The sequence below is a fragment of the Sarcophilus harrisii genome, chromosome 4, assembly GCF_902635505.1.
Source record: "Sarcophilus harrisii chromosome 4, mSarHar1.11, whole genome shotgun sequence".
Lineage (NCBI taxonomy): Eukaryota > Metazoa > Chordata > Mammalia > Dasyuromorphia > Dasyuridae > Sarcophilus > Sarcophilus harrisii.
Window position 1 is genome coordinate 313,461,056 of NC_045429.1, and position 144,179 is coordinate 313,605,234.

Genomic DNA, 144,179 nt, shown 5'->3' on the forward strand with positions numbered 1-144,179 from the left:
CAGGATAAGTCATTAGCATTCTTACATATCACTAACAAAATGCAACAGTTAGAGTTACAAAGAGAAATTCCATTTAAAGTAACTACTGACAGTATAAAATATTGAGGAATCTATCTGCCAAGGGAAAATCAGAAACTTTATGAACAAAACTACAAAACACTCTCCAAACCAATTAAGTCAGATCTAACCAATTGGAAAAATATTAAATGCTCTTGGAAAGGGCAAGCAAATATAATAAAAATGACAATACTACCTAAACTAATCTATTTATTTAGCGCTATACACATCAGACTCCCTCAAAACCTATTTTAATGACCTAGAAAAAATAATAACAAAGTTTATATGGAAAAACAAAAGGTCAAGAATTTCAAGGGAATTAATAAAAAAAAAAAATAAATGAAGGTGGCCTAGTTGTACCAGATCTAAAATTATATTATAAAGCAGTGGTTATAGAAGGACAGGGAAAGATAATGCAGAATGTTGGAGGGGATGTGGGGAAACAGGGACACTAATACATTGTTGGTGGAACTGTGTACATCCAACCATTCTGGAGAGCAATTTGAAACTATGCTCAAAAAGTTATCAAACTGTGCATACCCTTTGATCCAGCAGTGTTACTACTGGGCTTATATCCCAAAGAGATCATAAAGAAGGGAAAGGGGCCAGTATGTGCAAAAATGTTTGTGGCAGCCCTCTTTGTAGTGGCCAGAAACTGGAAACTGAGTGGATGTCCATCAATTGGAGAATGGCTGAATAAATTGTGATATATGAATATTATGGAATATTATTGTCCTGTAAGAAATGACCAACAGGATAATTTCAGAAATGCCTAGAGAGACTTACATGAACTGATGGTGAGTGAAATGAGCAGGACCAGGATATCATTATATACTTCAACAACAATACTATATGACCAATTCTGATGGATGTGGCCATCTTCAACAATAAGATGAACCAAATCAGTTCCAATGGAGCAGTAATGAACTGAACCAGCTACTCCCAGAGAAAGAACTCTCGGAGATGACTATGAGCCATTACATTGAATTCTCAATCCCTCTATTTTTGTCTGCCAGCATTTTTTATTTCCTTCTCAGGTTAATTGTGTAATATTTCAAAGTCCGATTCTTTTTGTACAGCAAAATAATTATTTGGTCATGTATACATATATTGTAATTAATTTATACTTTAACATATTTAACATGTATTGGTCAACCTGCCATCTGGGAGAAGGGGTGGGGGAAAGGAGGGGAAAAGTTGGAACAAAAGGTTTTGCAGTTGTCAATGCTCACAAATTACCATGCATATATTTTGTAAATAAAAAAAATTATATAAAAGAGAACTCTAAAAAATAAGTAAGAGAAGAATCAGATCTAGACTAATTCATATAAAATAGAAAGTAAAATCTTAGAAAAAGTTAATTTACCTTACATGAAACATTGGTTCTATCATAGTGATTTTTCTAACTATTTTTACCTGAGGAAATGCATTAAATAAATGTTTTCTAATTTATAGTCTTCTCCAGAAATAATTTAGTGAAAGCATTTATTAAGGACTTCTTATGTGTTAAGTATGAGTCGGTAGTAAAAAAATACAAAAATATGAAAAATTTTAATTCTCAAGGATCTTAAATTCTATTGTAGGGAGATAGTCTGCATCTGTATAAATTTAGAGAGAACAAATACAGAAAATGTTATTTGTATATAAAATAAATAAATACCAGGTAGATTTAAATTTTAACTTATTTTGGGAAGGATGATCCTATCAGTTGGAGAATTCAGGAAAAGCTTTTCAAAAACATATTGCTTGAATTGCATCTTGAAGAAAGGAACTGATTCTATGAGTAATAGGAGGGAACTCATTTTATTCTTGTAAATAAATACAAACCATGGAAAAGCATGGAGATGAAGTGCCTCATATTAGAAATAAAATGAAGGCCAATTTTACTGGACCTTGGTTTGTGAAAAGGGAAATAATATATAATGAAACTGGAAAGACAGGATAGGACCTGGGTACCAAGTACATAAAAAACTAGTTAGTTGTGACATTTGTGAAAAAATTAAAGATGTGAAACATTACATAATAATGCATCTGTATGGTTCTCATTTTCAATAATACCCATCTTGAGAATTAGAGAAATATAAAATTTGCTTTTCCATAATTTTATTGATCTCTTAGAAAAATTCTATAGTTATTTCAAAATTTAGAAATTTCCAAATATGAATGGAGTACAAACCCATTGACAATGGACAAATGTACATTTGGTCTTATTCCATGTTTGGTTAATGGAATTGTCTTTTGACAATTTATTGAAAGAGGCATCTAGATGTGAGACTGTTGTATTTTAGCTGTTGATAATTAATTTTCAAATTTATGAAAAAGAAAGGCAAATTTTCCTACCATTTGTTAGCGTCTTTTGGGTGAAGTGAGTTGCTATAGCTGTTGTAGACAATATAATTATCCTAATCCATAGTTTATAAAAAAATTCATGTTCATTTTATGTAATTAATGATATGTTTCAGAAATTTTCTGCCAAAAAACCCTGCTTAATTTAGTGTTACTATATTTTAAAGTTATTATTTTAAAATTACAATTAAAAGAAAGCAAAATGACAAGGGTATAGATAAAAATATTGACAAAAATGTTATTTTTCTCATTTGTTTGATGTCTGTGTTGTAAATATATAATGCAATTATATTATTTGGAATGAATAAGTTAAAACAATTGTTTTTGTAGGTTTTTTAATGGAAAATTTGAAAAAATAATATATATATTTTTTGTTATGAGGGGAGAGTTTTTCATAAAACAAGAAAAAATAAAAATTTAGAACCAAGCCTTTTAGGATCAGAAAAAAGAAAATCTTTAGATACCACAAAGACGAGACCCCTACCTTTAGTTTTGTAAACATCCCTCCAAAAGAAGGAATCTACATATTCTGTTTTTAATGACTCCCAGAGGAGATGTTTTTGCAGCTTCTTTGGTTCCTTGTTTCAGTATTTAATCAACTTCATTTTCAGGTGATTTTTCTTTCCATTTAATGCCTATCTGGAATAAATGGGATAAAGGATCACTTGTTTCTGAAGTACCTTTAAAATAAGTATCAGAAGTCCTCCAAACAAGATTAATACAAGTCCATGTTCAGGATCTGAAAAATATGAGCTGGCCCCAAAAAGGAATATTTTAAAAGATATATCTTAAAGATTCTACTATTCAATTTTCTTAAAATACCAAAAGAAACAAACAAACAAAACAAAAGCAAAAACAAAAAAATAAGATAGACCTTGGATCATTCCTGTACTTTAATAATGACTACATATGCTTTCCTTCTCCCTGAGTACTGTGAGATCAGATTCTTTAGAATGTAGGTTAGAATCATGATTTTTAAATAATTAAGACATTTGATTCTGGTTGCTTTTTAGCATTATGTTTAGTAACTCAACTGTAATCTGTTAACTGTTTTTCAAAGATGACCACTCTACATTGAATTCCAGCCAAACCTGGCTTTCTTCTCTACTGTCAAAACTTTGTCTCTTCATAATCTTCAGAGTAATTTTTTTTTTTTCTGAATTGAAGGAAAAATCAAATCTCCCTATTCGCAAATGTAAAAATGTCCATGGTGCAATTATTTTTACTGTTAATAATATGACAGAAAAAAAAATAACAATGATTTTTTCTGGTGTTTAAAGCTTATAATTAAGAGGTTATGAAATATCTGTTATGTGAAAAAAAGCAAATGAATCTTTGTTAATCATAATTTGTCATTGGAATGTATGGGGTTAAACATTGAAATTCCTGGGAGCATCACAAAACAGGAGGATCCATGTCTATTCCCCTAAACAATCTCATATACTACTAATAATTATTACATATATATTATATATTTATTATATATATATGTGTATATATATATATATATATATATATATATATACAAATTAATTACTTTGAAGACACCTTTCATGTTTTCCTGGTCTAGGGAAAAGCTATCAGATACTTCTTATTTTGGCAAATTATTTTATCTGGTTTATACCTTCTAAAGATGAAGGGCTAGCAATACATTGCTTAGAGCTAAGCAATAAAGCTAACAATAATGTTAGTACATTAAGAATTTTAGCCCCCTGAGTAAAAGCTGATTTCCCCACTTTAGTTTTCACTCAACCAATATCCCAATATTGTAGTACATTACACCCTCAAAACACATATCAAAGATCTGAAAATAGTTCCATTGTTTGTATAGTCTGAGTTGAGGATTTTGTAATAGATCTGAATACCTTGAACTCCAGTGTAATGTCTACCACAAGGAAGTCAGGAAAAAGCCAATGTTTTCTTTGGTGGCTGTAACTGTTGATTTTGATCTGGCAAATGGGATGGGTAAGTTCCATGGTCCAAAGCTTATGTTTCAGATGCCTGCAAAATGGTGCCTGTGCAATCAATGTCCATGTAAACAGTTAACCTCCCAGGATTCTAGATCCTTGTTGTGTTTGATGAAGGCAGACATTCATTAAGACTTTTACCTCCAGAAGTTGGAACCTGTCCACTTCATGCAAGTAGACAGCCACAAGTATTCCTTTCCTTATATGAGTCCCAGAATTTGGAGACATGGAATGCATTCAGTATGCTTTGAACCTTATAATTGTCCCTTGTAATAATAAATTTTTACATTTGAACCTGTGAGTTATCAAGGGAAAAAACACACATAGCCACTTTGGTTAAACAGGAGAATTAAAATAGCAGGAATTATGGTGATGGAAAAATACCACTTTCCATTCATTATTGGCCAATGGATCTATGTGTGGGAAAAATGATTCAGAGGTGATGCCCTTTTGTGGAAATGTACATACTGTAGAATAGTCCAGTACCTGATAGTGGATCTTTTAGATCTTTTAGGAGCTTTAAATCAAAATCAGAAAGGGAGGTGTGCTGGTAGGGAGGAGTCCAGTGAATTGGAAGAGGTCTTTGAGGTCATTTAGTATAATCCTCTCATTTTACAGATAAGGAAGCTGAGACTGATAAGAGTTTAAGTTTCTCTCCCAGGGTGAGGAAACTAGTGAATTTCCAGGAGGATTGTTCAAAGTCAGACAGTCATTAAGCATATGTTAATGTTCACTATGTGATAGAAACTAGGAACTCCTAGAGTAGTCAAACATACACTACCATAAAATCAAATTATATGGGTTGTGTTCATATAAGAATATAGTTCCTCTGTAACCCTTTCAGTTAGATGGCTTTTGCATTACCATATCTTGCATGTTTCATTGATTATAAATCAATCCCACCATGTATCTTGTCACCAATTACCATTTTTCAGAGATCATGACATTCCATTCTCATTTTTAAATTTATATTTTATTTGAATTTTTATTAAATAAAAAAAAATCTATCATCTGTATATATGGATTATGCTGGGAAATGGGTAAAAAGAAAAGACCTCATCAACATTTATTTAGTGAAACAATTTTGGCATCATTTTATGAATATAGGATACAGTTTTTGTTGACCTCAAATAATTACTAGTACTTTTGCACTTTTTTCTTCTGACCTCACAGTCTGTTTCATAAGCAATGTAATTCCATGTGAATTCCCAAAATATGTAACATCTCATTTGTATCCTTTGTATTCTTGTATTTAATATGCTCCAAATCTAAAACATTTAATTCAAGTCATTGTAACATGGGGCCTTTGAAGCAAGTAGAAATTATTTTTTGTTTGTTTTTTAAAGATTTCTCAGGAATTAATTTTTATATTTTATATGTGACCCATTTTGGTTGGAATTTTCTTGTAAATTACAAGACTAGTCATTCTGAAACACCTAAACATACCATTACTAATATTCATGACCTCTTGGATGATTTTTTAAAATCACTTTTTAGCAAACACCCTGCTACAATTCTGAATTCACAAACCATTTCTTCAAACTATATGGAAACATGATTTATATAGCTTCTTCAGAAGAATATTGTTGGGAAGGTGGGTTTTTTGTTTTAATTAACAACTTGTAGTGATTGAAAGTACTACAAGATTTCTTAAATATTATTCATCATAATTGCTCTCTCTCATTCAAATACAGGACTAGATAATTATTTATATATAGTATCTTTTCAATCTTTTTATGCCAATAGAGTACACCAAAAATTCCCCAGATCATTCCCCGGGGTGGGGGTGGGGGTGGGTGGGAGGGATAGCTGCTCACTGGCTTGCACTAACTATTCTAAGTTGTTTATTCAACCTTGTCTATGGACCAGCTGCATTTCTATCTTCCTAGAATTGGAGGAAGATTTCAAAATATAGATGTAATTTTTGCATTATCTTAATTGCCCTTACTGTGTGTTCAATGAAATGCACTCTATATAAAAAGGAATCATTCTGGGAGAAATAAAAATTGGCAATAACATCCAAATTTCATTCAATAGAAACGCCCTTGATCCATTCTTAATATATCATTTATTAGTTCTCATTTTAGTTTGTTTTATGTATTACAACATCTGTCCTATCATCAGTACGTTCAACTATACTAAAAATAATGAAACAAAAGAAACTTTTTTTTAATATTCTTAGTCCTAATGCATCATTGCTCTATTCTATTTTGGTTGTTAAGTCTAGAAAAGATGAAAACTTTTGCATACACTATCACAAAACAAGGAGAAAACCAAATAAAGGATGGAAAAATAATCTGAATAAAATTTCTGTATGAAGTGGATTTTTCTCTCAAAAACATCTTAAACACTTGTAACTGATGGATCTAACCTGGACTCTTGACTGTGGCCTTAAACTCAATTTTTTGGTTTTCAAATAATTTTCTACTTCTGCTGCAAAGTACCCTAAGTCAAAGTAGATTAAGAACAAACCACATTCTTGGGCTTCAAAGGATAAGGAAGAAATGAAAAATTGCTTGATTAACTGTGATAATTTAAGACATAGACTTTTCTTTTGGTGTTGCTTAAATTTCTATGAGTACAGGATCAAAAAAAAAAAAAAAAATGAGAACTTTGAAGACTGCAAAGAAGTTTGTATTGAGTTTGTAGAGTAAAACCTTTCCCCTATTTAAAGGGGACTCATCTTTCTGAGTTCAAATCTGGCCTCAGACACTTACTAGCTATGTAACTCTAGGCAAGTCATTTAATTCTATTTGCCTCAGTTTCTTCTTCTGTAAAAATGGGATACAGAAGGAAATGACAAACCACCCAAGTATCTCTGTTTAAAAAAAAAACCCAAAATGGTCTCACAAAGAGTTAGACATAACTGAAAATCACTGAACAACAACAAAAAAATTAATGATTTCATATAAGCCATGGATGGCCCCCAGTCTGTTTGCTTTTTGATGTCACATGGTTGCTCATCAGTCCTGAATCTTCTCTCCTTTTATCAAGTTGGTAATAATGAAAAAAGTTTTTATCAATCTCATATACTTTAATATTAAGACTAGCTGAGCTGCTTTACATAGAGATGACACTTGGAACCCAGAGGCCACAGAATATGTGTTTTGAATTTATGTTGTTTCTTTTTTCTTTTTTTGTCTCAGGGATGAGCCATGCCCAGACTATCACTTGGTCCTGTTAATTGTGTCTTGTGACTAACCAAAATATGCATTTCTAGACAGCTAAGAAAGGTGGATCAAACAAACACATATTTGAATAAAACTGTTGTTTGCACATTGTTATTATCTAATTTAGCTATGATGTCAAATGTTCTTAATAGGTGGTTTTTATTTTTGTTATTTTAACCAGTAACTAACATATATTTCCCATCAGACAGATATCATGGGAAAAATAATAGTCATTCTAAACATGACCAGGAAATTTTTTTGTTATGAAAAAAATTATGAGATAAAATGTTCCCCTCCTCCATCCTTATTTGGTAATTAAACAATTTTATGGCCCTTTGATAGTAAGCCTGACATTGCAATGAAACTATGGATGGGCAATTTCTGAAAGGATTTGGTTTGGTATTCTGGCTCAGAGTGAGACCATTGAAAACACTTTCCAGTGATGGTCCGAAATTCTGTCATCAGTATCTCATCTCATTCAAGGCAACTCGTAAGTTCTGGATGGTGGTTAACTTGGGGAAAAAAACTTCACTAATATGTGTTGATTCTATTTGCCGTTGTTTTGGAGGAAAGATAAAATATCATTCCTTTATTCTTATACAAATCTAAGGAAAGTATAACAACATTGGGAGATACAGGAGAAAGAACTTTTTCCTTAAATATTTCATTTACTTTTATTGGGTTTCTATATCATGTTGATTTAAAAAAATGAAACTTTCACACAAATAAAGTCAGATTTAAACAACAGGAAAAAAATATCAATTGTTCATGGGTAGGAAGAGCTAATATCATAAAAATAACAATTCTATCTAAATTGGTCTAGTTGCCCAGCGCCCTATCAAGCTAGCTGCTAAAAAAAGAAATTTTATAGAGCTAGAAAAAATAAGATTCATCTGGAAAAACAAGAATATCAAGGGAATTAGTGAAAAAAGTACAAAGGATAGAAATACCAAATGTAAAGCTCTATTGTAAAGCAACAATCTTCAAAACCATTTGGTACTGGCTAAGAAATAGAGTGATGGATCAGTGAAATATGTTAGATACACATGGCATAATAATCAATGACTGCACATAGTAATCTAGTATTTGATAAAGTCCCAAACTCTAGTTTCTGGGATAAATATTTCACAAAATAGGAAAAAATTTCCTATTTCACAAAAAAATAGGAGAAAATTGCAGGAAAAATTAGAAAATAATGTCAGAAATTTGGCATACACCTACATCCCATATCCCATATCAAAACAAGGTCAAAATGGATACATGATTTGGGCATAAAGGTGCTACCATAAGAAATTAGGAGAGCAAAGGATAATTTATCTATCAGATATTTGGAAAAGAGAGGAATTTGTGGCCAAAGAACTAGAGAATATTGTAAAATGCAAAATAGAAAACTTTGCTTACATTAAATTAAAAAGTGAAAACTATAACAATATTAAAAGGGAAGTACAAAGATGGGAACAATTTTTTTACAGACAGTATTTCTGATAATGGCCTCAATTCTAAAATATATAAAGAACTAAGTCAAATTTGTAAGAATACAATATGATCAAAGGATTTGAATAAACAATTTTCAGAGGATGAAATTAAAACCATCTATAGTCACTTGAATGTTTTGATTCACTATTGATTAGAGAAATGCAAATTCAAACAACTCTGAGGTGCTACCTCATATCTCTCAGATTGGCTAAATTGACAGGATAAGAAAATGATAAATGTTGGAAGTGATGTGAAAAAACTGGGTCACTAGTGCATTATTGGTGGAGTTGTGAAACAATCCAACCATTCTGGAGAGTAATTTGGAACTATTCCCAAAGGGCTATCAAACTGTACATACCCTTTGACTCAGGAGTACCACTACTCTGTCTGTATCTTAAGGAAATCATAAAGAAGGGAAAAGCATTACATGTGCAAAAATGTTTGTAGCAGCTCTTTTTGTGGTGGCAAAAAATTGGAAAATGAGAAGATGAGTTAGCTGCAGCAACTATACTCCATGGAAGTCTAGTTTTTAGATTCATGTAAGAGAGAAGTCTAATAATGACTTTCAGTATCTTTGATTATTATAGTCTAAAGGCATCTTTGATGTAGACTAAAGGACCTAATGGTCTGTCTCCATGAAAAGGAACATATGGTAGTTTTTGGCTTCCTTCTTTCACTTCTGCCCCCTACCCATTCCAAAATTCCCTTCAATGCTAAAGTTTTTTTTTTGTTTGTTTGTTTGTTTTGTTTTTTAATTTAGAATATAGATGCATGGCCCCATGAAGGCTGGTTGGAATAACAAATATTGCTTTTCTACTTTGCTTTTTATTAGACATATGTGATAATGTTGAGAGGAAACAATTAAAAATAATGTCAATTTTATTGTACTAAGTCTACAGCCTTTTAACACAGTAACTCTAGCAAGACTTTGAGGGATATCCAACAGACTCATAAAAAATTCCTTAAATATCAGCTTGAAAGTGAATTTATTTTGGGCCTTCTTTTCTTTTCTGCCAAAAGGGGAAATTTTCCTGAAATGTTTGTTGATTTTTTCTCAGACTAGTGGAATAATGTCCTGGTGCTGAAGTCCTCTGGAAATTATAGAAACTTCACTTGCCCCTTGTCTTCTCACTTATCCAGGAAATGAAATATACATACATACCTTTTATGATGTGGCAATGGGAACACTGGAATGTATTGAATGAGTTGTTGGGGAAGTGAGGTGGAATTACTAGTACCTGATATTTTCCCTTATTTAATCATAGACCTCAGAAATCTCAAAAGTTTATTGATATGCATGCTCAATTTATACTTCTAAATTCAAGCAAATAGCATTCCCAAGACTTACAATGTTAGCTATAAAGTATATTTTTCTTGGATCATTTATGGTATCCTTTGTGGTTTTGCAGTAACTATTCAGACAGACATGAGGCCAGACATAAAATCATAAATCTAGATTTGTATGGAGCTATAAAGGTCATTTGGCCCACCCTATACCTTACTTGATCTTGATGGAAATGAGATCTGCACAAGTTAAGTAACTTTCCCAAGATCACACTGGTAGGAAATAGCAGAACCAAGATTCACACTCAGGTCTCAGTTGTTGTAAGGATCACATGTATGATAATATAAGTAAAGTGTTTGCAAACTTCAAAATACCATCATCATTATCAATATTTCTTTGTTTAAAACCCATCTTACTGATGCAAAATGGACTCTCACTTTGCCCTGTGTTTGTGTGAATGTGTGTATGTGGATACTGTGTGTTGAATTTTCTTTGTGATTATTCATTCCTGATTCTTGTTATTTTTGTAATCTACCTCTAATGTGGGAGTATGGCAGATCTTAGCCTGGGTAAGGATTTGATGTCAGCCATTCCATGAATGATAAAGATTAATGTTTCATTACATAAACTCAATGATTAAATTTCACAGTTGTCAATAAAGACCATCCAACAAGTGTTTAAAATTCTATATATGACTTTTTCAGCTTATTTTTTAGAGATGTTGCATTCTCTCAGTCATCCTCCCCTCCTTTTTTCTATAGGTATGTTCATTTTTATATCCAAATCTTTCCAGAGAAATCAATAAGAAACAAATTTCTAAATCATAATCCTATGATCATTTCTTTAAAACAAACAAACAAAAAACCACAAGAGAAACTAAGAAAGGTGTTCAAGGTAACTAGGCAAAGTCATGAGATAAATTAACTTTTCCTTGTTAGGATGAGCTAAATAAACTGTCTTCTTGGAAAAGTCTGATTGGTAAGCTATACCTTGCAAAATATATCCAAGGTGAACATGTGGCACAATGGATTGAAAGAAGAGATTGAACTTAATAAATTCTAGGTTGAAAACCTGACTCTAAAACTGTTTCCTCATTTAAAATTATAATAATAAGACATATAGTATGTACTTCAAAGAGTGGCTATAATTCTCAAATGAAATATATAAAAGTACTTTGCCAACTTTAAAGAACAATATAATTCTTAATTGTTATCATTATTAGTCGTATCATTTTTCTTGCATTTTTGATGGATATCATTGCTTTTTAAAAAAAATGAGATGTCTTTTAAGAGGTAATTCTGTCACCTTTCTTGATATTCAGTAGAGAACAAAATTGTTTCAATTTTCAGTATTTGTTGAATGATCTCTATCAATCAATAAATCTAGGTTCTTTGAAGATATATTGTCTATAATTTCTAGTGGCAGTTACTCGATTTTGCTGTAATTACAGCATTGCAGTTCTATAAATAAACCTCTATGGATGTATTCTGATGGAAGTGGATTTCTTCGACAAAAAGAAGACCTAATTCAGTTTCAATTGATCGATGCTGGACAGAAGCAGCTACACCCAAAGAAAGAACACTGGGAAATGAATGTAAATTGTTTGCATTTTTGTTTTTCTTCCCAGGTTATTTTTACCTTCTGAATCCAACTCTTTCTGTGCAACAAGAGAACTGTTCAGTTCTGTATACATATATTGTATCTAATATATACTGTGACATATTTAACATGTATAGGACTGCTTGCTATCTAGGGGAGGGGATGGAGGGAGGGTGGGGAAAAGTTAGAACAGAAGTGAGTGAAAGGAATAATGTTGTAAAAAAAAAAATTACCCAGGCATGGGTTCTGTCAATAAAAAGTTATAATTATTAAAATAAATAAATAAATAAACCTCTATGTCCCAGTTTTTTCTTTAATTCTTCTTTCTTAACATATTGTTGATTGTGGCTATTTGGACCACAGTATTTATTTTTTAAAATAATTTTATTTTTTTTTTATTTCTAGCTTTTTTTTAAATAATAGCCCTTTATTTTTAACATACATGTAAAATAGTTTTCAACATTTACCCTTGCAAAATCTTATATTCAAAATTTTACTTCTTCCCTTTCTCCATCTTGCCCCCAGATAGCAAGTAATTCAATATATGTTAAACATGCACAATTCTTCTATACATATTTTCACATTTATCAAGCTGAACAAGAAAAATCAGATCAAAAAGGGAAAAAAATAAGAAAAAAACCCTCAAAAACAGGCAAATAACAACAAAAAAGTGAAAATACCATGTTGTGATCCACATTCAGTCCCAACAATCCTCCCTCTAGGTGCAGATGGCTCTCTCCATCACAAATCTATTGGAATTAGCCTGAACCACCTCATTGTTGAAAAGAGCCATGCACATCAGAATTGATCATCACAAATCTTGTTGTGACTGTATACAATGTTCCCTTGGTTCTATTCATCTCACTTAGCACCAGTTCATGTAAGTCTTTCACTTAGCATTAGTTCATGTAAGTCTCTCTAGGCCTCTCTGAAATCATCCTGCTGATCATTTCTTATAGAAAAATAATATTCCATAATATTCATATACCATAATTTGTTCAGCCATTCTCCAACTGATGGGCATCCACTCAGTTTCCAATTTTTTTTTGCCACTATAAAAAAGAGCTGCCATGAGCATTTTTGCACATGTAGATCATTTTCCTTCCTTTATATTCTCATTGGGATATAAGCCCCACAGAAACTGCTGGATCAAAGGGGATGCAGTTTGAAAGCCCTTTGGTCATACTTCCAAACTGCTCTCCAGAATGGTTGGATCAGTTTGCAACTCCACCAGCAATATATTATTGTCCCAATTTTCCCACATTCCTGCCAACATTTATCATTATCTTTTCCTATGATTTTAGCCAATTTGAGAAGTATGTAGTAGTACTCAGTTGTCTTAATTTGTATTTCTTTGATCAGTAGTGATTTAGAACATTTTTATATTGCTGAAAATATTTTTAATTTCTTCATCTGAAAATTGTCTGTTTATATATTTTGACTATTAATTAGAGAATGATTTGTATTCTTATAAGCTTGAATCAATTCTTTATATATTTTAGAAATGAGGCCTTTTTTTATTTGTAAAATTTTCCCCCAATTTTCTGCTTCCCTTCTAATCTTGGCTGTACAGCGTTTGTTTGTACAAAATATTTTAATTTAATATGATCAAAAATTATGCATTTTGCATTTCATAATATATTCAAGTTCTTCTTTGACCACAAATTCCTTCCTTCTCCATAGATCTGAGAGGTAGACTATTCTTTATTCTTCTGACTTATTTATAATATCACTTTTTATGTCTAAATCATAAGCCTGTTTCAACATTATCTTAATGTAGGTGTTAGGTGTTCATCAATGCCTAGTTTCAGCCTAATTTCCAATTTTCTCAGCAATTTTTGTCAAATAATGAGTTCTCATCCCAGAAGTTGGGGTGTTTGTGTTTATCAAACACTAGATTACTATAGTCATTGAAGATTATGTCTTATAAACCTAACTTATTCGACTGATTGACTACGCTATTTCTTAGTCAGTACCAAAAGGTTTTGATAACTGTTGCTTTATATTATAAAGCCTAGTCTGGTATAGCTAGGCCACTTTCATCTGCATATTTTTCATTAATTTCCTTAAAATTCTTAACTTTTTTTTCTTCCAAATGAACTTTTTTAAAATTATTTTTTGAGCTCTGTAAAATAATTTTTGACAGGTTGATTAGTATGGCACTAAATAAGTAAATTAATTTATATAAATTGTCATTTTTATTATGTTAGTTTGCCCACCAAGGAACACTTGATATTTTTCCAATTGATTAGATCTGAATTTCTTTGTGTGGAAAGTGTTTTGTAATCATGTTCATATATTCCCAACTTTGTCTTGGCAATAGATTCCCATATATTTTATATTACCCACAGTTATTTTAGATGGCATTTTTCTTTGTATCTCTTACTGTTAGACTTTGTTGGTAAGCTATATAATGCTGATGATTTATATGGATTTATTTTGTATCCTGCAACTTAGCTGAAGTTGTGAATTGTTTCTAGTAGTTTTTTTAGTTGACTTTCTAGGATTCTGTAAGTATACAACTTTACCATCCGCAAAGAATGATAATTTGGTTTCCTCAATACCTAATCTAATTCCTTTAATTTATTTTTTCTTCTCTTATTGTTAAAGCTAATATTTCTAATACAATATTGAGTAAAAGTGGTTATAGTGGGCAACCTTGTTTCACCCCTGATCTTAATGGGAATGTTTCTAATTTATCCTCATTACATATGATGGTGGCTGATGGTTTTTAGATAAATGCTACTGATCATTTTAAGGAAAACTCCATTTATTCCTATGTTTCTAGTATTTTTTATAGGAGTGCTTTTTCTGTATCTTTGAGATAATCATATGATTTCTGTTAGTGTGGTTATTGATATATTCAATTATGCTAATAGTTTTCCTAATATTGAACAGCTCTTCATTCCTGGCATAAACCTATTTGGTCCTGAGTATTATCCTGGTGATAACTTCCTGTAATCACTTTTCTAATATTTTATTTAAGATTTTTGCATTAATATTCATTGGGTAAATTGGTCTATAATTTTCTTTCTCTGTTTTGACCATATGGTTTAGATATCAACACCATATTTGTGTCATAAAAGGAATTTGATAGTATTCCTTCTTTTCCTATTTTTCCAATTAGTTGCATAGTATTTGCATAGTATTTTAAATGTTTGGAAGGATTCACTTGTAAATCCAACTGACCCTGGACATTTTTTCTTAGGAAGATGATTAATAGCTTGTTCAATTTCTTTTTTTTTTCTAAAATGGCACCATTTAAGTAATTTATTTCCTCCTCTGTTAACCAGGGGAATTTATATTTTCTAAGTATTTATCGATTTCACGTAGATTATCAGATTTATTGGCAGACAGTTGAGCAAAATAAGTCCTTTTAATTGCTCTAATTTCCTTTTCATTGCTGGGAAGTTCATCTTTTTGTTTTTGATACTAGCAATTTGATTTTCTTCTTTCTTTTTTCTAACAAGTTAAAGTATCTTTTTTTATAAAACCAACTCTAACTTTTTGTTTATTTACTTTCAATTTTATTATTCTCCCTTTTATTTTCAGGATTTCAAATACAGTATTTAATTGGGAGTTATTAATTTGTTCTTTCTCTAGGTTTTTTAGTTGCATTCTTAATTCATTGATCTTTTCTTTCTATATTTTATGCAAGGTAGCTTCTAGAGATATAATATTTCCCCTAAGAATGCTTTGGCTTAATCCATTAATTTTGGTATGTTATGTCATTGTTGTAATTCTCTTGGATGAAATTATTTAGTGTTTCTAGAAATTTTTTTCACTCACTCATTCTGTAGGATCAGATAATCTAGCTTTCAACTGATTTTTGTCTGTTTTTCCCTGACTTTTCATTACATGTAGTTTTTATTGCATCATGATCTGAAATAGGCACATTTAATATATCTGCCTTTCTGCATTTTATTTTGAGGTTTTTATGTCCTAATACAGGGTCAATTTTTGTGTATGTTCCATGTTCTCCTGAGAAAATAACATATTCTTTTTTGTCCCCATTCAGTTTTTTCAAAGGTTTACCATACCTAACTTTTATAAAATACTATTTAACTCCTTAACTTCTTTCTTGTTTATCTTGTAGTTCAATTTATTTAGTTCTGATAGAGCAAAATTTAGATCCCCCAATAGTTTTGCGGTCTTTTTCTTCTTGCAACTCTTATTGCCTTCTTCTCTAGGAAGGATGCTATACTACTTTAGTACTGTTATTATTACATTATCTACAGTAGCCTTTAGCAAGATGAAGTTTCTTTCCTTAACTCTTTTAATCAGATCTATTTTTGATTTTGCTTAATTTGATATCTGTAAAGCTAACCTTGCTTTTATTTTTGTTTTTGATTTTATTTCAGCTGAAGCATAATAGATTCTGCTCCAGCCTTTTACCTTTACTCTGTATGTATAACTGCCTTAAATGTGTTTCTTGTAGACAACATATAGTAACATTATGGCTTTTAATTTTTTTCTGCTATCTCCTTCTATTTTATGGGAGAGTTCATCATATTCACATTCACCGTTAAAATGACTAACTGTATTTCCTGCCATCTTATTTTTCCCAAGTTTTACTTTTCTCTTTCTTTTCTACTTTTCCCTCCTCACCAGTGTTTTGCTTCTGAACACCACCTCCCTCAATCTGCCCTTCCCTTATGCAGCCCTTGCCCCTTTCTTATCCCTTTCTTCATTGACTCTGAGTTCCCCTCTATTATCTCCTCTTTTTCTTTCAACTTTCTCCTCCTTATTCCCTACAAAATGAGACAAGTTTTGATATTAAAGTAATTTGATATTTCCTTTGAGCTAAAAACAGTGATATTAAGGTTCATGAAATGCTCACCCCCTCCCTTCTTTCACTTAATACTCATAGGTTTTTTTTTTTTTGCCTGTTCAAGTGATATAATTTGTCCCCCTTTTATCTCCCCTTCTGTCTTCTTCTAGTACAATCCTTTGTCCACCCCTAGTTTATTTTATGTCATCACAGTAAAATCAATTATACCTTTACCCTCTAAGTATACCCCTAAAAAGATACAGTTTTCAAGAATTAAAATCATCTTCCCATATGGGGATATAAATATTTTAATCTTTAAAAAACATAGTGTTTTCTTCCCTTTTCCTCTTTTTTATGCTTCTCTTGAGTTCTGTATTTGAACATAAAATTTTCTGTTTGTCCCTGTTTTTTTTTTCATCAAAAATAACTGAAAATCTGCTTTTGCATTGAATGGGCATCTTTTCCTCTGAAAGATAATGCTTAATTTTACTGGAATAGTTGATTCTTGAGTGCAGTTCAAGTTCCTTTGCCCTCTGGAAAATCATATTCCATGTCCTTTACAGTGGAAGTTGCCGGCTCTGGGTAACCCTGATTGTAGCTTTTTAATATTGATTTTTTTTCTGGATGCTTTCAATATTTTCTCCATAATTTGATAATTCTGAAATTTACCTATAATATTCTTTGAAGTTTCCATTTTGGGCTCTCTTTCAGAAATGATCAGTGAATTCTTTCAATGGCTATTTTATCCTCTGGTTCTAGGATATCAGGGCAGCTTTCCTTGGTAATTTCTTGAAAGATGTTGTCCAGATGTTTTTTGTTTGTTTCTTTGTTTTTCCCATCTTGGTTTTCAGGTAGTCCAATAATTCTTTTTTTCCCCAGTGTACCATAATTAATTGATGTTTTATTACTATAGTTTTTTTTATTTATAGAATATATCAATAGCTAATTTTTCAGCATTGACAGTTGTAAATCCTTTTGTTCCAACTTTTTCCCTCCTCACCACCCCTACTTCCAGAAGGCAGGTTGACCAATACATGTTAAATATGTTTAGGTATAAGTTAAATACAATATATGTATATATGTCCAAAAAGTTATTTTGCTGTATAAAAAGAGTCAGACTTTGAAATAATGTACAGTTAACCTGTGAAGGAAATCAAAAATGCAGGTGGACAAAAATAGAGGGATCGGGAATTCTATGTAGTGGTTCATGGTCATCTCCCAGAGTTCTTTCACTGGGTGTAGCTGGTTCTGTTCATTACTGCTCTATTGGAACTGATTTGGTTCATCTCATTATTGAAGAGGGCCACATCCATCAGAATTGATCATCTTATAGTATTGTTGTTGAAGTCTATAATGATCTTCTGCTCCTGCTTATTTCACTCAGCATCAGTTCATGTAAGTCTCTCCGGGCCTTTCTGAAATCATCCTGCTGGTCATTTCTTATAGAGCAATAATATTCCATAATATTCATACACCACCATTTATTCAGCCATTCTCCAATTGATGGGCATCCACTCAGTTTCCAGTTTCTGGCCACTACAAAGAGGGCTGCTACAAATATTCTTGCACATACAGATCCCTTTCCCTTCTTTAGTATCTCTTTGGGGTATAAGCCCAGTAGCAACACGGCCCAGTTTGATAGCTTTTTGAGCATAGTTCCAAATTGCTCTCCAGAATGGCTGGATGTATTCACAATTCCACCAACAATGTATCAATTTACCTGTTTTCCCACATCCCCTCCAACTTTCAGCATTATCTTTCCCTGTAATTCTAGCCAATCTGACAGGTGTGTAGTGGTATCTCAGAGTTGTCTTAATTTGCATTTCTCTGATCAAAAGTGATTTGGAGCATCATTTCCATATGGCTAGAAATAGTTTCATTTTATTCATCTGAAAATTGTCTGTTCATATTCCATTTATCAAATGGAGAATGGCTCGATTTCTTATAAATTAGAGTCAATTCTCTATATATTTTGGAAATGGGGCCTTTATTAAAACCTTTGATCGTAAAAATGTTTTCCCAATTTATTGCTTCCCTTCTAATCTTGTCTACGTTAGTTTTGTTTGGACAAAAATCTTTTCAATTTGATATAATCGAAATTTTCTATTTTGTGATCAATAATGACCTCTAGTTCTTCTTTGGTCATAAATTCCTTCCTCTTCCGTGGGTCTGAAAGGTAAACTAATTTATTTAAAATCTCATTCTTTATACCTAGGTCATGAACCCATTTTTACCTTATCTTGGTGTATGGTGTTAAGTGTGGGTCAATGACTAGTTTCTGCCATACTAATTTCCAATTTTCCCAGCAATTTTTGTCAAACAGTGAGTTCTAATCCCAAAAGCTAAGGTCTTTGGATTTGTCAAACATTAGACTATTAAAGTTATTGACAGTTTTGTCCTTTGAACCTAACTTATTCTACTGATTAACTAGTCTATTTCTTAGTCAATACAAAATGGTTTGGGTAACTGCTGCTGTATAATATAATTTTAGATCTAGTACAGCTAGGCCACCTTCATTTGATTTTTTTTTTCATTACTTCCCTTGAAATTCTTGACCTTTTGTTTTTCCATATGAATTTTGTTGCTATTTTTTCTAGGTCATTAAAATAGTTTTTTGGAAGTCTGATTGGTATAGCACAAAATAAATAGATTAGTTTAGGTAGTATTGTCATTTTTATTATATTTGCTTGCTCAATCCAAGAGCATTTAATATTTTTCCAATTGGTTAGATCTTACTTTATTTGTGTGGAAAGAGTTTTATAGTTTTGCTCATATTTCTGATTTTTCCCTTTGCTGATTGATTCCTAAATATTTTATACTGTCAGTAGTTCCTTTAAATGGAATTTCTCTTTGTAACTCTAACTGTTGGATTTTGTTAGAGATATATAAGGATGCTGATGACTCACATGGGTTTATTTTGCAACCTGCAACTGTGCTAAAGGTGTGGATTATTTCTCATAGCTTCTTAGTAGAATCTCTGGGGGAGTATCCCATCATGTCATCAGCAAAGAGTGATAATTTGGTTTCCTCATTACCTATCTAATTCCTTTAATTTCTTTCTCAGCTCTTGTTGCCAAAGCTAGCATTTCTAATACAATATTGAATAGTAATGGTGATGGTGGGCAACCTTGTTTCAATCTTGATTTTATTGGGAACGGTTGGAGTTTATCCCCTTTACATATGATGCTTACTGATGGTTTTAAATAGATGCTACTGATTATTTTAAGGAAAAGACCATTTATTCCTATACTCTCAATGTTTTTAATAGGAATGGATGTTGGATTCTATCAAATACTTTTTCTGCATCTATTGAGATTACCATATGTTTTTTGTTAAATTGATTTTTAATATGGTCAATTATACCAATAGTTTTCCTAATATTGAACCAGCCCTGCATTCCTGATATAAATCCTACTTGGTCATGGTGTATTATCCAGGAGATGATTTTCTGTAGTCTTTTTGCTAATATCTTGTTTAAGATTTTAGCATCAATATTCATTAGGGAGATTGGTCTATAATTTTCTTTCTCTGTTTTCAACCTACCTGGTTTAGGTATCAGTATCATGTCTGTGTCATAAAAGGAATTTGGTAGGACTCCTTCATTCCCTATTTTTTCAAATAGTTTATATTTCATTGGGGATAATTGTTCTTTAAATGTTTGATAGAATTCATGTAAATCCATCTGGTCCTGGGGATTTTTTCTTAGGGAGTTGATTGATAGCTTGTTTTATTTCTTTTTCTGAAATGGGACTATTTAAGCAATTTACTTCCTCCTCTGTTAATCTGGGAAGCCTATATTTTTGGAGGTGTCACCCATTTCACTTACGTTATAAAATTTATTGCACAAAGTTCAGCAAAGTAACTCCTTATTATTTCTCTAATTTCCTCTTCATTGGTGGAAAGTTCCCCCTTTTCATTTTTAAGAGTAACAATTTGATTTTCCTCTTTCCTTTTTCTAGTCACACTTACCAAAGTTTTATCTATTTTATTGGTTTTTTCATAAAACCAATTCTTAGTTTTATTTCTTAATCCAATAGTTTTCTTTTACTTTCAATATTATTAATTTCTCCTTTTATTTTTAGAATTTCAAGTTTAGTATTTGGTTGGAGATTTTTAATTTGGTCTTTTTCTAGCTTTTTAAGTTGCAAGCCCAATTCATTGATCTTCTCTTTCTCTATTTTATTCAAGTAAGCCTTTAAGATATAGAATTTCCCCTTATTACTGCTTTGCCTGCATCCCACAAATTTCGGCATGATGTCTCATTGTTGTCATTATCTTTAGTTAAATTATTAATTGTGTCTTTAATTTGCTGTTTCACCCAATCATTCTTTAAGATGAGATTATTTATTTTCCAATTACTTTTTGGTCAATTTACCCCTAACGTTTTGTTGATTGTAGTTTTTATTGCATCATGATTTGAAAAGAAAGCATTTACTATTTCTGCCTTCCTGCATTTGATTTTGAGGTCTTTATGTCCTAATATATGGTCAATTTTTGTATAGATTCCATGAACTGCTGAGAAGAAAATATACTCCTTTCTGTCACCATTCAGTTTTTCCCAAAGATGTATCATATCTAATTTTTCTAATATTCTATTTACCTCTTTAATTTCTTTTTTATTTGTTTTGTGGTTTGATTTATCTAATTCTGAGAGTGCAAGACTGAGATCTCCCACTAGTATAGTTTTGCTCTCTATTTCTTCTTGCAATTCTCTTAATTTCTCCTTTAGGAAATTAGATGCTATACCACTTGGTGCATATATATTTTGTATTGATATTCATTCCTTCATTGTCTATGCTACCCTTTAGCAAGCAATAGTTTCCTTCCTTTTCTTTTTAATTAGATAATTTTTGCTTTTGCTTGATCTGAGATCAGGATGGCTACCCTTGCTTTTTTGACTTCACCTGAAGCATAATAAATTCTGCTGCAGCCTTTTACCTTTACTCTGTATGTATCTCTCTGCTTTAAATGTGTTTCCTGTAAACAACATATTATAGGGTTTTGACTTTTGATTCAGTCTCCTATTCCCCTCCTCTTTGTGGGAGAGTTCATCCCATTCACATTTACCATTAAAATTACTAATTCTGTATTTCCTGCCATCATAATATCCCCAAATTATGCTCTTCTTTTCCTTGCCCCCCTCCTTACCCCTTTCCCTAGTATTAAACTTATGGACCCTACTTGTGTCACACAGCTCTCCCTCTTTAGGATTCCTTCCTCCTCCATTTGAATTCCTCCCCTTTCTTGTACCCTTCGCTTATTACTCTTTTTCCTTTTTTCTTTTCCTCTCCCACTTTTTATGAGGTGAGAGAAGATTCTCTCTAAAACAAATATGTCAGTTATTTTCTCTTTGAGCCAAATCTGATGAGGGTAAGATCCACACAATGTTCCTCCCCCTCTCTAAATTCCCTCAAATATGATAAGTTTCATTGCCTCTTTATGGGATGTAGTTTCCCTCTTTTTATCCCCCCTTTCCCCCTTTTCTGACATTAACCCCTTTTCATTTCTACTTCCCTTTTTATGTTATATCAATAAAATCAAATTGTTATGATTCCAACTTGGATTTTTAAAAAATCTATTGTATTTTAATGAGGATGTTTTAAAAATTATACCACTATTTATTGATATCAATGAATACACCATATTGGTTTATGGTTCTCTTTCTTAGTCACTCTTGAGTTGATTATTGTAACTTTATTTGTCATATAAAAGAAGTTTTATAGTTTGAGTTTTGGTTTTCCTTTTAAAAATTATTTTATTGAATTTTTAAAGCATCATTCACAGTTTCTCCTGTCTAATTTTGAGAATTCTTTTTAATGGAACAGATTAGATTTTCTCTTTAAATATTTGATTGAATACTACTACCAACTAGCTGCTAAATCCACACTTACCTTAGTTTATTTATTCCTTCAAACTTTTAGAATCCTCTCTAACTACCTTGTATTTTTTACTTTATATTTATTTGCATATATTTGCATATGTATTTTTTGTCTTCCTCTTTGGAATGTAAACTCTGTAGTATTAGGGATTGTTCTTTTCTTTGTATTTTATTCCCAGCACCTAGCACAATACTTGACACATTGTAAGCACTTAATAAACATATGTTGTTTCATTGATTAATATTTCAAATTAATATTTCCTCATCTTATTTTAACTGTATAAATATTTATTGATGTCTCTATTTAGGTCTATTTCTTTTGTTTCTATTAATATATTCCTCATTCATCTTATATGATGGTCTATAAAAAGTGTTTATTATATTTTCTTCTTTATGATTCATTTATTTTCAATTATGATTAATTTTATCTATTTATGTACAGATTGTTCCTAATTAATGTGAATAATGAATCTTGTAAGGTAGTTGCATGTTTTCAGATTTGTACTTTCTGAAGTTATAATTCTATAAAATAGAGTCATTATTTCTTAAGCAATGAAAACAGAAATTATTGTGTACTATCTAATCAAAGAACATAGATCAATTTTTTTTCTGGTGCTGTCTTTTAATAATTCAGATGCCTCTCCTGCTGTTAATCATTGCCATTCCAATGGACACTGTTGCTATTCAATTCTGATTTTCAAAGGGATTTCTGATGAGGCCTCAAGATCTTCTAAACTCACAAGTTCCCCAGCAAATATTTCTTTCAAGATGACCATTAACCTATTAAGAGAAAAGAAATGCAAAATATCCCTGGCACTATCCTGCCCAGAAGTATGCCCTCTACATGCTCCCAGCAGGAATCAGTGGCAGCAACACCATAGAATCAAATTTTGATGCCTAGAGAGTGTTAGCCAAGAAAGCTCAGTCACATTTTATTTTAAATAGTTATTTGAGTTATAACTTCTTCTGAGTCTGTAGGAAACTGGAGAACTCTTTAAAATTTCCCATCAAAAGCCCTTAATCTTATATGGCTAGGCTCACTCAAACTTTCCATGTTGTCATTAGGAATAACAAAGATGTGTGTTTATTGGTCAGGGAAGGGAAGACAAATCCCAACCTAAGTACACACAACTGATGCATTATTGACTCAGATTTAGTCACATGAGATTCAAGTTGAAAAAGAAAAAGAAAAAGGAATGAACATAGTGATTACATCAAATTCAATACTACTTTAATTTAAGAAACATATTAAACACCTACTATGTTATGGTTAGGCTAATTAGGTGGCACAGATATGAAGTCAGGAATATTTGAGTTCAAATCAGCTTAATTCACTTACTAGCTGTGTGATCCTGCTTCTCTGTTTTACCTCAGTTTCTTCATTTGTAAAATGAGCTAGAGAAAGAAATGGCAAATCACTCAAATATTTTTTTGCCAAAAGCACCCCAAAGGGTAAGAACTTACTGTTTGATAAAAATTGCTGGGAAAATTGGAAACTAATATGGCAGAAACTAGGCATTGATCCACACTTAATACCATACACCAAGATAAGGTCAAAATGAGTTCATGACCTAGGCATAAAGAATGAAATTATTAATAAATTAGAGGAACACAGGATAGTTTACCTCTCAGACCTGTGGAAGGGGAAAGACTTTATGACCAAAGAAGAACTAGAGATCATTACTGATCACAAAATATAAAATTTCAATTATACCAAACTGAAAAGTTTTTGTATAAACAAAACTAATGCAGACAAGATTAGAAGGGAAGCAATAAACTGGGAAAATATTTTTACAGTCAAAGGTTCTGATAAAGACCTCATTTCCAAAATATATAGAGAATTAACTCTAATTTATAAAAAATCAAGCCATTCTCCAATTGAAAAATGGTCAAAGGATATGAACAGACAATTCTCAGATGAAGAAATTGAAACTATTTCTAGTCATATGAAAAGATGCTCCAAGTCATTAATAATCAGAGAAATGCAAATTAAGACAACTCTAAGATACCACTACACACCTGTCAGATTGACTAAGATGACGGGAAAAAATAATGATGACTGTTGGAGGGGATGCGGGAAAACTGGGACATTGATTCATTGCTGGTTGAGTTGTGAACAAATCCAACCATTCTGGAGAGTAGTTTGGAACTATGCTCAAACAGTTATCAAACTGTGCATATCCTTTGATCCAGCAGTGTTCCTACTGGGCTTATAACCCAAAGAGATTATAAAGAAGGGAAAGGGACCTGTATGTGCACGAATGTTTGTGGCAGCCCTCTTTGTAGTGGCTAGAAATTGGAAACTGAATGGATGCCCATCAGTTGGAGAATGGCTGAATAAATTGTGGTATATGAATATTATGGAATATTATTGTTCTGTAAGAAATGACCAACAGGATGATTTCAGAAAGGCCTGGAGAGACTTACACGAACTGATGCTGAGTGAAATGAGCAGGACCAGGAGATCATTATATACTTCAACAACAATACTATATGATGACCAATTCTGATGGACCTTGCCATCATCAGCAATGAGATCAACCAAATCATTCCCAATGGACCAGTAATGAACTGAACCAGCTACGCTCAGAGAAAGAACTCTGGGTGATGACTAAAAACCATTACATTGAATTCCCAATCCCTATATTTATGCCCACCTACATTTTTTATTTCCTTCACAAGCTAATTGTACAATATTTCAGAGTCTGATTCTTTTTGTACAGCAAAATAACGGTTTGGTCATGTATACTTATTGTGTATCTAATTTATATTTTAATATATTTAACATCTACTGTCCATCCTGCCATCTGGGGGAGGGAGTGGGGAGAAAGAGGTGAAAAAGTGGAACAAGAGGTTTGGCAATTGTTAATGCTGTAAAGTTACCCATGCATATAACCTGTAAATAAAAGGCTATTAAATAAAAAAACAAAACAAAACAAAACAAAAGCACCCCAAACGGGATCAGGAAGAGTAACACATAACTAAGCAGCATGTTATAGGTATAACTCTAAGTACTATGTATATAAAAACAAAGTGAAAACAATACTTCACATAAAAGAGATTTGCTATAATATGAAAACAACTGTCCTCATTATAGAAATAACCTTATTATCAAGAGATTTTTGGTGGAGCAAATCACAATTAATGTAGCCATAACATATTGCTGAAACAGTTGTTAACTGCAAAAGAAAATCCTATAAATTTTCAGACTTAGAATTTTAAATTATTTTCTCAACAAAAACTCTTCCTTTCAGCAAGAATAAAGCCTGAAAAATCAATGACTTCTCTATGAAAAAAAACAAACCATTGAATTCTATAATTCCCAATTAAAAATTCTTTAGAAATCAACAAAATTGTGCTTCTTTGTAAAAAAAAAAAAAGTCACTTCTTAAGCATGAGGATTTGTCAGAAGTGCCAATCTAGAGGCAGAGGGAGTCTCATTCTACCAGATAGCTTTTAATTGGCAGGAAGAAATGGAAAGTTTCATAATGAATTTAATAACAGGGAAAGATGGAAAAGTGGCTACATTTTATTCTCTAATTTCCTGAAAATCAAGGGCCAGTAAAAAAAAAAAAGCATATAGAAGCACAGCAAAGATATTCTAAAGTCTACCCAGTACTGCTATCATTTAAATATTGAATCAAATGAAATAGTAAACAAAAAAAAATCAAAAATATTTTATCTTTGGCCAAATGTAGAACTGAACTAAAATTGAATATTATCTAGAGGTTTATTAACAAATAATGATATATTTTCAGTTTAGTTCCTCTTGTGTCTAGATTGCTTGATCAGATCCTAGGAAAGGGAAAAAGAGAGGGGAACAACTTTTATGACCTTTGTACATTTGGAGTAAAATGACACATGTGATTTGACCCATTCTAACCATCCATGTCACAGGTAACTCTTGATGGATGGCAAGGTCTGACCCCTTTGACTTCTATTCTAGGAATGTTCCATTTCTAAAAGGATTTGTGAGGTCCACAGACTAAAATATATGGATCAAATTAGCAACATTATTCATGGATAAAAGAATATTACAATTGCCATCCATTTGTGAAGAAGCGAAAATATAGCTTCTCAGATTTTCAAAATATTTTCTTTCAATAGAAAGTGGTTTTTAAAACTTCTAAACTAATATTGACATCTGCTCTTACTAGTAATATAGCTTAGATATTAGGATTTAACCATAAATTTCTGACCTGACCCATTTTATATACAGTTAAGTGAATTAGAAAATAAAAGTATAAAAAAATGTTAGTTGTATATTTTCACTTATGAATAGTTTTATATATATATATATATGTACATATTATAAAATGTGTTTTTATGAATATGTAAAAGTGAGCTTTATGATAGAGTTTTCTTTACATAGGAAAATGTTTGCATTTGCCTATTGCTAGTAGGACATGACTTTTTAATGATTCTTCTAGTGATGAAGTTGATTTGTTGTGAGTCAAAGTGTTTGGCCCTTGTACCTAACAGAAACTTAATTTTTAAGATGTTTGAACATGAGTCAGAATAAAACCAAATAGATTTTTTAAGAAATGAACTGACAATCTTGGACATATTAGTATGGTTTCACTTAATTCTTCACTGACTAGCCAAGTAAACACCAAAATTGAGTCACAAAGAGTTGTACATGAATGAACAAGAATGAGATGGGCATTTAAGAGTGGGCAACAGGTTAGATATTAGATATGAAAGTTGAGAGTGTAAGATTTGAGGATAATACCTAGGTTGCTAGCCTAAATAACTGAAAGAATGGTATTACCATCAACAAGCATGGGAAAATTAGGAAGAGGAGGATTTGGGGGGGGCAATAATTAATTCAGTTTTGGAAATAATAAATTTGAAATGGTTTTAAGATGTTCAATAGACAGCTCAAGATGTGGGACAAGAGGTCAAGGGGGAAGTTAGGTTAGATAAATGACTGAGAATCATCTGCAGAGAGATGATAGATGGCAGGCAGACTTGAAAGGCAAGCAGACTATGAGATAATTGATAACTTTTATCTTTATCTAGTTAAAAAGGAACATAGAGCCTGGAAAATTTTCCCAATATTCTAGCATCATGAAGGATTATTCAGAAATAGTTTCACATTAGTTACCATCACTCTGAGTCAGATAAGCACACTATTTAATTGTTTTCTTTTCATTCATGATTTAAATTAAGTGTGTATCAGAAGTGACAGGCACATAAATAATCATTTACAAAAATGGTAACCTTTTTGGGTGCAGGGAGCAGAAAATCAGGAAATGCTCCATAAGTCATAGAAAGTATCACTGTGCTGATTGATTTTTATTTATTTCATTTAACTCTCAAAACAACCATGTGAAAGTAGGTACTATCATTTATTATCCCTATTTTATAATAGAGAAAACGAAGAAAACAGAATTCATTTACCAGAGTTCACATAGCTACTAAAGGCCAGAGTCCAGATTTGGAATCAGATTTTCCTGATATGTTCCTGAGATTGAAATTTAAAGGAGAAAAATTATCTGTCAATTGACACACTAAATCTGAGATTCTTATGGAATAAAAAGCTTGAAAAATCAATACTTGGTACATGGGTGAGTTGGATTTAAGAACTAATATTAGGCTAGATATGGATTTGAAAATGATTTGCATAGAGATAAACACATAGAAGTTAATAAAATAATGAAAGAAAAAAGATTTGAGAACAAAGAGGGCTTAAGAGAGAGCATTACAGACTGCTCGCCTTTAGATGAAATCATATTGATGATAAACAAGAAAGATGGGTAGGTAAAAAAGCAAGGGAATGTCTTAATAATTCAGACAGGTTAATTCCTATCCTGAATAATACCATCTTCACAATTATTTTCTAGGGAAGAGCAAATAAGCAGAAAAGTGTTTCTATAACTTTAAGAGAAATGAAATGATTTACAAGAAAACAGGAATGTAAATAGGGCATATTTTAGTTTTGGTATCAGGAAAAAAGTGAAATCCAATAGATTGTGGAGCAGCCTTTCAAGGGAAGATTGGATGTTCCATTGCTATCAAAGGAGATTGGCTATGATACAAATTGCTACATCTAAGAAAGCCATTTTGCAGTGGCACAATAAAGATGCAATGATCTCATATGTCTCTATATCACTGGTTTAGAAGATTATATATTTCATTCTGGTGACTTTTTTTTTTTTTCATGGTATGGCTCATAATCAATGGGATATCACTGAAGATTTGAATGTTTTATTGCTTAGTTCTGATTTAGTTCAGCATTTACAATTTATTTAGCACTCTTTGTTGATCACTAAAATAATGTAATTTTTTAAAATGATTTTTCTGTTGGAAGGATTGCTATTCCTATTTTAATCATTTGCTACATAGCACAATTTACTATGTTGTTGATGTTCATACATTTTTTCAGTTATGCTTGATTCTTTGTAACCCCTAATGGGATTTTCTCAGTAGAAATACTAGAGTGGTTTGCCTTTTCTTTCTCCAGTTCATTTTACAAATGAGGAAACAGACAAATAGGCAACAGGCTTAAGTGACTTAACCAGAGTCATATAGTTTGGAAATATGTGAAACCAGAATTGATGTCAAGAGGATGTGAATTCCTGATTTCAAGCATAGTACTTTATCCATTCTACCATCCAATTGCCCCCAAATTTTCTAGTCTTTATTTTGTTTATGTATCTTTACAATTTTATGTGTGTGTGTGTGTGCGTGTGTGTGTGTGTTACAGCTCACAAATCAATAGGTTTTGTTTTTCATTCACAGTCACTTTTTCATTTTATAATTTTTTTTAGATCTATGCACATTTAAAATTATTCGTTAGGTTTGTGTTTTCTTCTTTTTGGTTCTTTTGCATTACATTTCCCTTCATTCTCTTTTAAGAGTCTGTACTTTGTCCTGTGATTCAGGGCTTTGCTACTTTGATATTAATCTTTTCTCACAAATCTTTCCCTTCACATTTGTCTACCCTTTCCATAATTCTTGAATATTGCTGAAGTTGTTCATTCATTTTATTTCATTTCATTATTTCATTTACCTATTTCATTGCTTCTTTTATCTTATTTTCCACTCAGTTAAGCAATACTTTCAAAAGTATTTATCTTCCCCCTCCAACTTTTTATTTTTCTAAATTTCTCTGTATTTTAGGTTTTCCCATGTTTTCCTTTCCTTTATCTTCATCATTTCTCTCACTTTTCAGTCTGTTCTGATTTTTTTTTATTCTGGTTTTGGGGCTCTAGTCTCTAAAAATCTTAAGTTTCCTTCAAGTTTAGAGCTCACTTCCTGATATCTACAACTGCAAAGATACTTCATTCCAGAATTACCTTGGATCCATTTTGCATATATTATATACTTATATATGTGTATGTTCCTTCTTTCATTAGGATATGAATTCTTTCAGGAAAACAAATGTTTCACAATTGTCTTTATATTTTCAGTACTTAGCATAGTGTATGATAGTAGGTATTTAATTAATAAATTATTTATTCTCTTTGAATTTCTTTTTAAAAGTTAAAATTATTGAAGTAATAGGTTTAGTTCCCTCTCCTAATCAGTTCTGATTTTAATGTTTATTTTTCTTTCATCATTTAAAAATTATTTATTTTATTACACATTGCTTTGTGAATCATGATGGGAGAGAAAAATCAGAACAAAAGGGGGGAAAAAAGCACAAGAAAAAGAAAGAACATAAAAAAGCAGGGAACATAGCATGTGTTGATTTACATTCAGCTTCCTTAGTTCTTTTCTGACAGAACAAGGAAAAAGGCTGAGGCCAGTGCAACTAATTTTCCAAAGATAATCTAATAAATTTTCTGAAGCCTGAATGATTTCACATCAGGTCATTCTAAATGTGCAAGTCAGAGCCTGAGGTATTTTGAGAAATGAATAGACAGAGGAATGGACAAGGCCAACATCACCAGGAAGAGAAACTCTAAAAGATAGATACCTTAGAATCGAACAGTGGTCAGAGCTTAGCACCAATGCTATATCCAGATTCCTGTCCTAATCTTTGACTGTGATCCTAGTCCATGCTAAAGAAAATATCAGTGCTGAGTTGCATGTAACCTCCCACCCAAGAATTTTGAGACAGTAGGACCCTAATACACCAACCCATTTTGGAATTATGATAGGAGTAAGAACATGGGTATAAACATACCATCTAAAAACAAAGTAGAGAGTGTATCCTGATCATTGTACAATGTCTTAATCTAAGCATTAAAGTTGTAATATACAAAGAGAGTAAAACTCCTATTACAAGGAAGAAACATTAGGGGTTAGAAAAACTCCACCTCCACTCCCATCCCTCCACTCCTCCTCCCACCACCACCCACCTTGGGTAATTACTTTAGTATTCAGTATATCAGTTTCTTCTTTTGTAAGACAAGGAGGTAAGATTAAATCCATGAGGTCAATCTCAATTAGAAACAGGTTCACTAAACTCTATATAAAGATGCCTATAGAGCTGTATATTGACTCAGAAAAAAAATTATTTTCTATTATCTATTTTCTTATATATTTCTTTGGATCAAAATGGGCTGTTTGACAAGTCATGCTTTAAAAACTTCTATGGTTCTGTTTAGATCTATGAACCTCATTATTCTCTTTTTTTTTTTTCATTTTCTTCTCTTCTTCTTCCTTCTCTTCTTTCCCTTTTTCCTGTTTTTTTCTCCTCCTCTTCCTTCCTTTCTTCCTTGCTCCTTCCCTCCCACTCTTTCTTTTTTCCTTTCTTTATTTCCTTTGTCCTTCCTTCCTTCTTCCTTTCCTCCCTCCCTCCCTTTCCCCTCTCTTTCTTTTTTCTTCCTTCTTTTCTTCCTATCTACCTTCCTTCCTTCTTTCCTTCCTTCCTTCCCTTCCTCCCTCCCTGCCCCTGCTTCCCTCTTTCCCTCTCTCTTTCTCTCTCTCTTTCTTTCTCTTTCTGAACCACAGGATTATCATGTTAACTTCCAAAAGCTCAAGCATTAAGACTTCTCTGACTAACATTTGGCAGAATCTGGGGGTAGAGAACCAATTAGACACATTAAGGAACAACCTTGATAGGAGTCCAGCAGAAAAGCTATACCATTCTCAAGGGTAGGTACTTCATGCTACTGATTGATGAATGGAAGAAAAGGACTTTTAGCAAGCAACTAGGAATTATGACTTATCTCACTTTTATGTGTGCTCATTAAAGTCTTGAGGAATTTTCCAGGTCAAAATGTAGCATGTATTTTTCCTTCCTGATGCTTCCTCCGATCTTTTCCTTTCTTTTATGTAGCTAAACTAAATCAAAGAGTAACATTTCTTCTGGGATTGAGATTTGGATGGTGGTGGTGCTAGTAGAAGGATGTTTATATATAGTCAATATAGTAGCAACTCATTCATTTTCAAGAATCAACTCCCTTGCTAAAGGTTATGAGTTTGCTAATGTTTCTCCCATGAAAATATAAATGAAAGTTTATGAGGGGAGAAGTGAGCTCTTTAAGGTGTGATTTCTTTCCTATTTGTTCATAAAAGATTTTACCTGATGAAGGAAATGTTGGAGATATTGGAGAATATCACTTATCTGCTATTTGCTAGTCTTGTGACCTCTATTTTTAACTTCCATGGAGAAGTCTTAAACATTTTCATTTCTTTAATCACAAAAATGTGAATTATACTTTTAAGCTGGAAAAAAAATCAGCCGCCAGATTTCTGGATGTTGTCTAATTTCTTGGAGTCAGATTGATTTTGACATTATAGAAATAAGATATCCTGGCAGAGATGAAGAATTTAAAGTTTGGGACCCAATTGAAAATAAATAGTCATTTTGTTTATTTGTTATTATATTTGACTCACAAAGTTGATCTTTATCTGTTTGTTTTACCAATGTCAAAGGATAACACTTTGTTCTGAAGGTAAATGTGACTCTATGAGGCAAAGACTTTAGTATTCCTATGCATGGCATGCATGGATTCACACATGTAAAACAAGAAGTCACCACATTTCAGTCCTTTAAGCTTACACTGACCAAGTTCAATGGATTAGTGAGTTGAATATTACCACTCTGTAATTAAGTCCCAGAAAGACTGAAAATGAAGGCTATATATGTTTGCATGGGCATATTCCTAGGAGAATAGGAAAGTTAATTAGGGAAGAGAGCATAACTAGGATTCTCATTAATTAGAAATTTTCAGAGGTTTTCCTGCAATCAAAGAATTCTCTTTTTTGACTTAGCTGGGAAAATAGAGTGAATTATAATGATGCTGATGGAAACAAAAAAAAACCAGAGTGGTAGTGTAGTGAGTGGTGGGCCTTTAGGAGTATGTTGTAGAGCATGTACTGATTTTCTCAAGTTTCTTTCAAGTGGCTCAGACACAAAGAATGTTGGGTGAAGCAATATACTATTGATCTCTCCCATGATGGTAGCAAGTGGTGTATAGCCCAAGAGAACTGTTTGTTTAGTCAAAAGAAATGGTTCATTTAATGGATCTTACAAGGAAATGGATTTATGTTCTCTCTATTGTCATATAGGTTGGAATGCTTTGAAATTTTCCCTGAAAGGAAAGTGGGGCACTACTCCCATATCTCAGTAACATGGGAGCTACAAGTCAATGGAAGCTAAAGTGCATATATTGCCTAGTCCTGAGACTGGATATAGCCCCAGTTGCCTTTTCTGCATTCTTTCCCCTTAAGTGTAGCTTGACTGAGCAAGATCCTAAGGTAATCATCTCTAGTCCCCTAGGTTATCTTGTAAATTCAAGCATTTGCAAACTCCTAAATCTTAAGTTAGTCAGTGTTCCACCTGTCAGATTGGCTAGAATGACAGGGAAAGATAATGCAGAATATTGGAGGGGATGTGGAAAAACAGAGACACTAATACACTATTGGTGGAACTGTGAATACATACAGCCATTCTGGAGAGCAATTTGGAACTATGCTCAAAAAGTTATCAAACTGTGCATACCCTTTGATCCAGGAGTGCCACTACTGGGCTTACACCCCAAAGAGATACTAAAGAAGGGAAAGGGACCTGTATATGCCAAAATGTTTGTGGCAGCCGTGTTTGTAGTGGCTAGAAACTGGAAAATGAATGGATGCCATCAATTGGAGAATGGTTGAGTAAATTGCGGTATATGAATGTTATGGAATATTATTGTTCTGTAAGAAATCACCAGCAGGATGAATACAGACAGGTTTGGAGAGACTTACATGAACTGATGCTAAGTGAAATGAGCAGAACCAGGAGATCATTATATATTTCAATAACAATACTGTATGAGGATATATTCTGATGGAAGTGGATTTCTTTGACAAAGAGAAGATCTAACTCAATTTCAATTGATCAATGATGGACAGAAGCAGCTACACTTAAAGAAAGAACACTGGAATATGAATGTACTGTTTGCATTTTTGTTTTTCTTCCCGGGCTATTTTTACCTTCTGAATCCAATTCTTCCTGTGCAACAAGAGAACTGTTCGGTTCTGCACACATATATTGTATTTAGGATATACTGTGCCATATTTAACATGTATAGGACTGTTTGCCATCTGGGGTGTGGGTGGAGGGAGGGCGGGGAAAAGTTGGAACAGAAGTGAGTGCAAGGGATAATGTTGTAAAAAATCACCTAAGCATGGGTTCTGTCAATAAAAGTTATAATTATGAAAAAAAGTTAGTGTTCATTACACTTAGAAAGAGTCATTGCCCACAGTTCTAGAAACTTTTAGAGGAGAGGACTATCAGAGGATGTCTAACTCTTGGTCTGACTTGCCAGAATAAATGAAATGGGAAGGATTTGTTTACACAATGCAGAACCCAGGGGAAAGCAAAATGATGATTCATCAATACCACAAAATGATTCATGCTTTAATTTTTTTTAAAGCATCAATATATTGGGAGAGGATTACAGTAATAGCAAATTGTTCTTATTAGTTATTTCTCTGTGTTTACATGTGCTTGTGAGTCTTTCATATTAAACATTTCTGTTGTATGGGTGAAATAAGTAGCTGCCCTATATCTTTTTGAGAAGCTAAATATGAACAAAACTAACATATATGGTTTTCTCTGGGTCTTTAGTGTTAAGAGTAACAAGAGTACATATAAAAATAATCTGCTTTATTCTTTAGAGGATTGAGTCCATATTATGTATAGATCCAGAGCAGAGAAAGGCCCCTAAGCATAGAAGGAAAGGGGTCACCCACCAATAACAGAACTAAATGATATTTCTCATTTTCAGAACAATAATAGTACTTCGAATGCTGAATTCAGAGTTAGAGGATAAGGATTTCAGTCCTGATTGTGACATAACTACCTTGTGGATTTTGGAAAGTCACTTTTCCCCTGTGTCTCTTTCTACATTGGTTAAATGAAAGGTAAGATTCAAGGTTCTTTCCAGTTCTAGAATTCTATAATTGAGATAGCACTATAACTTTTTTTTCAAACTGCTATTACTTCCTAGTGTCAAATACAGGAATGGTAGATAAAAAGCCAACTTTAAAATAAGGAAGAATTGAGTTCAAGTATTGTCTTTGACACAGATATGTGGCCATGGACAACTCATTCATTTAAACTGTCAGTGATCCAAGGAATGCTATGAAATGATGTCATAAATAAATATCTTTATAAGTTAATGAAATTTTCACAGCTAGTTCTCCTTAAGGATGAAATTGGTCTGGACACCTATACACATTATTTTAGTAGAATCTTTGAAATCATTCTCTCATAAATAAAGCAAATCAGTATTAGTTGATTATAGTTCCTAAAGATTTTTGAGGGAAGAATTTTGTTCACAGGAATATATTCTTTGATCAGTTGATCAGAGTTGAAATCTGCTTTAATACAAGCTCTGATTAATCTTATACAGATCAATATGGAATTACGGTGTGTCATTTTGGCAAAGTGATATATCCATTACTCAACAAAAGACTAATGACCCTTATGACCCAAGGATAGAGGAAAGTCCTTGATAATCCTCTCACATGGAGTTCTGACATAGTCCCAGGCTAAACAGATTCATTCTTTTTATGGGTGAAAATTATCTCCAACAAAGATCAAGTATGCCTTATATCTAAGAAGTGCCAATAAGGTATTAATAGTATTCCTTATAGACCTTAAAAAATATTCAGTGTAAAAATGCATATAAGTCATAGAACAGTCATTTATCTTCATCACAATTTAAAAGAACTCATAAAAAGATTAAAGGCTTATAAATGAATTTTTAAGATATAACATATAAAACAATAATCAATCAAAACTCTCACAAAAGTATTTTGAAGGACACTGGAATAGATCATTTTCACTTTTGCCTCAATTCTCCATTTGTCCAAGTAATTCATAAAGCCCAAATCTTCTGGATTCTGAGACATGTTCTTTAATTCCTTCATTTTAGGATGTCTCTGCAAATAAATTTCTCATCAAAGGAATGATGTAGTTTCAATAAGAATATCTTGACTAACTGTTAGAACTAACTCAGGAAGTCCCAACATAAGTCTAAGGACTTATAAGAATATCATAAGATTTGGAAGCATCCATTCTCAGGATCACTGTTGACTTAGTTTCCAAGAAAAGAAATATAAAGTGGAAGAGGAAGATGTAGTCTAAAAGTACACTCTCAGGCTCATATAGGTAAAAATATTTTGTCACTGGCATATTCTCAAGTTATAACCTCTTTTGCTGATAAGAAGAAGAACAAATCTTACCCCCAACCTTTGCTGGAAGGCTAAGTGATATTTGGGAATACACTTCTCTGGATAAAGGGTGGTATAAATGATAGAGATGGTGAGGTGTTTCTATAAGTTATGAATAAAGAAAATCAATATTAGTTCATTAATTATAGCTCTTAAAGACTACTGAGAGAAGAATTTTGTTCAAAAGAATTGTTTCCCCATGATGATCAGTTGCAGTCCTCTTTTACACAAACCCCAGTAACAGAGTCAAATATGATCAATTTGGAATTACTGTGTGTCATTTGAGCAAAGTAACACATCCATCTCTCAACAAAAGACTAATTAGCAGGTCAGAATACTGTTCTATATGGTAACTCACACTGAACTCTATACTCCTTCCCTCAGTTTAACTTTTCCCCATTAAAATAGCTAAGATACAATTTTCACACTTGTCAATCTCTTTAGTTCTGGACTATAAAAATAATAAGAGATTTAAACATTGTTTTTTTTTTAAAACGCCTCCCCTGGTTTCTCCTACTAAAGAGTATCAACAAAGTCTATGTATTCCAGTCCTTAATAGCTTCTTGAATGTCAAGTAAACATCCCTAAATAATCTATTTATCATAATTCTTATAAAGTTTGAAAATTAAATCTTTTGGGAGATCCCAAGACCTACCATATCTGGCAAGTCTAGAAATTATAATAAATATAGGGCAGACACAAATTCAATAAATAAAGAATATTTGTAAATAATATAAGTAATTAAGTACTTTAAGGTACCAGGCAGGGAGCAAACTATGAGAAATTTTATACATATTCTTGCAGCAATTAGGGAAAAAGAGAATTAACAGAAAACATGTTTTACAGGGAAAATGTATTTCTCCTCTCAAATGAGAAATTTACCTCAAATGAATTTCCAGGGCATAGCTGGAATTGATAGAAGTTACCCCTTCACCATCATCCACTCTTAGGTGAAAAAAACAAACTATTAGGTGAAAATTCTTCTCATGGGTTCCCTCAGTACCTAAAGCAGTTCAAAGCTGAGACAATATATAGGATTATTCAGATGGAAATCCAGAAAAAAAAATTCTTCTGGGTTCTTTGCAATATATTGGAAACTTCATTACTCCCATGGATCCTTTATAAATCATATGGAATTCCAAATGAAAGTTCTAACAAAAAAGTCTTGTTCCTGATTAAAAGCTAACACTTTTTTAGTTATATTGTACTTTATTTTCCATCTATTTATCTATATCTATATGTTTCTAATCTCCCCTACTAGAATAGAATCTCTTTAAGGATGAGGGATTTGTTTTTTAATCTCCTAAAGCATTGATCTTAATACCTTGAAATACTTAATGCATATATGTTGAATGTATAATTGTAACATGAGTGATGCCTAGAGTTGGACATGTGTATTAGGCTCTTTGTAACTCCTCATTTGTACCTATGATTGGGATCTATGTCAAAGAGTATTACTGGTAGAGTAGATTGTGAAAAAGAATTACATCTTCCATCCTCAAAAGGCTGTAAGAAAATCAAGGAGACACTTTATATATCTCTTAAGCATCAGGCTCTTTGAGAATCTTTCAATGTTCCTTCATGCTTGAACTTCCATCAGAGGAAGTGTCTGAGGCTAAATTTGAACCCAGGTCTGCCTTACTGACTCCAGAATGAGTGTTCTATTTACCGTGCCACATAACTACAAAATAGGTTTGAAGTAAAAAGAAAACACTTATTAAGCAATATCATACAATTGCTTTATCTTTCTGGATAGTATAATAAGGATGAACTATTGTTGTCTGTATCTTAATTTATACATATGAGTTTTCTGTGTTTTATGTATTAATTTCATGATGGAAGAAGAAACAAATAACTGTCTTATATCTGATAGATATTCATATATCTTGCTTTTCTTTCCCCTGATAAGTGACCTTGTTCATCTGAGAGGTTCTAACATGAGTCATATCTAATATTAATCCAAAAAAAAATTTCCCTAGTACTCTAGGTTGAAACAGTGGTCTAGAATTTGTTGGTGGGAAAGCCTGACTAACATTTTTGGTGTCACAATACCTCAGGATGAAATTGTTTTATATGAATTCAGATATTGAACTGCTTATGAGGAAGGAAAATTAGACCATAGGCCGCATATTTGGGTCTTCCCCAGGATTTGAAGAGTTGATCCTAAGTAAGTGGTTAATCTCTTTTACGGAAGATTTGTGAGTTATCTTTTGAATATCTTGTATTTAAGAAGTCTACAGAATACTCATAGGAGTTTATTAAGTTGGAGAGTAACTTAGAAAGAATCATGCTGAGTAACCAGAAAAATGGTAGTGGAATTAACAGAAATAAAGAGTTCAAAAGGAAGTTTTGCCAAAAGAAGTATATTAAATACAAGTCACTAGTCAAAAATTTCAGTGGAAGTAAATTTTCAAATGAATTTGAAACACCAGACATTTTAATATTCGTAGGAAAGGAATTGTGCTTGGGATAATGATAGTGCTTGGGATAGTGATAGATAAAGCTGGAGAAGGATTCAAAATCATTGAACATGTAAGAGAAAGAAAGAGCTAAGAACCTTTGGCAACACCTACATTCCCCTGGTATGATGGGAAATTGAAGTAACTGAAGAAGATAGAAAAAAATAAATTATTCAAAAAGATTTGGGGAAGAACTTTGCCTCATGTTGATGACCTGCCAATATACAGTACTATACATTTTAAAATAACCACAGAATCACCTATAAACAAAGTAATTAAAAAAATTAATGGGAAATTTAAAAATATTAATGTATCATAATTAGAGCTAGATGAAATCTTGGAGGTCATCATTCACTCCTCTTTATAAACTAATTTATTTATTTATTTTTTGTTTAATCTCACAGAAGTAAAATTTAACTTGATTTTCATTTAGGTTTAAGAGCTTCATCACTATAGTACTGCATTAAAGTAAGTATTTGGCAAATACTAAATCTTATCAAAACATTTTCTATTCGGGTAATAAATAAAATGACACTCATTTAATGTGCTCCCTATAAATTCATTAAATCTCAGTGGATAATGGCAGTGAATTAAGACATTCTTTAAAGGACATAAATATTTATCCACGATTATGGGAATCATGATAGTATTCTTCTAAGCAAAGATTTTCTTAACAAAACATATATGAGTCATTAATTTTCAAGTCCAGCGTTGAACTAGATTACTTCAAACCAAATAGAGATCAAAAGCAGAAATTAGCCATCTCTCTCTCTCTCCCCCTTTCTTCTTCCCTCCTCCTCCTCTCTCACTCCCCCTCTCTGTCCTTCCTATCTTTCCCTCTCTCTCCCCCCCTTTTCCTTCTCCACTTTCTCCTTTGTCTTTCTCCCCCCTCCTTCTATTAAATCAGAAAAACCCTTTTCAAATTTACTTTCAGATTTTAGTGAGGATACAGTAGTTATTTTCTTTATCAGAACTAGTTTTCTATTTCAACGAGTTTGTCCCTTGGCATATGTAACTTCACTCCAGTATACTTGGCAAGTTAGCTATTTCCATATGGGGGTGAGCTAGGTTTTGATAAATATCAAACCCCATCATTATCTCATTTTGGTGTGTTCTGAATTTTTTCCTAAATAAACCTCATGGAAAACTCATTGAGAAAGAACATGACTTTTGTTACAAATGGAACCCACTGATTTTATCTTTTTTCTTTTTCCTAAATAGTTCAGAGCTAAGAGAAAATGACTTAATTGAGAAAGGTCTAATAAGAAAAAGAAATAAAAGTGAAAAATACTTAGAAAATGTAATTTATCTTCCATTGATAAGTTACACATAGCTATGTTAGATTTAATAAAATAGGATTGTCTTCTCAATATTCATGTTATGATTCTTCCTTGCAGTTCATTCTAACTTCATAATCAATTACCCTTAAAAATGAAAAATCATCCCCTTAAATTTACCTTTGAAAGACCTGGGTTTAAATGTTGGTTCTATGACTTACTGTACGTGTGACCTTGACTTTTCTTGATGTTACTTGACATTTCTAGGCCTCAGTTTTTTTAATCAATCAATAATTATTTAAGCTTCTACTCTGAGCTAGACCCTGGGGATAAAAGTAAAAGAATGAAACATGCCCTACTCATATTGAACTTACATCAAATGGAGGAGAAAGTATATTATAAAAACATATACAGCATAAAGTTAATAAATATTAATATAATGAACTGAAATGCAAGATAGCTTGGGTGAGTAGTTGCTAGCAGTTGGGAAAATCAAGAAAAGATTCATAAAAAGATACTGCCTAAGTTTCATCTTAAAGGAAGAGAATGACTCTGGGAGACAAGTAAGGAATGAATACATATAAAGAATGGAATTGGGTAAAAAAAAAAAACAAAAAAACAGAGCCCAGTTTCTTTAGTTCACTGAGTATGTAGGGAGAATATCTATTGGGGAACTAGAAAAATAGTGTGAAGGCAATTAATATAGAAGATTAAAAGAATTTACATTTTATTCTAGAGGCAACAGTAAGGGGCAGACATCTTAGGGTTCTTTATCTTTAAATCGAAATACCTGTAATTCTATAAAAAGCAGTTGGTGAGCTGTGAGTTATTTTTTCAGCTATTAACAGATGCATTTGCAATGAGAACTATTGATTTACTTTTTCAGTTCCCCATGAAAGTGTGACCATGATAAATGTACACTATACAACCTTAACTGGGCCCTCACTGCTTCTAAGAAATTTTATTTTACCTCCCTTAGGAGATAACTATTTCACTATCTACAAATGTTGTTTCAAACTTCTCATGGTTCTAACTCCTGTCACCCTCTTAACTGAGAACATTGTCTTATAATTTACAGAAAAATTTGAAGCCATTTATCATGAGCTCCCTCTTCTCACCTCTTCTTCTCCTATCAACCAAATGCCTTTTCCCCTGTCTTTCATGATGAAATGACCCTACTCCTTACAAGGCTCTTACCTTTACTGCTTCAAGAAATCCTATTCCATTCTATTTCCTTCAAAAGATTGTCCTTTCCATCATTTTTTCTATGATTTATTTTAAATCTTTTTCCTGTCTACTGGCTCTTTCCCTACTGCCTACAAACATGCCCATATCTCCCTTATCCTGAGCAAACAAAGCAAAACAATAAGAACAACAATAAAACAACCCAACAACAAATAAGAAAACTCTTACTTGATCTTCCCATCCCTGCTAAATATTGTGTTATATCTCTTCTGTCTTTGATAGCTAAATTCCTTGAAAAGATCATCCTTAAAAAGCATCTCCAAATTTCTCCCCTTTTATTCTTTTCTTAACCCCTTACAATCTGATCTCTTAGTTGACAAATCCAGTGCATTTTTCTTGATCCTTTCTTCTCAACTTCTCTGTAGGCTTTGACACTGTTGATCCCTCTCTCCTTGATAATGTTCTTTTCTCTCTTGATTTTCCAGACATCACTCTCTGCTAGTTCTCTTCCCATCTCTCTGACCACTCCTTAATCACCTTTGGTGAGCCCTCATTTGCATTTTCTCCTCAAATAATAGGGGTCCCTCAGGGTTCTTTCTTAGCCCTTTTTGTCTCTATACTACTTTAGTTTGTGATCTCAGCCTTCATAGATTTCATTGCCATTTCTATGTTGCTTTTCAAATTTGTCTCTCCTGATACAATCTCTCTGCTGAGCTCTAATCTCCATAAGTCTTTCAGTCATCTTGAATTAAACGTCTGGTAGATATATTGTTCAAAATAATATCTCTTCCCCTACACTTCTCTCCCACTTTCCCTTTAGTGGAGTACAATGGCATTCTTCTAGTTTTTCATGCTCACAACCTAGGACTCATATTTGAAGACTCTCATTTGTCATATAAAATCTGTTAGCAATGCCTAGAGATTTAATCCTTTAACATCTGGCAAATACACCCCTTCTCTTCTCTGACATTGCCACCATTCTCATGAGGACTCTTATTATTTCACACGTGGATTATTGCAATAGCTTGCTGGTTGTCTACCTGCATCAAATTCCTCTCCATTCCAATTCATATTCTATTCAGCCATCAAATCAGTGTTTATAAAGCATAGATGTGACCATGTCCTTCCCTTGCCCCCACTCCATAAACCCAATGGTTTACTAGAACCTCTAGAATCTGAAATGGACAAAAGACTGGCCCCCCTCATCCCTGGATCAAGGGGCCTCAGGCTTATAGGCAAACGTTGCTCAAAATAAATTAAGGGAAGTGTTACATTCAGACTGGGCCCCATCCCCAGGTTCATGAGACCCTAGACTTTCTGAGAAACAGTTGAAGTCCCAGATTTTCTGAGAAATGTGTGCCTAACAGAGTCACGACAACCTTGCAAACCATGTTTATAGGTTCTGTTGTGTGCTCACTCACATCCAGACATATCCCCACTGTAAATGAGAAACTGTGTCAGTGATTTCTGAAACCTATAACTGCAAGGCTGTACCAGGATGTGGCAAACACACTTAAAAGTGTACCTCGCTAAAGGTTCAGGGCTGATCTTGTCTAGCCTGTCTAGTGGAGGTCCGTCCTGGCCAGCCAGCTATTAAAGGATGCTTTAAATTAAATAATCTGGTCTGAGCTATCTATCTCATGTCTGTCCATTTCAAATTAAATGCAAAATACTAATTTTGCAACAAAAACTCTTCAGAACCCAACAATTTTTACCTTTCCAATCTTCTTATACTTTACTCCCTGCTACATACAATTTAATCTATGATCTTGGCTTCCTGGTTGTTCAGTAAACAAATGAACAAATGTTTAATAAACAATAAAACAAGAATTCCTTAAAAGCAAGGATTCTCTCTTGTCTTTTGTTGTATGCCCATAGCTTAACACAATGCCTGGAATAGAGTAAGCACTTACTAAATGTGTATTGACAAACTCAACAATTATGCTAAAAATAATAGCTCATCTTTATTCCTTTACAATTTATAAAATGCAGCTAATATATTTGACAATCACAAAAATTCCATAAAATATTGATTTCAAGTACAATGACCTACTTTTGAAAGTCCTTAATATTGAATGAGGATCCTTGGCAATATATTATTATTTCTGTACCAGCATTGATTGATTGATTTCCTAATTTTTAAATAGCAATTACTTCCAGGAATAACTATACTTTTAAATTTCCTAATCCAGTATGGTTTTCAATTATATAGAGACATTAATGGCTGCACCCCTAGGCTGAATTCCAGTGCTTTCTCCCTTCTCTAGCAACCATCTTGAATCACTTTAATTCAAATAAGGTAAATAATTAACTTCATGATTTCTTGCTTGCCTATTTGAAACCAACTAAGTGGTTTCCTTGCACTATTATCATGCTTAAAAACTCTGAAAAATAATCTAGCAAACTGAATTTTCTTACACCCTTTTTATAGATATTTTCAAACAAATCTTATCTAGAATATCTGCTTTGGAGATGGGGTTCTGGGATTTAAACAAAGACTAATAGTCCTGGCATGATTTAATTAACTTTGTAGCAGTTTAGTCAGGACACATAATTTATGTTCTCTTCAATTTTGTTTTTAATGACATTTTAATATAGAAAGAAACAAAACATAAATAAAACCAAGTTATTCACTACAACAACTCATCATATACCAACTCAAACAGATTTTCCATAAAAATTGTACTTTCTGTGGTTCAAGGCTCATTTAAAATTCTTGGTAGTGAGTTTAAATTAAAAGTATTTACTTAGAAGTTTTGAAATTTTGAGAACTAATGGCCTGTGAAGTAGAATAGCAAGAGGAAAAGAAAGAGAAGGGAAGTGAAAATAAAGAAAATAAGGAGAAGTAAATGGAAGAGAATGGGAAAGGTGCTGATCTTTTAATCTTTCTGATTTCCTAAAGAACTCTGCAATTATCTTAATAATATTTAGTCTTAAATTTTATTATTTTCCTTTATGGATTACCTCTTCTAGTAGATTGAAGACATCTTGAGGGCATATATTGTTCATCTCTCTCTCTCTCTCATGATGGATAGAATGTGTTTTAAACATTTGGGGCATGAACAAAATTACTTAAAATTCATTGAAGAGCTTTCTATCTCACTCAGCTAGACAAATCATCTTTACTTTTTGCCCTCAGTGAGAGCAGGCAGGTGAGAGTTTCAGATAACTTTCTAATGAGTTAACAATTACCTAGGCTGATTTGTTTCAGGGAAAAAAAAAAAAAAAAGCACTGTCTTGGTTGTATTCCACAAAATAACCACCAATATCCTGATGGCTGTTGGTTTGTAATTTTATGTGTTTTCAAAGGATCAAACAAGGTATTATTATGTTTGGCTACTAGCTCAGGTCAACAGTTCAATAGGAAAGAGAGAGTGGAGTGGATAGGAGGGGAGAGAGTGAGAGAGAGCAAGCATGTGTAAACTGGTACATTTTAAAATAAAGAATTCAGTTTACTGACAGTTAAGTGGCCTTAAATCTTTCAAGTTTATTTCATTTCTTTTTTAAAAGTACACAATTAAAATGCAGTTAAATTAGTGTTTAAAGTTCTAGTGGGTTCTCAGCCATGATAACTGTGTATTCTAGTATTCTAGGGATAGTTAAATAAATCATATCACTCAGTGATGTGCTATTCTCTCTCTCTTTCACTCTTTCTTTCTCTTCCTCTCCCTCTCTCTCTTCCTTTCCCTCTTCTTTTCCTTCTCTCTCTTTCTCCCTCTCCCTCCCTTCTCCTTCTCTCTCTCTCTCTCTCTCTCTCTCTCTCTCTCTCTCTCTCTCTTCCTTTCCCTCTTCCTTTCCTTCTCTCCCTTTCTCCCTCTCCCTCCCTTCTCCTTCTCTCTCTCTCTCTCTCTCTCTCGCTCTCTCTCTCTATCTCTCTTTCTCTCTCTCCCTCTCCCTCTCTCTGTCTCTCTCTGTCACTGTCTCTCTTTCTCTCTCTCTGTCTCTGTCTCTGTCACTCTCTCTCTCTATTTCTCTCTCTCTCTCTCTCTCTCTCTCTCTCTCTCTCTCTCTCTCTCCTCTCCCCCCCCATGTAGATGTGTGGATGTTTTGCAAAGATCCTGAGTAATTCTTATTCAAATCTCTGTTCTGTCTAGATGATGATGATTTGATTTAATAAATACATCAAACTTTAAAATGACATCACTTAGAAGACACAAATGAGACAATCAACTATAGTTCCATGTTTTATTAATTTACTCAGGCTATGAATTCCATAAGGGCAGAAACTTTTGTCTTATCTAGATTTTATCTATGTAGTACAGCATCTAGTAGAACTGCAAAATTCTGCATAAATTGAAAAGCTAGTAAAATGTTTGTTGAGTTGAACTTACAACTTTGATAATATTGTCTTAAAGGTACAATATATTCATTTACTGCTTGAGATAGTAGAAATGTCAAGAATACCTACTTTTCCATACAGATCATTATTACAATGACATTTTTATTAAATAATTTCATTATCTAAAAACAGCATATATAAATAGAGAACAAAAACAAGACAATTGGCCTCATTTATATGAAAGAAAATTCCCTGGATTTAAAGTTCAATCAGAGGATCTGGATTTCAGTCCTTGCTTTATTATATATTATATGCATAACATTCAGAAACTTATTTAATTTTTCTAGGCTTTAGCTTCCTTAGTTGTAAAATTAAAGGGTTAAAATAGAGTATCTCTGTCACTTCCAAATTAGTTTTATGATCTTGTGAACATCATTTCAAAATATTATTGTAATATCCCTCAGTCCTCATTTGAACTGACACTAGCAGGTTGAGACCTCAGATAATTGGCTGCTACTACTTTCAGTGGACTAGGGGTCACCCTGGCTTTGGTGGAGAAACATCAGAACTCAAGTTCATGAGTCCTCACTAAAGTTTCTCATTTACAGTCAGTTATTAGAATCAGTTTTATAGCAGTCATTTGTTCACATGTAAAAGCAAGAACAGTGGTTACAAAAAATATCTTCCCTAACAATAGGGAAACACTCTCTCACAAAATACTCCTAGAATCAATGGGAAAGGTGTTGACACTAGCAAATATCATTTTCTAGAGTTCAAATCTAGCTTAAGACACCTAAGAGCTACATGACTCTGGGCAAGTCATTTAACAATGTTTGTATCATTTTCTCATCTGTACAATGAGCTGAAAAAAGGAAATGGCAAACCATTTGGCACTTTTGTGCCAAGAAAATTCCAAAGAAGGTCATGAAAAGTCAGATATTACTGGAAAATGACTTAAGAACAATATAGTTAAGGAAGCCCACAACTTCAACTAGTTGCTTTGATTGATTTCAACTCTACCATCATTATCCACCTCTTTTTTTCCTCCTGGTCAGGAAAAGTTTATCATTAGGAAATTTCTCATCATGGAAACTTCTCTGGCTATGTTACTTATACCTCATCAGTACCTTCAGTTGTCTCTATTCTTTTGACTACAGGTCTGCCAAGTAATAAACTCCCCAAACCTCCATTTAAAGAGGGTTTAGAAGCTAACTTTTCATTTCCCATCAACGGAACTGTTTGGTGTCACCTGCACCATCACCAGGTATCCTCTTTCCCCTCCTTATTTTTCAGTTTGCTTTTTTGTGTTATATGCCCTCATCAGACTGTAAGCTTCTTAAGGCAAGAGACTATTTTCTTTTTCTTATTCCCCCATCATTTAGCAAAATGCCTGGCATAAAATAAACATTTAATAATGTGATGTTACTTAGTAATGTTTTTAATAGCTTTTTATTTACAAGATATATGCATAGTTAATTTTCAGCATTGACAGTTGCAAATCCTTTTGTTCCAACTTTTTCCCTCCTTTCCCCACCCTTCCCCCAGATGGCAGGTTGACCAATACATGTTAAATATGTTAACGTATAAGTTAAATACAATATATGTATATATGTCCAAACAGTTATTTTGCTGCACAAAAAGAGTGGGACTTTGAAATAGTGTATAATTAACCTGTGAAGGAAATAAAAAATGCAGGCAGACAAAAATAGAGGGATTGGGAATTCTATTAGTGGTTCACAGTTACTTAGTAATGTTTAATTAGTGTTATGTTGTACCACATTATATTGCATTTTGTCACATTATATTATTCTGTATTATTCTATCTTATTAATTATATTTATTGTATTATATTACATAATCTCTGGAACTATAGAGTCTTGATGACCTTTTTCTCTTTATAGAATCTACATGATGTTCACTGTGGGGTATGCAATCAGTAATAGCTGAGTCAATATACTTATCAACTAAATTGACTCTTTACATGTAAGTTATCCCTGTAGCACCTCTCTCAGGTGAATGAGTCAGTGCAAGGATAGGCTAAATGGAACATATGATTCATTGGCTGTTCTGAATCCTCACCAGACTTAGCTATTGCTGGATATGGCTGAGCCGGCTACTTCAGGACTAGAACATTGTTTTCCTGAAAACAAGGACAGTATTAGTGACCTCCTCTTATTCAACCTTTTCTTAGGTGCAGGATATGTATTTACACTTTAATATTGCTATATTTTAGTGCTACCCAAACAGGACTTTCTTTTTTTTTCTGATCTCACAGGGGTACTCCCTATTATGTATTATGTAATAATACAACCCAAAGTCATGAAACCCTGATTTATCCTGTTTACATTATTTTTCTTATGTTTTTATAATCTTCTTCAACAAAACAAAATCTTAAGTTTACATCTGGCATGTAGATGCATGCACTCACTAAAACAATCAACTTCAAGTTCCATCACATTCACACACACACACACACACACACACACACACACACGTATGCATGCCTATAAATGCCTTACTCTTTCAATTGCAGTCTACTATTTGTATAATTCTTATGGATCTACCATTCATACTAATAATTACTACACATGGAAAAAATGAATCCTGAGAAATTATAACTTGATTACTAATACATTGCTCTATTTGTCTCTATCGCTAAAATCATTAACACTTATCACATGCTCCACAGTTTCTAACAGAGAAGAAAAACATGTATTCTATTGTCAGATGTTGCTTCCTTCCAAATTTACTGCTAACTTTACTCTAAGCGGAGATAGACATTGTTCTTTGTTTGTTCTTGCATTTTGTTCAGAAGAAAACATTCCTGAGAACTTTTTGGAGACAAGGAAGCCCAATCTAATGTATCAGAAGATATTTGAAACACATGAGTATCTCTTTTTTTGAGATAGAAAAGGGTCTGGATATACAATTTCATCACTTCCAGCATAGAAACTGTCTTCAATGAAGCAGAATAGCAACTTAGTCTTAGATAACTGACCAGGGCACCTTGAGACTAGTATTAGAAGTTTGAATTGTCCATAATCACACAGTCAAAGCAGAACTTCCGTTCAGGCTTTCTTAATTCCAGGAAAGCTGCATATCAACTCTGAAATACTGTGTTTCTCAAGGATGGGTCAGTAACATACAAAGGATCATACATTCAGCATATTGGGTATAAGACTTTAGATTTTCATTATTATATTGAACAGCAAACAAATATTATAGCAAATTGTCAAAATGTAACTTTCATATAAAATTCTGATGGTCCTTACCCCAATTCACACTCCCATTCATGAGTGAAGTCACCAAGTCAGGATATATCAAGGGTATCTTTCTCCAATAAATGTCCACCACTTGAGTTCTTATCCTATTGTTTTCATCCCATATCAATAACTAATAATCTGCACTTCAATATGGAAGAGTCATTATCTAAGTGACTATTGGGTTTATTTAAGCAGATCACTCTGCATGGATTAAAACACTATCTTATTGACTAAGCTTCTTGAAAACTCCAGTATAGACTTTAACTACCAAACTCCTGGTAGCCACAACTTTGACCTTAAGTAGCTTACCAGGTTCAATATTTTGTTGTTCAGTTGTTTCAATCATGTCTGACTTTTGGTGACTGCATTTTAGGTTATATTGGCAGAGATACTAGAAAACTCTACCATTTCTTTCTTCAGCTCATTATATAAATGAAGCAAATACAGTAAAATGACTTCTCCAAGGTCACAGAACTAGTAAATGTAAGGATCACATTTGATCTCAGATTTTTCTGACTTCAGGCCTGGTGCTCTATCCATGGTACCACCTAGTTGCCCCCCACGTTCAATCATAGGTATCTTCAATATCTTTCATTTAAAAGCAGGAAAGGACAAAGACAATAAGACAGACACAGTTCTTGGCTTCTCACTCAAACATATCCAGGTTGAAAAGGAACCTAGTTACCACTTTGTCTGCATCTCAGCTCTGGATCAGCAATCAATAACAAAAAGCCTTTCTATACTATAATAGTCTAGAAACAATAACTATTCATTTTAAAGGCTTCTTTCTAACTCTGAATCAGTACTATATAGACTCATAATGTTTGTGTTTTTAATGGCCAATCCTAGTCCTGTATTGCCAACAACAACAACAAACCCAGAATTATTTGCATAAGGCCTCCCTACATAACCCAAAGGGAGGAAAAAAAAAAAAAACTAAGGAAGTCCAGGGAAAGTAGTGGAAAGCAGTAATTTGTTTTTCCTTAATGGGATGAGAGAAATAGGAATACTTTTTCTGAAAATTCATTATCATCAACAGAGTGTTAACTATTTTTTTCTTTTTATTCTAAACAGACATAAATATAAACATAATTCTAAGCAAACCTGATAACCTATGAATAGAAATTCCAATAGTAGGTGATTGTCAGTGAGGCAATCTGAAGAAGCAGACATTCCTTATGGTTGAGCTGGACATCCTTCTCCATCTCACTGATCTTGAAAGTCTTTCGTCCAGTTGACTAACCCATCTAGTGAACTCAGCAGCCATCCCTTGAGCTTCTATCCCAGTGACCTGTGGAGACCAGGACACTGCTGCTCAGCTCTGTTTACTCAAACTCTATTAAAAGCAGCTCGACAGGGCCAACACAACTGGCTGTAATTAAAAGAAGTTAAATAAAAGAATCTTCCAAAAATTATAAAGAGAGCACACCAAAAGTTTGGTGAAATGAGGTATGTTTAAAAATACTTCTATTTTTATGTGTTTTTCCTCCATATTAAAATGCTCCTCCCTCAATAAGGAACATTTTTAAGAGTATTTTGGAATGTTTCCTTTGGTAAGAGAACACCAGACCAGGAAATTAAGGAAGATACTATAAGTGTGTCTAGGCACAAAATTTTCCCCTTGAAAGTCATCAGTTCCTAATACTGATGTACTTTTTCAGACAAATCAGATTTTTTATTTATGTATATTCTTATATTTTGGAATCTCAAGTTTTTTATCTATACAAATTAAGTAAACCTCAAGGCATTTGGCTTGTTATTACTATGCTTTCTTTGGTAGGAAGGCCAAAGTACTTCACCTAGTGTCAGTCAGCCACTCACAAATTAATAACCACACAAGGTTGAAAGTCCAAATGGCCATTTCTTCAGTAGAGCCACTCTAGTATTGTTTCTATTCAAGATGAGAGTTTCTAATCCTGTGTTGTATATCTTGACCCTTTGTTTTTTTTATATCTTTGTGCCTTCCCCTTCTTCCCCACCTTAACTTTCCAATGAATTGATTGCAAACTTTTGAATGGATTGTTTGAAATCAAGTTAACCTACTCCAATAAACTCTCATCTAAACTATTTCTGGGGAATCTACTTAATTTCCCATGAGCCTCTTTCCTTCCCTCCAACCCCTAAATATTTAGTAGCCTAATAAGATCTAAACCCAAAATAAAGTTAACTTGTCAGTAATCAGGTGATTTATTAATCAGACATTTGGTTAATACAAAGTTATTGCATATGCATGGCTTAATAATTTCCAAAGGATTGAAATTAAGTAAATTTAAACACTAATACTATACTGCAGACAATCTTTATTTCATGATTCAAAGAGCACTTCAAGATCTTCAGGCCGATCCTTAAGCTCAACAACATCAATCCTTTTTTGTATGATGTTTAGAAATTCTGGTTGATTAACTTCAATAAAATAAGACAAACTCTCCATATGTGTTTCATTTTGAAAAACATTTATTAAGTTAGCTACAAGATAATAAGAATTCAAGGACAAAAATGAAAAATATTTATTGCACTCAAGGAGCTTATATACTATTGAGAAATAAAAGGGATATATAAATAATTAAATGGGAAATAATCTGTTGAAAAAGAAAACATCCATGGCAGAAGCAATACCTGCTTTGACCTTTGCTCTTGTTTGTTATTTTTCAGTTCTGTTCTATTCTTTTTGACCCTATTTGGTGTTTTCTTGGTAGACTTGCTGAAATGGTTTGTAATTTCCTTAAAAATGAGAAAACTGAGGCAGAGAGAGTCACACAGTTGGTAAGTGTTTGAGGCCAGACATTTGAACTCTGGAAAATGATACTTCCTGATTTCAGTCTTGCACTCCATCCAATGAGCCACCTAGCTGTCCTGCAATTTAGTCTTAAGGAAGTTAAAAGAAGGGTGAAAAGGGAGTAAACAGCAGGAATATAGGGCATACTCTGTAAAGGGAGGAAATCTTGACAGAGGCTAAGTTTGTTCAAAACTAAGCAGATCAGATTGGCTGGAACATAGAATATGAAGGGAGGAAATATAAAATAAATCTAAAAAGGTAATTAAAAACCAATGTGGAGGGTTTCAAGTAAGAAGCTAAGCTTATATTTTATCATAAATTTAATAAAGAGTCATAGAAAGAGTTTGAGTAGAATAGTGAATGATAACACCAATTTATTTGAAATATCAATTTGTTAGCTCCATGGTAACTTCATAATTACAAAGGGCTTTAGATGTTTTCTCAAACAATAATATATTTGATGGCTATATATAGGTGTATAATCTCTTATAAAGGAGAAGGGAAACCAAAGAACTGGAACCATTTTAAGAATTAAATAATGCCATTATATGAACTGAACCCACTACACCCAGTGAAAGAACTCTAGGAGATGACTAAGAACCATTACATTGAATTCCCAATCCCTATATTTTTGCCTGCCCGCATTTTGGATTTCCTTCACAGGCTAATTGTACAATATTTCAGAGTCTGATTCTTTTTGTACAGCAAAATAATGGTTTGGTCATGTATACTTATTTTGTATTTAATTTATACTTTAATATATTTAACATCTACTGGTCATCCTGCCATCTAGGGAAGGGGGTGAGAGGAAGGTGGGGAAAAATTGGAACAAAAGGTTTGGCAATTGTCAATGATGTTACCCATGTATATAACTTGTAAATAAAAAGCTATTATTAATAAATAAATAAATAATGTCATTATAGAACTACAACCCAGAAACTCTGATGGGGGTGTAGCCATGATCATAGGTTTATGATAACTATGGATATCTACTTATTAATTGTCAAAAATATTTATGCAATTTTGTAAAGGGGATTTCTTGGATATTCTGAGTGGTAGTAATACTTTCTATGCTTGTCTACACACAGTAGAATATTACAGAAAAAATACAAAGCAAGCAAAAAAAAATCACTAGTTGACAGTCAGGTGTTTTAATCCCAATTTATTATATGGCCTTGATATCTCACTTCAGTAAGTGATTTAAGAGGATAAAGCACCAGTCCTGGAGTCAAGAGGATCTGAATTTACATCCTTTCTCAGACATTTACTAGGTAGATGAACCTGGGTAAGTCGCTTAACCCTGATTCTTTCTCATCCCAGAAAAAAAAAATTAATTAATTTAAGATTCTGATATAGAAAGTAACTCATGGATTCATTTCTGAGTCTTAAGCACACATATACACACACATATATGAATATATGTATAAATATGTATGTCTGCATATATAATATCCATGTGACATTGAAAACTACTGTTAAGAGTATTAACAAGTTAGTGAACAAAATTTTTATTGTGTACTATGTACCAGTCCTGTGTTAAGTGCTGAGGAAAACAAAAAAAGTGAAGACAGTCACTCCCCACAAAGAGTTCCCTATGCAATGGGGGAGACAACATTCAAAGAGCTAGGAACAAATATGTATATACAGTATTAATTGGGGAAAAAAATCAAAAGTAGAAAGGCACTGGAAATAAGGGCAAGGGCCTAGTAAGTCTTCCTGTAGATGGTGGGGTTTTAGCAGGGATTTGAAAGAAATTAGGGAAATTTCATAAATGCCATTTTTTTCTACATCCATAGGGAGTTAATGGGTTACTTTATTGTAGTTCAATTTTGCATTTCATTTTAACTATTTCTTATACATGTCATGGCACTCTAATTCCAGACTGAATATTTTCACTGCCCCCTAAGCTTATAATGATTTACTTCCTCATTTCTGTCTCCTAGTTTCCCTAATTTCCCTAACTATTGGGAGCCAGAAGAGTGGAGGAATAGGTATGAAAAGAGGCCAGCTATTTTACATATGAGGAAACTGAAGCTAAAAGATTAAGTGATTTGCCCAGGATCAAACAAATGGAGGAACAGTTTGAATGCTGATATCCCTAATGCTAAGTCTAGTGTTTTATCCATTACACCATGTTGCCTCTCTGGGAATAAAAAATGAATGAAAACATGATTGAGGTTTGCTTAAAAAAAATATAAGATTCCAAAATTCCCTGTTACTGTTGAAGCTACCACCATTCTTTAGGCATCTGGTATCACAACCTCAGTGTATTCCTTAAATCTTCTCCTACTCACTCCACAAATCAAATCTGTTGGCATTTTTTCTTCTACTTTCACAACTTTCCTAACAAATATCTCTCTTCTTTCACACAACTATCTTCCTTGCACAAGGTAAGTCAATTCAATTTTAAAAGTATTTATTAAATTTAATATGGATAGGACTGCTTGCCATCTGGGGGAGGGGGTGAAGGGAGAGAGGGGAAAAGTCAGAACAGAAGTGAGTGCAATGGATAATATTGTAAGAAAAATACCCAGGCATGGGTTCTGTCAATAAAAAAGTTATAATAATAATAATAATAATAAAATAAAAAATAAAAAAGTATTTATTAAAAACTTGCTATAAACAGGGCACAGTTCTAAGTAGGGGAGAAAGGGGGAATAACAGAAGACCAAAAATGAGCTCCTGTCTTCAAATATATATATATATATATACATACATACATATATATATATACATATGAGATAAATTGGAGATAATCTCAGAAGGTAAGAGAATTGAGAAAGATCAGGGAAGGGCTGTTAGAGAATATAGAATCTGAGCAGAAACTTGATGGATGTCAGGGAAGACAGGAGGGAAAAAGGTAGAGAAAGCTAACTCTAAGCCTGTGGAACACCCAGAAAGAAGTCTGGGAGATAGAACATCATGTACCAGTCAGAGAAAGGAGATATAGGAAGATGAGTAGAGTGCAGAGAGCTGAAATCCTTGAGTCGATGCACTGAGATCAGGACAGCTGAACAAGCACTTGAGGCTAACTATCAATTGGACAATACTCTATAGGCATATGCTTGTTAAATAGCCCTCCTCACTTCCTGTGCTGGCTCAATGACTGGTGTATACAGAGGATTGTAGGAGGGACTAGGGGGTGGAGTAAGATTAGCCAGAGTCACTTTGGCGGTGGATGAGTAAGAAAAAGGTTGCGAAGACCCTGCTTCTTTCCCCTTCACTTCTACCCCTAAAGACCAAGAATAAAGACTAAGGACTTTTGCTTATCCTGACTCCAGCTGATTCTAAGGTATCCTGGGTGCTAATGCGGTCATCACAGTAGAGTATAAAACAATTAGAAATATTGGAAAAAACCTGGTTGAGAAGGTTTTTAAAAGACTAAAGAAGAGTTTATATTTAATTCTGGACATAATAGAAAGCTTCTGATTTTTAGTGGGACATAGGGGATGAACTGTACTTTGGGAAGATCACTTTAGCAGCTGGGTGGATAATAAATCATACTGGTGAGAAACTTGAGGCAGGGGGATCAACCAGAAGACTACTGAAACGATCTAGATATAAAGTAATAAAAACCTAGCATGCTGATACTATTAGAGGATATATGTTGTGAATGTAGATTTGGCAGGTCTGGTAAACAAATTGGCTATAGAGAAAGTGATGGTCAAAAAAAATGAGAAGTTGAAGAGGACATTGAGATTTGTGACCTGGGGTGTCTGGAAGGATGATGATTTTTTTTTTTAATAGGGCCATGAAATTCTGGAAGAAGGGAGAGTATGCATCTCATCACCAAATACCTGGATTATTGCAAGTCTTCAGATACCTTGCCTCAAGTTTCTCCCTACTTCAAACTATTCTTCACATACATGACAAAATGAACTTACAAAAACACAGATCTGACCATGCCCAATATCTTTCTCCCTTTGCAAAAATCAGTGACTTGCTATTGCTTCCAAAATCAAATATAAAATCCTGTTATTTGAACCCCTTCATAGCTTGACCCTTACCTTCCTTTACAGTCTTACACATTTTTTTCCTCCTCTTCCTTTCTAACCCAATAACCCTTGTTGTTCTTAGTTTCTGATATTCAATATTTTATCCCCCAAACCTGGTTTTTTACTGGTTGTCTCCATCCTTGACTCTCTTTCTAATTTCCCTGGCTTTTTGTAAAACTCAACAAAAACTTCATCTTTCATAGGAGACTTTCTTAATGTCTTCTTCTTGTTCCTTTTGCCAGTGTCCCAACCCAGATTATCTTCTATTTGCTTTGCATATGACTTGCATGTAAAGAGTTATTTGTTACTTTCTTCAGAGTGTGAATTTTGTAAGAATTTGGACCTCATTTTTACTTTTTGTCATATTCCTAGTGCATATTACAATGCCTGATACATATTGGGTATGTAATAAATGATTGTTGACTGAGTTGCTCAGATGGCATGTAACAGTAGGGGATCAGGATAAAAAATTCCATAGATAAAATGATTAAAACCTCTCTATAGCAAGATTTCTAGTCAAGATGTTAAATAGGTTGACCCAGGTTGTCCAGGTGGCAAAAATATCTCTGAGATGTAGAGTGATGTGATGTGAAAGAGAAATCTTCCTGCAATCATTTTATTGTCATAGGGCAGCTAGGCCCCAGTGCAGAAGTTTAGAAGAGAATAGACATGGTCTTTCCAGGCAGCAAAATGGTTGGTGAGGCTAAAGAGATGACAGTAAAACTTATAAAAAGTATTGTTAGGAGCCAGAGGACCTGTGATTTATGCCACTTATTACTTGTGTGACCTTAGGAAATCATTTAAGCTTTTGCCAACTCAGTTCCTTCATTTATAAAATGAGAGGGTTGATGAATAAAGTCCCTTTCAGCTTTAAATACATTATCTTATAATTTCATGTTCCTATTATGTTTAGAGTAAAGCATGATTGAGTCTATATTGGAATAGTGGGCCAAATGAGGCAGTTATAATCTCTGATATTCTGGAAATGAATGCATCTAGGGCATGTTCTAGGAATAAGGGGACTGGTGAGGTTATTGGGGGGGGGAACAAGAAGTGGGGCAGTTTAAATGGAAGAGTTTTTATTAATTTTCCCCGACTCTTTGTTATATCATTTGGGGCTCTCTTGGCAAAGATACTGGAGTGGTTTGCCATTTTCTTTTCCAGCTCATTTTACAGATGAGATAACTGAGGAAAACACGGTTAAGTGACTTTCCTGAGATCAAATAGTTACTAACTGTCTGAGGCCAGAGTTGAAATTTCAAATATAAATCTTCCTAATTCTAGGCCTGGTATTGTATCCTCTCTGCTATTTAGCAGCTCCAATTAGAGAAACCCAAGGGATTATTTATAAATATAAATGCCAGAATGTTTCTTTCCAGGTCCTTCAGTATGATCTTGATTATACCATTTCTGTATTTTTTCCACTCTGAAGTTAAGCCTTGCAACTAATGAATAAGGCTGAGAAATCAATGAGGGAGGCGGGGAGGGAAAAGACATATAGTCTATTTCACTTAGAAGATTATAGTAATCTAAGACACTCTGTCTCCCAACTTTGCCTCCTGGCTTCTAGGGCTTCTCTTGCTTTCTAGATTTAACTCAAATTCTGGCTTCCAGAGGAGTCCATTCTAGATGTTCCCTTTTACCTTGCTCCTTTCCATTGTTAATACCTTAGTTCTAAGATTACCTTCCCTAAAAATACACAAATCTTGAATGTATATTCATTTGCATATTGTCTTCACTTCTATCCCAAGTTCCTCCCTGATGTCTTTCCTAGATTTTAATACCTGCAGAAACTCATCATTATGAAAGATGAAACCACCTCAGAAGTTGTTACCCTAATTGCATGACTTTATTGTGCCCTATCGCATCTTACATTGGATAAACTCCCCCTCCACTTTTCAATTTCTTTTTAAAAATATTTTTATTAAGGCTTTTTATTTTTAAAACATATGTATGGATAATTTTCAACATTCACCCTTGCAAAACTTAATGTTTAAAATTATTTTCCTTCCTTTCCCTCCCCCCCTCCTCTAGATGGCAATTAATTATATTAAACATGTACAATGTTTATGTATATTTTCCCATAATTATCATGCTGCACAAGAAAAACAGATCAAAAAGGAAAAAAAAATTAGAAAAAATGCAAGCAAGCAACAATAAAAGAATGAAAATACTATGTTGTGATTCAAACTCAATTTCCATAATCTTCTCTCTGGGTGTAGATGTGTCTCTTCATCACAAGACCATTGGAACTGGCCTGAATCATGTCATTGTTGAAAAAAGCTATGTCCATCAGAATTCAGCACAATATAATCTTGTTTTTTCCATGTACAATGATCTCCTGGTTCTGCTCATTTCACTTAGCATCAATTTATGTAAGTCTCTTCAGGCCTCTCTGAAATCATCCTGCTGATTATTTCTTCTATAACAATAGTATATCTTTATTTAGAGAATAATAATGTTACTTTATAACATTCATATCCCATAATTTGTTCTGCCATTCTCCAACTGATGGGTATCCATTTATTTTCTAGTTTCTTGCCATTATAAAAAGAGCTGCTACAAACATTTTTCCATATGCGGGTCCTTTTCCCTTCTTTATGCTCTCTTTGCAATGTAAGCTGCATGGAAACACTGGGCATAGTTCTAAATTTCACTCCAGAATGTTTGAATCAGTTCACAATTCCACCAACAATGTATTAGTGTCCTAATTTTCCCATATCCTTTCCTACATTAATAATTATCTTTTCCTGTCATCTTAACCAATCTGAGAGGTGTCAGATGGTACCTCAGAGTTGTCTTAATTTGCATTTCTGTGATCTATCTATCTATATATATATAAAATATATATCTATATATATAATTCTAAATTACTTTTAGAAAATTTTTTGATATGACTACAAATGATTTTAATTTCTTCAGCTGAAAATTGACTGTTCATACATAATGAGTATGCTGTCATGATGTAATTACAATAAGGTATATAAGGGCTAATAAGGACTTAGAGAAGGTTGTAAGTGTAGCAAGTGAATAAGAAGCAATTTGATAGGACAAAGGAATTACAATTGAGGAGAATAGAGTTGGTATACTAATAAATATACTGTATATGTATATTAGAGAACTATTATTTTATCAATTCCACTGAGTTAACACCTTGTTTCAAGGATATTTCTCCAGATTTCCAGCCTTCTACATAGTGTATTCCCATTTCATGTGAGGCTTGCTGATGGTTTTATTTTATTTTATTTTTATTTTTTATCAATTAAATACTTATTTATTATATCATTATATTAATTCTTAATTATTCAAATTTAGAATTATTCTAGCCATTTTTAAAAAATTTTTTTTCATTATACCTTTTTATTTAAAAGATATATGCATAGGTAATTTTTCAGCATTGACAACTGCAAAACCTTTTGTTCAAATTTTACCACTCCTTTCCCCACCCCTTTCCCCAGATGGCAGGTAGACCAATACATGTTAAATTTGTTAAAGTATATGTTAAATACAATATATGTATACATATCCATACTGTTATCTTGTTGAACAAGAAGAATCGGACTTTGAAATAATGTACAATTAACTTGTAAAGGAAATCAAAAATGCAAGAGGACAAAACCAGAGAGGTTGAAAATGCTATGTAGTGGTTTACACTCATTTCCCAGAGTTTTTTGGCTGGGTATAGCTTGTTCTATTCATGATTGAACAAATGGAACTGATTTGGTTCATCTCATTGTTAAAGAGAGTCACATCCATCCGAATTGATCATCATATGGTATTGTTGTTGAAGTATATAATGATCTCCTGGTCCTGCTCTTTTCACTCAGCATCAGTTCATATAAGTCTCGCCAGGCCTTTCTGAAATCATGTTGTTGGTCATTTCTTACAGAGTAATAATATTTCAAAACATTCATATACCACAATTTTTTCAGCTATTCTCCAATTGATGGGAATCTACTCAGTTTCCAGTTTCTAGCCATTACAAAGAGGGCTGCCACAAACATTTTTGCACATGTGAGTTCCTTTCCTTCTTTTAAGATAGGGATACAGGCCTAAAAGAACACTGCTGGATCAAAGGGCATGCACAGTATGATAACTTTTTGAGCATAGTTCCAAATCACTCTCCAGAATGGCTGGATGTATTCACAATTCCACTAACAAGGTATCAGTGTCCCAGTTTTCCCACATCCCCTCCAACATTCACCATTATCTTTTCCTGTCATCCTAGCCAATTTTAGAGTCGTGTAGTGGTATCCCAGAGTTGTCTTAATTTGCATTTCTTTGATCAATAGTGATTTACAGCACCTTTTCACATGAGTAGAAATAATTTCAATCTCTTCATCTGAAAATTGTCTGTTCATATCCTTTGACCATTTATCAATTGAAGAATGGCTTGATTTCTTATAAATTAGAGTCAATTCTTTATATATTTTGGAAATTAGGCCTTTGTCAGAACCTTTGACTGTAAAAATGTTTTCCCAGTTTATTGTTTCCCTTCTAATCTTGTCTGCATTAATTTTGTTTGTACAAAATCTTTTCAATTTGATATAATTGAAATTTTCTATTTTGTGATCAATAATAATCTCTAGTTCTTCTTTGGTCACAAATTCCTTCCTCCTCCACAGGTCTGAGAGGCAAACTATCCTATGTTCTTCTAATTTATTTATAATCTCATTCTTTATGCCTAGATCATGAATTCATTTTGACCTTATCTTGGTGTATGGTGTTCAGTGTGGGTCAATGCCTAAATTCTGTCATAATAATTTCCAATTTTCCCAGCAGTTTTTGTCAAATAATGAATTCTTTTCCCAAAACCTGGGGTCTTTGTGTTTGTCAAACAATAGATTATTAAAGTTATTGACTATTTTGTAATTTAAATCTAACCTATTCCACTGATCAACTAATCTATTTCTTAGCCAATACCAAATGGTTTTATTAATTTCTGCTTTATAATATAGATTAGCTAGGCCACCTTCATTTGATTTTTTTTTTTCATTAGTTCCCTTGAAAGTCTTCACCTTTTGTTCTTCCAGATGAATTTTGTTGTTATTGTTTCTAGGTCATTAAAATAGTTTTTGGGAGTCTTGTTGGTATAGCACTAAATAAATAGATTAGTTTAGATAGTATTGTCATCTTTATTATATTTGCTCGACCTATATAAGAGCACTTAATATTTTTTTCCAATTGGTTAGATCTGAATTTATTTGTGTGGAAAGAGTTTTGTAGTTTTGCTCATATAGTTTCTGACTTTCCCTTGGCAGATGAGATTCACAAATATTTTATACTATCAGCAGTTACTTTAAATGGAATTTCTCTTTGTAACTCTAACTGTTGGATTTTGTTAGTGATATATAAGAATGCTGATGACTTATGCAGGTTTATTTTGTATCCTGCAACTTTACTAAAGGTGTTGATTATTTCTAATAGCTTTTTAATAGAATCTCTGGAGTTCTCTATATATACCATCATATCATCTGCAAAGATTGATAATTTGGTTTCCTCATTACCTATTCTAATTCCTATGATCTCTTTCCTTTTCTGATTGTTTTAAATTGATTCGACTGATCATTTTAAAGAAAATTCCATTTAGTCCTATATTTTGTAGTGATTTTAATAAGAATTGATGTTGGATTTTATCAAATACCTTTTCTGCATTAATTGATATAATGATATGATTTTTGTTAGTTTGGTTATTGATACATACAAGTATACTAATAGTTTTCCTAGCATTGAGCCAGCCCTGCATTTCTACATGAATTCTACTTGGTCATGGTTTATTATCCTGGTGATAACTTGTTGTAATCACTTTGCTAATATTTTATTTAAGATTTTTGCATCGGGAGCCAAGATAGCAGAGAGGACACATGTGTCTTTCTGAGCTCTCCTTTACCCTCAAACTAATTTTTATGAAAATCAGCCATGGAATTAGTGCTTGACTGTCAAAACCCATGAATATTGGGAGCACACCACACAACTAACACAAGATAATCTCAAAATTCACCACAAAAAGATCTGTTGTTCCTCACTCACAGGAAAGGAATAGGGTTAGACCAGGTGCAGAATCAGGCAGGTTGGCAGTGAGAGCATGGGAAACAGCTCACTCTGAGCAGACTGGAAGGGGGCAAGGGTGGTCTTCATTAGCAGAAAATCTGAGGGGAGAACTTTGCCACAATGTCTGCTAATCACCCAGGCAGCAAGCCAGTAGATCAGGAGAGAAGCTATAAACACAGGAGTTAAAGACTATAATCCCAAAATGCTAGAGCATTTTCTGGACCTGGCTACACCCACCCAACACCAGCACAACACTCAGCACAATCTCAGCACAATGCTGATCCCAGTGCAAATGCTAATCCCAGCATAGTTATCCCACTGCTGTTTCACTGCTACTTTCTATTGCCTATTGAGGAAGCTCAGTAACCCCACATTGCACCAAAAGTAGACTGAAGCTTTTATTATTATTATTATTAAAATGAGTAAAAAGGCAAAACAGGATCTAACTATTGATAACCTCTATACTGAAAGAAAGCAAACTTCAAACCCTGAGGAGACTAAAAGCAGATTGCGTCCAGATGAAGCCCCAAATGGTGATATAATCTAGTCCCCATAATACAAGGCTCTCATAGAAAAAATCAAAAAGACTCTTAAAAATTGGAAGTTCATGGAACCCATACAAAAAATGACCACATATTAGAATATAAAGATGTCAAATTCAAATGCAGAAAGGCAGAAATAGTAAATGCATCCTTTTCAAATCATGATGCAATAAAAATTACATTCAATAAAAAGCCAGGGGAAAATAGACCAATAAGTAATTGGAAACTAAATAATCTCATCCTAAAGAATGGATGGATGAAGCAGCAAATCATAGACACAATTAATAATTTCACCTGAGAATGACAATAATGAGAAAACATACCAAAACTGTGTGGGATGCAGCCAAAGCAATTATAAGGGGAAATTTTATATATCTAGAGATTTACTTGTATAAAATAGATCAAGAGAAAATCAATGAATTAGGCCTGCAACTAAAAAAAGCTAGAAAAGAGCAAATTAAAAGCCCCCAATGAAACTCTAAACTTGAAATTCTAGAAAATAAAGGAGAAATTAATAAAATTGAAAGAAAAAATTGAATTAATAAGTAAAACTAAGAGTTGGTTCTGTGAAAAAAACAACAAAATAGATCAACACTTGGTAAATTTGATTAGAAAAAAGGAAAGAGGAAAATCAAATAGTCTCAAAAATGAAAAGGGAGAACTATCCACTGATGAAGAGGAAAACTAGAACAATTATCAGGATTTACTTTGCCCAACTTTATACCAATAAATTTGATAACAAATGAAATGGATGAATATCTTCAAAAATATAGGTTGCCCAGATTAACAGAGGAAGAAGTAAATTGGTTTAATAACCCCATTTTAGAAAAAAAAATAGAGCAAACTATTAATCAATCCCCTAAGAAATAATCCCCTGGACCAGATACATTTACATGTGAATTCTACCAAACAGTTAAAGAAGAATTAACTCCAATGCTATATAATTAGAAAAAACTGGGTTTGAAGGAGTTCTTCCAAATTCCTTTTATGACATAGACATGGTACTGATACCTAAACCAGGAAGTAAGAAAATAGAGAAAGAAAATTATAGACCCTAAAAAATTATAGTCCCTAATGGACATGATGAAAAAAATCTTAAATAAAATATTAGCAAAAAGATCACAGAAAGTCACTCCCAGGATGATTAATACCAAGAATGCAGAGCTGGATCAATATTATGAAAACTATTAACATAATTGACTATCAAATGCCAAATTAACAAAAGCCATGTGATCATCTTAATAGATGCAGAAAAATCATTTGATAAAATACAACATCTATTCCTAATAAAAACACTAGATAGTATATGAATAAATGGACTTTTCCTTAAAATAGTCAGTAACATTTATTTAAAATCATCAGTAAACATCATATGTAATGATGATAAACTACAACCATTCCCAGTGAAATTAGAAGTGAAACAAGGTTGCCCACTGTCACCATTACTATTCAATATTGTATTAGAAATATCAGCTTCAATAATAAGAGATGAGAAAAAGATTAAAAGAATTAGAGTAGGTAAAGAAGAAACCAAATTATCACTCTTTGCAGATGATATGATAGTAAAAGAACCCCAGAGATTCTGATAAAATGATATTAGAAATAATCCACAACTTTAGCAAAGTTACGATATACAAAATAAACCCACATAGGTCATCAGCTTTCTTATACATCACTAACAAAATGCAAATGCAAAAGATACAAAGAGAAATTCCATTTAAAATAATTGTCAATAGTATAAAATATTTGTGAATCTATCTGTCAAAGGAAAGTCAGGAACTATATGAGCAAAATTACAAAACACTTTCTACATAAATAAAGTCACATCTAAACAATTGGAAAAAATATTAAGTGCTCTTGGATAGGTTGAACAAATATACAAAAGATAACAATGCTACCTAAACTAATCTATTTATTTAGTGCTATACCAATTAGACTCCCAAAAAACTATTTTAATGACCTAGAAAAAATAACAACAACATTCATCTGGAAGAGCAAAAGGTCAAGAATTTCAAGGGAACTAATGAAAAAAAAAATCAAATGAAGGTGCCCTAGCTGTACCTGATCTAAAACTATATTATAAAGCAGTGGTCACCAAAACCATTTGGTATTGGCTAAGAAATGAACTAATTGATCAGTGGAATAGGTTAAGTTTACAGGATAAAATAGTAACTATAGCATTCTAGTGTTTGACAAATGCAAAGATCCCAACTTTTGGGATAAGAATTCACTATTTGACAAAAACTGCTGGGAAAACTGGAAATTATTATGGCAGAAACTAGGCATTGACCCACACTTAACACCATACACCAAGATAAGATCAAAATGAGTTCATGATTTAGACATATAGAATGAGATTATAAATAAATTAGAAGAACATAGGATAGTTTACCTCTCAGACTTGTGGAGGAGATAGGAATTTGTGACCAAAGAAGAACTAGAGATCATTATTGATCACAAAACAGAAAATTTTGATTAGATCACGTTAAAAAGCTTTTAAACAAACAAAACTAATGAAGATAAAATTAGAAGGGAAGCAATAAACAGGGAAAACAGTTTTACAGTTAAAGGTTCTGATGAAGACTTCATTTCCAAAACATATAGAGAATTGACTCTAATTTATAAGAAATCAATCATTCTCCAATTGATAAATGGTCAAAGGATATGAACAGACAATTTTCAGATGATGAAATTGAAACTTTTCTACTCATTTGAAGAGGTGTTCCAAATCATTATTGATCAGAGAAATGAAAATTAAGACAACTCTGGTATACCTTTATATACCTGGCATATTGGCTAAGATGACAGAAAAAGATAATGATGAGTGTTGGAGGAGATGTGGGAAAACTGGGACACTGATGTATTGTTGGTGGAGTTGTGAACAGATCCAACCATTCTCTAGAGCAATTCCAAATTTGGACCTATCCCAAACAGTTGTCAAACTGTGCATGCCTTTTGATCCAGAAGTTGTACTACTGGGTTTATATCCCAAAAAGTTATTAAAGAAGGGAAAGGGACCTGTATTGCAAAAATGTTTTGGCAGCCCTTTTCGTAATGGCTAGAAACTGCAAACTAAGTGGATGTTTATCAATTGGAGAATGGCTGAATAAATTGTGGTATATGAATATTATGGAATATTTGTTCTGGAAGAAATGACCAGCAGGATGATTTCAGAAATGCCTGGAGAGACTTACATGAACTGACGGTAAGTGAAATGAGCAAAAACAGGACATTATTATAAACTTCAACAACATGACTATATGAGGATCAATTCTGATGGAAATGGCTATCTTCAACAATGAGAGTATCCAAATCAGTGGCAATTGATCAGTGATGAACAGAACCAGCTACACCTAGTGTAAGAACACTGTGAAATGAGTGTGGATCACAACATAACATTTGGGCTCTTTCTGTTGTTGTTTGCTTGCCTTTTTGTTTTTCTTCTCAGGTTATTTTTATCTTCTTTCTAAATTCACTTTTTCTTGTGCAACAAGATAACTGTATAAATATGTATACATATATTGCATTTAACATATACTTTAACATGTTTAACATGCATGGGCCTGCCTGCCATTTAGAGGAGGGAGTGGAAGGAAGGAGGGGAAAAGTTGGAACAGAAGTGTTTGCAAGAGTCAATGTTGAAAAATTACCCTTGCATATATTTTGTCAATAAAAGCTATAACAATAATAATTTTTGAAAATAAATAAAAAGATTTTTGCATCAATATTCATTAGGTAAGTTGGTCAATAATTTTATTTCTCTATTTTTACCCCATCTGGTTTAGATATCAGCACCATATGTCATAAAAGGAATTTGATAGGTGTCCTCCTTTTTGCTTTTGCTTGATCTGAAATCACAATTGCTATTTATTTCAGCTGAAGCATAACACATTCTGCTCCAGCCTTTTACCTTTATTCTGAATGTATCAGTCTGTTTTAAATATGTTTCGTGTAAACAACATATTGTAGGATTCTGGCTTTTAATCCAGTCTGCAAGCTCTTTCTGTTTTATGGAAGAGTTCATCCATTCACATTCATGGTTAAAATTACTGACTCCATATTTCCTTCTATCTTGTTTTCCCCAAGTTATACTTTTTCATTTCCTTTCCCCCTTTTCTCTTCTTCCCAGTATTTTCCTTCTGACTACCACCTGTCTCAAACAGAACTCCCCTTTTACAGCCCTTCCCCTTTTCTTATATCTTTCCCCTTTTAACTTCTATTCTCCCTTCTAGCATCCTCCCCCTTTCCTTTCCCCTTTCCCCTCCTACTCTTTATAGGTGAGAAAAGTTTCTCTCTGAAGCTAAATATGTATGATAATCTCTCTTTGAGCCAAATCTAATGAAAGTAAGATTCACACAATATCCATTCTCTTCCCTTCTTTCCCACAATTATAATAGGTCTTTTTTGCCTCCCCATGAGATGTAGTTTATGCCATTTTAACTTGATTTTCTTCTTCCAGTAGAATCCCCTTTTCCCCTCTAATTTCTTTTTTCATATCAATACAATAAAATCAAATTACACCTCCACACTGTAAGTATATCCATAACAGAGATCTCAACAATTAAACATATCATCTTCCTATATAGAGATATTCCCCTTTTAACTTTTAAAGTAAGTTTTTTTTTTTCTTTCCTTTTTACCTTTTTATGCTTTTCTTGATTTCTGTATTTGAAGATAAAATCTTCTGTTCAGCTCTGGTCTTTTCATCAGAAAGAAATGAAATTCACTTGTTTCATTGAAGGTTCATTTTTTCCTCTAAAAGGTAATGCTTATTTTTGCTAAGTAGTTGATTCATGACTGCAATCTAAGTTCTTTTGCCTTTCAGAATATCAAATTCCAGGTCTTCTGATTCATAAAATGGAAGCTGCTAGGTCCTGGGTAATTCTTATTTTGGCTCCTAGATATTGGTCATTTCTTTCTGGCTGCTTGCAATATTTTCTCCTTGACCTGATAATTCTGAAATTTAACTAAGATATTCCTTGGAGTTTTTATTTTGGGGTATCTTTCAGGAGGTGATTCTTTCAATGGCTATTTTACTCCTTGTTTCTAGGATACCAGGGTACTGTTCCTTGATGATTTCCTGAAAGATGATGTGTAGGCTCTTTTTTCATCATGGTTTTCAGGAAATTCAGTATTTCTTAGGTTGTCTCTCCTAGATTTATTTTCCAGATCATTTTTTTTCCTAGTGAGGTATTTTATATTTTCTTCTATTTTTCCTTTTTTTTTTTTTTTTTGGTTTTGTTTGACTGATTCTTAAAGTCTCATTGAGTCATTCACTTCTATGTTTTTTCCACTGTAATTTTCAGTGAATTTATTTTCTCCAGTTATCTTTTTTATCTCCTTTTGAATTTGTCCAATTGAATTTTTATTTGAGATGTTTTGTTCATTGGATTTTTTTTGTTTTGTTTTACAAATTCTGTTTTTCACAGAGTTGTTTTCTTTTTCCATTTCATCAAATCTATTTTGTAAGGAGTTATATGCTTTTTTTTTCATTTTGTCAAATGCATTTTGTGAGAAGTTATATTATTTTTCCATTTCACTAAAGCTATTTTAAGGAGTTTTCTTCAGATACTTTGTTTTCCTTTTTGCCAAGTCTCTTGTAAAGTACTTATTTCCTTTCCCCATTTTTCTTCTAACTCTCTTAGTTCGAAGTTCTAACTCTAATATTCTTTTTGAATTCTTCCAAAAGAGCATTGTGAGATGCAGACCAATTTACATCACTCTTTAGCGCTTAGTCTGGAGATGATTTGTTTTTAGGATCCTTAGGGTTTGAGGTTTCTTCTCTTTTTCTACAAAAGCTTCTATGGTCAGAGTTCTTTTTGCTTTTTTTTTTTTTTTTTTTTCTTATTTTATTTTTAAAGACCTTTATAAAGGTCTGCTCTAGGGCAAAGGAGAGATTGTCCCCAGTTTGTTTTACAGATAACAATGGCTTTATACTGCCGTGGGCTGGTGCTGACTGACTTCTGGTTCTGGGTGGATGTGGCCAAGTCCTGAATTATTCTGAGGTTCAGAGGCTCAATATTTGTGTTTTGTATTTGCTTTGGATGTCTCACAGATAATCCACTGATCTACTGATTTGTAACCAGGACAGAGTAGCCAATGCTGCTTTATTTTGGCTAAGTACTTCTTGATACATTCCCCAGTGTAAGGACCACATATCTCAGCTGCCTCCCACCTATGCCTGATTGAAATGGACCTTTTCTGAAGTTCTTCCATAATATTTTCTCCTGGAAATTTGTTACACTCCAAATGTTTATGGATTCTGTCACTCCAAAACTAGTTCAGAGGCTTGATCTGTTTTTAATCTAAAGGATGCCAGAAGGAGCTCAGATAAAGACTTGTCTACTCTCCACTATCTTGGCTCCACCACTCTCAATTTTTTTAAAGTATTATCTGCCTCATTAGATTGTTATCTACTTGAGGGCAGGAACAATTTTAGGCCTTTCTTTGTATCCTCAGCATTTAGTACAGAGCTTAGACATAGCAGATATTAATCAATAATCAATTCTTATTTATTGATTCTGAATTACTAGAATGATGACACCATAAGGGAAAGGACTATGTTTTCATTTAAAAAAAATACTTAGCACATTATTCAAAACAGTAATTGTTTAATAAATGCTTGTTGACTGACTGATATGTCTCAATATATTCTCAAATCATATCTTGATTTGGACTAATATGACAGGAGACTGATTATTCTTAGGTTAAACTAATAGATATACAAACCAGTTTTGTTATGGATGGGATATGTAATTATAGTAACAATAAGTTAAAAATGTTATAAATCTATGAAAAAGAATCACTAACAAATATGGACTATATCTCTATCATGGTTTATACATGCATATATTAAAGTGCATAATGACAAACCAATCAAAAGAGTAATGTCAAAGAAAGCTGTGCAGCCCCAAGTTTCCATCTCTACAACTTATCACTTATTTATGATTATCTAGCTAGTTCCTTCAGTGTCTCCAGAAGAAGAAAAACTTGTGGCTCAACACACTTAATAAGCAGAGCCTGAGCATGGCCGTTCTGATCATAATCCCTCCAAAGAATGGAAATATAGAACTCCATCTCCAGTAAAGGAGCAGAATATCCTGCTTAATCTTGATCCTCAAAGGAAGGAGGAAATCTATGTCTTGATCCCCAGGTATGGAGTAAATCCTCCAATCTCTAAATGAAGAAGATTAACAGTAATTAGGATTTTAGGAATGCAACAGACATAAACCCTGATAGTTTAGTACAGGCAGGCTGTGGGCAACTTAGCAGTACAGTCTTAGTCATAGCATAGATAAGTACCTGAGACCCCTTAGTGAAGACCAATGACACAAAAGGCAAAGAAATCTCCAATCCCAATGCAGAAGGCAAATTGCTAGCCTTGGAATTCAGATCACAATAGTTATGAGTAGGCCAGGCCACCTCAGCACAGTAAAACTTCCAACACCTCAGGTCCTGAAACAGAATACCAGTTACCTTGTCCCTGGGTCTCAGAACAAGAAGCTTAGGAAAGTGCTCTTTGGACCCTATGAACAAAACTCAACTTTTAAAAATGAGTAAAAATTACAAAGAGAGATTTGATCATAGTTACTATAACTATGTGGAAGATTGAAACACATACTCAGAAAAGGACAGCAATAGGAAAATGCTTACATATGAAGTCTCAAAGGAAAATATGAATTGATTTGATGTTCAAAAAGTTCTCTTGGAAGAGCTTAAAAAACCTTTATAAATCAAATAAGAAAAGTAGAAGAAAAATTGGGAAAAGAAATGAGTTAGATAGGAGAATTATTGGGAGTCAACAGCTTGGAAAAGGAAGCACAAAAATTTACTGAAAAAAAATTACTTAAAAAGTTGAATTGACCAAATGGGGAAAAAAAAATCACTGAAGAAAATAACTCCTTTTAAAAGTAAAAATGGTCAAATGGAAAAGAAGGTATAAAAACTAAGTTAGAAAATAATTCCTTAAAAATTAGAGTTGAGCAAATGGAAACTAAAGACTACATGAGATGTCAAGAAACAGTCAAATAAAATCAAAAGAATGAAAAAATAGAAGACAATGTAAGACACCTTATCAGAAAAACAACTGACCTGGAAAATAGATGCAATTAAAATAATTTAAGAATTATTGGACTGAAAAGCCATGGGAAAAAAAAAATGCCTGGACAACTTCTTTCAATAAATTATCATAGGAAACTGCCCTGGTATCCTAGAAACAAAAGGCAAATGGTCACTGGAAGAATACACTGATCACCTGAATGAAATCCCAAAATAAAAACTCTAAGGAATATTGCAGCCAAATTTCATAACTATCAAGTCAAGAGGAAATACTATAGGCAGCCAGAAAGAAACAATGCAAATACCAAGGAGCCACAATCAGGATTGCACAGGATTGAGCAGCTTTCACCTGAAAGAGCTTTTGAAATATGATATTTGGGAAGGCATAGGAATTTGGATTGCAACAAAGAATCAACCTTCCTATCAAAATGGAGGGACCCCTGTTCTTAAAACCAAAGCTCAGAACTACACAGGAAGCTTGGGACAGTGCCCCCTATGCTCCAGGAGCAGAGTTCAACCTTAAAAGTAAAACAAACAAACAAACAAAAACAAAAAGCAAAAACAAAGAGAAAATACCAAAAGAAAAGGAAAGAAAATGAGCAAGAAACAGAAAAGAACCTTGAACATAGAAAGCTAATATGGTGAGATGGCAGATCAAAACACAAATTCAGAAGAGGACACAATATCCTTAGAGAAAATCTCAAAGACTGATATGAATTGGTCTCAAGGACAAAGAGGCTTCTTGGAAGTGCTTATACAAGACTTCAAAAGGCCAATAACAATTTTTTTAGACGAAAAAAATGAGAAAAGAAATGAGAGGTATAAATGAGTGTGTCAACTGCTTAGAAAAGGAAAGGAAAAAATTGTCTGAAGAAAGCAACTCCTTAAACAGTAGAATTAACCAAATGGGAAAAAAAAAGATATACAAAAATGAAAAAAATGACACAATAAAAACTATGACATGACAAATGCAAGCTAATCACTTTGTGAAACAGCAAGAATCAAGCAAAGAAACCAAACAAAATATTAAAAAAAAAAAAGAAGAAGAAGAAGAAAATGTGAAATACCTCATTGGAAAAACAGCTGACCTGGAAAATAGATACAGAAGAGATGATTTAAAAATTATTGGCCTACCTGAAGACCATTAACAACAACAACAACAACAAAATCTAGATAGCATTCCACAGGAGGTCATTAAGGGAAATTAACCCAATATTCTAGAAACTGAGAGGGGAATACTTATTGAAAGAATCCATCAATCAGCTTCAGAAAGAGATCCCACAAGGAAAACCCCAAGAAATATTGTCACAAAACTACAATCTCAAGAAAAATAATACAGCAAGCCGCCAGACAAAAATAATTCAAATATCAAAGAGCTACAGTACAGATTAACTAAATAATCTGCTAGCTTCTACAATAAAGAAAAAAGGAAGACCTGGAATACCATATGCCAGAAGGCAAAAAACTTGGGGTTACAAACAATTAGCTACCCAGAAATAATGAGCATCATCTTGCAGGAGAGGCAATGGATCTTCAACAAAATAAGACAATTTAAGTCATTTCTATTGAAAAAAGCATAACTAAAAAAAAATTAATCCATAAACACAGATTCAAGAGAAGCATAGAAAGATAAACAGGAGGAATTTATCACCAAACAGGATCTAGAGAACATTATGAAAGATAGAATGAACAATTTTGCTTACAATAAATTTAAAAGATTTGCACAAAACAAACCACTTTGGGTTTTTTCCCCTCCTTTATGATTTCCTTGGGATATAGTTTCAGTACTGGTACTGCTGGGTTAAAGGGTATGCACAGTTTTATTGCTCTTTGGGTATAATTACAAATTTGAGAGCAGCAGTCATCAAAACCATTTGGTACTGGCTAAGAAATAGAGTAGTGGATCAATGGAATAGATTAGATATACATCACACAATAATCAAGGATAACAACAATCTGGTATTTGATAATCATCCAAACCCCAGCTTCTGAAATAAGAACTCGCTATTTGACAAAAATTGTTGGGAAAATAGAAAATTATATGTCAGAAATTAGGCATAGATCTACATCTCACATCCCACCCAAATTAAGGTCAGAATGCATATGAGATTTGGGCATAAAAATGATACCAAAAACAAAATAGGAGAACAAGGGATAATTTCAGATCAGATATTTGGAGAAGGGAGGAATTTATTACCAAAGGAGAACCAGAGAAAGGTAAAATGGACAACTTGGCTTACATTACAATGTTTGTAGCAACTCTTTTTGTGTTAACAAAGAATTGGAAAATGAGTAGATTCCCATCAACTGGGGGATGGCTGAAAAAGTTGTGACATATGAAAGTGCTATGGCAGAGAGACTATGACCCCCTCCCTCAGCCCTCCAATACTTGCCTCCAATTATCTCACCACAACACATTCAGCAAGCGACAATCCTGAGGAGAGCCATCACATCACCATATCATCTAAGTATATGTTTATAGAATCATTCTCTCAAATTGAGTAGGTAATTAGCCTTAAGTGCTCTGCTGTCTTAGATTCAAGTACACCTTTTCAGAGTTCTAGCCCTCTATTTCTCCTGATTTCTTTTGTTTTAGAACACAGGTGGTCACACCCTCCCTGACTTCTCAGGAAGAGAGATGAAAAACACCAAAGGGAAGTGGGAAGTTAAACCAGATATTGTTAGTGGGTTTCTGGGCTGAAGGGTCTTACTAAAAACAAGTATACATAAATCCATCAGCATGGGAGGCATTACACAAGCTCATAACAATATAGCACAGGCTAGTAACGATGACTCTCCCCACAGTGGGTGTACACTCAACATGGTGTAATAAACATAAATTGTACATGAAAGTAGTGATATAACAATATGAATCAACATGGTGTTGTGAAAGATTTCCAGAAGTCCTAGAAGATGAGTATATAAAGAACAATCACATGTATGCCTCCTTTAGCAGCCAAAAAATAGTCCAAAACCAATCTATTGTCCATTACTTCACATGTCAAGGAATCCAATGATCCCTGCAAGTTTTTGAAGTCCTGCAACAATCTTATCATATCTCAGGGAATCCAATGATTCCTGAGGGTTTTCAAGTCCTACAACAATCTTATCATGTCTCAGGGATTCCAATGATTCCTGCAGGTTTTGAAGTACTGCAACAGTTTTATCAACAATTTTTTCATCTTAGGGAATCCAATGATTCTAGTGGGTTTTGAAGTCCTGTAACAGTCTTAACAATTTTTGATGTTCTTGAGTCAATTGCTATTGGGTTAACAGTCATACTTTTTCAGTGGCACATGTAGTCACAGATGGAACCACCCAATGTTTCTTGAGTTTTCTCCTTCTGATTTCCAATTGAAGTCTCTGTTGCATTTTGGGCATAGAGTTTTTGGTCTTGTTCTCTCACTCTGTCTTCTCACTCTATCTCTATGCCAACATTGAGCTTTTAGATGCCTTACTTTACCACACTGAAAGCAATCAACCAGTCTCTCTGGAAGTCCTTTGCCAAAAGGGACTCCGTCTTCCCAAGTTCTTCATCATATCCTGGGTATAAAAGGCATCTGTGCCCACTGTGGCACAGTGTTTTATGATCTCCTCTAAAGAAGCATCTTTGTGTAGTCCCAGTATAATTCTTCTACAAATCTCATAAGTTGTTTTATCATTATTTCTGTTGCTGAATTTTCATCAATAGTTTGTAAGGCAGCTGTCTGCAAACATCCTATGAAATCAGCAAAAGGTTCATTTGGACCTTGTACTATTTTCGTGAAGGCTTCCCCTCTATCTTGGTTTTCCTGGGAGGGTGAACCATGCTTTGATAGCAGCAGCAATTTGTTCTTGTGCTATCAAAGAGTAATTAATCTGCATTAAAATGTATGCATAATGACCTATACCTGCTAGTTGATCAAAGGTATATTAACTCCACTTTGCCTATTTTGTTGGCCTTGTATTGTTCAGAGTTCACTATACTCCAAAAGCCACAAAAAGTTTTGTCCAGGTTCTAAACATGTGATTTCTAATCACTAGGGGTTAAAATTTCAAAAGCCAAATTCTCTAATACCATTTTAACATAAGATGATGTAGCACCATAAAGAGTGCAACCCTTTTTCAGACCTTTGATAATTTCCAGATCAAAAAGAGTGTATCTTCTTTTTTCTTGACCTGAAGAGTCAAGAAAAGTCCTCTTCAATTACAAGGTACATTTCTATTCTCAAATCAGCTGTATCCTACACTTCTTCTTGGGCTTTAAGTAGTGCCTTTTGTAATTGAGTCATGGGGAGGGGGGGGTAGATGTGGGGGTGGTGCTGGTGGTATCATTGCCCTTCCCACTCCTCTTCTTCCCTCCACCCAAGAAGGTGAAATTGATGGGGGAGGGTCAAGAGCCTGCTTGGGTGTAGGGGGAGGTGAAACTGAGCTGTAAGAGTGAAAATCACCACACCTTTTAAGTCAGTTCAACTCTCCATGCCTTTCAGCTATTTTGTCACTACCATCCCCCTTCTCCTCTTTCTCCTCATGCTTCCTTGTCTGGCTGTTCTCCTTAAAACTTTTTAAGAGCTTGTGGAATTCTATAAGGGCAATTGTATTATGTTGTATATATCAAATGTTTCCTTAGAAATTAAATCAGGACCATTACAATTAGTTGCTCTCCCACTAGTTTCTATTTATCTTCTTCTTTGGAGAACCAAGGGGATGTGCATTCTAATGTTTTTAAGAGATCACCAATCTGCTCCCAAGTTACAAGCAAACCTTGCCTCTTTATTAACCTAAGTATGCTTTCTATAAACCTCCCTGGGGTGGGAGTGGGGGAGACTTTTTTCCTAGTGTCTGCCCCATTTCAGCTAGAAAATGAGTTACTGGTTTAGCCCTTAACAAAGTTTCCTGCTTGTCTATTTTAATACTCACCCTATTCCCAGGTCACAGTGACTTCTTCACTGAAATTATGATCGAGCCCTAGACCACACTGGCGCCAATATACAATGTCCAGACGAGCTCACTGGAGGGCCTCAGGATCAGTCAGAGTCAGGATCAAAGTCCTTGGTTTTAAAAGGAGAAGTGAAGGAGACAGGCAAGCTGCCATGGGGTTCATCAAAGAAGAGTCCTGGACTCTGGAATTTGGAGCCTTAAGTCTTCTCTCCTAAGCTTGCTTTGGCAGTGAGACTCTGACCCCCTCCTTTTTATTTTTTTATTTTTTTAAGTGCAATATCTTTATTATCTCCTTCACAGTCTGTCTCCTTCACCTGGGACCTGGCTAGCTTTCTAGTAGACTTTCCTACGAGCCTTTGTCTCAGTGGACAAATGAAGGACAGGCCAGCCACCAAAAGGGTCTCTCTCTTGAAGTCTCTTAGCGTCCGTCTTCTTCTCTGTCTATCAGCGATAGCCTGTTCTCTAAGTCTGACTCTGACCTCTTAAATACTCTATTACAATTAAATCCATTCATCATACTGAGTATAAGCCAATCATTATATCACTAGGGAACATTATTTGTTGTAAGATTAAATCAATCATTCTGAACTAGAGAACTGTTAATCACCATGTTAAACTAGATGACCATTGTATTATCAATTCCACTAAGTTTAAACACCTTGTTGTAAGAATCCTTGCCTCAAGTATATTTCTCCAGAGTTCTGGCCCATTACAAATATGGCTGACAGATAATGTAGACTTCTCTTTTGATTAAATTTTTAAATGTGATATTGACTGCCATCAATTATTACTAGCCCTAACTTTTAAAATTTCTAATTGATTCTACTCCTGGTCTTTGATGTATCTTCTGTGTATGTCTCTTTGCTTCCTATACTTACTAACTCTTCTACTTTAATTCTAGTCCTTAATTTGACTTTCTATATTACTTAACATTTCCCTACTCATGAATCCCTCCCTTATTTTCTTCCCCAACCCTTTCCCATCTCTTTATCCCTTTCCTATTAATCTACATACCTTGTCCCACTGCCATAAATCTTCACACCTTTCTATATCTTACTTTATCATATCCCCTCCTTCTTTTATTTCTTTATGGATTTTAGAGGGTGTTAAACTCTCCATAGTATGTATAAATAGCATCCCCTATTTAAAATATTCCTGATGTGAGTAAATTTTCAGAAGCATCAGCCCTAATAATTCTGTGTCTGTTCTTCCTCTGCACCTCATTCTTATGACATAATTACTATTTTTACCTTTTCTTAGATTCTAGCTTTTGGGATAAGAACTCACTATTTCACATAAACTCCTGGAAAATTGAAAAATAGTATGGCAGAAAGTAGGCATAGCCCAACATTTCACACTCTCTGGAAGAGAAGATCAAAATGTCTACATGATTAAAGACGTAAAAGATGATACCATAAATAAATTAGGACAGCAGGGAATGGTTTATCTATAAGATTTTGTAGATGTCAGGAATTTCTGAACAAACTAGTGATAGCATTATGAAATAAAAAATAGAAAATTTTGATTACATTAAATTAAAAAAAATTCTTCACAAACAAAACCAATGTGAACAAAATTAGAAGGAAAGCAGAAAGATAGGAAACAATTTTTATATCCAGTATTTCTGGTAAAGGCCTCATTACTCAAATATGTAGAGAATTAAATAAAATATACAAGAATTACAAGTCATTCTTGTTTTTGATAAGTGGTTGAAATATATGAATGACAATTTTCATTTGAAGAAATTAAAGCTATCTATAGTCATATGAAGATGTGATCTAAATCATTGTTGATTTATGAAATGCAAATTTAAAAACCTCTAAGGTACAACTTCAGATTGAAAAAGAAGAAAATTATAAATGTTGGAGGAGATATGAAAAAAATAAAATATTGATGCATTGTTGATGAAGTTGTGAATTGATCCAGTCATTCTGGAAAGCAATTTGGGACTGTGCCCAAAGAGCAATAAAACTGTGTATATCCTTTGATCCAGCAATGCCAATATTAAGTCTGCATCCCAGGGAAAAGCTCACACATGTACAAAAATATTTATCAACGCTTTTTGTGGTAGCAAAGAATTGGAAATCAAATGGATACTCATCAACTGGAGAAAGGATGAACAAGTCGTGGTATATGAATGTAATGGGATACTATTATTTTATTAAAAAAAAAAGATGAAGAGGCAGATTTCAAAAAAAATGTAGTTCTTACATGAACTGATAAATGTGAAATGAGCAGAACTGAAAGAACATTGTATACAGCAACAGCATGGCTGTCTGATGATCAACTATGATAAATATCTATTCACAGTGATATAGTGCTCTAAAACAATTCCAAAAGATTTGGGATGGAAAATGCCATCCACATCCAGAAAAATAACTATGGAATCTGGATGCATATTGAAGTACACTATTTTCACTTATGTTATTTTTTTCTTTCTCATTTTTTTTTCTTTGTTTTTTGATTTTTCTTTTATTGCATGACTAATGTAATGAGTTACATTAAATATGACTTGTAATTGTAATGAATTACATTCAATATGATTGTATAAATAAATTCTACATCAAATTGCTTGCTGTCTTGTGGGAGAAGAGGAGAGAGAAAAAAATAGAATGCAAAATCTTATAAAAGCTATATGTGTATACACACACTTTTGTATATATACATACATATATATACACACACACACATACTATATATATATCTTTACATATAATGGAAGAAATAAAGTTCTATTAATAAACATTCTCTTAATTAACAAAATCAAATAATTGAAAAATGAAGAAAATGTGTTTTTCAAATTAAAAAATAATACCTAAAATATTAAAAAATAAAAAAATAATAGATCAAGGAGATAACTTAAAAACCAGCGGATTACCTGAAGTCACAAACAGAATTCCTTGATATCATATCATGAAACAAAATTATTCAACTATCTCAGAATCAGAAGCAAAATGAGAACAAAAAGAATCCACTGGACACAGTTTTGCTATTTATATGAAAATGAAACTGACCAAATAAATGAAATATGCAGTTATAAAAATTCAAAATTTCTAAATTAATAGAAAAATAGAATAGAAACAACCTAGTTTCAGAAAAAAAAAAGAATTGGAAAAATAATTAATTAATACCCAAAGGAAAAAAAGAAATAGATTCACAAATCAATCCTATAACATTTTTTAAATGCATACTTAACTGTTTTTTAATGTTACAAATGATTTTTTTTGTTTGTTTCCTGATATTTCTATATGAAGATCAGGGAGAAAAAACATTGATAGTTTTTCTTTTTTAATAATAAATATCATAAAGAGATAAAAAAGCAAAAGTATCTGTACAAACTTTTTAGTGATGTCAAAGAATTACAAATTGAGTGGATGCTTATCATTTGGAGAATGGCAAAGAAAGGATATTTAGAATGGTGATTTTCATTCATAACAAATTATTGACTCAGAATAAACACATTGTCCTTGGGTCCCAGTCCCATATTTATATATATATGTATATACCCTTTACGTTCTGAAGATTTTGTACTTATATAATCAAGAAGCTACATCGTGATCCAAGAACATTAAAGCCAATTGAATCACATCCCTTGTGATTCAATATCTTTTCATTAAATATTTTTATCTTTAAACATCAATATCTTTTCATTAAAACAAATAACCTATTGCATAGGGGTAGGTAGTACTCAAGAATATTGCTTCTTCTGGAGTTTGCATACACACATGCCTCATATCATTTTATCTGTTCCTCAAGTATTTTGAAAAAAAAAGGATACAACATAAACTCATGATATTGGCAGAAAAAGCAGTAGTAACACTAAAATGACATGGAGAAAGAGAGTAAAAAGAGAAGAGATATGAAAAGGAGAAATAGGTTGTATTGTCACATCATAGTCAAAAACCAAAGACTAATTTAGCATGACCAAAGCCCTAAATACATGAAAGGAAGCAGATAGAGATAAGATTTCAAAGTTTACTGAATGGGGTAATGAAGACTTGGACACAATTGAACAAGAACAAAGTGTACTACAAATGGTATAACGGTTGCTTGCATTGAATTGGAATAGTCTGTCCAAAGGCAGCCTTCATGCTTCTGTAGTTAATTCTATCAGTGATGACCACATACTGTGAATTATTTATAACTTCTCAACTGGATAAACAGTAGACATTTTAAATGGAATATTCAAAACTGTCTTCATTATCTTTCTATTTATACCCTTCTCCTGTTCTAAATTTCCCTATTGTTAATGTAAGTAGTGGACTGTATTACTTTAAGAAAAATTTGAAAAAAGAGGTAGCTTCCAATATTACAATTGTGTGAACTGTTAATTTTTTTTTCTCTTAGGAAATCCAATGCAACATAATTATTGACTTGTAAACTCTTTGGAGAAGGACTGGGGATCAAGAATCATGGTGAAATCCTTAGCATTTAGCACACTCAGAAAATGAGTCCCAATTAGATTTTTGTAGAAGAGAAGAATTTGTGACCATAGAAGAGCTAGAGAACATTATCAAATACAAAATTGATTACATTACATTAACTTTTTTTGTACAAACAAAACCAATGCAAACAAGATTAAAAAGGGAAGTGCAAAACTGAGAAAAAAATTATAGTCGATGCTTGTGGTGAAAAGCCTCATTTCTAAAGTATATAAAATATGGAATCAAATTTATAAAAATATAAACCATTTCCTAATTGATAAATGATTAAAAGGAATTAACAGAAATTTTTCAGATAATGAAATTTAAGGCATCTGTAGTCATATGAAAAAATGCTCCAAATCACTATTGAAATACAAATTAAAACAACTCTGAGGTAACACCTCACACCTCTCAGATGAGCTGAGGTAACAGGAAAAGATCATGATAAATGTTGGAGAGAATGTAGGAAAACTGTGATACTAATGCATCATTGGTGGAATTTTGAAATGATTCCAACATTCTGGAGAACATTTTGGAACTATACTTAAAGAACTCTAAAACTGCATATCCTTTGATTCAGCACTGCCACTGCTGAATCTATATCCAAAGAAAATCATAAAGGAGGGGAAAGTACCCACATGTGCAAAAATGATTGTGCAACTCTTTTTGGGTTGACAAATAATTGAAATCAATTAGGGAATGACTGATTAAGCTATGCTTTTTGGAAGTAATGGAATATTATTATTTCATTAAAAAAAAAAAAAGATGAACAAGCTGATTTTAGAAAGACCTGGAAAGATTTATATGAACTGATAGTGATTGAATCAAGCAGAACCAGGAATACATTGTATACAGTAACAGCAAGATTGTGTGCTGATCAAATGTGAAAGAATTGGTTCTTCTCAGCAGTTCAGTGATCAGTCAATCTCAATAAACTTTGAACAGAAAACACCACCTGCATCCAAATAGGTAAACATAATATGTACTGATGTACATTCAATCAACTATAGAGATCAAATGTACATCAATACATATTATGTTCACTTTTTTATGTTTTTTTTTCCCTTCTGTCATGGTTTTCCCTTTCGTTTTGATTTTTTCTTCTCAACATGATTCATAAAGAAATGTGTATTCAAAAAGTTAATATACATAAATAACCAGAAAAAATTAAATAAAAATGATTCAGCCATAGAAATGACTGAGTAATCAGACTCCAAGAATCATTGTTATTGGTTCAATGTCAAGATAAGGAGTAGCCTTCATTATAGGCTGACAGAATCTGAACTTATTACTGGGTTATTGATTATGTGTATTAATGGCTTTATATTCTTGAAATTTATCAGAAACACTGAGCTGGAAGGAACAGCTAACAGTAGAAAAGATTAGAAAGCTTCTCAGTCACATTGGAATATGTCTAATAAGGGGGAATCCAATAAGGATAAGAGTAAAATCTTGCACTTACATAAAATAAAAATCAATTTTGTCAGTATGAAAAGAATATAGATAGAAAGCAGTTTTGAAAAATGTATTTTTTCTCAAGTTTAATATGAATCATGATGATGATAACTCTAGTTTCCAGAAATGAGAAGGATGGAGTCCCATCTAATCTGAGTTTTGGGTGCAGTTATATGTATGATTTAAGAAGGGAATCAATGCCTGGAGGGTGTCCAGTAGTTGTCAATGTGAAAAGAAAATGTCTTTTGAGTCCATATTGATTGAAGGAACTAAGTCTGTTAATTTTGAAGAAAGAGTCAAAGCATGACACAATATTTATATTTAAGTAGATGAATAATTGGTCAGGTAGCTGAGGGAATAAATTACTTTTGTTTGGCCTCCAAAAACAGAACCAGAAGTAATGGGTAGCTATAATAAAGAATACAATTTATCTCAGATGTCAAGGAAAAGTCCTATGCTACTGGAGGGCCTCAAGTTCAAACTGGATAATGGCATGGTTAAAAAAAACAAAAACAAATTAAATTAAATCCCTGTTTCAGGCATTGGACAAAATGACCACTGAAATAGTCTAATTCTAGATTCTAATTAGAGGAAGCATTATATGGTTATAAAATCACAAAATTATAATGATCATGATAGTGCATAAAAATCTTGATTTGGAGTCAGGAAAAGTCCAAGAGTTAAGTCCAAGGATTTGAATTCAAATCCCTCCCCTTCCACATATGTATTATATGAAAATGCATAAAATAAAATAAACAATCAGGTACATACACATTGAAGCTTAAAAATAATAAATATGAAGTGTCTTAGCAGAGTAAGGGAGCAACAGCCCTGTCATCAGCATTGAGCTCCAGCACAGTGCAGCAGCTGCAACATATGGGACAAGGCTTAGATATGAATATAGGAAAAAATAACTCAGGTCTTAATAATAAAAAAGGTCTATGGCAATGCATGGCCCAAGCGAATTAGGTAGCAATCAGTATCTAGCAACAGAGGTCAGCTAAAAGAATGTGGAATCATTTAGACTTTGAAAAAATGGGAATAGCATTTGACTTCTCTAGAGTTAAAGAGAATATAGTGGCAGAGGGTAGCTAAGGGGATTGTGACACAGGACCCAAGGCAATGGAAACTGACAAAGGTAGCTTCAAATAGCCTGATGATTATTGGAATTTGGAACTTATGGAGCCCCTTCACATTGCTTCTAGTATATAGTATTAAGTAGTCAATGAACATTTTCCTAGGGATGACCTGGAAGACTAAAAGGTGAAGTTTTAGGAGGCAACTTGCTTCCTGTAAAAAAGAGGAAAGATGAAACCATGCACTTAATCCCCATGGAGGAAGGGAGAAGTCCTTTAAAAGAGGTTTTAAGAGGACAAAGACTTGTTGATAGGGACTTCCACAATGGGGAAACTCCTATATACTGAGCTGAGTAACACTGAACTGATAGTAGCACAAGGGAATTTCCAGGGATTGTTATCAGCATTCAAGTTATATTCAAAAGCATAATGACCCTTTTGCTATTTTAAAAGATATGCTTGAGCCATAATGTGGATCCATGTTTCTTCTAGAAATATTATTATTTATTCTATCATTCAGGTGTTCCTAGTACTGCTCCTATTCATCTATTATATTAGGAAATTCACTGTGAACTGCAAAGGCTTGTTATCCCTTACCACATGGATCACATCATTCAGATATTAGTCTTCCTGAGTGAGGAGATGAAGAGAGAAGAGATTTGGATCTCTGTTCTTCATTCTCCTCCATATTTTACTATTATAAGACCTATGTCATAATATTGCATTGATTAAGTCCCTGCCTTTATATATACCATCCAGATATTGCCCAATATCTGGTGGCAGAAAGTCACTTGTTCCTCTAAGAATCTGATGTTACTTTGTTGCTTATTGTTTTGATTGTTCTATCTTTATGTTTTAGTTTTTTTCTTCTGTGCTGTCAGTGACAGACTTCCTTTGAGAAGACATTAGGGTCCTCTAGTAATGACCTTATAGCCATTTAATTGTTGAAAGTATTTCTTAAAGATTTCTAGGATTTTTGACCAAGATATATTGTAGTAGGAGAAATATCCTAAGGTTCTATAACATGTAAATTAGGCTAGGTTTTCCTTAGGAGGCATTAAAACTACCCTTTAGACTTATTTGGTTCAAAGAGCTAAAATTCAAATCAATGATGTGGCTCCTTGGTGGATTAAATACAAGTCAGCAAAAAAGGAATTAGTAGCTTCTCTCCCATGTTTCCAATAGGAAGACCACCATGCACAACACAGTTAATAAAGCAATGTCTTATTGAATAAATGTATCTTTGAAGAATAACCTTTCTGTATTTTGAATAGTCTTTTTTCCTGCTATGGCTAATCAAAATTCCTCCTTTAATTAGCTCTTAGATGGATTATCTATATATTCTGGGTTCCATTTGGCATAGGCATCTACTGATAAAGAAATGTGAAAATCTGACGGAGAAACTGCAGAACTCAAGCCTTAATGGTCAAAAGACTATCAATTAATTATTTTTTTTTAATTAATACTACTGTTTAGATTCAGGAAGAAGATAGTATCTGAGCAATAGATACATCAGGAAGCTATTTCATTTTACTGTGTATTCATTTTTGATTTGGAATTACTGGCTGCATAAAGGAAATGCCCTTGAGATGAAGGAGAAAGTTATGAGGCTTGTAATGCTCTACAAATCCTCCAGTGACATTTGTGAGAAAAAGGATGAGCTATTACCCATACTGGATCACTTGATTTATATCATGTCTCTTCTGTTTTGTTTAATCGACTTTCACTTTTTGTTAAATCCTACTTGTTTAATCTAGCTCAATTTATAGCTGCAGAAAATATAGTATTACCAAACAGGTGGCATACTCATGAAATATTGCTACCATTTCCCTGAACACCTTATTACCTTATTTGTTAAAATAATTGAGGTCCTTTGATACAATAAGGCAATCTCTTTATCACATGGAATTGCTCCTAATATTTTACTTTTGTAAAATCTGGTATGGATGATAAGAGTTATTACATTTGCTATTGTATTTATTATTTATAAAGGAGTTATTTTATTTATCTATATATTCATCCATCAGATATGTGCTCAAAACACCAAGTGCTAAAGGAGATATAGGAATTAATTCAATGTGAATCTTGTCCTTCATCACAATCTGACCAAAGAATTTAGCATCTTATAGAGTATATAAGACTTATAAACTTCTAACTATCAATAGCCCCCCAGCCTACTTGAGCCCCAGGGAAACTAGTAATAGAGGAGAGGAAGCTCCTCTGGTCATTGTTTTGGGTGTCAGGGAAGAAAGTTTTGATTATCTTAAAGTGCTACATTGTTGAAAGTTCAACTTCCTGTTCAAAGAATGAAGTGAATTATTGCTCCTGGAAGCAGGACTATCAGAAGGGGAAGCATCCTTAGGCTTATCAAAGCCATTCATATTTTTAAAACTGGGAATAAACTCTAGAGCCTCCGTCCTATATATGGCTCTGAACGCATATAGAAAAAATACCTATAAAACACCCAAATATGGCCAGTTTGCAAGAAACATGAAAAATAAATATTATAAGAGATCTTAGGAAAAAAGAGATATACTTCCCATCATCAAGGAGAAGAAAAGGCTCCTGGAAGGAGTCAGAACCTGAGGAAGTTCATGAACGATTGTTTTTATTTTTAAAAAGTAGAGGTAGTAGGAAAGAGTAAAAGGAGGACATTATATTATTAGGAGATAGCACAAATAAAGGGATAGGTAAGTTGAGAAATTTGAACACTGAGTTATCCAGTTTGGGTAGAACATAGCTACATAGAACATAGATACATGAAGGAAAAATCTAAGTTACAAAACTATAGTAGAATCAGATTGGAGTGGTCAGGATATCAAGATTCAGTTGCTTAACTTTGGCTACTGGGACTATTATCCAAGTGTTTCTAGTGGAATGAAATTGTTTAATTAATAGTATATATAAAGCTGTAATCGTATTCTTATAAAGTTGTATTAATTTATAAATTTTGTTTGCAGAAGTATATTAAGTGCATACTATGTACAAGATAATGGAAGGTCTGTAACAAGGTCAATTATTCTTTTTGTCATATAGCATTCTGTGTGTGTGTGTGTGTGTGTATGCATGACACATGCATGCATGCATTTCCTAATAAACTTACTCAATGAAAATTGTTTTTATATTCTTAAATTAAAAAAAAATGAAACACCGAGCCTGAAGCTTTCCATGATTTTGAACAAAATATTTTAAAAGATGAAATTAAATGTGGTTCTGTAATTTCTAATCAGCATATGTCCAAACAGAAACCATTTTAGAGAAATGAGGAGAAATACATCTTTTGATTTTTAATCTTGTCAATGAATATTTAACAATTTGTGAAAATTCATTCAACTAACTTTTAAATGATTTTTCCATTAACCTATCTAAGATTATTTTTTATATTTATTTGTTTTCCCATCTGCCCCACTTATCTTTTAATAATCTAATAAGAAAATGAAAAGGTCCTACATGTACAAAAATATGTATTATACCTATTGGTGGTAACCAAAAAAATTGGGAGGGAGGGGTTAAAGCAGTGAACATCATTGGGAAATAACTAGATTCATGATGTACATTGGTACAGTATATATCATATAGTAACAAAATTATTGTTCTGGAAGAAATGAAAGAGACTCTATATCTGGGAACTTGAGAAAAAATTGCATGGACTGATGGTAACTGAATTGAGCAGAATCAGGAGAACAATTTATACTGGTAACATCAATATTGTGAAAATGTACAACTTTAAAAGATTTGAGCTTAATCAATACAACAATCAACCATGATTCCCAAGAATTGATGATGAAGACTGCTGTCCAGCTCTTAATTAAAGAGGTAATAAAATAATGTAGAAAATGAGACAGATATTTGGACATGAACAGTATAGAAACTGTTTTGTTTTGATTATATTTATTTGGTATAATTATTTTCTTCTCTCCAATCATTGGGGAGGATTTGGGGGGAACAGAGAAAAAAAATAAATGCTAATAATTGAAAAAAATTAATTTAAATAGTAGTGGTATATGTTTTATGAAATTAAATTTAAAAATAACTTCCACTTTGTATATGCACAGAATCCTGCTTGTAATAAGTGCTTAATCAATTTTCTTTTTGCTAATTGATTGAACCAAATTCTAGTTATGAAGTGGAAATCACTGGAGAATATGTTAACCCATTAAGGTTAGAGGGTATCCTTACACTTCCACAATACATGTATCTTTTTTAAAATAAAAATCATTATTCTTCTTCATAATTATTTCTTCAAAATACATAGTTGTTTTGACTTTTTGTAATGCACCTAAGATGATACTAACTACAAAAGCATAGTGGTCTGAGAAAATAAAAAGTTCCTGCCAAAAGAGCAGTATTTTTTAAGGCAGTTAGGAAAAATAATAATAACAAAAATTCACATAGCAATTTATGTTTAATAAAGTGTTTGCCTTATGAAAGCCCTATGGGTTAACCATAATACAAGCATTATTGCTGCATTTTTTTTTTTTTTACAGATGAGAAAGCTGAAACTGAAAATTTAAGTGACTTTCTTAGAATCACATAAATAATAAATGTCTAACCTGGGATTCAAACTTTGCTCTCCTAAATTTAATTACAGTGCCCCATACTACTCTTTCATAAGAGATAGTATACTGCTATAGTATTCTATATTTTTGTGCACACACACACACACACACACACACACATACAGACAGAGTATTATGACATGCTACTATACTTTTATAGTATGTAATTTTTATAGTTGATTTCCATGCCATTTGAAGCTCATGAATCTTGTTTCTCAAAGGTTTACAATCCATGTATGGCTTTAACAATTTTAGTTATTATGACTTCAGAAGTGATTTTAGTTCTGGGAGACTAGAATGCACCATGTCATTTTAGCTCATAACACTGAAAATAGACTGATCTATAGAAATTACAATAAATGAGATATCTATTAGGGGAAACTGCTTTTGCCCAAATAAATGTTCTCACCACTTTTTTTTTCTTATTTTGGTTATTGTCCATTGCTCCCCCTTTCATATGAAAAGAGAGAACTCATTTTAATTACCAAAATCAAGTATTTAGCTCATAGGAAGTGACTAAAAGGAAGAAGGTGTAGACCTCTACAAACTGATAACATAGAAGTCATTGAACACACAGGAAAGAACTTCAACATGACCACATAGTCTTAGTTCTGAATCAGGATTTTTTTTTTTTTTTTTTTTTGGACAAATAAAAGTGTCCTATGTGGCACAATGGAAAAAAAAAACAAAAAACATTGAATTGAGTCAGAGAACCTGCATTTGAACCTAACACATATGTATGTATGAGCCTGACACCTATGTGAATTTCTGAATTATGTTCTTTATTGATTTACATGGAATCCTTCTCTATATTTGTTTCTTTCTTCGCTCTGTCTCAGATTATTATTAATTGCACAAGTTACTTAATGTTTTTATTCTTCAGATTCCATATCCATAAAATAAGGAAAGTTCAATTAGATGACTTCTAGCTTTCTTTGCAGTTCTTTTTCTTTGAGTTTGTGGATTTTTATACTCAAGTTTCATATGAAAGTAAGGAAGTCAAAGGAAAAAATTTCTTAAACTAGGGTTGCCACATTCCTTACATTCATATCTATTTATATTTGTGTCTGCATATACCTATATTAATATACTTATGTATACATCTACATCTTTATATCTATTTAGATAATTTATTTGCCTAAATATATGAAGTCAACTCATTTTTCATTTCTCTGTATTGTTTTATAACCTATTGAATAAATTAATGAACATTAATCTTATAATTAATTATCATTTTCATCTGGGATAGTCCAACCATTACAATGAATATCTTTGCAATGGTTAAAGCTGAAAGTTTTGAGTATATCTTGATACACTGATATTCAGACAAATATTTTATAATTTTTAAAGTGATATTTGCATTTTATTATTTCTATATAGAAAGGTCAAAGTTAATTTGAGTTTATTTCATAGCCTATAGAGCTGTAGCATACCAAAATGAATATCGACCTATCTTCAAAACCAGGGAATATCTGGCATCAGATCCCATCTCTGGCACACATTTGCGTAACTCTGGGCACTGCTAGGTAACTATTCAGATTCCTAGGGATGTATAAATTGCATAGAAAATGACAACCAACATTAGTAAAAGCAGTTTATTCACTTGAAAATTTTTTTATAATAATAAAATCACACATTCAATCTTTACCCCTAATCCTGACTTTTACTCTGCTACTTTATTGAATCCATCAATTATAATTAATTATAAATAAATTATAAATTATTATATATTATTATTATATGAATTATAAATTAATAATAAATAAATTTCTTTACTAATCCTCTATGTTTTTATAAATGAATAATTATGTTGTTAGCAAAAAGGAATATTTCTAATTTTTATTCAATTTTTAATCAATGTTCATATCTTTAATTTGTTTCCTTTTTCTTTTCATGATTGCTAAAATTTTCAAATTGCAAAATTGCAAAAACAATGAAGAAAAAGTCCACACTTTATTTAGAGAGTTTGTACTAATTTTTCATTCCAAATAATGTGAGCATTTGGTTTAAAAATACATACTTTTATCATATTAAAAACTTTATTTTCTGAACTACCACTTTATAAGGTTTAAGTATGAATGTGGTACTTTTATATATTTTATTGACATTATTATTGACATATTTTTCTGCCTTTTTTTTTTTTTGCTGTTTTCCTAATGCTGAATCTTTTTTGTATCCTTGGGTAATATTAAAAATGTTATAAAGATTTAAAAAGTTGCAGTTTTCATGAGATTATGTTTAACATTTTTTTTCATAAATATTACCTTATGAAATTGTATAGTTCTACTTTTTCTTTTTTTGATTTACCCTTTTCTGTTTTACATACTAGTATATATAAAATGCATGATAAAAATTTCTACCTTGTTTAGAGGATGTCGTTTGCTTTAATTTTTTTTTTTTTTGATAATCTAAGTATTAATTGGTTTCTGAATGTTTGCTAGAATTCCTTAAAATCCATTTGGAACATCACCTGTTCTTCTGCTCCCCCAACTTTTTTTTAAGTTCAATTTAATCTCATTTTCTTTTATTACATTAAAATGTCTTTTTCATGTTCTATTAATTCTAAGCTTTCAGACTCGGGTGTATAACCCTATATTTCTTTGCAAATCCCAGTTTTCTAGGTAATTGTATACATTGTTATGGTTCAACAATGTCTAACTCTTCATGACCTCATATGGGGTTTTCTTGGAAAAGATAATAGAGTGATTTGCCATTTTCTTTTGTGTATATTAGGTTATAATATTAATTTTTTAAAATTTTATTCTATTGTTTTTAAATTTATTCATTGAATTTTAATTTTGAGAGAAACATTTAATTTGCTTCAATTATCTCATCATGGAATAATAGTATTATGCATTTAGAATAGGGGAAACTTTAATGTTGCCTAAACCAGTGCTCCCATTTTATAGATGAAAGAACTAAGGTGAAAGGTTGAATGACTTACCCATGTTTACAAAGTACCAGAGTATCACAAGTGCCAGAGAAAAGATTTGAACTTAGATTGTGCAGACTCCAGGTCCAACATTCTATCCACAGTTCTATGATGCTTTTCCATTATCTTGTATTATTTTACTGCGAGAACATTTACCACTGAGAGTAAATTATAAGTCTAGTGTAATTAAAATAAAATAAAAATTCAAATAAAATAAGTCTAGTGAATTCAAATAAAAGCAGGATAGGTTTTTGGATACATAAAATTTTAAGTAGTCTTTTGTGGTGAATTTAGTAATCCTGAAAAAAAAAAACTAATAACAGTAAAAAAAAATGTTTAGACTGTTTTGGAAAGAAAACCCATTCTTTATAATTTAGAGAACAAGTCAATAAATGAGCTTATTTTAATACATATTCAAGGGAAGAAGTATCCCCTCTGCTCCCCTTTCCTCCTTTCTCTTCCCCTTTTTCTTCCCCTTCCCTCTCTCTTTCCTTCCCTTCCCCTTTCCTTTCCTTTTTCCAGATGATCAGATCATATCTGATCAAATCACATATGGAATATCATGGTGAAATTTCAGTGAAGTATTTTAAGGAGGATATTGGAAGTTGGAATGTGAATAAATGAAGACAATTCTGAAAATGAGAATAGGTGAAACCATAACATACAAAGTATTAGTCAAGGATTTAAGGGTGTTGAACCTAGAAAAAAGAAAATTAAAGTGGAACATGATGTTTATGTTCAAGAGGATAAAAAGCTGTCATGGAAAAAAGAACATAAATTTCTTTTATCTATATCCTGTGGATTGTATTTAGAGCAATGGATTGAAAAGTTGCATAAAGATTTTTGTTTGAAATAACTTTAAAAGTACAAAACAGGGGATGTACATATGATTAGATAATGCCTAATCTGTAAAAATTCTAGGAATTTTAGACAACAATTTCACTAAGTCAAAGGTATGATAGAGCACCAAAAAACAAATGTTAATTCTATCTTGTCATTGACAGTATAAACAAAGCAATCAACCTTATTATAATTTACTTAAGAAAATATCGAATAATCTCTGATAATTCAATTTCATAAGTGACTTTCCAAATTAACAAAATCTGTGTCCACTTCACAAAAATTGAATTTTTATTTTCATGTCATCAGAACTAACAAATGATCTCTTTCTATTATAAATAATCATCTTTCAGTTGACAAATTTTTGAATGTGGACTATCACATAAAAGTAGATGTTTGATATCATTTTATGATTAGTATGATAGCTTATGCTTCCAGTGGGTGCAAAATTAACTCTAGTGTGAGAAGGTGTAACCTTCCCTGTTCACACCTTCCTCTTTGTCAATACCACTCAGGACAGAAAGACCAATACGCAAAGATATCTTCCTTCTCCCCTTGAATTTTTCTTTCTTCCTTCCACAACAGTCTGTTTCATGGCTTGGATAAGTTTTACTTCTTGCAAAAGTCAAGGACCACCAGACATTAGCATTTGGTCTGTCACTAGTCCACTGCTCATATAGAAGTTGACTGAAATCTTCTAGATTATATAGCAAGAAGAGGTTATCTCTTAAGAGATCAAGGTTACCTCCATTGTTCATATCTAAAAAGGAAAAGGAAACAGGGTGTCTTGAGACAATCATTAAAGGGTCTCTTTCTTAGTTATTGATGGTAAGATGCTTGCCAGAGTCCTTAACTGGCTGTTTTCACTTACAAGATGGTCATCTGAGAGTCAGTATGGCTTCAGAAAGGTCTAAGGAATAGTTGACATGATAGCATTCTTTACAGCTAAACCAATTTTGAACCCTGAATGAAATATAAATTATTGAAAAAATGATAGCAGAATAAACTAAATCAAGCATCAGGATCACTGTCAGCCCCTTTAAATACATGTGAATATTATCTTCAGTTGATTTGTGCTCTTCTAACAGGGAAGGGAGTAAACTCTGGAAATTGATGTATCTAGTGGGGTGTCACAAACCATGAATTGCTGATATGAAATTCCTCTTGCACACATAAATATAACTTAGTCTCCTGAAATTCTTGATGTGGTCAAAGGAGTTTTTTTGTTTTTATCTGTTCCACAAATCCTTATGCATGGAGGCTAGAGAAGTATTTGTTCTGCATCTATGTTTTGTCTCCATATCTAATCAGAAGCTCTTGTTTCTGCCGTGAATATATAGACCACTTCTATGCTATTGATTAAATTTATTGCTTCCCATATTGTTGCTATAGTCTGTAGGAAATGATTTCATTGTTCTTCTAATTATACCATCTGATCCAATAACCTAAATCTAGTTAACATATCTTTTTAGACCTGCCAATAAACACCTTTGCCACACAAGTATGGAAAAAGACCATGCAATTAGGCAATGGTTAGGCCCATCTTTCTCAAAAGAAAGGCATTCTTTATCATCCCTACTTGAATTAGGGTGATGAGAGGCTTTCATCTCTTTTTCACATCTAGGTGCAGGCATCTTTCTTCTCCCATTCCCTTTCCAAATAATCACCTTTCAGTAAATCTCTCTTGCTTGGAAACTAACTCTTACACTCTCATCCATCTATCTTTTAAATCGGCATCATGTTCCTACTATGTAATGTTCAGCCATACAAATGGCATTTTTGATAAACAGCTAGAAAACATTACAAACACTGGAAGTGAAGTGGCAAGTAGGTTGCCTCTAATTGCCTGCTTTACCAATGAATAAAGAAGAGATGAAAAGAATTACAGGAGGTAAAATAGGAAGTACTATTGGGGAACTATTGCTCCTCTTATGTGGTGGAAATGAAGAGATGGTGGGAATTAAAATTCTAATAAAAAAAAAAAAGAAGTATGTATAAGGAGGCTTACGTGCACCTGAATGTACATGGTAGAACAAATGACTTGGAGAGAAAAACAATTTGTGCTTTTAAAAATTGGAATTCTCAAAGGATCACTAAATTAGCAAAAGGTGGACATTTTCTGTAACAGAATTTTATCTGGAACAATTTCAATAAATTATAAAAAATAGAGTTGGTTTGAAATGGAGCAAGGTGATCTAGTGCCTTTTTTTTTGAAAATTTCAATTAAATTCCATTTCCTCTGAGTAAAACCATATTCCAAAATGCCTCTAGGTTTTTTCCTACCTTACTCTCTTTTTTTCGTATCTCTTTCCCTATCATTCCCTAAGAAATAGAACATGTATAGATAGTGGTAAGAAGAAAAAGGAATAAAAATCATTACTAGCCTAACAGTAAGAACTGGAGAAGAAAAACATATTTTAATTTCTATTTTTGCTCCTCTATGTATGAGATTGCTCGCTATTTTGGGTAAATGCAAGGGAGAGAAAGATACATTTTGGTACTCAAAAATTTACTAAAAATGAATGTTGAAACCTACCTTTACTTACATTTGGAAAAATAAAACCCTATTCTGATTTTAAAAAATAAAATGAAGATATTGCTCAACTTTTTTCACTCTAAATCCTGTGATCTAAAGATATAGACAATAATGACTGTAAACATTAATAAATACATAGATAGATATTAAAGAAAGAAAGAATGAATAGATATATTTGAACTCTGCTCTCAGGGTGGCAGAGACACTGTCTCAGATTTCTTGTGCCAAGGGCTACAGGCCCTGGCTGCACTGTTTATTACCTGATGCTTCACTGGTGTTGCTGAGTCCTAAGGGAAATTCTTATGTCTGATGCTGCACTGAGGAGCATATTGGAGTGGTGGTAGCTGTTATTGTGAGAGGCTGTAGGGTTCTAGCTGCTTATCAGATGCTGAGCTTGGGTCCTAGTGTTCATGTCTGGCATGTTCTGAGGCCAGATGTGGTATTTCTATATTTCTTCAGAGCTACATTGAAGCAGGTAGTAGAGAAAAAAAAAGATACAGGTAGTGGTCTGGCGTCTCTAGACTGCCTGTTTGCCTGGACTGTGAACATAGTGGTTTTTCAAGTTGGAGTCTGCCCATTATTCTGGCTATGATTAGGCATGTAGAAGGTCCTGGTGTTGGCGTTTGTTCCAACACACTGCGACTCAGGATCCCCAACTGGTTTGCTGAGGTGGCATTTGTTTCTGGCTTTCTGGATAGCTTCTTATCCTGAACTGTTCTCTCCTTTTACCCAAATGATATAGACCTATTCTGCCAATCTCCCAAGTTTCTTGGACTAAAATTTTATTTTACCCCATCTTGTTGCTGGTTTTGTTCTTCCACCATTTGTTTAGGGGAGCTATTTTATGGACATTTGGAGGGGAATATGGAAAAGTTACATTGATTTGCTGCTTATTCTGCCATCTTGGCAGGAGATCGTTTTTAGATTTTGATTGATCTAAAGGATTATAGTATTAATCATTTATTTGAATTTATTTCTTCTTGAGTCATAAAAGGCACAATACATAGAGAGTTGGTACTTCATAGTAGAATCCATACTTCTCTAAAGAGAGTTTCTGACTTAGTGTTGCTATTGTTTTTGGGAATACCAATTTGGAGGACATGGTGTTTTAACTGCATTAGAAACTAAGAATTATATCCTTTCTAATTTAATTCTATACACAGAATCTTTTTTAAAAAATCATATTTTAGGGCCATTTAGTGTTCAGAGGTATTCTATCACAGAACAGGTTTTGTGTTAAGTCTGACCCAAAAGAAATTTTATTGTATGACTGTTAGACATGGTAAAGAACAACCTCAAAATAATTGAAAATGAATGAGAATGAATGCATGAAGAATTTATTAAGTGCTTTCTTTATACAAAGCACTATACTAAGAGTGATAAAATAAAAAAAAAAATTAGACCTCTCTAAGAAGAGCTCTTTAAGAACTTTTATATGAATTAGGGTGATAACAAAACTTTTCAGCTATAACACGGATGGAGAAGTCCCAAGGTGCTTAGGTTGCAAGAGCAAAGCAGAAGGTAATGCTCCTTCTTTAATGTCTTTTGAGTATCACAGAGAGAACAACAGAGAGCTCATGGGAATAGGGTGCAAAACATATCCAAAGAGAAACTTTGAAGAAAATGTAATTATATACAATTAAAATATGTTCACAAATATTAATCAGCTTACTATAGGGATTAGAGCAAGTGAGGAAGATCAAGACCACCCTATCAAGATCAAAGATTCCTATTCTCTGGTACAATCAGGTCAAATACTTACTTGTTGTGTAATCATGGTCAAGACACTAACCTCTCAGTGTTACCCTCTAAGACTATAAATTTCAGATAAAGTCCACATTAAACTCATTCAGGACATACTTGGAAGATATACAGTTTAAAAGAATTTTATTAATAAAGATAATAAAGATCAAGTAAGTAGATCCAATAACAAAATTCAGGTATTAGAAGGATCTTCTATGGATCCTGAAGTTCTCCAGGTTTGGCTGTTTCGAAATAATATTCTGCTTCCTTCTTCACTACAACCTTTGAAATTATGCTTGGGGACTTCAATATTTCTGTTGTTGGACGAAACATCCTAGTGTCCAAAGTCATCTATCTTTGATACTGCTGCAAGTTCCATTTGAATTCTACATTCATTTGCTAAATGACCACACTATATCTTCACCTTCATTTCAAACCACACACACACACACACACACACACACACACATGTGTGTGTGTGTGTGTGTGTGTGTGTGTGTGTATTTACCTTTTCTACTACCTACTTCTTTTGAATTTAACTTTATTTTGACTTTCAGTCACTCAATCCTTCTTTCAGGCAGGCCATTACATTGTTTTGTCTTCATTCTTCTCCCTTCACAATCTCATCAGCTATGTCAGCAATAAATTTTCCTTCACTGTTGAACCTCTTGCCCCCTTGTCCTTTCTCTGTTTCCACTCTGATAATATAACTTTGTAATACCAGTGGTTATAAAATGCTTTTCAACTCAAGTGATTGTTTCTGTGAGACTATTGCCTGTCTGATGGGAGTTTGGCCTAGAAATTGCTCTTCCACATTGGCATTAAAATTACTATCAGGTGTTAATGACTACTAAGCCAAACTGTACACAAACCAGAGACAGGAAGACAGTTCTATATCCTATCAATTCCTTCACAAAAGCCTTATAATAAGGGGAGGGAAAGAGGGGGACTATCTTTCTGTCCAGAAGGGTGGAACAACTAAAGGAAAACCCTCACTTGTCTTTCCATTTTCTTAAGATTACAAAAACAGACCTAGCAGCAAATCAACCTGCGTGGGCAGGGGTTACTCAGCCAGGAAGACATTATAATTTAGATATTGATGCTTTCTGAAAGACTCAGATCCGGTTATTGGGTCAGGAGGACAGCCAGCGTAAGACAGCTCTCCATTTCAAGTAAAATTGATGACATTTATATTGGCAGTACCCTTTAGAAATAGAAGTGTTACAGCCTCAGAAAAGAAAACATGTGCATAGGACTGGCTGGACAGATGTTAAAAAAAGAGATGACTAGTATGGGGGGAAAAAATTTCAGCTAGGACTGAAGAAGGTATACCTGATATACCAATAGTATTTTAAAGGGGCTAGTAAAAATCCTTCATGTTCCTTTTTTTTTGTAGAATTAGACAATTGTTATAATTATCTGAAAATGAGAATGAAACAAAATGAAAATTAGACCTTTCAATAATAATGTAATGTAATATTATGAATGAAATCATCAATGGGGGTATTCCCTCCAGAGGTATAGATCTGAAGTCATATATGTCCCCCAGTCTATATTTTACAAATTTGCCAGCAAATTTCTTCCTTGTCTTTCAACATCAAGTTGTCAAGTCATTGTCCCTAAATCTTGCTATGTGACTAATCCACCATTTTTTTCTGTGATCTGTTTCTTTAATGATATTCTCTATACCACTCTTTCTATTTAACTTTATGTTCATAATTCAGTGCAGTCTGCCCAGACCATCAAATATTACACAAGAATAATGATAGAAGAATAACTCATTTTATTTTAAATCAATTTAGTTATTTTAGCTCTTTTGAAAAAAAAATGTGACCTGCAACTCAAAGGGGACCCTGAATTCTATAAGGTATCTATTTCTGATCTTTCATACCTCTGGATTTATCCTGTATATTACCTAACTTTTAAAGGAGTGACTCTGCCTTTTATCATTCTTTGGTATATTATGCTATACCTTGAGGTAGAAAACAAAGAAACAAACAGAAAACTGTATGATAAAGCTAAGTTATTGCTTACGTCTGCTATTTCCCTTTACAAGGGAGTGACATGGATCTTTTGGATAGTCAATGTACCAAGCAAATAGCAGGCATAGTAAAGATATTTATTTTGTCCACCACAAAAATGCTTAAAACAATAAAAACTCAAGCATCATTAATTAATGTAATGTTTAAAATATTTTTAAAAAAACCTATTACTATCTCAAAAGGTAAATGTTCTTTATACAAGTGTTGAACATTTAATTTGTTTTTATTTCTGATCTGTGCTGTTTTCCTAAGTCCACATATCCTTGCCAGCCGGAACATAACTATGACCTTCTCAGTCTTTTTAACAGCTATATCTTTCTGGTGATTTCTTCTGGTGCTTATGTTCCTCCTCCTTCAAAATGTAATATAGCTGCAGAAAGCTCCTCTTGTTAGATGACTAGCATTTAACTTGGGAATCAAAGATTAATCTCTAGAGGAAATCACTTCTTTAGAATTGTTGTTTGCTTACTTATTCTCAGGGGGAAAAAGCACTAAACAAAATTGGCATCCAGGTACCTGAAGTTCAATATCATGCTCACCTAAGCAAGCATTTATTCAAACTTTCCTGGGTCCATAGCCACCAAGTTCTCTGGTGAGGTAAGAGGGAAGAGAATCATCTCATTCCCTTACTGGTAAGACAAAAGAAAACTTGAAAAATCCTAAATGGAATAGCCAAATGAAAGGGGAAGTGACATTTGGCACTTTTCTCCTAGATTTGTCTTAAATCCTGGAAAAGAGTGTCTCTTTTTAGTCCAGTTGTCAATCATGTTTGATGAAGTCCAGTTATGTAGACAAAGGGACCAATCAGAGTTATTATATATCACATAGCCTATAGTAAGGAGCTAAAGAACCCAACTTATCTCTCAAAGACTCATAGCATATGTCAAACTCCACAGATTATTTCTTGGTTTAATGCTGAAACAAACAAACAAACAAAAAAGAATTATGATCACTATTCTGCAACAGAAATCTGTGGTAAATTGCAGGTGCACCTATAATATTATACTATACTGCATGCAATATTGCAATATGCAATATTTTCCCATGCAAATAGCTTCTATTGAAAAGAAAGTATATTAATTCTTTAAACTACAGATAAGTTTAAAATAGAGGGTTGAAAATGATCTCTAGGATATTTTCCATATATATATATATAAACATAAAATAAAGATCAGGAGCAGAATTTATTAGGTTAGAACAAAAGAAGAGGTAGTAATCATGATCTCAGAGAAATAGATTTCATCAAAATAGAAAAATGGGGGACTACACTATATGTCAACACTACTAATCAAAATTGTTTTAGACTACTTAAAATAATATACAGGATAAATTTGGAATATTGCTGTGTTGTAGGAAATGATGAGTTAGTAGATTTAGGTAAAATATAAAAAGACTTGGACTTATGAAGGCAAGTGTTCAGAGAAACAGGGAACAAACAAAGTGTATCATGGTCTTAGAAGTATATATGTACATATATATATATATATATATATATATATATATACATATGTGTGTGTGCTTATAGATATCTATGTATATATGTTTCTCTGTATATACATATATATGTGTCTCTGTGTGTGTCTCTTCTCTTTCTCTCTTTCTCTCTCTCTCTCTCATTCACTTTCTCTTTTTTTCTCTTTGTTTCTCTCTCCACATTTTTAATTGTAGTCTTTTGGGGGGAGGGGGAGAGAAGAAAGGGGAAAAATGAATAAAGTGAAAAGTGCACAGCAGAGAACAAATAAAAACCTACAAGAAAGTAGTGAAAAGATAGACAGCTCTGAATGCAATGAGTATATTTATTAGGCTTTCTTTAAATGGAAATTAATTACTTTATATTTTGAATCATCTCATGTTCTGCTCTGCACATGATATTTTTTCTTTTCTTATTCTAGATTTAATTTTTAATAGAAAAAAGAAAAACATTTTCTAACTCCAACATTCCATAATTTAACAAATATAATAGCTCCTTTAATTTTTTTGAGGAAAAAGAAATTTCTTTCACTGAGAGAAAAATCAAAATCATTAGAAATACTCATTATGGTTAAATTAAGTAAATTAAATCTCTTAATGAACAAAACAACACATTTTAAAAGTTGTCAATCAATTTAATTGTTGATGTGAGATATCCACAAATATTAAATATAGCACAATTCTCTGAGAGGCAGAAGTTAAGAGAGAAAATGGAAGCAAGATAAACAAGCAGAACTTTGTGATATCTCTAAATATTTAAAAAGGATGGGGAGGATAATGATGATATAATTGGTTGAGAGCATGGTCAAAGGAAAAAGTAGGTGGAATGGGCAAAATGTCACTCATCATGTTCTCCTGTAATATCATCCCTCTCCTTTCAAAAGAGCTAGCCCATAATTGTTTGAAAAGAGAACAGTTTGCCTTCTTTTAGCAGTGTGTGTGCAGAAAGCACCAGCTGCTCTGCAGCTGCTCCAATAGCCTATCCTTTAAAAGGAGGAGAGGGTTAGAGACCAACAAATGTTTTTGTTGAATTTGTAAATATTTAACTACATCTGTTTTAGTACATTTGATTAAACAAATAGTAGCTAGCTGTATATGATGGGTATTATATTGTATGTCCAGCCTCTCTTGGCATGGGGAGGAGAAAAATAAGAGAGATTATAGTATAGTCCCTTTAAAAAAGGATAGGTAATCATCTATTGATTGAAAGACAGAAAATTCTACTAAATAATTTACAATTGTGACACCATTGAGTAGAATTTAACAATGCTAGGGATTTTTTCATACATTTTGTAGTGAGTATGCCTTTGAGAAATTCACTAAATTTAAAGTTGGAAGAGAAATTCTTGCTTTTGTCCTATGATATTTGAACTTTAAAGAAATAAGATGACCTACAAAACTAAATAAATCCAAAACATCTCTGTTCTTTAAAATTCACAATGATTCCTGAGCCATATTGATGACTTTGTCTTTCTAACTATCATGGCCATACCTCTTTCAATCAGAAACTAAGTTAATGAGGTCACAAGGCTAGTAGATTTAGAACTAAAGATTCTTTAATGATCCTCTAATCCAATACTTGTTTTAGAGATGAAGAAGTTGAAGTCTGGTGTATAATATCATATTCATGTAGCTAAAGTACATTTAATGCCTCATATATGGAGCACAAAAATACAATTTCCAGTTGGTGTGTGTCCATATAGGAGAGAAGTTTAGCAGAAACACAGACACACACATACAGACACACATACCCACACACACACACACACACACACACACACACACGATTTTCCATTTAGAACAAAACAACTGAATTCTCTACTTCCCTTTGGTATAGACGTGTTATCAGAATATTTTTGAATATTAACAGATCTTACAAGTTTCTGTGGATCTGGCATTTTGTAGAACCAGTGTCAGTATATCACCAGCTAAAATAAGTAGTTCTTGTGTAACTGAAATTAAAGCTATGTCTAAGTAATATTAACTAGGTTATCAACACACAGGCTGGGCAAAAAGGTGATAATATTTGTAGAGTGAGCAAGTGATCTAGTGATAGGATGCTCAAAGGTTCAGTTCAGTTTGAGTAGATCCTCAAATATTTGAATATTCCTTGGTGTGGCTTAAAGGAAACCAGATTGTTCAGTAGTGTGTCAATAAAATCTTGGTCTCAGAACTTCATGGGAATCTTGGCTCCTGGAATCCTAAGGTACAGGACTGGACTTTAGCCCAACATTCTGCTAAACAATACAGGAGATAAAGGATTTTGTTTGTAGTGGATAAAGCACCTTAAGCTGAATGATTCAATAGCAGTGAGGTACAGTAGACTAAGAAACTAAACTAAGAACTTTCAAATCTGTGAATCTGTAAGGTAAGTTTTAAATTTTAAAATTAATTTAATTCCTCATTTGTAATTCTTTTTTAATGGACAACAATATGGATAATGTGTTTGTCTCCATCTTTTCTTAACTAAATCATTGATAAAGTCTTGTTTAGATGAATGAGTGAATATGGAGTTGTTGTTGTTGTTGTTGTTGTTGTGTGTGTGTGTGTGTGTGTGTATGATGCTTGAACTATAAATAATGGAAGAAATCCGTCTAATTGAATGACAGACATTTCCAAATGAGACCATAACTCCAAATGACCTTACAAGTTTGATTTTTAATCTTGTCAATGTGTTTTCTTGGGGAAAATGTGTGACTTAAAGATTCAAGATATGGGTCTGAATCCAGGCTTTAAAACTTTATGATCCCTGACATAGTAGCATTTCATATTTCTGGGCTTTAGTTTTCTCATCTACAAATATATTACTACCTTGCTCATAAGATAATTAGGAGGCAAGTTCTGTTTCTGAAATTACTATAGAAATGTGAACTAGTTTTTTTCAGAATGAAATTAGTCTTTACTGTGAATAATTCCAATGAATAAAGATTAATCAGATCCCAATTTCACATGGTAGAAGGTAGTCATTTCAGAAATTCATTTACCATAGATATAGGATAAGTATAGCTATAGCCTAAGTATCTTCTTCTATCTGAAATATTGTAAAATTTCTTATTGATTTCCATCTAATAGGATTAGGTATTTTGATATCCAAATCACTTGGATAGCCAAGAAAGTCTAACACCTTCACTCTAAATTATGAATATATATATAATGCCCTTTTTCTGAGAAAACTGGAGTTGTAATATATTAATCAAGACCTTAAGACCTTTATTTTTTTAGAACCCTGATAATGAGGTAGGTTCTTCCAGCATTGTAAAACTATTCAATGTACCAACTTCTACAAAGCTCTCTGAATTTTAGAGGTAATTAGATACCTTGAATTAACTAATAATCACAAATGATGATCATTGACACATAAAGTAGAAATCTTGTAGTTTTTTTTAAGTTGACTTAGTATTTATGTCTCTGAGGTGGTTGAGTCTGGGAGACTGAATGCTGATGAATTATTTCAGTTCAATGCCTAGTATGTGCCTATTTTGTGCAAGGCACTTTGCTAAGTTCTGAGGATATAATGAAAAAGAAGAAACAAAGAAGCTCTTTGCTTTTATCTTTTATCTTTTAGAGGGGTAGGGATAAAACATTTGCTCAGTTAAGTAAATAGAAATTATATACAAATAAAACAAACTGATTTTAAGAAGGAGAGTACTAATAGGTGCAAGGATCAAAAACACATTTCTGTATGAAGTGCCAAGTGAGTTGTGCTTTAGAAGAAGCTTGAAATCTGAGAAGTAGAGATAATAGTAGCATTCCATACATCATAGAAGAAAACACTTGGGCAATAACAGTGAGAGAGAAGGTGAAATGTTGCATCTGCAGAACACTTTGAGCACAGCACCTACTATGATTAGTGTTATAGAAAGTCTATAGGGGCTTTCCTTTGTGTCATATGACTTATTTTCAAGCTTGAACACGTACTGAATGACCCTGAGCATACCAGTTAACTTCTTGATGCCATTTCCAATTTTTAGTATTTTAAATTATAGGCAAGTTTCCAATCTACATTGAGGAAGAAGGTATTATGTACCTTGTCAACATTTAAACAAGAACAAGTCAAACTTTGAATATGTATACCACAGACTTGTGACAGTGTACAATTTATCATGTATTACATTTCCAACCAAGAAGTACAATACCCCAGGATACTACAGTTTTAAAGAACTATTCACATGAATAGTCTGGGATTCAATCTTAAGGTCAGATTTGATAAAGAATAAGAGCAACAAGTATTCTATCCTTAAAATCACACATATCCTTAACTGTCTTTTAAGACTAGAGAACACATATTAGAGAGCTATGCTTGCTACATACTGACTAAAAATTAATTTATGATGATGATGATGAAAAAAATAGTAAGGAAAAATTTACTTGGAAAACAAAAATAGTAAAATAAATTAACCCACACATTTTCTTAGCTCAATTGAAAAATAAAATACCCATACATTTTACATGATATTCAAATAAAACTTATCTTTTTCTTAGCTTCCATCATAACCTGATGCTAATTTGAATTTCATCCTATTTATTTCTATAATCTGTCTGAAAAACCATACTTTCAATCCTTTGGTAAATATTTGTGTTTGTTAGTCCTTGGTAACTTAATTACCTATAAAGTGACCAAGCAATGATTTCTCTTCCTCCTTTTCATATATCAACTTATGAAACAGATAAAAATAAGACAGAAAGGTGTGGTATGGTAAGGAATAGTAAGGAAAAATTACATTACCATAATGAGTGACATATCAGGTTTAGTGTTATTTTCCTTTTAAATTTGTCATAGAAGTAATTTCTTTACAGAATCATACTTGAAAGTTAATAGAAAAAATAGCATTTTATTTTTTGTAGTATATTTCTGTTTTTAGTTATGCAAGTCATTCTCAGTATCTGTCTCTAAACACACACTGAGTCTTTGATTTCAATGAAGAAAATAGTTCATCAAAATAAAAGGACAGTGAACATGGATGACAGCATATGAACTATCTTGCATTCATTATCCCATTCAGTCCTTTTTATCAAAAGGAGAAAAATATGTTTCATTTTATATTCTATAATTCCAAGACTGATTTTTACAATTAATCCAAATTAAGTTGTTCTAAGTACTTTTTTGAGTTACTCTCAACTTTTAGAAATTTAAATATTAAAATTTTGTTGTTGTGATAATAACCTAGCCAAAAGTGTGTGTAGGCAGTATTAACAAGAAATAAAACTTGGAGAAAGGCAACTGTGTTGCTTAAAAAAAAAAATGAAATAAGAAAAGAAAGAAAGAATCTTTCTTAATCTTTGAGACTTTTAAAGTTAATCATTAAGAACCACTGGTTCTGTGGTGAACACTGAATAGAAAAATATCATAGAATTTCACCCAGAAAGAACCTCATAGTTCAAACCTCTCAATTTATAATCAAGGAAACTGGGGCTTATGAGAGTTAAAGCAGGAGTAGTTAATAAGTGGTAGAGGTGGGATTTTAATTTACTCCAACTTCAGAGTTATTTTTCTTTCCATGCTTCCAATGTAATTAATTCATCCTATAAGACTAATGCACATTAACAATTCAATGATTTCATATTGTCTGATATGGTCCTTATGAACCGGTTAATTTTTTTTATAATAAGTGCTTTCCTAACTAACCTAATGAAACTTTTAAAGATAGAACACATCATCAAGATTAGATAGGAGTAAAAAGGGAGCACTGTAAGACACAAAAATTGATATTTTTGACTACATTAAATTAAAAAGGTTTTGTACAAATAAATTCAATATAGTCAAGATCAGAAGGAAAGCAAAAAATTGTGGGAAATTATAGAGAAATTTCTCAAATAAAGATTTCGTATCTCAAAACTATAGAAAATGTAGTCAAATTTATAAGGATCAAAATCATTCTCCATTTGATAAATGGTCAAAGAATATAGAGTTTTTTGATGAGTTAAAACTATATATAATCATATGAAAAATACTCTAAATCATTATTGATTAGAGAAATGTAAATTAAACAACTTTGAGATATCATCATATTATATATAGTTTTATATAGTTTATTTTAGTTTATATATAGTTTGGGCTATATTATATATTTACATACTATATATAATTTATATAATTTTATTAATAACTATATATAAATTATTAATAATTATTAATTATTATATATAATTATAATTATTATAATAAAATTATGCCCAAAAGTGTTATAAAGCTGTGTATACCTTTTGACACAACAATATCACTATTAGATCTTTTTTCAAAGGTGATCAGGGAAAATGCTAAAGAATCTTTTAAATTATAAGTTATCACAGCTTTTTCTGTGGTAGAAAAGAACTAGAAATTGGGCGGATGTTCATTAATTGAGGAATGACTACAAGTTGTGTGATATTCCTGTGGTGGATTACTACTGTACTGTAAGAAATGGAGAGCAGGTTGATTTCAGAAAAAAAAAATATGGGAATACTTTCATGAAATAATGAATAGCAAAATGAGCAGAACGAAGAGAACACTGGATATAGTAATAGCAATATGATTCAAAGAATAACCATGAATGACTGAGCTATTCCCCAAGTATTATAAATATTTGAACTAACTACAAAGGACCTATGAAGGAACGTGATATATACTACCATATAAAACATGCACAATATAATGTTTATACACACACACATATTTCTATTTTTCTGTCTATATCTATTTTGAATGTTGACCTTCTCTAATGTAATATGGGGAGGCATAAAAGGAAGTAGATAACTCAAAACTCAAAATGTTACAAAAATGATTATTTTTTTTTAAATTAGTAGATGGCAAAGACACAGTAAGCTTCCCATGTTTCTTTGTGAAAAAGCATGATCACAGCCTTTAGATGTAGCCCATTACTACCAAAGTCTTGTAGGAAAAGAGATAGCAAAGAAATAATATTTCAACAATTCTGTTAGGAACAGATAGGACTCTATTTTCTTTTAAATTTGAAAATAGAATCAAATTTCATGGTAGCATTGTATTAAAGAAAAAAAATAACCTGATTTTGAGTCAAAAGACTTGAATTTGAATCTTTATTCTATTATTTATCATATTCATGGCTATGTTTGAATGAGTTTTCCTTTCTAAGCTTTAGTTTTCCCATTTCTAAAGTGAAGGGTTTAGAATAAATGATGTCTAAAGTTCATTCTAGGCTTTAATCCAATCTAAGATAATTTTAAATCCAACTCAGCTACTTATTAGCTGTATGACCTTGAATAAGTCACTTAAAAACTTCTAGACATAGTTTCCTCATCTGTAAAATTGGAATAATAGTGCCTTCCTCATAGAGTGGTCAGATCAATTAAAGGGGACAGTGTATTTGTGAAAGTGCTTTATAAATCATAATTTACCAAGTAATACATGGCATTATAAAGAGATTCCTTCAGCTAATACCCCTCTTATCCTGGGATAAGGACAATACCCAGCTGTTTTAAACACATTACTTGATTCTTGAGCATACTAGAAGATCTCTACACTAAAAAAAGTCAAGTATTTAATTGTTATATTACATTTTAGAAAGATTGAACCTGAATCTAGGTGCACTCTCTCTTCCGAAGCCCGTTGACCTTTACATTGTTCCCCCTCTTTTTTATGAATTCTTTTTTTAAAAGATTGATTTTTAAAAGTTCAGTCTTATTATTTTTGATATTTTTATCCTACCCAAAATCATTACAGAAGTAGCTCTCTTCCAAGGTTTCAACCTCCAGTTTTTCTCTCAGCTCTTAAGGAACACAGTTTTTGAATTAGAAAATTTAGTCCTTAAAAATAGCTGGTGCCAACTACCTAGGGGTGATTTACATGTGATCATGCTCTCCTGTTTCAGTTCCAGCATCTACCAGGCATTAAATTGGTCTTGAAGCATATTTATTTTGGAAAAAAAGTCGATTAAAATGAAGTTGTTTTATTACACATATAAGCATGTAAAATTAACCCCCCCCCCCCACAAAAACAGGTATGTGAAGGTCAGAAAATGTATTAGTTATTAACTGGAGTTATAAAATGAAGTCAAAGGATGTTACTTCTGTTAACAAGAAAGGCTCAATATATTTTGAGTTATCAGAAAAAAATATTACAAAGATCAAATTGATAAACTTCATGAAATTATCACAGCTTTATAGATTTATAGATGAAGGTCATTTGGTATAAACTCCTCATTTTAAAGAGGAGGAAATTAAATAGGGGAGAGTCAAAATTATTTGTCCAAGGTCATTCAGAGAAAAAGCAAGCATTTATGTTTATGGCAACTGACTCAACATCCTTGTGATTTCTTGCCTAAAGAATGTAGAAAACATTGAATTGAATTATTTATTTTTTGTTTTATTAGCTTAATAAAGCAACTTTCATCATGAAGTTTATAAATTGCTAAAGATATAAGTAATCTGAAGTATTTACACAAATTACAATTCTTTATGTATGTCATTGAAATTTTTATGCCAATCTATATGCTCTTCCATGCCAATCAAGATTTGTCAATCACAACATGTTTGCTGCGGTTAAGAAGGGCTACCACTCAGAAATTTAGTGAATTACGTTATGCTGCCTAGAGATTTAAAGAAAAGAGACAATACAACTCAGGGAAAGTCACTCTTCTTTTTTTAAAGACCCAGTGATTCATCAGTTTTTTAGTTGTATTTTGTCTTTAACAGATTTTTATTGTTATTTGTGTTTTTACATTTACCAAATTTTCCTCTATATCTTTTCCCATTTTCTCCCAGCCAGACTTTTTTTGTAAACAAAAAGTATTTTTAAAAAGTGAAAATGATTAAGAGAAAATAATCAGTAAAGCTAGTTAATATATCTTTAAAAATCTGCTGTTAAAGAAATTTTTTGTATTTCATTTTTAATTGATAAACCTTTTTTTTTAAATACATGAGTTATGAACTCTTTTTGCTTAGTTGCCAATGAGTTGCTCTATTATCTCTTAATCCCTGAAGACTTTCAGCATTGTTATACAGGACAGCCCTATCTATATCCTGAAATATTTGTTATTGAAAAATATAGATTCATTTATAATTCTTTACTATAAATTGAAAAAAAATTAAAAATAAAAATAACATATATAATACATAATAGAACACAATATATTGTGCAATCATACATTAGATATGTAATATAACACAATACATATTATATAATTATATATTTTATAATTATGAGAACAATTTAAAATTATTTGGGGAGAAAAATAAGTTCTATATGGCTTGAGTGTGTAGTGGGAGTATAAAATATATAACATATATATATATATACACACACATATATATATATATATATATATATATATATAATCTGAAATATTACTGTATTCAAAAAACATTCCACAAGATTTTACTAGATTCCTTTGTGTTAATAAGGTCTTCAACTTGGATTTAAATGTACCTTGGGAGGTGTAGCCTGTTAGTCATTCACTCTTTGACTCAATTGATTTAATCAGATCAACAGCCAGTTGAAATCAATCTGTTGTTGAATTTGGCTGTGAAAGAAATAAGAAAAGGAATGAGGGAAATGATTTGGGGTGTGGTTAGATTTGGAGAACTCTTTGAAGTCTTGGATAAAGGATGCTATGTAAATAGCTAATGTTAGTATTTTTATTATCAGCAATTAGATTGGATAACGTCTTTCTGAGCTCAAATAATTACTTTGGATTGTAATAGAAATGTCAAACTTAAGTCTTGCTTTCAAGGTTACTAATAAGATTTTTTTTTTCATCTTGGGATGCTAGGCTGTGGAAAATCTTTAGGGAAAAAAAGAAGACAGTCTTCTGAGTCCCTCACAGAGACTTTCCCAAAGAACAGCCTCCTTCTAGTTATTTTGTCCAATTTCTTGGAAGACATTTGTAATTGAAAGAAAATATCTGGAGAACAGAGATGAATCTAGGTGGGGTATGTAGGTAGATAGATAGGGGAGGATACTGGTATTTGAGATAGAAAACCTAGATTTTTGTCTTGTCTTTTTTTTTCTTTTATATAAGTCAACTCACCTCTCTGGGCCTCAGTTTCCCCTCTTTCACCTCTAGAACTATTGTACTATGATATTAATTTATAAAATAAACTTTAGGTAACTTTCAGTTCTAAATCTACAAACCTAGGTACTGCTATTTATAATCTTGCATGTCATTGGCTAAATCATTACACCTCCCTGTAGTTCAATTTTCTTCTCTCTAAAATGGGAATCTCACTTCTTGTGTTACCTATCTCTCACCATTACAGTGAGAATCAAGTAAGAAAATTCCAATTAAGGACTTTGTAGTGTCAGAGATTTAGAGTTTGAAGGATCATCTTGTTCAATCCCATAATATTACAAATGAGGAAACAGATTTGTAAGAGCATCATTTAAAATACAAAAATATGAAATCTACAAAATAATTGGTAAGCCATTAGTTTGCACAAAATCAGGATATGAACTTGGGTGCAGTCAATACTCTTGCTCTTTCCTTGCCATGCTCTATAAATCTGAATTATTATCATCTATTCTTTGTGTGTTGACATTTATTTTATTTTAAATTTTGTTATAGGTCTGAGCAAAAGGTCCTTTAAGGAAATGTTAAACATTTATATATAATTTGCCAATTAACAGGTACCCCCTTCTAATATTATTGACATGATCTGTTATCTCCTTTTAAAAGAAAATAGTTCCTGGAAATTAATAAGAAAATTCATATGACCTTCATTAACATGTGCCTAATTCCAGAAAGAACTTGGTCATTTCTAAAAGAATACTTTGCACTAGTCAGAAAATTATTGCTTCAGCTTTTTACCTAGATTTCTAACAGTTTGATATGAAAAGCATTTTTTTTTAAAGGAAATGTTGAGACACTTAACAAAAACCTATAAAATAAGCATCTGAAACCACTTGAATAAGCCTGAGAATAGTAGTGCAAAGTTAGGCCAAGAGTTTGATTAAAAACAGAGAACTATTTCAATTAGTTTGTTACAAGCCAATTCTAGAAGACAATCAATTATAATGACCTTATATATGTTTTCATGGGGGTTGAGAGCTGGTGAGCATTATATGTAGATGACAATGGAATTGGTAGAAATAGAATTTAAATACTCAGAAATCTACAAAATTGCTGATACACCACTAGTGTGTTTTGTAAAATAGGATGCTCTTATTTATAGACTTTCTGAAAAATATCTCTCTATATATAAATACATGTGTGCATATATGTGTATATGTAAGCTTTTACATATAAATCAGATATAAATTTAAAGGAAATTTAGCTAGTGATTAGAAAGAAAAATCAAGCCAATGACAGTAGTCTTCCCAATCAAATGTAAGTTGGACCAGATTTTCTCTGAGGTCCTTAAATTCTGTATCATTACCATATCACAATATACAAATTGGAGCCCTTTCAGAAAGACAATCAGGTAGCTTCTCCTCAGTTTGCTAACATGGTAACATGAGCCACCACCTCCAAAGGTTCATTTCCATGTGTCTTTATTTCATAACAAATCATTTGTCTATTTTGGTGAAAGGCAATTAAAAATTAAGTAAAAATGACTGTTATTTGGTCATAATCTAAGCTTTTCCCCTTCTAACTTAAGTATTAATGATGCTGTCAAACAGAGCTTATTCAAGAAGCTAATAAAAATTAAGTGCTGCCAACATGCCAGGTACAATATGTAAGTTCTTGGGATACAAAAAAAGTAAAAACAGTGAATGCCTTCAAGAATATTCCAGTGAAATTCTGAATACCACAAACAAAAAGACATTAATGAACAAATTCTTCTCTTACCCCAATTAAACAAATATTTATTTCTGGGAGTGTCTCCTAGGGTTTATGATGAAGTCTCACTTACAGCAGACTCCATCCATTTAATATAATGGAAGTACATGGAAATGCTACAGTGTTTTGCTTTACTAGTCCCACACATCTTCAATACTACAAAAAAAGTGCTGCTTATTAATATTTTGGATTTTTATTTATGCATTTTAACTCCTTAGAGTATATGACTTGTAGAGGTATAATGGAGCATGCAACCAATTTCAGAATGTTATGCACTATCAGAACAGGAGGTATTATAGAAAACACTTAATATGAACCTTTCCCTTATTTTATAAGTAGGTAATATATAGTGGTTAATTAGTTCAAAGTCACCTGGATGGCATCATAGAGACTAGACATTAGCTATTTTAATATCCCAAATGAGCATCCCTGCACAAGCCTGCTACAAGAATCCTTTGTTTCTTGAGTTAAGATTAGCAAAATGTTTTCTTCATTAAAAAATGTTATGAGATTGCTTTCTGTGACAACAGTTAAGTTAGCACTATTGACATAAAATGGTCTATAGGTAATGAAGAATATCAATTGCTAGATTCTAGTCAATCAATAAGAATTTGCCAGATAGCCACAATGTACCTATCTCAGTGCTAAAAACTACAAAGAAATTAAAAATATACACCACTACACACATACATGTAAGTGTGTGTATTCCCTATCCTAAATAAGCTTACAATGTAAGGGGGAAGACGACGTGAAAACAACTATGGACAAATTACCTAAAATAGGAATAATCTACAGAGAAAAAACACTAGAATTAAAAGAAATTGGGAAAAACTTCTGGGACTTAAAGGAAGTTAAACAAGTCAGGAGGTAGAGATAAAGAGAAAGAAAATTCTAGACAACAGGAATACCTGTAAAATGACTGAAAGCAAGAGAGGGAATGTATTGTGAAAGAAAGAGGAAGAAGGTCAGTGTTATTGGAGTAAAACGTATATAATGAATTATAGGATATATAATAAGATTGAAAGGTGGAGGATGAGCTAGGTTATGAATGGTTTTGGACACCCAAGAAAGGATTTTTATATTTGATTATTGAAAAAATAGAAAATTATCAGAGGGTGTTGAGTAGGAGTGGGGTGGACAAAATGGTATTTCTTGGTGTTTTTGTGACTGAATAGACAATGATATGACAATCACACCAACCAGCGGGCTACTACAATAGTCGAGGCAAGAAGAGATGCATGCTTACACCAGTATAGCTACAATATCAGAGAGGGAAAAAAGGAGGCTTTCAAAACATATTGGAAAGGTGAAATTGACAGAACTTTTTAACAGATTAAATGGTGAAGGGGTAGTGACAGATAGTGAGAAAACAAGAATGACACATAGATTATGAGCTTTACAGGATTGGGAAGATTGACAGTAATAAATAAATTTGGAAGAAGGGGAGGGTTTGGGGAGAAAGTTAATGAATTCCATTTCTGACATTGGATTTAAGATATAAGGACATCAGAAAGAAATGGCCAATGAGTAGTTGGATGTGAGATTTTGAAAGATAGCAGAAAGATTAGGGCTATGATAAAAATTAATACTAAAATAATGAATTTGATGATAATAGAGATGATAATTGAATACATAGGATTTAATGAGATCATGAAATAAAATAATTTAGAGGGAAATGAAAATAGAACCAATGACAGAGCCCGTGGTAAACAGGTATGACTTAGAATAGGAATGATCAGAACACAGAACATATGTATCCCAACATAGAAAGAAACAAAGTAGCAAATGGGGTATAGATTGTGTATTTAACCTGGAGTCATAAATACTCATCATTCTGAGTTCAAATCTGGCCTTAGACATTAACTGTTTGACCTTGGACAAGTCATTGAACTCTGTCTCAGCTCCTTATCTGGAAAATGAATCAGAGAAGGAAATAACAAATCACTGTAGTATCCTTGCTAAGAAAACCCCAAATGGCATAATGAAGAGTCAGATTCAACTGAAAAAAAAAAACTGAACAACAACAAATGTCTCAAAATTTAGAAGAGGGTGAGCACAATGTCAATTGTTTCAGAGAAGTCAAAAAGGATGCGGATTGGGAAAAAAACCCAAAAACTTTGGATTAACAATTAAGAGATCATTGGGCACTATAGAGAGAACAATTCTAGTCAAATACTGAAATTGAAAGTCAGATTATAGGGGCAGCTAGGTAACACAGTGAAGAGAGCACCAGCCCTGAAGTGAGGAGGACCTGAATTCAAATCCGTTCTCAGACACTTAAAACTTCCTACCTGTGTGACCGTGGGCAAGTCCCCAATTGCCTCAGAAAAAAAAAATCAGATTATAAAGAGTTAAGAAAAAAATGAGAAGAAAGGAGATGTAGATATTTATTGCAGATAAAAAGGGAAGGAGGGGAGGAGGACAGATATAGGACCAAAGTTGGGTTGGATTAATCAAATGGGTAGGTTTTAAAAGGAACATGTGTATGTTTGTTGGTAGTGTGGAAGCAGCTAGAATGCAAGGGAAAATTTTTATAAGTATTTTATTTTTCCAAATACATGTATAGATAGTTTTCAACATTCACAGGATTACAAAATCCAGTGTTCCAAATTTTTCTCCCTCTTCTTCCCCTCCCCCCACCCTCCTCCTCTAGAGAGCAAGAAATTTAATATAGGTTAAACATATGCAATTTTCTAAACAAAATCCTATATTCATGATGATGCAGAAAAAAAATCTGAACATGAAGGGAAAAGATGAGAAAGATAAAAACCAACCAAACAAACCACAACAAAAGGTAAAAATACTATGCTTTGATCTACATTCAGTCTTCATAGTTCTCTCTCTGAATGTGGATGGCACTTTCCATCACAAGTCTCTCGGAAATGTCTTGAATCACCTCATTGTTAAAAAGATCAAGAAAACCACCACAAAAATGTGAACATACTATGTTGTTATCAATATCTAATCCCTATAGTCCTCTTTCTGCATACACAAATCTATGGAATTGGTCTGAATCACCTCATTGTTGAAAAAGAGCCATATCCATCAGATACAGAATTGATCATCACATAATCTTATTGTTGATGTGTACAATGTTCTTGTGGTTCTGCTCACTTCAGTTAGCATCAGTTTATGTAAATCTTTCCAGGGTGATTAAAATATATCATCTTGGTGGAGAAGTGATGAGGTGGGACTCCTGAGGATGGTAGAAGAATGGAGTCAGTTTATTTTCCCTTTTTTATACCCTCATATCCTTAGGGAACAAGAACACTGGAGTTGTGAACTGATCCAATCATTCTAGAGAGCAATTTGGAACTATGCCCAAAGAGCTATCAGATTGTGCATATCCAACAATGTCTCTACTGGGTCTATTCCCAATAGAGATAATAAAAAAGGGTAAAGGGCCCATATAAGCAAAAATGTCTGTAGCAGCTAGGAATTTTTTCTGTAGTGTTAAGGAATTGGAAATTGAGTGGATGCCCCTCAATTGAGGAATGGTTGAATAAGTTATGGTAGATGAATGTAATAGAATATTGTTGTTCTATAAGAAATGATGAGTAGGCTTATTTCATAAAATTCTGGAAAGATTTACATAAACTGATGCTAACTGAAGTGAGCAGAACCACAAGAACAAGTACTTACATGGTAATCTTTTTATTAACCTATAAAAAGCATATACTTTGTTCATCTATGCAGTAGTCCATAAAACAGGAAACACAAAAGAATAATAGCAAGAAAAAAATTTCCCTGGAGTAATTTCTAACAGAATGCCTTTGAAAAAGATAAGAAGAAAAATGTGGTGATAATAGGGTACAATTGCATATTACTATATAATTTACAAAGTCCATCCATCTTATCTGAGACTTAAAAATAATTGTGAGGTAGGTCATCCAATTGTCATTTCATTTTTAGAGTTTAGGGAAATGATGCCAGAAAAGTTACAAAAAGAAGTTACCCAAGGTGCTCATTCAAGATAATTAATAACAAGTGGTGGAGTTCAACAATAAACTTCTTTCTTATTTGTTTCTAACCTACTGCCTTCTCAGTTATACAATATTTTTAAGTTATTGCAGAAGCAAGATTCTTCTCAACTTCTACTATGCCCTATCCAAAATTAACAGAGATATTTGGTATTTTGAGTCAAGGTTTCATAGACCTGAGTCCTCTTTCTCACACATGTTAGTTGTGTGTGTTTAAGCAAGTCAGATAACTCCATACAATTCACAAATACTACATATTTCAGATGAATTGCTTATCTGCATGGGTGAAGAAATTTTCCACTTGAGGAGTTCTTTATACTCATAAAATTATCTTTATACTCAAACATCAAATCATATCTAGTATTTGTCATATTAATTTTTTGAGAACTGGGACTTAGCTAGTATAATGCATTGTACATAATAGTTGTTAAATTATTTATGCTTATACAATTGAATTGAATGCAATCATTAAATATACCTCATGCCAGGCAGTACTGACAGTCAAAGACAATACAATCAACAATTTTTTTTAGATTATCATCAATAAGACTTAACTAATCAATCTTACACATTGTGCATGTCATAATCTCTGCAACAATTGCTCTTCTTTCTTTTATCCCTTATACAACTCTTGAAGGCTATTGATGATCTATTCTGCTACCTCAGTCATACACGAAAATAATCATACCCTTGATTTCATCGTCCACCAATTCCATGTTCATAAACTCTGAAATTCTTTCACCTAATCACAATGTATTGACATTCCACCTTTCATTTTGCCTTTCTCTACCAAAATCTGTATATATATATATATATATATATATATATATATATATATATATATATTTCATATATATATATTTCACTAGCCAAACTCTTCATCTTCACTCATATTGACCTATTGTGACCTATTGATGAATCTTTGTTGTCTTGTTCTCTTGAATCCCTTTCTTCCTTGCCGTTTTTCTGATTTTCCCCTGCAAACAATTGACTTTGGATTTCTCCCAATAGTTGTTGCTTTCACTTTTTGCATATACTAATGAAGGATGATGGAAGTGTCCTGATTTTATCCTTCACAAATTTTTTTTCCACATAAACTCACCTGGTCCTTACTACTGATGGAGAATTCTTTTATAACTTCCTAATTAAATCATTATAGCACTAACTACAGTGGCTCTTCTGAATCTTTTTATCCCTTCTCAAGCATCTCATGTTTCCTCTCTGCCCACTCTCTCAGCTAAGAACCTTTTTTTTTCCTTTTCCCATTCCCCTATCCTTCAGTAAATGACTCTATCACCTCCATTCTCTTACTTTTAAAAAAATTTTCTCATAGGAAAAGATTATGGTAAATGTTGAACAGGATGTGGGAAAACTGCATTTTAGTGGAGTTGTATTCAGATACACTCAGTTCCTTCTCTGGGTATAGATAGGATTTTTCATTATAAGTACTTCAGAATAGTCAAGGGTGATTGTGCTACTGAAAACAGCAAAATCACTTATAGCTGGTCAACCCAGAATATTGCTATTACTTTTTTACATTTTGGTTGAGTTAATGGAGGACTTCCAGCTTGGTTTTTTTGTTTTTTTAAAGCATCCTGCTCATCATTTCCCATAGAACAATGATATTCCCTCACAAAAACATACCACAGTATATTGGGTTATTTCCTAATTGATGGTCATCCCCTCAATTTCATTTTTTTTTTTGTTCTGAGAAGAGAGCTGGTATGAGAGATGGTATGCATACTTTTGAGTATGCAGATTATTTTCTCTTTATGCCAATTCTGAAGAGAGTAAAGTTCATTCACTCAGCCTTTCCTCCATTTGTTTCCCTCCACTGTAAAAGCTTTATTCTTGCCTCTTTTTTTTACAACAAATAATATGCAATTTTCCACTTCTTCCTTTCTCTTTCTCCCAATACATTCCTCTCTCATACCTTAATTTCATTTTTAAAAAAGCAATAGCTTTTTTTCCATTCATATTCATCTCATACCTGTGCCCTCTGTCTATATATATTCTTTCTAACTTCCATAATAATGAGAAAGTTTTAATAAGTTATGAATACCATCCTTTCATATGGGACTATAAACAGATAAATCTTATTAAGCTCCTTATTATATCACTTTCCTGATTTCCTCCTTATGCTTCTCCAGAGTCCTGCATTTTTCTCCTCAGTTCTGGTCTTTTCATAACAAATGCTTGAAAATTCTCTGTTTCATTGAATGATCATCTTCTCCGCTGAAGGATTACCCTCACTTTTGCTAAGTGAGTCATTCTTGTTTGTAATTCTAGTTCCATTGCTCTCTAGAATGTCATATTCCAAGGCCTTTGGACCTTTAATGTAGAAGTTGCTAAGTCTTGTATTATTCTAACTGTTCCATTATACTTGAAATGATTCTTTCTGGATGCTTGTAATATTTTCTCCTTGACCTTAGACTTACATAATTTGGCTATGGTATTCCTGGAGGTTTTTATTTTGGGATGTCTTTCATGAAGTGATCAGTGAATTCTTCCAATTTCTATTTTACCCTCTGGTTTTAGAATATCAGGACAGTTTGCCTTGAAAATTTCTGAAAAAATTGTGTTCAGTCTCTTTTTTTAATTATGACTTTTATGGAAACCAATAATTTTCGAATTACTTCTCCTGGATCTACTTCCCAGGTCTTTTTTTTTCCAATGAGATATTTCACATAATTTTCTATTTTTTCATTTTTTGTTTTTGTTTTATTTTGTCTTGATTTCTCATAAACTTAATAGGTACCATTTGCTCAATTCTACTTTTTAAAGGATTATTTTTCTCAGTGAGCCTTTGTGCCTTATTTCCCAAATGCTCAATTTTGCTTTTTTAAGGCATTCTTCTCCTCATTAGCTTTTTGTATTTTCTTTTGCATCATTCTCAATTTTTTTTCTAATTTCTCCTCTATCTCTTTTATTTGATTTTCAAAATCCATTTTGAGCTCTTCCATGTTCTGAGTCCAATTCTTATTTTTCTTAAAAATTATGCATATAGGAGATTTAACTTTTTTTATCATCTTCTGAGTATGTGTTTTGATTTTCCTTGTCACCATAATAACTTTCAATGGTCAGAAACTTTTTTTCTGTTGTCTGCTCATTTTCCTAGCCTATTCCTCAGCTTTTACTTCTTTGTTAAAGTAGGGCTCTGTTTTGTGCAGCTGTTTTCAAAAAGGCTTCAAGGAACCTGACCACAAGCACTCTTTTCTACCCTGAAGCTCTTAGGACTGTCCCCATCCCACTATATTTGTAAAAATCAGTGTGTTAAGTCCACTGAGCTTTGTTTTACTGATTCTGGGCCCTTGGGATTGGGACCAGGGCTATGCTGGCTCATCCTCTGCTAGGATTACAGCACTACTATCCCCAGACCTAGAGGTCCAGAAGCTGTCACCACTTTTACTGATTCAGAAGCCCCACTTTGCTGGAACCTGGCCAGGGTCAGGGCTAGGGCTTAGACTGAGTTGGTAAGTCCTGCCATGGAATTTTATGCTGAGCTCCCACATTGGTTCCACAGACTTTTTCTGCTGTGTTTCCAAATCCTCTTTGGTGTCTTTGGGTTGAAAGGTCTGGAAGCCACCAGTACTGCCACTGATTCAGAGGCTGGAGCTGGGACCGGGGTTGTGCTGGCACAGTGTGCACCAAGACTACACATTTTATTCCCTCCCTGGTTCCACAGACTTTTTCCGTTGATCTTTCAAGTTGCCTTCAGCTGGAAAATGTTATACTCTATAACACTTTGCATTCCATTGGATGCAATGGATCTCTCTTGCCTCGAAGATAGGGCTCGTAGGCTTTCTTCCAGAGTCTCTCTCTCCTAAGTCCCACAAAAAGAACTAAGCCCAACTATAGTTGACTAGCTATAAGTGATTTTGCTGTTTTCAGTAGCACAATCACCCTTGACTATTCTGAAGTACTTATAATGAAAAATCCTATCTATACCCAGAGAAGGAACTGAGTGTATCTGAATACAAATTGAAGCATTCTCTCTTCTCTCTCTCTCTCTCTCTCTCTCTCTCTCTCTCTCTCTCTCTCCTTTTTAAAACCTAATTTTTCTTGAGGGTTTTATTTTCATTAGGGTGGAGGATCTATGTTTTCTTTCATAATTTGACTTTTATGGAACTATTTTGCATAATTAAAAAAACCACACTTCTTTTTGAGTGTCCTGATGCTCTGAAATTTGTTTACAATCATTATTTAATGTAATTTGGAGCAGTTTGGGGGAGAAGTTGGATGTGTCCCTGTCTTTCTGCCACCATTTTGTGACTTAAACATTTTTTTCAAAGCTTCTTTGTAGACACATTGTTGATTGAATTCATTCAGATATGCTTCAAAAAGTACCTTGTGATTTAATTCTTGCATCTTAAGTGTTTCAAAGGCTTCATATGAAAGCAAACCATTTTTGATTATATTTCACAAATCCATGAACATGTACCAGTAATTAGCTGTTAGTATTATCATTAAAGGTAGCTTTTAAAAAATATATATATATATATATATATATATATATATATATATATTTTATTTCATGTTTTTAGGTCCCATGTGCACATTCATTTTTTTTTTTTTTACATATTTCCATATAAGACATGTTGAGAGAATAAAATCAGAACAAAAGGGAAGAAAAACCATGAGGGGAAAAAAAATCACAAGAAATAAAGTGAAAAGAGTATGTTGTGATTTGCATTCAGCTTCCATAGTTCTCTCTCTGGATGTAGATGGCATTTTCCACCCAAAATTTATTGGAATTGTCTTGGATCACTGAATTGTTGAAAAGTGTCAAGTCTATGATAGTGGAACATCAAATAATCTTGTTGCTGCCTGCAATGTTTTCCGATTTGTTTCATTCAGTATTAGTTTATGTAAGTCTTTCTAGGCTTTTCTAAAATCACTGTGGTTGTGATTTTTATAGAGCAGTAATAAGTGTTTAATAACTTGTTTGGTTTCAGATCTTATTTATTTATTTATTTGATTGCTTGTTTATTTATTTTATTTATTTATTTATATATTTTTAGATATTCTTAATTCTGGTTAGGAGAAATGACAATGGATTTAAGGCAAGGCAGAAAAATAATGGGCTTTTCAGTACTTTCTCCCTCAAAAACATTCTTGACCTTATTGTATTGGTGGCATGTTTTAAATAGAGGAAAAAAAAAATCTTTCCATTTGGACATCAAATGTTTTGGCTTTTTTTTTTTTTTTTTTTACTATATTTGGGTCAGTTGTACAAATACATAGTACATTGAATAAGTCATGAATGGGAAACTGAGTCAAAGGCTTTGTGATAAACAAAAAAGGCATTTTAAATTCAAAACTTCTGTGGGGCAATATGGAGGGCAGCAGAGGGGATGGTATTTATTCATATTCTTATATATTAGGGAAGTGAAATAAATTAAAAAAAATTAAAATTCTTAACATCTCCCTGTTGGAAATGCTTCATTATAGATGATACCAAAATGAGCAAACCACAAGTAAACATGAAACAGATGAAGACAGGAATTATTTCATAATGATCAAGTAAGATATATATATATATATATATGCATATATACATGTGTGTATAAATGTGTACATATACACACATGCATATATATATATATATAAAACATAAAATTAAAGCCAGTTGTATTACATTATATGTATTAAGTGTATTTCTAAATAGATTTCTAAATAGATAATAAGATATTCTTTATATACCTTGAAAATTTAACATACTCATTTTATGGCTGAGGAATGAGTTACTTTTTTTGTTCCAAAATTTCAATCTTAAGTCTGCCTATCACCTTTTCAAAATTATTTGAAGTTCATATTTGTGGAGGTTTTCTGGAAGCAGCCTTAGTCTCAGTTGAAATAAATAATTACTGTTTGGCAATTGTTAATGCTGTAAAGTTACCCATGCATATATCCTGTAAATAAAAGGCTATTAAAAAAAAAAAAAAGGTTTTGCAATTGTTAATGCTGAAAAATTACCCATGTATATATCTTGTAAATAAAAAGCTATAAAAAAAATCCAATTATCAGTGTAATGAATAACTTTGGGGTATATTTCTTCAACCTTTTTTGCTAATCTTTTAAATATTTATTTAAATAAATATTAATCTATCATTAAAAAAAAAAAAAAAGAAAAGAAAAGAAATAAATAAATAATTACTCCAAAATGCAGCCAGCTGGTAAAAATGCAAACGTTTATTTCTCCTTCCAAATTAGCCCGGTTATTTGAGGCCTATCTCTCTGCCTGGCTCCAAGAGATCTTGCAGCTTTGTCCTTGGCTTCTGCATCTGCTTTATTCAGCCTCCAGCCAGCACCAAGTTGGATGCAATGGATCTCTCTTGCCTCAAAGATAGGGCTTGTAGGCTTTCTTCCAGAGTCTCTCTCTCCTAAGTCCCACAAAAAGAACTAAGCCCAGGCTTCAAAAGCTCCCTATATATGTGATCTCCCAAAGGTTAACTCTGCCTTCTGGAGGGAGAGGTATTCTGGGTTATCTCCCAGAGTGCTCTCTGGCCATAAGGGAGGTGTGAATTCAGACTAAGCCCTACTAAGCCCTGCATCCTCCCACAGGTGTGAACTCCATTGAGTACTTAGATACTTATGAGCTCTCTAAAGGTGTGAACATAAGCATTGTTCAATCAGTTCCACTTAATACCTTGTTTCAAGTTCTGGCCCAAGATAACTCTTTCTAAGATTAAATTAACTCCAATGGCTTAACAGTTTGTAAAAGATTCCAAAACATATTATTTTGTCATTCATTTTTTCATTAAAATGAAAGAAAAACAAATGAAGATTTTCAGTTTTTTGAGGCTATATTTTGTCTCTTCACTTTTGTTTTGTTTTGTTTTTACCATTACTCTGTACTGGATAGCAATGAGACATTGTGTCACTTAGAACTTAGAGAGTTATTAACAAAAAGCAGAGGGAAGCTCTTGCCTATGCTAGATGAGATATGGTTTTAATTTTATGTTTTATATATATATATATATATATATATATATATATATATATATATATACATATGTGTATATGTTTTGTCCTTTTTACTTTACTTTTTTTACTTTTTTACTTTGTCCTTACTTTAATTTTCTAGTGTTTGACAAACCCAAAGACCCCAGTTTTTGGGATAAGAATGCATTATTTGACAAAAATTGCTGGGAAAATTGGAAATTAGTATGGCAGAAACTAGGCACTGACCCACACTTAACACTGTACACCAAGATAAGGTCAAAATGAGTTCATGATCTAGGCATAAAGAATGAGATCATAAATAAATTGGAAGAACATAGGATAGTTTACCTCTCAGACCTGTGGAAGAGGAAGGAATTTATGACCAAAGAAGAACTAGAGATCACTATTGACTACAAAATTGAAAATTTTGATTATATCAAATTGAAAAGTTTTTGGACAAACAAAACTAATGCAGGCAAGATTAGAAGGGAAACGATAAACTGGGAAAATATTTTTATAGTCAAAGGTTCTGATAAAGGACTCGTTTCCAAAATATATAGAGAATTGACTCTAATTTATGAGAAATCAAGCCATTCTCCAATTGATAAATGGTCAAAGGATATGAATAGACAATTTTCAGATGATGAAATTAAAACTATTACTACTCATATGAAAGAGTGTTCCAAACCACTATTGATCAGAGAAATGCAAATTAAGATAACTCTGAGATAACACTATATACCTGTCAGATTGGCCAGAATGACAGGGAAAGATAATGCAGAATGTTGGAGGGGATGTGGGAAAACAGGGACACTGATACATTGTTGGTGGAATTGTGAACACATCCAGCCATTCTGGAGAGCAATTTAGAACTATGCCCAAAAAGTTATCAAACTGTTCATACCCTTTGATCCAGCAGTGTCTCTACTGGGCTTATACTCCAAAGAGATACTAAAAAAGGGAAAGGGACCTGTATGTGCCAAAATGTTTGTGGCAGCCCTGTTTGTAGTGGCCAAAAGCTGGAAAATGAGTGGATGCCCATCAATTGGAGAATGGTTGAGTAAATTGTGGTATATGAATGTTATGGAATATTATTGTTCTGTAAGAAATGACCAGCAGGACGAATACAGAGAGAATTGGTGAGACTTACATGAACTGATGCTGAGCGAAATGAGCAGAACCAGGAAATCATTATATACCTCAACAACAATACTGTATGAGGATGTATTCTGATGGAAGTGGCTTTCTTCAACAAAGACAAGATCTAACTTAGTTTCAATTGATCAAGGATGGACAGAAGCAGCTACACCCAAAGAAAGAACATTAGGAAATGAATGTAAACTGCTTGCATTTTTGGTTCTTCTTCCCAGGTTATTTATACCTTCTAAATCCAATTCTCCCTGAGCAACAAGAAAACTGTTCAGTTCTGCACACATATATTGTATCCAAGATCTACTGTAATCTATTTAACATGTATAGGACTGCTTGCCATCTGGGGGAGAGGGTGGAGGGAGGGGGGGGGAAAATCGGAACAGAAGTGAGTGCAAGGGATAATGTTGTAAAAAATTACCCTGGCATGGGTTCTGTCAATAAAATTTAAAAAAATAAAAAAAATAAAAAAAACCAAACTCTATCTAAACTAAAAAAAAATTTTTTTTTAAATTAAAAAAAAATAAACTAGGTGAAAAGGATGAAGAATCAGATAAGAATGAAGTTAAGTACAATTCTGAATATGGCACTTCTCAAAAGGAGCATTTCCCATCCCCGATCTCCCTCCCTCAATTAACTCTTCATGGGTAGAGGGAGAAGGAGGATGGGGAGAGGCAATAATACAAACAGAACCACCTATTGAGCAGCCTATGACAAGATTACAAAAAGCATTGGTCAAAGCTAAGAGAGAAGGACAGGACATATCTGCTTTAAAAATAAACATATACCCTGTGATTGAAGAGCTTAATTCTTCAGGTCAAAAAAGGAGAAGATACACTCCTTTTGATCTGGAAAAAAATAAGGATTTGAAAAAAGGTTGCACTCTTTATGGGGGCTACATCTTTTTATGTTAAAATGTTACTAGATAATTTGACTTATGAAATCCTAACCTCCAGTGATTGGAAATCCATAGCAAAGACATTTTTAGAACCTGGACAAAACATGTTGTGGCTTTCAGAGTATCATGAATTATGTAGGATTCAAGCCAGACGCAATAGGCAAACAGGAGTTAATGTACAAGTCACTTTTGACCAACTAGCAGGTGAAGATAAGTATGGAGAGAATTCAGAACAGATTAATTATCCCATAACAGTGTATGAGCAAATTTCTAAGGCTGCAATAAAAACTTGGGGTTCTCTCCCAGAAAAAGATGAAGGTAAAGCCTTCACAAAAACAGAGCAAGGTCCCAATGCACCCTTTGCAGATTTTGTGGGACATTTGCAAACAGCTGTCACAAGAACCATTGGAGAAAAAGTAGCTACAGAAATAATGACCAGACATCTGGCTAAGGAAAATGCTAATAAGATTTGCAAAAGAATTATATGGGGACTATACAAAGTGCTCCTTTTGAGGAGATCATAAGATGTTGTAGTGGACAGAAATTCTTATTATATCCAGACTATGATGAACATAGGAAGACAGGGACTCTCTTGGCAAGGGACTTCTAGAGAAAATTGTTGATGTTTTCAATGTGGAAAACTAGGACATTGTAGATATGGAGATAGAGTGAGAAGACAGGCTGAGAGAAGACTTAAAACCCCATGTCCAAAATGCAACCAAGACTTTCACTGGGCCTCAGAATGTAGATTGACCCAGGGAAATGAGAGGTGGAGCCCAGTCCCAAGATATCATACAAAAGACAGGTGGGGCATGATGACAGATGAGATTACATCCAGAGAGTCTTTAGAAGTTCAATACTCTGATGTGATCAATCAGCTGAAAAGCAATCACATGGCGAAAAGGGATTACATGATCAGTCAGCCAAAAAGCAATCAGATAGCAGAAAGGGATTACAAATGGAGAGAATATAGGCTTTTTAAACCAATAGGGCAGTGTCTAGTGCAAACAGCTCCAATGTAATTGCCAGTTGATGAGGAGAGATTTAGAAAGTGGTAAATAGAAGGTACTAGATAGGTAACTGCTTGGGAGAAAGGGTTTGCTTGTATTCCTACAGATGGAGAAGGAAACAGATGGGTGGCAACGAACACCCAGAGAGAGAGAAAAGAGAAAAACCTCAAAACAAAGGAAAAGATTTAAGAAATATCTGACACTGAAAGAGCATGACTGATAATGAGACTGTTGCAGGATTTGAAAACTAGCAGAAATCATTGGATTCCTTGAGGTGAAAAATTGTTGATGAGACTATTGCAGGACTTCAAAACTTGTAAGAATTATTGAACTCCTGGCACATGACCAAATGGACAATAGATTCCTTTTGGACTATTTCTAGGACTTATGGACAAGTATAATTCCTCATGTTGATTCATGTCATTTGTTACATCACTACTAGCCTGTGTTACTATGTGTTTATATAATTTATAATACCGCCCATATTGATGGATTTATGTATACCTGTTTTAAGAATGAGTCTCTTCAGAAACCTGCTAATCTGATTTGATTTCCGATTTCCTCTGGTGTTTTCATCTCCCTTACTGAGATGTCAGGGAGGGTGTGATCACCTCTTTTTATGGTGTTTTCACTCCTTTTTTGAGCAGTCAAGGAAGGCGTGATCACCTTCTTTTTTGGGATTCCCCCCTCCTTGAGGTCATGACCACCTATGTTCTAAAATCAAAAGAAAGCAGGAGATGTTAGAATTCTTAAAGGTGCTAAGTTAGTGGAATTGATGGAGACAATAATTATCTAATTTAGCATGGTACTTAACAGTTTTCTAGTTCACTAATAAACTTAGTACTTATTAGAGTTCACATCTTTCACACCTTTAAGAGACCATATATAAGCTAGGAGCCTCAACCAGGATTGAGTCCAGGAGATTCACAAGACAGAAGCCCACAAGCCCACTCTCAGAGGCGGAGTCAGATTCATTCCAACTTCCACCTTTGTGCTGGCTGGAGATTTGGAGGAAGAGAGGCTGAAGCTGGCAGAAACAAAGGACTAGCAGCAAAAGCTCTCGGAACCAAGGAGAGAGATAAGCCTCTAAGAAAGCTAACTGGGCCCAAGGGAGGAGACAGTACTTGAAAGAGAAAATAAAGGAACTGAACTTTAATTCCTGGCTGCATTTGGGGTAATTACACAGAACTGAAATGAAGGCTGCTCCCAGAAGCCCCCCAAGAAACCTGCTCCTCAAGAACATTATATTTTAGAGAAGAACATTATAGGATTACAATAGAAATGTGATTTTAGGGATACCAGTTAGAAGATTATTACAGTAACACAAGCAAGAGTTGATGAAAGTTTGAAGTAGGACTGTTACTGTGTAATGGAAGGGAAGAGAAAATATATCAAAAAGGTATATTGAAATTGAATTGAAAAGGTAAAAATAAGAAGATTTAACAACTTATTGGATAGATGGTGTGAATGAGAGGGAGGAGTTAAGGTGTTAAGATTGTAAATCTATATGATGGAAGGTTGGCAATTCTGTCAACAGTAGGAATGAAATTAGGGCAAGAAAAAGTGTTGGGGAAAAAATAGAATTCTGTTTTTGATAGGTTGAATTGGAGCTATTTTTTACGGTAGTCAGAAATTTCTACTAGATAGGTGATGGTGTGAGACTAAAGCTCAGAAAATAGGCAAAGGATGTATATATTGAAATGGAAATCATCTACATAGATGATGAGAGCTATGGGAGATAATAAGATCACCAAGTGATTTAGAATAGAGAAGCATGAGAATGTAACCCAAGAGAAAGTATGCTCATATTAGAGAATATGGTATAGATAATCTTGCAAAGACCAGTGAAGAATAGTTTGACAAGTACAAGGGGAAACAAAAGAACAATTTCATAAAAATTCTGATAAGAGAGGAAGGGGTTTAGCAGTGTCATGTTTCTTAGAGCTTAAAAAGGATGATGATTGAGTAGAAGACATTAGATTTAGTAATTAAAAGAACACTGGTTACTTTAGAAGGAGTATTTTCAACTGAGTTCAGATTCCAAATTGCAAAGGATTTAAAAGTGAGAGAAGAGAAGGCATAGCACTTAGTAGAAATGGCTTTTTCTAGCTCATCATTATAATAGGTTAGAGTAGGGAAAGATTATAACACTAGGTATCCTTATTTCTTAGATTTTTAGGAGCAATTTTATCATACTGACCAGAATGTCAACACACTCAGTGATATCATCAGAGGCCAAGTGGCCAGAATTCGCAGTTCTTCCAAGGTTGCTAATCACTATGATGATCTCAAGGCTCACATAGTATACATCACCATGTTTGCATTTCTTTATTTTGGCACCATTTCACCCTTGACATAACTAATGGATTGGATTTGATGAAGTTGGTTATTGTTGTTTGTTGTCAGTGAGGTAGCTAATGTGGATAGATTGTTGGACTTGGAATCAGGAAGACTGGGATTAAAAACTGATCATCTGAAGTGACTAACTGTGTGACCCTGGGCAAGAGATTTCATTTATGTGTGCTTCCGTTTTTTTCTCTTCTGTAATATAGCACCTACCTTTTAACATTATTATGATAATAAAATGATACCGATACTGTGCTTTCTAAATCTTAAAATATTTTATAAATATAAGCTGCTAATATTTGTTTGTTGTTCTTGTTCCTGCTAGAGTATCCTGTTTCCAGCACCTGGTTCTGTGACCCTTGCAAATTATTTATCCACTCAGTATTTCAGGTACTCTCCAAGATATTATCTTGCAGAGAAGGTGCTAACCTGTATTAGTAAAGTAAGTTACCTAATGTGGGAATTCCAATTATTCAGAAATCTCAGGTCCAGTCGCTATTATCATCTGGTAAGGACTGACTTTGAAGAAGCACAGAAGATAATGAGTATCACTAGATGAATATACAGTACATCAAGTGACAATTTCCTGATTTGATGCATTTCCTCTTTTTACCTGCTTTTAGCATCCAAACACTGAATGTGGCATTCATTCAAATAATTCTTAGCTTTCAGAGCTCAAGATTTTCCATCTGGCTCTTCAAAAATAGTTTCCCTTTGTCCATTTGCCAAATAGCCAGGGGTAAGGAAAAATCTAGTAGAATCCAGGTTTCACTATAGATTTGTTCACATTATCCCACCTCCACCCAAGCTGTTGAAGATTGATTGGTCAATTGCCATGAGACTCTATCACCCACATATCTCATTTTGGAATAAAAGAAAAAAAAAGAATTTTCTATATTCAGACAAAGCTTGATGTAGATTAAACAGTACAGGCACAAATTATAGACAAAATACTTGGGATTCAGGTCCCCTGTCTGCCCTCAGCTGTTAACTTCTTCAAGACTAAATTTTCTACCACTTTAAATATAGAGTTAACAATACAATAACTTGGTTTAAGTTTTAAAGCTTAAAAATGCTCCAAGACATTTGGGACCCCCTTTATTATACTTAAAAATGATAAACACTAAAGGGATCTCAGATACCATCCAACCTCTCATTTTATATATGAGGACACTGAGGCCTTATGGAGATGAGCTTATTTGCACGAGATATTTTTTTTTAAATAAATAAAAATTTGTATGACTTGATTATAACCACAAAGTAATAAACAAATGTGCAGTCTTAAATGTGCAGTCTTATGATGGTGATGATGATGACTATTATCATTATGTAGCAAGAACTTTTGCATTTCAATACAAGCATTCCTAAAGTCACATCACTAAAAATCATGTTATTTGTACATAAAAAAGATAACTACAAAAAAATAAATTATTGTGGGGTCACAAGCATTAGATAGAATTGGGAGTCAAGATCCACATCTGTTTTAAAGGCTTTTTACTTTTTACATACAGGTTTTTACTGTTTGTTTTCCTTAGTCACAACACATTTGCAATATTATGTTTCTTTTCTAGATACTCAATTTTATTATTATAGTTTATTATTATTATTATTTTGGTGAGGCAATTGGGGTTAAGCAACTTAGCCATGGTCACACAACTATAAAATATTTGTTAAGTAACTGAGACCTGATTTGAACTCAAGTACTCATGCCTTCAGAGCCAGCACTCTATCCACTTTGCCATTTAACTGGTCTATAGGTAGAAAATTTTAATAAGGACATTAATTTAAGTTGGAGAAACAAGGATAAGTGAAATGCTAGAAGTTGCAAAGAGGTAAATTTAGACTTGATATAAAGAAATGCTTCATAACAGCAATAATAAAATTACAATTCTCACAAAGTACAATGAGTTGTCTGTTGAAAGAGTTGGTTTTACAAAGGATGTGATTCCTTTTCAGGAATGGGTAAGACTAGATGGTTTCTATTTTCCTTCTAAGTCCAAGTTAGTGAATATGTAGTTATAGTTCAGTGCAATTGATAGGAAATATAATGTGGCATAAAATGTACCCACTCTCTAAAAGAATGGAGTTCAAAAAAAGAACAAGAGAATATGGAAACCTATCTGATATTTAAACCAAGCCAGCACAGGATAGTGGGAAAGGCCATTTTCCAACCATATGCCCATAGAGTATTGTCCAATTGGTAGTTAGCCTCAAGTGCTTGATTGTCCTGACCTCAGTGCATCGACTCAAGAGTTTCAGCCCTCTACATGGAACAAACTTTGTCTTGTGTAAAATGGGGATGATAATGATTATACTAATAGTCTCACAGAGCCAGTGTGGATACTCAATGAGATAATACACATGAAAGTGATATATAAATCATTCTATTTTTAGTTTTCTTTTTATTACAAACAGTTTAATCATATCCATATAGTCATGATGGTATATATCATAGAAAATTCTCTATATATTTTTAAAATTTCTTTGTCCTCTTTTATAGTGAATCATCTTTAGTCCATTCCATAGTTCTATGAGGGAAAAATGAATTCTTGAAGATCTTTACCAGAATACTTTTGAGAGCAGTGACAATCTCTTGCTCTATACTAGTGGTTTAAATATCAGATAGGTTTCCATATTCTCTTGTTCTTTTCAATACTGCTCCAGTCTAGAAAGAAAACAAATAATTTATCTCCTGATCAAGATGGAGTCTGGTGATTACTTAAAGTTATGGGTAGCATTGGAATTGAAAAGAGTTTAGTTTTTGACCTATATCAGACATCCAGTGTTTAGGCTGAGCTCTGAGAAATCTGCTCCCAAGAGAGTAAGAAAAATAATAGGTAAGGAGAAAGAGAAGTAAGAAGAAATACTAGCTAGACACTTTATGATTTCAAGAAAATTGGAACTGGGGAAAGTAACAGATCAGGAGAATGTGATAATATACAAATGTTTGAATGTGCAACTCTGCTGAATTTGAGTACCTCACCATATAGTTCCTTATTTTGTCACATCAGAGCAAGGTTCTGTCACTTCTCTCATTTTCTGCATTTAAGGCTCAGCACAAACTTCCCCTTATGTACTAGTTTATCATTCTACTAAAAGAAAACTCATAGAGTAGATAAAGGAAGAGTCACAAAATCAGGAAGACCTGGATTCAAATTCTATCTCTGACAAATAGTGACCATGTGACTACATACAAGTTTCAGTTTCTAAGGCAGTTTTCTAAGAGTCTAAGTTAAAGAATAATTCATGGTTTCCATTTATAGATAATAGCATATGCATTTTTGAAGTACCAAATGTTAGAAAGGCTATTGATAGACTAAAGTTCATCTAGATGAAGGTGAATAGGATGATAAGAAAATACAAAATTTGCCATATCACAAGGACTTGAACTTCCTTGGGATTCATAGTCTCAATCTTCTTTAGGTAATGAGCTCTTTATCACTACAAGGTTTAATGCTGTTCATGGATAACAACTTGGCAAAAAAGTTATGTTGGAAAAGTTGCTCACATATTCTTTGGACTAGAGAAATACAATTTCTTTTTAACTCTAAGATTATATGATCTGATGATTACATGATTCATTTTATTGCTTGTACTTAAATTTTAGAGGTCACAGTTGGTTAACTGTCTGGATTATTTAGAATTCTGTGCCAGTGCTACCTTCTATGGACTACTTATCACATGTCAGAATTTTAAATATGTTCATATACATCTTGATTATCTGATCTTATATATTCCATTTAACCACTCTTGTAAAAGCCATGGTAAATGAATTATCCATCAAATGCTGCAAGTTATAATCTTAGAGAACTACCTAGAATAAATCTCTATGAAGACAAGTGACTTATCAAGTTGTTTAGTGTATCCAACTCTTTTATGACTATTTGGGGTTTTCTTGGCAAAGATACTGGAGTAGTTTGCCAGAATTTTCCCAATTTATTTAGAGATGAGGAAACAGAGACAAATGGGATTAAATGACATGCCCAGAGTAATAAAGCCAGTAAATATCTGAAGTCAGATTTTAATTCAGGAAGATGAGTATTCCTGATTCAAGATCCAGTGCTCTATCATCAAATCAAATGAGTTTCCTCTTTCTGAAACAGTATGTTCTCTGCAGCTGGCATAATTTTATAATAAAGTTCCTTAAGATACTATTATAGGCAGGTCATGATGGGTCTAATAGCCTATTGCTTGGTCATATAATAATTACTTTCATATGAGAAAAATTTCCCTCTCAAGAATTGAGTATACTAACTTAACAAGAGAGAGGGAATTAATAATTTGTGGCACTGCTTTTAAAAGCACCTAAATCCTATATATTTTCTCTCTTCTACATAAAACTTCATAAATAAAGTGAGTAAAATTAGCAAAGTTGGAAAGATAAAATAGTAATCAATCTTTAAGATTTGCTAATCTCTGATCTTTAGGGAAGAAAAGAAGAGTGACATATATGGTATCTATAGTATGGAAAAGTACAAGAGTTAATTTGTATTACTCTTAAAAGATGAATATAACTCTATGAAAGGAATTAAAACAGGTCATCTTCACAAAAATCCAGGGGAGAAGGCTATAAACTCTCTCATAGAGTCATATTTCTCCAAATAAAAGTTCTACTGTTTTCCACTTTATTTTAGGAGCCAAATCTGACCTTAGATACCATTCCCATTTTTCCTAATTCAGTGCGCACCCCCCCTAGGAAAACCTGAGAGTACAAATATCAATGTGTACTGCACATACTTGAATAAATGAAGAGCCTATAGTCCATTATGCAATGATGGTCTATAGAGTGTAAAGAAAGCCCTCTGTTTTCAAAAATAACAAAATAACCTGTTTTCAAATAGATAATTCATAGTTCAGTTTACTTATTTTGTAAACATTGATGATCCCAACACTTCTTTTATTTGTATATCAATTGCTCTCTACATTGACATATGATCACCTTACCTATGTGATGTGGCTTCTTTTTCTGTCTTAAAAGTTCAATAAAATTTCAGAAGATATAGAATTTCACTGCTTTGTTTTGGTCAAAACTCAATTTTTATTTCCAAGATTTTGATTTAACTGATTACTTCATTTACTCAGCAATCAGTTAACAATAATTTTTATGTTCTGGAAATACAAATACAAAAGTAGAACACTTTTTAGATTCAAGGAATTATTCTATTGAGGGAGAAATGTGCACAAATTATGTGCAGAATAAATTCTAAATAAATACAAGATATCTTGAGGATAGAGAACACTACTGGATAGTTCAGAAAAAATATTTCTTATAGAAACCCTTTTTAGTAGTATTTGCTTTGAGTTTTTAAAGGAAATAAGACACATTTAAGATGCAAGAGAGAAAGGAATACATTCAGAGTCTTGGAAACAGCTATTTCAAAGGAATAAAGAAAAGAATTGGACCATTATGTGTGAGAAATAGCAAGAAGGCCAGTTTTGTTGGAATACAGTTTGCCTGAAAAGGAGTAATATAGAATAGTACTGGAAAGGTTGGTTAAGACCAAGTTGTAAAAGGATTTAACAGTCAAACTGAAGAGTTTATATTTACCTGGAAGGAAAATTAAGTTAATTCAGTTAAGAAGAACTGCATTTAAGAAAAATCACTTTGGCAACTATTTGAGGGAGGAATTGACTTGGAGGAGATGAGGAAGACCGCTTAGGAAATTATTTCAGAAATACAAACAAGAAAGCATGCATTAAGGTGATATCTATATGAGTATTGAAAGATATGGAGACATCAATGGCACTATTTGTCAACTGATTAGATATATGAGGTGAGGTAAACTGAGCAGTTGAAGTTAACACCAACATTGAGAGCATAGTTTGATAGAAAGATGGCAGTGCCCTGGAGAGAAATGAGAATGTTTGGAATAATGGTATGTTTAAAAAGTGTATGGAACATACAGTTTGAAATGTCAACTTGGCAGTGAATGATGGTGGATATAATTCAGGAGAAAATATATATGGGATGCATAAAGAAAATATAATTAAATAGATAGAAGCATATGCGATCAACAAGTAAAAGTGGACAGAGAGAGATGGGAAGGAGATCCATAAAAGCAGTTTAAGGATAAACCAGAGTTTGGGAGTGTGACATAAATGATGAACTAGCAAAGGAGACTGAGAAGGAAGGAGTAGTCAGAAATGTGAAAGGAAGACCAAGAGACAGCAGTGTCAAGAAATTCACTAGTAGAAGGAAAATACAGACAGCAAGTTGTGTGTGGTGTGTGTGTGTGTGTGTGTGTGTGTGTGTGTGAAAGAGAGACAGACAGACAGACAGACAGAGACACACAGAGAGACAGAGAGAGACAGAAAGAGACACTCAGAGAGAAAGAGACAAAGAGACAGAAATAGAGAGAGATAGGTGAGAGGGAGAGGGGGAAGAAAGGAGGAGATAAGTAGTAAATTTTCCAGCTAAAAGTGCCTGTTACCTTTGGAGAGGACAGCATAAATTTAAATAGGAAGCTGCAAGCCAGATTGCAAAGGGTAGAGGTGTGACTATGAGGAAGGAATATGAAAGCAACAATACAGACAACTGTTTTCTAGGAATTTGGCTGAGAAGGAGGGAAAAAAAAAAAAAAAACATTTACAATGTTAGATTGAAAAAATGATAAAATTTAGGGAAGAGTTTCTAAGTATCAGGGAGACGAGTAGTTTGTTGGTAGCAAGGAAAGAATGAGTATATAGGGAGAGATGAAAGATGAGTTGGAGGAAGAAACCAATCTTGAAAGAAAACTGGAAGGAACAGGATTAGAGACATATAATAATAATTAAGGTTTATAAAGTCCTTTAATAAGTGCATATTTCATTTATTTCTCACAATCCTGTAAGGTAAGTACTATTATTGTTGCATTTTACAAATGAAGAATCAGAGATAGAAAGAGGTTAAGTCTAACAATCTGTCCACTTTGCCATTTAGATACCTGATGTTATCCTTATGGAGTTGGGGTCATCTAGAGGCTATAATATAGGAGGGGAAAAGAGGAGTACAATGTCAAAGAATTTAGAAAAATAGGGGGAAGTATGAGAAGTATCTTGTGATAAATGGCCACAATTTTCTTCACAGAGTATATCAGGTCCTTAGCTGCAAAGGTTAAGGTTAGGAGAAGTCTGCTAGATTTCAAGAAAGAAGAGAAAGCTCACAATCTAATCTAGAGGTGTGGGCAAGAAATGCTTATGGGGGAGAACCCTGTTGAAATTAGATATTATAAATCTGTAACTAAGTTGGTCAACTTGGTTGTATATCCTACTCTAGCTCCTTTTAGCCACTATACTGAACAGGAGCAGAAGTGGAAGATAATGAGAATAATCCACAGTAGAGATTTAGTAAGAGTTTAATGGATTTAAGACATGGAGATAAGGGACTCAAATGTAGAGTTGAACCAGTGAATTTTAGGAAATCGAGGAAAATGAAGTTCAGGCAGAGATAAAGGTCCAATTATAAAGATGGACAAGATTGAATGTCTCAATAAGACAAACAATACATATAGGGGTGATAATATTTAACAAGTATGTCATAGATAGGAATGGAATAATAAGAGACTATGATCATATAAAGATATTTCAGAAACTGAGAGTTGAGACCACTTATGGAAGTGCAACATTTGGGCCACTATCATGTAACGTGAAAAACAACAGTGGCTATGATTTGAATTGAGTAATATATTTAGATAGAAAAAGTGAAGGCTTTGACTTTCCTTGCTGCTTTACCTTTGCTATCTGTTTCTTCTTGGGATAGTTATGTAGTGAGTTCTCAAATGATTGTAAAGCTGATATATATCACAATGCTATGCAAAATCAGGAGTCACAGGAAGTTTTGACCATGACCTCTGGTCAGGCTGTTTTGTCCAGTTCCTCAGGAATCAACTTAATCACAAAAGGGATGTTTACAATAAGATCTACAATGTATCTACATTGTACGGATGTTTTTGAATGTTTTATAAATTGTTTTTGTGTCTTCACGTCAAGAGCATGATGAAAATGAGGCCAAATATGAATTAAATGTTGTTAGTTGTTAACATTTACATTTAATTATTGTAATTCCCCTTTTGAGAGATAAGCTATGACTTTCTTATCAGTGAATGTTATTGAATTACCTACCTTATTGGAAAAGTGGCTAAAATCTTTTAAATTTGTTTATTCTTATTGGAAAAACCATTCAGTTAGATAACTAACATCCTAAGAAGTGTAAATGCTTTTTCAACTCATTGTAATGGAAAAGAAAATTTTTGCATGAGAAGAGATGATTATTATATGTGCTGATAGTGGAGAAACAACACAGCTGAATATGTTGAAAAGCATATCTTTTCTAACTTCTTCCCTTATCAAACAGTATAGTGGAAAAAGAATCAACTATTTGCCAGGAGATCTGTGGTTTTTTACTTTGACTTTTTGCCCATGGCATTTGGGAACAAGAGCTCTAAGATCTCTTTTAAAAATATCAGTGGGGAAAATTGTACATTACATGTTAGTGTGGTGAAGAATTAGAACAAATAGAGGGACAAAAGTTAAAAGCTTATACTTTAGTAAGCAGAATCCATAAGCAACAAATTAAGAACAAGAAAAGGGCCAAACAGAACACAGCTGGCATCTAGTAGAATGGGAAGAACAAGCTCCTTTTCAATGCCTTTAATTGTACCTTCATTTTTTTAATAATTGTTTTTAATCATTTTTCTTCTTTCTTATCAACTTTATCACTCCTCTAAAATAATAAAAGAAATATAATTTTGGCTAAATTTGTTAAAGATAAAAATGACAATAATTGATTACAAGGGTTATTTAAGATAAATTTTCATGTATCTAGACATCTAGACATTTTTAACCTTCATGAATTATTTGCCCTTTGGAGCAAAATTCACATTTTCACTTTTTTTTTTTCTTACTGATTTGGTATTGAGTAGACCCAAGATGAGAGACATTCTATTTATTGCATCCTCTCCATGAAACAAAAAAATATGGCCATAGATATTGGTGTTCTTAGAGTAAGGGGCAGAGAATGCTATCTGCAAAAGAATATTCTATGGGATATCAAATGACTTGGATATTTATTCTGACACTGGCAATAATTACCTGTGTCAACTTGTCAAAGTTGTTTTACTCCTTTGGGTTTTAAAATCATTTGTATAAAAGATAAGTGTGGACCAGATCTAACAGTCTTTTTCTGCAAATAATTCTTGTTGAGACTGAGTTTGTTTTCTATAGTTATTATATATTATATTAGTTGCAAGGAAAATAAAATAAATTCTATATTCCTCTTTTGAGGTTTCATCTCTCACTTTATTTCTAGTGTCCCTGGTCTTATTTACCTAGAATGAACTTAACCAATTGGCAGATCATTGTGGTGCTTTTCTAAAGGCTGAATGACCTATTTTGTGATCCTTTTCAAAGTAAACCACACAGGAAGGAAAACAAGTCACCCAATTGTGAAACTGGACTATTCATGGCTTTGCTAGGTCCTGGCAAGAATATCAAGATATGTAATTTAGATTCATCATACAAATTTACTAACCTGGCCTTTTAAGATAGCAGGACTATGAAGTTGGAATACTCAAATTATTAAGTTGTGTTGTCTGTCTATTCTATGATAGAGTGCTTTTCAACAAGATTTTGGATAAAGTTTTTGGTTTGTTTCTGAGGATGTCACTTGAATGTTGGTTCAAGAAAGAGGAAAGATTTAGCCAACTTGTCATACTTTGTTCTACTAGAACAATATATGCCTTTTTTTTGCTTTTGAACAGTAGAAAAAAATCTGGATGGGCTCAATCATTGGAAACTCATTGTGAACAATCCCATTTCCTGCTTTTAAGAGACCTCAGCCATCTCATCTGCCCAAGGATACTTTGTCTCTAACAAACAATAGACGTGTTATTATATTGCCTGCTAATAATTCAATTTAAAAAGAAAACTTCAAAATGATTGTGAAAAATTTCCTTTTCCCCCTTTAATATTAAAGCAGAATTAGGAATAAGCAGAAAATGAAATTCTGCAGACTTTTCTCTAGATTAACAGTATAAAGATCCTAGTATAGAACCCATTTCAAAATAACAGTAATACATGAAATACAGAGCAATAAAGGTTTAAATTTTTTGTAAGATATAAAAATATATATGTGTGTATATGTATATATGTGTATACACACATATGTATTTATGTATATTATGAATGATGAAGGCATATAATAATGTAATGCTTGAGAAATGGTGATAAATGTTAGATTTCTAAGTTTTCTTTAAATTGATAATATTTTTGTAATATTCTTCTCTAAAAATATATTTTTCTCTGGGAGCATATTTCTTGGGGGGCTTCTAGAGGCAGCCTTTGTTTCAGTTCACAGTGATCACCCCAAATGCAGCCAGAAGTCCAAATCCTTTATTTTCTCTTTCAAATAGTGTTTCCTTCCTTGGGTTTGGTTAGCTTTCTTAGAGGCCTATCTCTCTCCTTGGTTCTAAGAGCTCTTGCCACTAATCCTTTGCCTCTGCCAGCTTCATCCTCTAGGTCCCTCCAAATATCTCCAGTCAGTACAAAGGTGGAAAAATGAAATGAATCTGTCTCCTCCTCTGAGAGTGGGCTTGTTCTTTCTGACTTCTGAATGTACTGGACTGAATCCTGGTTGAGGCTCCTAGCTTAAATATGCTCTCTTAAAGATGTGAATCTTATAGAACTCTAATAAGTACTAAGTACATTAATGAACTAGAGAACTGTTAAGTACCATGCTAAATTAGATAACTGACTTAGCACCTTGTAAGAATCCTAATATATTTTGAAACTGCTACTTTGATCAAAAGTCTCAAATGGTGAACATAATAGGTTTATGCACTATGCACTGAATGCATCAGCTTTCTTAATTGACACATCTTTGCCATGATGATATGCTCAACAGAGAATCATGATTATATGTAAGGATAATACATTGGAGACAATGTGGAGACTAGTTCTAGTCATGGGATGAATGAGAGACTTTTTGACTGGCTACAGAGGCAATGAAAAAACTTTAGTTAACTTCCACATTATTTCAGAGGCTTTTCAATTCTTAGTTTCTTGTATTCTTTTGTTAATGGTATCCTGTGAGAAATCAGATTATAAATGGAGAGATTTTGGGTATTCTGACTCTAAACCCATCTGGTATCTAAGGCCTCAATCCTTGGCCTTTGCTAAGTTATGTTAAGTGGATAAAGGTGGTACTAGTCCCTGGCACCTAGCACCTGTTCCTTTTTTTTTTTTTTTTGCTGATAGCATGATGCTTTAATTAAAAATGCTGCAGAATAAGCAAAAAAAAAAAATTAAAAAATCCCTCCATGAGATAATAGCTTCTATAAAGAAGAAGGTTAATCAAAATGAATTTACATATTTACCCATGTCAGCTATCATTGACATATTTTACAGATGTATACCACCTAAAATTAAAATTTAGTTGGAGGAACAAAATCTAGAATACCAAGCTAAAGTATGAGAAAAAGAATTGCTATTGAAGTGAGACTAGAGATTCTATATCACATACTATATTACACATCAGTAATTATCCAAACCTTTTGGTAATGGTAAAAATATTAGAAAAATATTTCAATGGAATAGAATAGAAAAATAGGAATTATAAATAACTGAACTCAGAAGAATCCAGTGTTAAATAAACCTGAGTACATAAATTATTTAGAAAAATAATATTTATTCAACAGATTTTTGGGAAATCTGGAAATCAGTGGGGCATAATATATACCGAATTCAAAATGGATATATAACTTGAACATTGAAGAAAATTTTAAAGAGAATCAAATCAAGTGTTTTTCACAGGTATAGGTAAGTGTTAAAACAAGGGTTAGAGGAAATTTCAAGAGATAAAATAAATAATATTAATTATATGAAATTCCAAGTTTATATATAATAAATAATTCAGCTAATTTTCATTCAATTAATTTTTGATGATTCATTGAAGATATCAACTGAGTAAAAATATTTGCATCAAAAATCTGTGAAACAGATTTGATATACAAGATATTGGCAACTAATAGAATTGCTGCACTTTTTGTAGTATGAAAGGAGTAGAAACAAAATAGAGCATTTATCAATTGGGACATAATTAAGTCCATTGTGGTTCATGATTGCAATGGAATATGACTACTCAAAGAAGCAATGTATGTGAACTGATGCTAAGTGAAATGAGCAGAAACAGGAGATCATTATATACTTAAACAATGATACTGTATGAGGCTGTATTCTGATGGAAGTGGATTTGTTTGACAAAGAGACCTAATTCAGTTTCAATTGATCAATGATGGACAGAAGCAGCTACACCCAAAGAAAGAACACTGGGAAATGAATATAAACTGTTTGCATTTTGGTTTGTCTTCCTGGGTTATTTCTACCTTCTGAATCCAATTCTCCCTGTGCAACAAAAGAACTGTTTGGTTCTGCACACATATATTGTATCTAGGATATACTGTGACATATTTAATTCACTATTTATTCAAATAGTGTTTCCTTCCTTGGGTTTGGTTAGCTTTCTTAGAGGCCTATCTCTGTCCTTGGTTCTGAGAGCTCTTGCCACTAATCCTTTGCCTCTGCCATATTTAACATATATAGGATTGCTTGTCATCTAGGGGAGGGGGTGGAAGGAGGGAGGGGAAAACCCAGAACAGAAGTGAGTGCAAGGGATAATATTGTAAAAAAATTACCCTGGCATGGGTTCTGTCAATCAAAAGTTATTATTAAAAAAAAAAAAAGAAGCAATGTATGTTATGACTTCCAAGAAGCATAGAAAAACTATGTGAACTGATAAAAATAAAAGCAGAATCAACAATAAAACTATCAAAAGCAAATGAAACAAAGTTATGCCTGAGCTTGGCATGAAAGAAGAGATAAGAGCAATATGAATGGGAAGCATTGCATATAATGTAAGATTTCTAGTGCTAAGTAGTTTTGCTGTCTTTTTTAATCTTTCCTTTTAAATTCTTTTATAGGAGATAGCTTTGGGGGAGGAGAAATGTTGTAGTTAGAAATATAGTTACTATAAAACTATAGTCATAGAAGTCATTTTAAGTAAAAAGGAAAAAAAATATAGATGTAAAGCAAAGAAGTCTTGGATTCAAATATGTTTTTTTTTATTGTTAAATGAAAAAAAGACATTTTGCTTCTCTGAATCCATTTCCTAATTTATAACATTGTAATTTTAAAATCCTAGTTTTGCTACTTCTTCCCTGTGGTCATTGGAACCATACATAGGTCCTCTGTGAGATTCAGATTACCCATATGTAAAGCTTAATTTATGATCCTGGTAACTCAGATTGCTTATCAGACTATTATTTGTTTCAGTAGCTCTACTTTTTATGGGGAAAATAACTTACCTTTTGTTGTTGTTTTAAAGCTATTTTTGTACCATTGGATCTGAGATGTTTAAATTTTATTATTTCTATATTTGTTGAGGTTCCTACTTGAGTTATACTCTATTATTTCATTAACATCTTAAAAATTGTGATAGGGGAGGCGTCAAGATGGCAGAGAGAAGCTAGGAAGTTGCCTAAGCTCTTCCTAGTTTCCCCTGAAAACAACATTAAATCAAATCTCTAAAAGAATTCTGGAGTGACAGAATCTACAAAAAGCCAAAACACAGTGAAACAATTTTCCAATACCAGTTCCTTGTGGTTAGCCTTGTAATATAATAAAAAAATGGACAGTTCTACTTAAATTAATTTACTTATTCAGTACCATACCAATCAAACTGCCAAAATTATTTTATGGATTTAGGGGAAAAAATGACAAAATTCAAATGTAAGAACAAAATGTTAAGGATATCAAGGGAATTAAAGGAAAAGACTATAAAGGAAAGTGCCCTGGCCATATTAGATCTAAAACTATATTATAGAGCAACAATCATCAAAAGTATTTGGTACTGGCTAAGAAATAGAGTGGTGCTTAAAGGAATAGGTTACATATACAAGACAGTGGTAAAACACTAAAGTAATCTAGTGCTTGATAAACCCAAAGAAAGACTCCAGTTTCTGGAATAAGAACTCACTATTTGACAGAAAACTTCTTGGAAAATTGGAAAATAGTAAGGCAGAAACTAGGGATAAACCACCATTTCATTTGCCAAAATAAGATTAAAATGAGTACATGATTAAAACATAAAGGGTGATACCACAAGCAAATTAGAAAAGCAAGACAGTTTACCTGTCAGATGTATGGAGAAGAAAAGAATTTATGACCAAATGTAAAACCAAAAATGAGATAAAGAACATTATGAAATGGAAATATATCATTTTATTGCATTGAATTAAAAAGATTTTGCATAAATAAAACCATACAACCAAGAATAGAAAGAAAACAGAAAGATGGGAAATAATTTTTATAATCAGTGTCTCTGTTAAAGACCTTATATCTCAAATATGTAGAGAACATAATACAATTTATAAGAATGCAAATCATTCCCCATTGATAGTCAAAGGATAATGAATAAGCAGTTTTGAGATGAAGAAATTAAAGCTATCTAAAGTCATATAAAATGCTTTAAATCACTATTAATTCAAGAAATACAAATTAAAATAACTGAGATAGTACCTCACAGCTTTCAGATTGCCTAATATGACTAAAAAAGAAAAAAAGAAAATGATAAATGTCTAAAGGGGTATGAGAAAACTGGGACATTAATTCACCGTAGGTGAAGTTGTGAACTGCTCCAATTATTCTGGAGAGTAATTTGAAACTGCTCAAAGTGCCGATCAAACTGTGATTTTCATTCTTCAATACATTACTATATCTGTATCCTAAAGAAATCATTAAAAAAGGGAGAAGATTTAGATATACAAAAATATTTATAGCTGTTCTTTATATAGTGGGCAAAGAGGGAATGTTCATTAATTGAGGAATGACTGAACAAGTTATAGTATATTAAAGTAATGAAATATTATTATTCTATAAGAAATGATGGACAGCCAGATTAAAGAAAATATCTGGAAAGACTTACATGAATTGATGTGAAGAATGAAGAGCAGAACCAGGAGAATATTGTACGCAGTAACAGCAACATCAGACAATATCAATATAATTACTTAGTCATTCCCAGCAATACAATGATCCAAGACTGCTCCCAAAGACTCATTATAGAAAATGCTATCCACATCCAGATAAAGGACTCTGTAAAGTCTGAATTCAGACTGAAGGTTACTATTTTTCACTTTAAAAATATTTTGTTTTTTGCTGATTTTCCCTTTTATTCTGTTTCTTATTTTACAAAGTGACTAATGTGGAAATATGTTAACATGATTGCACTATATAACCTATATAAGATTGTTTGTAGTCTTAGAGAAAGGTGATTGGAGGGAGGGAAGGAGAGATGCCCATCTCCCTAAAATATAATCTTTTATTTTAACAAGGCAAATGGTAGTAAGTGTTTTGCCCAGGGTCACATAGCTAATAAGTGTTAAGTGTCTGAGGCTCCATTTGAACTCTGGCCCTCCTGACTCCAGGGCTGGTACTCTATGTACAGCATCATCTAGCTGTCCCCTCAAAAATTAAGGTATCATTGTGATGGGATGATGGAATTGAATCATTTTTTAAAAGAAAAATGAAGTAGAAAACAATTGAGTGTTCAAATCAATGTCCTTCCATTACCCTTGGCTACCTTCTTATATTTTAAAAAGATGCTTGGTGATAATAGGCAACAAAGAATATAGCAGGAATTAACAACAATAAAGTATATTTTTAAAGAAAAATTTAAATTGGATAAGGCAAGGTAAAACATTTATTTTAACAGACAAAGTAGTAGCTCCCACAGAAATAGAAAGTATTTTGATTTGTGGTTTTGCAGAATTGCAGTAAAGGCTTTATCTTTTTGAAGGGAAAAGGTTAGTTTGGATAAGCAAAGTCTTAACATTTCAACTATATTCCCTCTGGGGACACAAAAGTTCTCAGGTTCTCCCTTCAAACACTGCAAAAGTCTAACAACAGTCAGGTTTCTCATCAACTTAAGGAAAGTTCAATTACCCTTGTCTAGGTTAGCCAAAACAAGAAGATGCACAGACTAACTGGAAATGTCTTGATTTTGAAAATTACCTGATAGGAATAAAAAAAAAAAATCAAAGGAGACCCATGAATGGAAAATTCCTTTGCTAGCTTCCTGTTCTCCTTGTAATGCTAACTAAGGTGGGATTGGTTTCCAGCTGCCAAAAGAAATAACATTTCTTATTCTTTGAGGGGAGGAGGGAATGGAAAAAGAGATGTAGGCCTTTTTTTCTGACTTTCTTTTCCTCCTTCAAGTTTGAAAAAAAAAAAAAGAAATGAAAGACTGGAAAAAAGCACAAGGGTTTTTGTAAATAAAGACAACTGTACAGGATTCAAACATAGAGTTTTGTCTGAAATATTCAGGTGTGACAATTAAGATAATTAGGGCTTTGGGTGCCTTAATTATCCACATAATTTGTTTTAGTCCTCCACTTTTACTTAGTATAGACCCTGATGTTTAAAACAAAAAAGAGAAGAGTGACCTCTTTTGAAATTAGATTATTCCAACTTCTAATGATTCTGTAATTCATCCTGTTTTTGTACCCTGACTTTCTTCATAAGATAAACTAATAGTTGTCAAAATGTCAAAAACATGAGATGAGACTCTGTCACATATGTGGACAGTAGGATGTGACCCATTTATAATATTGGTGAGGTGCCAAGAAAGTGCCTCTAATTTCATTTTTTCATAGACTGATAGCCCAGAGATATCTAATTCAATGATCTGTTTTTATAGATAGGAGAGTGGAAACCCCAAAAGGTTAAATGATTTCTTCTATATAATAGAAAGCCAGTATGAGATAGCTAGCCTCTTCTCTCCTAATCTAGTTATTTTTACAAATCCACTATTGGACTGGGACTATTAAATAAGAATTCACAATAGCTACAATTGATCTAGTCATCAATGCCTGAAATTCTCCCACTATATAATTATTCATAGAGTTACAAACTCACAGAAGTTGTAAGGATTCTCAAGGGTTGTCTGTCCCAGACCTCTCGTTTCTCATTGTCAGAACAAAGAAGAAAGCTGACTTTTCCAAGGTCACATAGATAGTATTTGATTGGAGAGTTTAATTCAGGGGTCCTCAAACTACGGCCGTGGGCCAGATGCAGCAGCTGAGGAAGTTTATCCCCCTCACCCAGGGCTATGAAGTTTCTTTATTTAAAGGCCCACAAAAAAAAAAATGTTTTTGTTTTTACTATATTCCAGCCCTCCAACAGTCTGAGGGACAGTGAACTGGCCCCCTAGTTAAAAAGTTTGAGGACCCCGATCTAAGTCCTAAGGATTCAGATCTCAAACTGATGCGTGTCTTAGTGAAAAACACACAATGGTCATGCTCTGGCAAATGGTAGATTTATTTAGAGGTTACAGACAAAAATCAAAGGACACAATAGACACCAGGAATGGTAGATATGAAAAAAAAATGGGAAAAATTATAGTTACACTATCCAGAGTTAGCCAGAGTAAGGAAAAAACACTGTTAGAAGAAAGGCTGTATGAGGAAGGATAGAAAGCTCAAAGTGGGCTTAGTTCTTAAAAAGAATTTAGTAAAGACCTTCAACATAACCATATCTATTATAGGGGAAATATAGCCTTGGGGTTTCCCAGGCTTAAAGGCCCAAAATCAAGGGGGAAGAGTCAGAGAGCATCTGGTTCATTAGGTTTCATACCTCTCGAGAGATATACCAATTAAGATAGCTTGGGAAAGCTAACTTCCTTTTTGTATGCAATTATTGTTGGTAGAGTTTACATTAAAACTGTCTTAACTTAGGGTAATAAGGCAGTCTGAGAAAGCCTACATTCCATCATACTCATCTCAAAGGCTGTTGTGAATGTTTTTAAAGATGCTAACTAGATTAGAGACAGGTTGGATGAATTAACAATAGACTCATTCTACATAAATAGGATTTGGCCTTTTTCATGTCAGGGGAAGAGAGTAAGTAACATGGATACTGTTTCTATTTAAATGACAAAAGCATTGTGATTAACCCAAAAAAAGTACCCTCTACAGTATAATGTCATGTACTTGAAGAAGAGAGTCTTTATTTTCTTTTAATCCCTAACATTACACACA